The sequence below is a fragment of the Hylobates moloch genome, unplaced genomic scaffold, assembly GCF_009828535.3.
Source record: "Hylobates moloch isolate HMO894 unplaced genomic scaffold, HMol_V3 SCAFFOLD_6, whole genome shotgun sequence".
NCBI lineage: Eukaryota > Metazoa > Chordata > Mammalia > Primates > Hylobatidae > Hylobates > Hylobates moloch.
Window position 1 is genome coordinate 15,945,244 of NW_026652281.1, and position 144,179 is coordinate 16,089,422.

General features: G+C 40.1%; 2 protein-coding genes across 3 annotated transcripts; one reads left to right on the forward strand and one right to left on the reverse strand.

The window, feature by feature from the left end:
- Nucleotides 1-313: 313 nt before the first annotated feature.
- RAD50 (RAD50 double strand break repair protein) lies at nt 314-92,439 on the reverse strand. Of its 2 annotated transcripts, XM_032156470.2 has the most exons (26): nt 91,967-92,439; nt 90,064-90,147; nt 72,020-72,171; nt 68,459-68,644; nt 67,895-68,099; nt 60,366-60,494; nt 59,967-60,132; nt 59,177-59,370; nt 58,213-58,419; nt 56,657-56,839; nt 56,035-56,192; nt 53,023-53,198; nt 52,261-52,498; nt 43,915-44,104; nt 43,358-43,484; nt 42,411-42,604; nt 38,077-38,187; nt 37,593-37,685; nt 37,405-37,518; nt 30,636-30,763; nt 28,170-28,394; nt 9,214-9,299; nt 8,201-8,343; nt 5,656-5,789; nt 4,141-4,297; nt 314-3,887 (listed from the first exon to the last, which is right to left on the reverse strand). In XM_032156470.2, exons 1-26 carry the CDS (start codon nt 92,093-92,095, stop codon nt 3,840-3,842), a joined length of 3,957 nt encoding a protein of 1,318 aa, XP_032012361.1. In that variant the 5' UTR covers nt 92,096-92,439; the 3' UTR covers nt 314-3,839. The 2 variants fall into 2 exon arrangements, with proteins under 2 accessions (XP_032012361.1, XP_032012362.1); XM_032156471.2 differs by lacking the exon at nt 314-3,887 and having other exon boundaries at nt 4,108-4,297.
- A 13,729-nt stretch (nt 92,440-106,168) lies between these two features.
- Nucleotides 106,169-108,115, forward strand: IL5 (interleukin 5). Its single transcript, XM_032156476.2, has 4 exons — nt 106,169-106,370; nt 106,578-106,610; nt 107,571-107,699; nt 107,805-108,115. The coding sequence occupies exons 1-4, from the start codon at nt 106,227-106,229 to the stop codon at nt 107,901-107,903; spliced, it is 405 nt and encodes a 134-aa protein (XP_032012367.1). The 5' UTR covers nt 106,169-106,226; the 3' UTR covers nt 107,904-108,115.
- The last annotated feature ends 36,064 nt before the right edge of the window (nt 108,116-144,179 follow it).

Consider the following 144,179-nt stretch of genomic DNA (forward strand, 5'->3'; position numbering starts at 1 on the left):
AGTGTATAGATGGTGGTTGTAGGAGTGGTCAGTGCCTTGCCTATATCCTATGATCCTAGGAACTGCCAGTATGTTCCTGCCAACTTTCAGCTGCTGCTATCTTTTTTTTTTTGTCTTTTTAGGCAGGGTGTCACTCTGCCACCCAGGCTGGAGTGCAGTGGCACAAATCACAGCTCACTGCAGCCTTGAACCCTCAGACTCCAGGGATCCTCCTATCTCAGCCGAGTAGCTGAGACTACAGGTATGCACCACCATGCCTTGCTAATTTTTAAAAAATTTTATGTGAAGATGGGGTGTCACTATGTTGCTCAGACTTTCTTTTTAAACTTGCCAGTACACATGGCAAGCAAGTAACTAACATGTGCTAGAGTAGCCCTCACTCAGTAACCCTGGCAAGTTGTTATGTAAATACTCCAGGTCTCTTGCCCCTTAGGTGGGATAATTCTGAGGTATATATCTTGCCAAACTCCCCAGAGTCTCCCTGGGGCACCAAACTCTAATTGCCCACTACCGTAGCTGGCTTAATAGTAAACTTTTCATTGGCTGCTTTCTCTTTCATATACAATTTCCCCAATTTCCTACTGATTACTTTCACGTGAAGCATTGTTTTACATTCTGCTTCTGGGAGAACCCAAACTAAGATAATTTAAAGCTATGAGACTGGATGAGATCACCAAATAAGTGAGCACCGAGAAGAAAAGAGGTGCAGACTCGGTGAGTACTAAAACCTGTGACATTTGAGGGGCCAGGGAAATGAGGAAACAGCAAAGGAAACAGGATGTGCAGCTGTTGCAAGGAGGTTGCAGGGAGGAGGCAGAGGTGGATTCCAGTAGGGCTGGGGATTGTCAGGACAGTTTGAGGACAATGCAGTGGAGGATGACATAATGATGGGCCATGGAATTCAAGTTGAATAAGGAGAGAAGTACAGGCATCAGGGAAACAACCTGTGAAAAAGCCATAGAATCAATGGATTGAAATCTCAGTGGGGTCAAAGAATTGCTGGGGTTGAGGACCACAGGAGAATTGTAGACACCATGGGGTTATTGGAGAGTGAGATGCTTAAAACTGAGATTTTGGAGGGGTGCAGTTATTGTTATTAAAAGGACTGGGCTCTAGAATAAGACCATAGAACTGAGTATCTTCTCACTGGAGGAAAGAAAAAGGGGCTGAGGGAGGCCGAGGCAGGCGGATCACTTGAGGCCAGAAGTTCAAGACCAGCCTGGCCAACAAGGTGAAACCCCGTCTTTACTAAAAATACAAAAATTAGCCTGGTGTGGTGGTGCATGCCTGTAATCCTAGCCACCTGGGAGGCTGAGGCAGGAGGATTGCTTGTATCAGGGAGGCAGAGGTTGCAGTGAGCTGAGATGGTGCCACTGCACTCCAGCCTGGGTGACAGAGCAAGACTCCACCTCAAAAAATAAAAAAGGCTAAGAGGCCAAGGAGTTGTATTAGACCATCACTTGGATATTGAAATCAGCAATGATTATTAGTAATGGGGTGACACTGAACTGGGAGCTAAACTCTTCGACAAGTAAGAGGGAATGACCAAGCTGGGGATGAAAGATAACTGCAACAAGAGAGAAATGAAGACAGCTTTTTCTTGAACACTTACACAGTATTTAGTAGGTGGCAAGCAGTTCTAAGCAGTTTGTAAATAATGTCATTCAATCTTCATAACAACCCTACAAAATATGTACCATTTTACCCACTTTTACATATAAGGAAACAGAAACAAAACAGGACAAATAACTTGCTCAAGGTCCCCAGCTAGTGAGTGGTGTGCTAGGATTTCAGCCCAGGCAGTCTGGCTCATTCTAACCTCCATCCATGCTGTGATGGCTATTCATTCCAATGTGGGGAAGGGGGATATTTGGAGAATGATCTAGAAGCAGCAATGAGAAGCCAGAAAGGCACCTATCCCACCTCCAAACCCATGGGCTTCTTGGAATGAAAGCAGCCACTCTCAGAAGTGCTGCCAAGGATGCCACATACTCAGGGGGAAACCAGATTTAAAACTGGGAAGTCTGTTTTAACTTGTAAATGATACTTTTGTTTCACTGCCTTTATTGATCTTGTATTGCCTTTGTTAGTCCTTGCTGCAACAACTAGCACTTTCATTCACATGTTGATAGAAGGTAACTGGCTTTAATATTTACTGAGAAATGTTTTATTTTGCAATTAAGATGACTGTTTTTGATTTAGCAACAGATAACATTAAGAAAATATTCTTTGCAAAACTGAGTTTGCTAAAGCTAGGAGATGTTGAATTTTATAAAATACAGCTGCTAGAATTTTTTCAGAATTTTTTCCCCTTCGGTTTTATTATAGTGATGATTTATCAAAGATTTTTCATTTTCTGAAATCTTGCATTCTTCGGATAAAAATATCTTGGTTATTGTGGATGTTTAACATATGACTATAATTGATTTTTTTTTTTTTTTTTGAGACGGAATCTCGCTCTGTCCCCTAGGCTGGAGTGCAGTGGCACGATCTCGGCTCACTGCAACCTCCGCCTCCCGGGTTCACGCCATTCTCCTGCCTCAGCCTCTCTGAGTAGCTGGGACTACAGGCGCCCGCCACCACTCCCGGCTAATTTTTTGTATTTTTAGTAGAGACGGGGTTTCACCATGGTCTCGATCTCCTGACCTCGTGATCCGCCCGCCTCGGCCTCCCAAAGTGCTGGGATTACAAGCGTGAGCCACTGCGCCCAGCCGACTATAATTGATTTGTTCTTAATCTTACTCGTGATTACATTTAGGACCCCCTCCCCCCCACCACCCCAAGGATACTCTGTCTTAAGGTCCTTAGCTTTAATCACATCTGCAAAGTTTCCTTTGCCATATAAATTAACAGTCACGGGTTCTAGAAATCAGGACCTATCTTTGGGGGCCAACCATTTAACCTAGCACAGATGCCTTAGGACCTTAGGGCTTAATTCTCTTCTGGACCCAGTTGAGAAAAACCGTCTGGGCAACATGCCTATTACAGCTACAGATGGCACAAAACCATGCCACGTGACTGAACCAAGACCTGGTATGCTCCTGGCTGACTCTGAATGACAAAACTCTACAAAGCGTAATTCAAAAGTGTGTGACTTAGTTGCATTCTGTGTGGAAGGATTCAAGATGTCAGCTGGCAAGTCCAGGAAAAAGTGTGATTAGGCTTTTCTTAGAAATGGCATCTGAAGAGCAAATGGAGAGGCCTGCTCTTCCAGGTCTGGTTGGACCCTACAGGGAGCAGGCCTTGACTTTGTGAGTGAGCCTGGCTTGCCTTCCACACAGCAATGCCCACTTGGAGAGGAATCAGGATTGATGGTGAAGCCAGTATGCTACACAGGATAGACGCAGAGGAGTGTTACAGGCTTCTTCACAATGGGCCGATCAGGCCTCAAGTGGTCAGAGCTTTCCAAAGGTGGGTGTGCACAGTGAAGAATTTCCTCTCTGTAGAGAGAGCTCTGAGTCTGGATGACCATCTGGAAGGGATATGTAGGAGAAGGTGGTGGGTACTGACTTAGATGATTACTTAAGGTTCCTGTCAAACTTTGAGACCCCATTCAACTACTTCAAATTTTAGTTGGGGAAACCAAGTCCCAGAGAGAGAGGTCACTGGATTTATAAAGTTAAAAGCAGAGCCAAATATACATCTCACCATTTCTGGTCATCCTCAGATATTAATACTCAGTTTTTCAAACCACATGCAAGGAAATAAATTCAGAGGTAATATTTAACTATGACAAAAAAAAAATACCAAAACCATAAATTTTCAAGGCAGTAATTATCTCCTTCTCAACAGTGCTTTGAGAAGGAGCATGCATTTGCACTGGGGAGGGAGGCACAGAGTCAAGTCTCGGCTGTACTGCTGAACCTTGAAGACTTGTCAGAGGCTGCCTGGAATGGGATGAAGAGCAGCGAATCAGAAACAGGCAATCTGTCCAATTTTCAGTGAAACAAGTTTCATGATTTTAGGACCTCTCAATATCTAAAATCCTAGACACAATGTTCCTTTGAAAGAATATATTTTCTTATTGACTAAGTTGATATCAGAAATAAGTTTCTTATTATACACTTTCTGAGGACCTACATTTCTATGGCATTTAAATCTTGGATATTTTTAATGAACATTGAATCCCAGGGAACTAACACTGCATTTCACAATCTCTGAGCACTGATCGATGTTCTTTTTAATCCTGTAGAATTTCTCCACATATTCGGAACGTCCTAAAAGCTCCACAAAATCTTCATCATGAGTGATTACCAGAAGCTGGAAGTTACGCTGCTGTGAGCGACTTTTTATTATCCTGAAACAATATATTCAGAACATATTATTAGTAAAGAACATAACCCCTTCTTTGATTTGAAAAATCACTGCAAACCTTGTCAGACACATGAACTTGTGCTGTGTGTCCTGTGTGTCAGGGCCCCAGCTACTCTGCAGGAAGTGGAGGGGTAGCCCCAGGCCTTCAGGCCAGCCAGGCAGGAGTCTCTTCTCCTCTCCAGACAGTAGGGACACATGGCCTGACTCCTCACTTAGGTCTGGCTTAGGGACTCACAGGAATACAAGAACTAGTTTCTTCCAGATCAGAAGTTCTCACTAAAGTGCAGGTAGGTATAAATATTTTATTGAGTTTTCCTTAATATCCAAAACTGTTCAACTACAGAAGGCTTACTCCTTCGCCTGGGATTTTCCTGACCTGTTACTACTATTCTCTGGAAGAAAAATTTAAAAGTGATAAAGACAAACTACAGGTAAGGGGAATAACACTGCTTTCTTAAGAGCTGGGTCTACTTAGAATTCTGCCACCACCAGTCACTAGATGCATCATTACTATGACACACAGGGACCTGAGTGGGTGTTCTGGGAACATTTTGCTGAGGTAACCAGCAATGTGACTGAAACCTGAAAGACTTTTTCTTTTAGCTAGCCACTTATCCCCTTCCTGGAGCTGGATGCACTTGAGGTTTCAAAAGCACTTGCCCTTACTTGTGATGATGGCTGCAGAGAGGTGGCCCTGCGCTGCTCAGCTCTCCTTCCGGCCCTCTCTGCCACAAAGGGGCTGTCTGGAGCCAGGAGTGCCTGAAACACCTCCTTTGGCCTCAGGGAAAGTGCCTTTTTCTCTGCCAGCATAGCCCTTATGCAAGAGCTGCTTGACAACCTTGGCGTCTACACCGACCCCAGGTGAATGTGGTAAAAGGTGTGCAATTTTACCCTCACTGGATTTTACCTAATCTCGAATAAGCTTTTTGAGTAAGAGCTCTGTGATTCCTTACAGTTGTCTGACACATGTGGAAAGCTGGGGAGACAGTCCTAAACCCACTACCATTACCTGCAGATGTCTTAGCAGGGCATGCTAATTGCTGTGCATGACATGTGGGTTCCTCTGGTAGGTTTACAGGAAAACCAGGCCAGGAACCCCTCACAGTGACTCTCTCCCTGTGAACACACCTGGGGAGCTGCAGGATGTGTCTGGGGCTGCTATTCACCATCTAGTTCCTTTAAGAGGGATCTGAAGAATTACTATCAAAAGGTAAAGCCCAGGGCCTGGCACCAACTGGCTTCCCCAAGAAGTGGGGAACACAGCTAGAGAACGTTTTCACCACAGAACTCCCTTGATCTTGAAGAACTATCACAACCTGTCCCCAAATGTGAGATACTTACTCAACCAGAGCATGTGCAAGAGATTCAATGTTTTCTCGGTCAAGATTTGTTGTTGGCTCATCCAAGGCAATGATGCCACAGTTGAGGCAGAATGTTTCAGCCAGGGCCAGGCGAATGATGAGTGAGGCTAATACCTGGAAAAAAGCCCCTATGTGAGAAGCCCAGCACAGACCTTCTCATCTCATGGCAGGCAAGCAGTCCTGACATGATCTTTTCAGCAGAGAAAAGTGGGAAACGTCCCAGGTTCACTGTTACGTAAAGCACTGCCCTCTGGGAGAGCCCAGCACGGGGACCAGATTCTTATGTTCTCCAGAAGGAGAACCTGCATGATGTCAGCCCATCATTCACCACAAAACAAAATGCTCAGAACAATGCTGATGCCCTCACGTAAAAATTACATCAGCTACAACCAACTTGAGACCAAAGGCTAGAAACAGAGACAATGCCATTTATCTGTAATTTTAATAATCTTGTAAGATTAGCAACCTTAAAAATTCTTGACCTGGCTATTTTCCTGATAATGGGATCTGTTAGAAAACTTCGAACATTTTCTAGAGCCTCTCACTTTTTCTCAGCTACTTTTAAATTTCCATATTCTTGTGTATAATTCTGAGACTGAGAGAATAAAAAAGAAATCCTAGGTCAAAGTATCTCGAGTATAGAAATGTGGTTTCAGTTAAGCTTACCTGTAGAAAATCCAAGTAACTGGAACTGTTAGGCATTTTCGTGGTTACTAGAAACCTAATACTAAAACCCTCAGACCCAACTGAAACCATCTGAGGATACAAGACACACAGAATTGAGAGAGTAGGGCTATTCTGGGAAGTATAAACTACTCTGGTGTGAGCTGTAAGTCCCCTTTCCCCCTCAGTTTGTGGGTGGGTGCACGCACATCAGTGAGTTGGTAATTTTAGAATAGTTTACGTCTTTTCTTTAATGCCTAGGCAAGCCAGAAGACAGGGCCACAGCTTGGCCCTGTGAGGGACAGGCATTTCCTTCCTGTCTTTGAATCCAAACTGCTGTCAGCGCTACCACCACCCACTCACATGCAGAGCCCCTGGCTGGCTGCTAGAGCCTCAGCAAAAGCCAGTGTAAGGTAGGCTGGAGGCCCACCTCCATTATTTGTTCTCTCCCCTCACACCAGGGAGATAATTATTGCTAATTAATTTTCATAACTCAGAATAGCTACAAAAAATCTTTTTCCTCAAGATATTTTTGAAAGTATTTTTCAAACTCTGTATTTTCTCATTTATAATTACCACTAAAAATCATCAAAGCAGGTAGGGATACTGATTACAGATCACAAGTTTGTCATTTTTATAGACTCTCATTTAGATAGTAATCTGCAGATGCTTTAAATTGGTATCAGCTGTCTAGGCTAACAACATAATACATATATGCATGGCATGTTTTTTTTTTTTTGAGACGGAGTTTTGCTCTTGTTGCCCCGGCTGGAGTGCAATGGCACAATCTCGGCTCACTGCAACCTCCGCCTCCCGGGTTCAAGCAATTCTCCTGCTTCAGCCTCCCAAGTAGCTGGGATTACAGGCACATGCTACCATGCCCAGCTAATTTTTGTATTTTTAATAGAGACGGAGTTTCACCATGTTAGGCTGGTCTCGAACTCCTGACCTCAGGTGATCTGCCCACCTCGGCCTTCCAAAGTGCTGCGATTACAGGTGTGAGCCACCATACGCAGCTGCATGGCATGTTCTTTAAGCAAAAATTGCAAACTATGAAAATGAGTTACATAATGTGAGCATCCATTTCTATGATTTTAGTATTTAAAAAAAATCAAGGGCCTAGAGGTGTTATCAAGTGTAATCTTCTGCCTTGATCTGAAAGCAGAAAGCTCAAGGATCCGTGACATCTCTGTTACATACCTGTGCATAGTGAAGGACCCAGCCTTGTTCCCCAAGGATGCCATATTCCTGACTCTTTAAAACTTCATTGCTCTTCCTGATTTCCAATGTAGGCTGTCCTCACAGAGCCTTACCTGAAGCCAGATGTCCTGACTCAGCACCTAAGTCTTTGTGTATGTTGTGGTAGGGACTTAGTTCTATGAGGGGCTACTTTCTTAATGAGACTCCTTACTATACTGGAATGTTCATTCTGGCTTAAGCTAGAATCTGGTTTGCAATACTATTATGTCATTGATTCTGAAACATCTTATGGTTATAATTGCATTTTTTCATTCCTGCTGGCACATAAAATAGTGGTATGTCTTATAACTGATGAGACAGTGACTATTCTGATAAGGAGTGCCATGAAAACTCTAACAGGTCTTCAGCTTCTTGTTCTACATTTAGCCTATCCTGCGAGAATGCTTCAGGCCCTTCTTTTAAAAGTCTACATAATGTTGCAGGAAATGTTGGTTAGCTTCAGGAGAGTGTAATAATAGTAGCTGAGCCTGATTCATTTTATGCAGCAGCAAAGAGCTTCCCACCATTCAGGTACAGCCTTGGATGCTTCCACTGCACTGATGTTTGTTTCTCTCTTTCAGTCACTTGGGTGAGTTGGCTACCCAGGCTTTTGAGATACCTGCCTTTTGTCCAGCACTGCATCGTCCTCGCATATCCAAGGCTGTGTCTCCCTTCAGCATCACCACTCGGTAGTTATAATTCCGCCTTTTATCAGAAGCTGATACATTTTCATCGGCATCAGACCGTATTTCTATGTATTCAATATCTGACACAGAAAGAAGAATATTTTAGAGGAACCTATGCTCTGTAGCCTTTTGTCATTTACAAACATATCAAGTAAGCCTAGGAACAACAGATGAGGCTGACATTACCAGGGGAAAACAATGGCTGGTGTGCAACCTCTTTCTCTGGCTGGGAGGATTTAGGAGCCTGGTGGTCTGGCCAGAAGCAACCCAGATGCCCCAGTTCCTCAGCCTCAACTCTGTCTTTCTTAGTTTCCCTGTTAAGAGTTTCCTCCAGGCCAGGCGCAATGGCTCACGCCTGTAAACCCAACACTTTGGGAGGCCAAGGTGGGCAGATCACCTGAGGGCAGGAGTTTGAGACCAGCCTGGCCAACATGGTGAAACCCCGTCTCTACTAAAAATACAAAAAATTAGCCAGGCGCGGCAGTGTGCACCTGTAATTCCAGCTACTACTCGGGAGGCTGAGGTGGGAGAATCACCTGAACCCGGGAGGTTGGAGGTTGCAGTGAGCCAAGATCGCGCCACTGCACTCCAGCCTGGGTGACAGAGAAGAGCGAGACTACATCTGGAAAAAAAAAAAAGAGTTTCCTCTGGATGGTTTTTCTTATCGCATTTTGGCTTATCCCTATCTACACTATGACAGAACCTATTATGTCATCAGCTAAATATAATGCCTACTGCAGTCAAATATGTAAGTCCTGTTAGGCTCTGGAACAGAAAACTTTACGTTTTCTTGCTACAAGATGTTGCCAAGATAAGAATTCTTAAAAAATCTCAAAGACGTGCTTAGAAAGGGGTCCAGGGGGGTAATGCTGGCACGATGAGAGGTCGTAAGAGGAAGCGCTGTGGAGAGGGCTTTGGAAAGAGCATTTGTGATACACCATGGTACTCACCTTGTCCACGATAGGTACTTCGCCACAGGTCACGTATAATTTTATTGATTTCTTCCATTTTCATACTGTGAAATTTCATTATTGCTCTGGAAAAAGAAGTCATTGGTACTTTATATATATAAAAGATAATCAATCATGTGTAATAGTAATATTAAAATACATAAAATATATAATATATATAAAATAGAAATATAAATAACTTCCTCAATATTTTCAATGGTAAAAGTAGAATATAATAAGAGCTAGAAAAAATAAACAGCAGCAAAACTTTGCTGCTTGGCTAATACCGAAAACTGGCAGGCTTATTTCTAGTGCTCCAGGGTTACCCTTCTCCATATTCACTCTCTGGGATACAAGAAATACTCCTTTACGTAAAACGTAAATACTTAAATACTGTGAAAACTTCAGGAAACATAATTTTTTAGACTTTTTTCTTAGGCCGTGGTAACTTATTGGAGGGACTGCTTCCACTGATACTCACGGGTCACAGAAAGGCCTGCTGAATGGACGAGAGGGAGTTAAAGGGGAGAAAGTTTATGGTTAGCCAAGGGGCCTGCAGTATATGGGGAAAATAGGAGACTCTAACTGCCACCTTGTCCCTCTTCTATCACTGTTGAGGCTTACCAAAAGTCAGCTTCTTATGTTGCTTTTATTCCTCAGATCTTAGATTTTTACCAACTGGAAGCTTTGGTTCAGCGAGAATGATTTAGAAGCTTAAGCTGAACTGACATCAAAATTTTATTTTACCTTTCTATTCACAGATTCAGAAATCCTAATTCTAAATATTAACTCCCATATTTATATTCCAAATCCTAACTCTAAGCACTAAATTCCACTTAGTCCAGACATGTCCCTGTCCTCAACTCTCTTTTAAGGTAGTAGTTTCTAAACACTAAAAAGAAAGAGGAGAAATGTTTGTAAAAACAAAAGTATCCTGTCAAAACCTAACATTGTTCCCACCACAGTCACCTTTCATCAAAAAGCCCTTAGGTTCTTTGGAAGCGGGTTTATGAACTAATAAATGTTGCACCAGTGGTAAAAAGGCAAACATTACTGCGATCATCATACAAAGGATGTGAGGCGACTTACTTCCATTTGCAGGCCTCTTATCTGATGCATACAAAAAAAGAAACTGATCGTAATGCTACTGCCTCTGTAGAATCATTTCGTGATCTTCTGGTTCACCAGCAAGAGAGAAAGAAATGACTCAACATAAATACATTTTAAATATCAGATGAAGGACTGTGAAGTAGTAGAACACTGGAAAAAACCATATTCTGCTTGTTGATGAGAATGCAACAAGTCTCCATTTTCTACCTTATACATTTATCTCAGCCTAACATTTTATGCTCCTTTCAAAAGGAGACAAAACATCTAAGTATTTCCTAAAAACAAAACAAAACTGATGGAATGTTAGACCAATCATGTAAAGGCTGCCTTTCCATAGCGTATATATCATGATCCTGATTTTTCAAATGACATTAAAAAAAAAGTGAACTTTCCATTCAAGTTAAGAATCTTCAAAAACTAACATAAGCATTCTAATGTGGAGAACAAGCTCCAGACAAGGCACGGGTGGCCAAGGCGCACACGTGCAGTCTGCCTTGGCTCCCTTATACAACATCCTGTCCCATGGCCAGGTCTGCTGAGACACAGCACTGTGGGAAAAAGATCTAGTTCAGGGAGAGGTCTCGACCCACCAAAGAGTGTGTCGGATGGAGGTGATGACTATCACTGTGGAATGGATCATTAACTCATCTTCGTATCCTCTCTGTCTACTGTGGAATTTACAGCTGTACTGTGTAAGAGATGGGGATGACTAAAGTCGCTACAGTAATCTACATAAGGGAATAACGATAATAATGATTATTATTGATGACCATTTACCATATGTGAGACAAAACTATGGTAAAAATCAATTTCATTTAATCCTTACGACAATACTGGGAATTAGATACTGTTATCTCCATTTTCCATTAACAAAACTAAGATTCAATGAAATCAGTGACTTGTTCAAGATCAGAGAAAAGTGGCTAGGATATTAACAGCCCTTAAATATGATAGCTAAAATTGAAAAGGCAGTCAAAATTCCATCTTTTAAAGCCACCAGACTCAGTTTTATGAGGGAATGTTGTCAAATCTTCAAGATACACCTAGCTCCCAAGTATATAAAGTATGACACAGCAAGGAGAAACATAAGGGGAAAAAAGTACAAGGCTATTTTTCTTATGAATATAAACATTCTAAATAAAATGAAATTTAGTAGTAAGGGTAGTAAAAAGAATATATCATGACCAAGTAGTGTTTACAAGAAAGAAACAATAAAATTGGGGAAAATAATTCAACTATTGTAGTAACAGATTAAAAAGAAAAAGATAATTTTTCAATAGATGTCAAAAAAACATTTGATACACTATAACACTGAATTTTGATAAAATAAGTGAAAAATCGAAGAACTTTTTTTAACTGGACAAAATGACTCCCTCAGATATCCACAGCAAGCATCAAATTTAATTTAAAATGTATAGAAGTGTTCCTCCTAAAACTAAGAAGAAGAGAAAGATGCCTCCTATTATGGCTGCTCTAAAATAAGGTCCTGGAAATCCCTAACGATTCAGGGACTTCACGATTCAAATCCCTACCTAAAAAGAAATGAGAAATGAAAAAAAGAGAGAAAAGCCTGTCATTGTTTTTGCAGGTGACAGAATTGTACGCTTAGAAAATCCAAGAAAATCAACTGAAAAATTATTCAGACTAATGAGACAGACAGAGATAAATATATAAAAATGAAGTTTTATTATCTAGAGGCAAACACCAATAGGAAAGGCAATAGAAAAAAAAAGGATCCTATTCACAGTGGCGATGAAAACCCTAAAATGCCTAGGAATAAGTCTAACAAAAGGGTATAGGAGCTAGAGGAAAAAGCTGTAAAACTTTACAATACGATAAAAGGAAATGATTGAGTAGGAGATGCATGCTAAGGAGTCCAGAATGGTAGATGTGATATTACAAAGATGTCCGTTCTCCTCAAATAATCCATAAATTAAATGCAATCCAAACAGAAACCCCAATAAAATTAAAAAATGCTTAACAGAATCCATTAGCTGACTCTAAAGTTCATATAGAAGAGATAATACAAAAGAAAAAAAATAAATTTTAAAAGTTGGTGTACAAAGGAAAATCCAGAAACAAACCCAAATGCATATAGAACGTTAGTTTATAACTGCAACAGTTCAAATCAACTGGAAAGGTTTCAACAGTGTTACAAAGGACAAAAAAAAAATTATTACCCGTTATCCAACCTCAAAATAAAATCCAAATGAACGAAAGGATTAAAAGCTAAAGTATTTGGGCAGCTGAGTTGGGAGGATTGCTTGAGTCTGGAGTTTGAGACCAGCCTGGGCAACATAGTGAGATCCCATCTCTACAAAAAAATTTAAAAATTAGCTGGGTGTGGTGGTGAGTGCCTGTAGTCCCAGCTACTTGGGAGGCTGAGTTGAGAGATCATATGAGCCCGGGAAGTTGAAGCTACAGTAAGCTGTGATCATGCCACTGCACTCCAGCCTCGGTAACAGAATAAGACCCTGTCTGAAAAAAACAAAACAAAACAAAAGCTAAGGTAAAACAATCAGAAGAAAACATTTTGATAATTTTAGGATTGGGAAGCCTTTCTAAATGAGGAACAAAATTGAGAAGCTATAAATCAAAAGACTAATGATCTGACTACCTAAAAATTAAAAGTTACAAAAGATACCATAAAGAAACCTGAGGCAGCTGAGTGCGGTGGCTCACACCTGTAATCCCAACACTTTAGGAGGCCAAGGCAGGCAGATCACTTAAGGTCAGGAGTTTGAGACCAGCCTGATCAACATGGTGTAACCTTGTCTCTACTAAAAATACAAAAATTACCCAGGCGTGGTGGTGCATGCCTGTAGTCCTAGCTACTCGGGAGGCTGAGGCAGGAGAATCGCTTGAACCCGGGAGACGGAGGTGGAAGGAAGTAAGCTGAGATTGTGCCACTGCACTCCAGCCTGGGCGACAGAGCTAGACTCTGTCTCAAAAAAAAAAAAACGAAAGAAAGTTGAGGGACAAATGATAAACTGGGAATAGGTACTTGCAATGTATGTGAAAATAATTAACATCTAGAATCTATTAAAATATGACAAATCAAGAAAAAGACAACCTAGTAGAAAAACTGGCAAAGAGATATGAATAGGTAATTTTTCGAGAAGAAATACAAATAGACAACATACGAAAAGACATTTAACTTCACTAGTAAAGAGGGAAATGTAAATTAAAGTGCAAGCATTTTTTTGTGCAGCCAATAAAATGTCAGTAACAAAATCCAGACATGGAAATGGGCACTTTCATATACTACTGGTGGAAATTTTCTAAGTGTTTTTAGAAGGCAATTTGGCATTAACTAAAAAATATACATAACATCTGAGCCAGTAACTCCATTTCTAGGAAGCTGTCTTTTTGACATATCTGCTCTAGTGTGCAAAGACAAACTCTGCAGCATTATCTGTAGTAGCACATATTTGAAAGCTTTCTAATATGTTCAATAGTAGTTAAATAAAGTAGATATCATGCATTTTACAGAATATGCAGCCATTAAAAAATACAAGGTACTTGAATATATGAACGTAAAAGATTATCACTACGTTAAATGGAAAAAAAACTCAGAAAAATATCTACCTTGTGATAATGCTCACAAAGAACAAAAAAGATGTATTTGGGTGTACTACGTGCAAAGCCATTGTGAGGGAAATGAAAATATGTCACCAACGTAATAATTCTTAAGGGCCGAATCAAAGTTAGACATTGTCATGGAAATGACCCTAAGTCTACCTTGAAGTGTGTTCTGTGGTTTGCAGTTATGGAGTGTGGGGAAGCCCAAATATCTGTAATACAAGGCTGAATGGCTTTAGTTGTATAAGTGGTACAAAATATTATTAAGTACAAAGGTAGGAAAAAAAAATCACATATGTTTGGGAAGGGCTTAATCAACGTAACATTCCAAGGATGGGAGATAGCACAGGAAAATATGGGACATATTAAGGGAACAAAATTGTTTGGTTAGAACACACTTGGTAGTAGGAATTGAAATGGGAAAGCCCAGGTATGGAAGTCTTTCCTAAAATTAGAAGGGAATAGGGACCACCAGCTTTAGGAAAATTAAGCTGGCAGAAGTATAATGGGTGGAGGTGGGGGTAGGAAGGACGGTAAGAGATAAGAGGTGGGAAAGCTACCACAGTAATAGGTGAGAGTTACTTAGGCTGAAGCCATGGAAAGAAAGCAGCTCTGGGGTGGGTGCGGTGGCTCACACCTGCAATCCCAGCACTTTGGGAGGCTAAGGTGGGAGGATCGCTTGATCCCAGGAAGTCGAGGCTGCAGTGAGCTGTGATCACAGCATTGCACTCCAGCCTGGGTGACAGAATGAGATCCTGTACAAGAACCCTATAGGAGATATTGAATGACATATAGTGGCCCAATTAACTTAACACACTTTTGTCACTTGGACTTTACAGGCATTTAACATCAAATAACTTACAGAATGATCCTGAAAGTCCATGACTGTCTGCTGAGGCAAAGATTTGAATTTCATGGGCTGCAAACTGTTATGGTCAAGTAGTCATCTGGCTAGTGTATCAGCTCCACCACCTGCCTGGTGTATGCCCATCTCTCAGTTAAATGCATATACTAACTCATGTGAAGTAGTATGATTTCTTTGTGAAAACTGGTTCTTAAAGTGAGAGGCCGGGTGAGGTAATCACGCCTGTAATCCCAGCACTTTGGGAGGCCAAGGTGGGTAAATCACTTGAGGTCAGACGTTAAGAGACCACCCTGGCCAACATGGTAAAACTCCATCTCTACTAAAAATACAAAAATTAGCCGGTGTGGTGGTGGGCACCTGTAATCCCAGCTCTTTGGGAGGCTGAGGCAGGAGGAGGGCTTGAACCTGGGAGGTGGAGGTTACAGTGAGCTGAGTTTGCAAGACTGCACTCCAGCCTGGGTGACAGAGCCAGACTCTGTCAAAAAAAAAAAAAAAAGTGAGACTCTCTAAGAGCTCAGAAAATAATGATTTATAAATTACTTTAGTCTGATATTTAAATACTCATTAAGAGTCTGAAAGATTTCATTAAAAATTTCAGTAAGAATCGATTGCATTTTATGAGGAAAAATGATGGCTTTAATGGCATTTATATTTCTGGTAATCCATGAAAATCTTAACAAGCTTGTCCAGCCTGCCTTATTTTGTTGTTCTGTTTTGTTCTAGGCTTTTAGCAGACTGAAGCCATGGTTTTTAGTTTTGTCTCTAGTGATAAGCAGAAAAGAGGGATGAGGAAGAGGCTTTACTGGCCCAACCAGAAACAGAAGCTAAGAACCCATGACTGGATTCTCTCCCTTGGACACCCCATAGACCAATATCTCACCTTCCGGGAGAGGACCCTTCCAGTTCTTGCTTCTTTAAACCTATTAACTTCGTTTTCTTTAGCTAGACTCCCAAACATCAGCTTTTATAATTCAGCCTATGGTTCAATCACTATGGCAAGATAAACATTTGTTGAGGTGTGAAACACCACTGGCTATCTTTGGGTTTTGTAATCTACCCTCTTGAGGTTGCAGGAGCTACTGTGAAATCTTACTGCATCCATGGTCATGATGGAGATGGTGACTATAAGGTGAGCCCTGAATAAAGCCCTCGTCTGAAGCTCCCCTTGAATGCAGGGACCCAGGCTCTGAAGAGCCTCACAGAAAGCTGGCTACCTTGGATGCAAAACTGTAAAGGTTACGTGTTTACAACGAGTCTTAAAAGAAGCATGACCTGGCCAGGTGCGATGGCTCACGCCTGTAATCCCAGCACTTTGGGAGGCCGAGGCGGGTGGATCACGAGGTCAAGAGATCCAGACCATCCTGGCCAATATGGTGAAACCCCGTCTCTACTAAAAATACAAAAAATTAGCCGGGTGTGATGGCAGGCGCCTGTAATCCCAGCTACTTGGGAGGCCGAGGCAGGAGAATCGCTTGAATCCGGGAGGTGGAGATTGCAGTGAGCTGAGATTGCGCCATTGGAGTCCAGCCTGGGCAAAAAGAGCGAAACTCTGTCTCAAAAAAAAAAAAGAGAAGTATGACCTAATATGCAACCTTCCACATCTGGGGAAAAATGAGAGTAGAACATTTTAGGCATGGGGTAGAACACCATATCTTGAGTGATATATTCTAAAATCATTTAAATTGGTATATTGTATTAGTATGGGGTAATACATTCCAAATGATGGATAATTTCCCCCTTTTCATCTATGTGTCTCTGACCATTGGCAATGCTTATACTTGGTGATGTTTTTAGATGATTACTAATAACAGATGGTAATCAGCTTTTCTTGAAAATGCACTGCTGATTTCCTGTGTTACCTTAAATAGACAGCTGAACGCAACAATTACACTGACTGCATGCTTTATTCTAAGACGTGAAAGAATGACGGAAATTTTGTACCTTACTTTCTTCTGGGTGAGAAGGCAAATTTAGGGCTCACCGTATAAATCTTGAGAAGGCCACTGTTTGCAAGCATAAGCCCACAAAGTCTCAATTTTGGGGAAATTTGTATCACTTCTTTTCTTTTTATTTAGAAGAATCCATCTGAGTACCAGGTAAGAGAACTCAGTAAACAGCCTGGCTTTGTTCCTTAACAAGGCTAAATTGCTAGAAAGCACTCCTGTACCTCTCCACCCCCGCCTGGCTCCACCAAGCTCCCTCATAGGTCCTCACTCTGCTCAGCATGCCTCTGTGACTGAGGCACTTTTCTCCGCTGAAAAGCCCTTCCTTCTTATCCCAGGCCCAGGGCAAAAACAGACTATGGAGCACCTACCCAGGTCTCCATCAGACAGACTGTCAGCAGTTTCGAGGAGGGACAGGGAAAGATAATCCTGTTTTCCCAGAGCCTGACAAGAAAGTGGCAGAGCAAGGGTTGTTGAATTTTTAATTTTTTCTCCTATAGCCTAATCTTGGAAGTGAAGGGAATTCTTATTCCTGCTGTCACTGGTTCTCGGGATATGCAGGGATAGCTGGAGGGCTCCTCCGTATGGTTTTCTATTCAGTGAATACATATGAAACCCCAGGTCTGCAGGTCAGTGGGCTGTAAGTAAGAGAAGAGCTGACCTTGCAGCAAAATACTTACAATTAAAATTGAAAACAAAACCAACCTGCCTATTTAACTTCGTCCCTGGTCCACTCTAACCATTGCCTCATTTTTCTTGCTCCCCGTCACAGGAGAAGTTGTCATAAGAATTATCTATATTCGCTGTCTCCCTTTCTCTTTTTTTTTTTCTGAGACAGAGTTTTGCTCTTGTTGCCCAGGCTGGAGTACAATGGCACGATCTTCGCTCACTGCAACCTCCGCCTCCCGGGTTCAGGCAATTCTCCTGCCTCAGTCTCCTGAGTAGCTGGGATTACAGGCTAGGCACCACCACGCCCAGCTAATTTTTGTATTTTTAGTAGAGATGTGATTTCACCATGTTGGTCAGGCTGGTCTCAAACTCCTGACTTCAGGTGATCCACCCGTCCTGGCCTCCCAAAGTGCTGGGATTACAGGTGTGAGCCACCGCGCCTGGCGGCTGTCTCCATTCCTTACTACCCATTCTTTCCCCACCCAACTTGCCAGGCTTCAGTTCCAACTGTGCCACTGACTGCTCCTCAGTCATTAACAACTTCCATTTTGTCAAATTTACGGACCACTTCTTAGTCCTTATCTTATTTGACTCCAAATAGCATTAGGTTCTTGATATATTTGCTTCACTTAGTTTTCAAGATACCACATCTTTTAAAATCTTTTCCCACATCGCCAGCTGCTTATTTACTGGATTTGCAAACATAACTAGTGGTGGGACTTTTCCCTTCTCCCTCTATGCTCATTCCACATGTGATCTCATCTCATGGGTTAAATGCCGTGGGTATGCTGATGACTCCTCAGTGTACACCTTTCCCTTGAACTCTAGGCTGGAGGTTATATATCCAACTGCCTGCTTGACAGCTCTGCCTAGGTATCTCCAGGCACTTCAAACTTAAAGTGTACAAAACGGAACTACTGATTTTCTCTCCCCAGCCCCACCCATTTTAAGCAATGGCAACCTGTTCCCCCAATATCCTGTTGTTCAAGTAAAAATATGTAGGAGCCTGGTTATTTTACTTTCCCTCCCTTACACTCAATTCAGAAGCAAGGCCTGTCAATTCTCTCTCCAGAACAAATCCCAAGTCTATCACTTCTCTCCATTTTCACTGCTACCACCTCATCTAGCCCACCACCATCTCTTGGTTACTGCAAGTCTCCTCATCGGTCTCTTTGCTTTTACTCTTGCCCTTTACAATCCATTCTCCACACAAAGCAGCCAGTGCAATTTCTTCCAACTAGAAATCAGATTATATTACCTCCCTGCTTCAAACCCTCCAGTGACTGCCCAGTGCAGTTAGAATGAAATAAAACTGTTTACCACAGCTACAAGGCATGACATACTCTGGGAATGGTCTATCTCTGACTATATTCCAGCCATGCTTGCCTTCTTCCTGGTCCTTGAACACTTTCTGTTCGTACTGGTCTTGGCTGCTGCATTAACTATTCTACCTGGAATGCCTGCACCCCATTTTTTGCATATCTTGCTCCCTTCTCATCAATCAGGTCCCAGCTTAAAGGCCCATCTGTTATGCTCACATTGTTCATTTTCACTGTAATACCTACCACTACTACCCATTTTGTTATTAATTTATTTCTTAATTTTGTTTCTTCATCCTTATATACTTAGTATCTAGAACAGTATCAAGCATTTATGTACTCAAATTTTTATTGAACAAAATCCTAATATACAACTATGTATTATGTATACAAGCACCTCACTGAAGAGTTACAAAATATATAGAAATAAGTTATGGTTCTAAACCAGGAAGTATAAGTAACAGTTAAAATGCTTTTATATAAATACTAGTTTTTTAACGGTTATAAAAAAAGGTCATGCTCATAATCCCAGCACTTTGGGAGGATGAGGAGGGTGGATCACTTGAGGCCAGGAGTTCAAAACCAGCCTGGTCATCATGGCGAAACCTCGTCTCTACTAAAAATACAAAAATTAGCCTGGTGTGGTAGCACATGCCTGTAATCCCAGCTACTTAGAAGGCTGAGGCACGAGAATCGCTTGAACCCAGGAGGCAGAGGTTACAGTGAGCAGAGATCACGCCACTGCTCTCCAGCCTGAGAGAGCTGAGAGAACCAGCGAGACTCCGTCTCCAGAAAAAAAAAAAAAAAGCAGGGGGCCACTATGGTAGCAGCATGTCACAGTGGTTCTGATATCTAATTTTATCTCTACCATTTAGCTGGGTAATCCTGGGTAGGCTGCTTAATCTCTCTGATAAATACTTGCCCTTTAAAACAGAGTTAGATACAATAATTAAATTGATTATGCTATCATGTAGTATTCAATTGCTATTATTGTCTTCTATGCACAGCCCTCAACCTCAAAGAATGTTTAAATAGGAACAGAAACCTACATTTTCTTAATGAATTTAGTTCTTTAGTGCTATTAAAAGAATAGAGAATTTAAGAACTTACATTAAAGAATGGAACATGACAAAGAAAGCTGGACTAAATCGCCTCTTGAGCTTTTCTGACTCTATACTGAATAACAGTATAGATTTTTAAAAATTCTATTTTATAGATGAGGAAATGGAAACTCAGAGTGTCTAAATAATTTGCTAAATATCTTCAGTCAGGACTCAAAATCACCACTATGGAGAATAGTATGGAGGTTCCTAAAAAAACTAAAGACAGAAGTACCATATGATTCTGCAATCCCACTTACTGGATATTTACACAAAGGAAATGAAATCATTAGGTTGAGGAGATATCTGCACTCCCATATTTATTGCAGCACTATTCATAATACCTAAGATTTGGAAGCAACCTGAGTGTCCATCAACAGATAAATGGATAAAGAAAATGTGGTTCCTGCCGGGCGCGGTGGCTCATGTCTAATCCCAGCACTTTGGGAAGCTGAGGTGGGTGGATCATTTGAGGTCAGGAGTTCGAGATCAACATGGCCTACATGGCAAAACCCTGTTTCTACTAAAAATACAAAAATTAGCCAGGTGTGGTGGCAGGAGCCTGTAATTCCAGCTACTCAGAGGCTAAGGAGGAGGTTGCAGTGAGCTGAAATCAAACCACTGCACTCCAGCCTGGGAGACAGAGACTCCGTCTCAAAAAAAAAAAAAAAAAAAAAAAGTTGTTCATATACACAGTGGAGTGCTATTCAGCCATAACATAAAATGAGATCCTATCATCTGGAATAACATGGATGGAACCGAAGGACATTATGTTAAGTCAAATAAGCCAGGCACAGAAAGACAAACTTTGCATGTTCTCATTCATTTGTGGGAGTGAAAAATTAAAACAATTGAACTCATGGAGATAGTGGAGATGATAGTTACCAGAGACTACTAGGAAGGGCAGTGGAGATGGTTAATGAGTACAAAAATATAGTTAGAATAAGATCTAGTATATGACAGCACAACAGAGTGACCACAGTCAACGATTTATTGTACATTTAAAAATAACTAAAATAGTATAATTGGAATGTCTGTAACAAAAGGAAGGATAAATGCTTGAGGTGATGGAAACCTCATTTACCCTGATGTGATTATTATGCATTGTATGCCTGCATCAAAATATCTCATGTACCACATAAATATACCTGCTATATAGCCATAAAAAATAAGAATAAAACTTTTTTAAAAAAAAGAATTCAAAATCTGGACATGTGTAGTGTTCAGAGACATCACTTTTAACCATGTATTATGGACTTCCGAGGCTTTTTAAAAAAGGTAAAACTTATCATGTTGGACTTTTATACAAAGTCCAATGTCTTGCTTTTAATACCCATTTTTATTTTTTCATCACAACCAACTTATCTTATTCCAAACAGAAGTTTTGGTGTTTTTCTTTTTTGCATTTTTTTTTTTTTTTTTTGAGACAGGGTTTCTTTCTGTCACCCAGGCTGGAGTGCACTGGCAATCTTGGCTCACTGCAACCCACCACGGCCTTCTGAGTAGCTGGGATTACAGGTGTGTGCTACCATGCCCAGATAATTTTTACATTTTTTTGTAGTGATGGGGTTTCGCCATGTTGCCCAGGTTGGTCTCAAACTCCTAGACTTAAGCAATCCACCCGCTTTGGACTCCCAAAGTGCTAGGATTACAGGCGTAAGCCACTATGCCTGGCAAAATAGGTTTTTACCGACAAAAATCCGTTTTGACTTGTGTCTCTTCAAATAAACTATAATATCCTTGCTAGAAGTTACTGGATCTCCTATTCCTTAATGCTCAATGAATGTTTGATAAATCTATTGGATACACAGCATCTGTTGCTAAAGAACTAAGAAAAACTAAAAAGTCCCCTAAAGGCATAAATGAGGTAGCTGAGAAGACTAAAAAGAATTATTAAAGGCAGAAAAATAAAAAACAAAAAACAAATATATGTATGTGTAGTCTACTGGGCAGTAATTCCTTAAGTTTTGCTTATGTTCTTGTTTCAGCACCTTAAATCCCAAGACTAACCACTTCAAACTGTTGGATCTAATATCTAGGAGAGACGGCAACATTCAAAGAGGTTAAAAAACAAAAGTTCTCATTTGGTGCAGGCATACAATTCTATGAGCCATTTTGGATCCAGGGAGCATTGTAATGTTAACCTACTCACAATGAAATGGGACAAAAGATATATCCATGGAATACTCTCAAAAAATTGTTTTAAAAGTTAAACTTAATCTAACAAAAATCTTAGTATAATTTATTTTTAAAAAATAACGTAAATTGGCTCACACCAATATTTCACAGTAAATGGATCTAATTTGTCTTACATGATTACATACTTCCTAAAACTTGTATATGCCAAAAATATGCCTAGGGAATTCTGGGACCACCTTTGTTATCAACACTAACTAAAAAAGTCCTCATACTGAAACCAGAGTTCTGCTGTCTTCCTGAGCCCTGTGGTCTGAATGCCATTGCTCAGGCTGGTCTGCTGACTATGCTGTATCTGACCAGAAGTCTTATAAGAGAAGAGAAGCTCTCTGTGTAACTCTCTTAGTGCTAAGGAAGATATATGCCATTCCGGAAAAAACAACCACCACCAAAATCTAAGGTAAGTAATAATTCTCCTGCCACAAGTGAACAGAACTGCTAGACAGATTTATAACAAAACTTATTTTAAATTCATAGTTGAGCTCACAAGAAAGAAAGGGAAATCCCTACATAACAGAAACGAAGATAGAAGTGAAAACCAGACCAGTCAGTATGTAACCTGAGAGACAAACTAAACTTGGGGTTATTATTACTGTTATTGTTATTTTTGAGACAGAGTCTCGTTCTGTTGCCCAGGCTGGAGTGCAGTGGTGCAATCTTGGCTCACTGCAACCTCTACTTCCCAGTTCAAGCGATTCTCCTCCCTCAGCCTCCTGAGTAGCTGGGATTACAGGTGTGCACCAATACACCCAGCTAATTTTTGTATTTTTTTAGTAGAGACGGGGTTTCACCATGTTGGCCAGGCTGGTCTTGAACTCCTCACCTCAAGTGATCTGCCCACCTCGGTCTCCCAAAGTGCTGGGCTTACAGGTGTGAGCCACCGTGCCCAGCCATGAACTTGGGGTTATTATTTTTATAACCTAGGGATTGGTTCTTATCATCCAGGACAGAAGATGAAGGATAGGACCCAAGTAAGGAAGAAGATTAGAAGTGACTCCCAACACAAAAAAGTGGGACTCTTCAAGAGCTATAACATCCATCCTCAATGAAAGAGTGGAAAATTTATAAGTTGAAAATTCAAAGTCTTGGGCAAATGCTTTATATAGTTTTGAGGTTCAAGGTTATGCTACCAGTGAGTATAGTCTAGGAACCTACCAACTAAGAAATTAACAAAAACCCTATATGCAGGCCAATGTTTTCTCTGGAGCTCTTAGTTAATATAAAACCAAAATTTCTGTGTAGATGGACATCTACAAGGAAAGGTCACAAGGGAGTCTCATAGAAAAAACAACACTACTAAAGATAAGCACACAATTAAATGTTAACAAAACACAGAAACTTCACTAGGGGATAGAATCAACATACAAAACAGCAGAAGCAGACTCCTCAAAATGTGAAATTAAGAAATAATAATCTGAAAGAATATAAAATATGTATAGTTAAAATGAGTAAAGACACATTCAAGAAGGAATCAAAATACAAAAGAAGAAAATACATCATAGGCCTGGCGCAGTGGCTTGCATCTGTAATCCTAGCATCTTGGGAGACCTAGGCGGGAGGATCAAGACCAAGTTCAAGACCAGCTGGGGCAACATGACGAAACCCCATCTGTAATAAAAATACAAAAATTAGCCAAGTGGTGGCATGCATCTGTAATTCCAGCTATTCAGGAGGCTGAGGAATGAGAACTGCTTGAACTCAGGAGGTGGAGGCTGCAGTGAGCCGAGATCATGCCACTGTACTCTAGCCTGGGCGACAGAGCCAGACTCTGTTTAAAAAAAAAAAAAAAATTATAAAAAAACCATGTGAGTTTCTGAAAAAGAACAAAATAGAACTTATAGAAAAAAATGGAGGGAAAAAAAAAACAATGACAACTCAACAGGCAGTATAAGTAGCAGCTAAATAATTTACGAACTACAAGATATTTACCCAGAGCCCAGTATATGCAAGAGAGGTTAAGCAATGTAGAGGAAAGAGGAGGTTATGTCTAATAAAAAGTGAAGAAGGGGAAAATAGAAGTGGAGAAAGAATAATATTTGAAGAGATAATGTATGAAAAATCTCCAAAATTGATGGAAGATATCAATCCTCAGATCAAAAAGCACAACTTATGAGCAGAAGAACTAAAGCTGAGTCTAGACACACTATTATAAAAATACAGAACACTGAAGACAAAGGGAAAAATCCTAAGAGAACCAGGGGAAAAAGGCAGATTACTTTTAAAGGAATAATTAAAATGATTTCTCAACTGTAACCACAGAGGCCAACAAAAAATGAAATATTTTCAAAGTGCCAAGAGAACAAAACTGTCAATCTAGAACTCTGTGCTCAGCTAAACTATCAAATTAAGGGGAAAAACTTCTCAAAGACTGATAGTTTACCACTAACAGTCATTCACTGAAAAAACTATTGAAGAATATACTCCAAAAAAAGAAAACTGAACCTAAAGAAGGGAGGAGTGGGATTTAAAAAGCAAGAATGAACAAAGAAATTGGTAAACATGTGGGCTTATGAAACCACAATAATTATTACTCATTTGTGATGATTTAAAAACAAGGTAAAACTAAAATATTAGACAAAAGAAATAATGCAGATGAGAGAAGATAATTAGTATTCAGGAAGAAGATAAAACAATTCACATTAAAGCTATGGTTTTTAAACTTTGATGTGCATCAGAATCACACAAAATGCTTGTCAAAAATAGACTGCTGGGCCCTACCTCTCAAATTTTTGATCCAGGTCTGGGGTAGAGGCTGAGAGGCATTCCTAACATGTTCCAAGGTGATACTGATAATGGTGCTCCAGGACCACTTTGAGAACTCATGCATATGATTTTAAGTCAAATAAGTATGTTAAAAATTAAAAAGTAAATACTCAAATAACTAAAGTAGAATACAACCGATCCTTGAACACAGCTTTGAACTGTGTGGGTCTATGTTTACGTAGATTTTCTTCCACCTCTGCCATCCGAGACAGCAAGACTGACCCCTCCTCTTCCTCCTCCTCTTCAATGTGAAGAGGACAAGGATGAAGACCTTTATGATGATTCATTTCCACTTAACAGAAAATATATTTTCCCTTATAATTTTCTTTTCTTGTCTCCAGTTTACTTTATTGTAAAAGAATACAGCATATAATACACATAACATACAAAATATATGTTAATCAACTGTTTCTGTTATCAGAAAGGCTTCCAGTCAATAGTAGGCTATTAGTAGTTAAGTTCTGAGGGAATCAAAAGTTACATGTGGATTTCTGACTGTGTGGGGGCTTACTGTCCCTAATCCCCATGTTATGTGGTCAACTGGATAACCCAAAGAAGGGAAAAAAGAGGAGTCAAGAAAAATAAATCCATCTCAAAAAGGCAGCAAAGGAAAAAAAGATGGCAGAAATAAATCCAACTCAATTGAGTAATCACAATGAATATGAAAGGCCTAAATTCACTGGTTAAAAGACAGACATACACTGGATAAAGAAAATTCTGCTATATGTAATTAAGATGGTGTGAGAAATGGCACAGAGATAGACAAAGTGACCAATTAAGTAGAACAGAGAACCCAGGCCAACCCAGGCACATAGGGAATTCTGATATATGACAGAAATGACACTGCAGGTCACTGAAAGAAGGATAGTCTATCAATAAATAGAGCCAAGACAACCAGTTATTCAAAACAGAAAAAATTCAACTTAAATACTTAAATGTACTTACATGTGAAAGGCAAAATTTAAAACTTCTAGACAAAAATATAGAAGTAGGCGCGGTAGCTCACGCCTGTAATCCCAGCACTTTGGGAGGCCGATACAGGCGGATCACGAGGTCAGGAGAACGAGACCATCCTGGCTAACACAGTGAAACCCCATCTCTACTAAAAATGCAATAAAATTAGCCGGGCATAGTGGCGGGTGCCTCTAGTCCCAGCTACTCAGGAGGCTGACGCAGGAGAATGGCGTGAACCTGGGAGGCAGAGCTTGCAGTGAGCGGAGATCGTGCCATTGCACTCCAGCCTGGGTGACTGAGTGAGATCCCGTCTCAAAAAAAAAAAAAAAAAAAAAAAGAAAAAAAAAAAAAATATAGAGAGAGAGAGAGAGAGAGAGAGAGAGAAAGGAGTAGGGAAGGATTTCTTAACAAGACACACAAAGAGCTAACCAGAAAAGGCTGCTAAATTCAACTAACTCAAAATCAAATCCAGTGTCATCAAAAGATACTAAGTATAAAAGATAAGCATAATGTTTGAAAAGACATTTGTAAAACATATAACTGAAAAGGAATTGAAATGCAGAAGAGATAAAGAACACATTTAAATCAATAAGAAAAGACCAACAGGGCCAGGAACAATGCCTCACACCTGTGACCCCAGCACTTTGGGAGGCCGAAGTGGGAGGATTGCTTGAGCCCAGGAGTTTGAGGTTACACTGAACTATGATTGCACCATTGCACTCTAGCCTGGGTGAAAACGAGAGACTCTGTCCCAAAACACACACAAAGACAAGACTAATAATGTATAAACAATGATTCATCATTTTAAACCTATGAGGTTGGCAAACATTAAGAAATTTATAAAACCAATGTCAGAGGATCCATCAAAGAAACCCTTATATACTGCTAGTGGTATAAATCAGTAAAGTCATTTCTGGAAAACAACATTATTTTGTAAAATTGAGCATAGTCCGCAATGCACTCCCACAAATATAACCTTATACCTTTCCTCCAGAAGACATGACAAGACCTGGAAAAAAACCCCAAATGTCCATCTGTAGGAGAATGGATACATTGTGGTCTATTCCCATAGTAGATTACATACATCAGTGAAAATGAATCAACTATGGCCATAAACAACATGGATAAACAAAAGCAAATCCAAATAAAAGAGCAAATCCTAGAATATCATATCATTTTTAAAAAGCTCAAAATATGACATATATATGATAAAACTGTTTTTTAAAAAAGCAGAGAAAGTAAAAATCTTTGTTACTAGTTACAGGGAATGGGGATGACAGAAGGTTGAGATAAGAAGGGAACATCTAAGTGGATGCGAATCAGTGATAATGGTAGATTGGTTAGAGGGAGGTAGTATCATGAATACTCCTAGATATTAATATGCTTTATATCTTAACTTCATAACTTAAGCTAGTGTGTGTTTACATACATACATACATATATTTTCCATTCCATGGTATACAAACCATTGTGGAAGTCAGTGTGGCGATTCCTCAGGGATCTAGAACTAGAAATACCATTTGACCCAGCCATCCCATTACTGGGTATATACCCAAAGGACTATAAATCATGCTGCTATAAAGACACATGCACACGTATTTTTATTGCGGCACTATTCACAATAGCAAAGACTTGGAACCAACCCAAATGTCCAACAACGATAGACTGGATTAAGAAAATGTGGCACATATACACCATGGAATACTATGCAGCCATAAAAAATGATGAGTTCATGTCCTTTGTAGGGACATGGATGAAACTGGAAAACATCATTCTCAGTAAACTATTGCAAGGACAAAAAACCAAACACCGCATGTTCTCACTCATAGGTGGGAATTGAACAATGAGAACACATGGACACAGGAAGGGGAACATCACACTCCGCGGACTGTTATGGGGTGGGGGGAGGGGGCAGGGACAGCATTAGGAGATATACCTAATGCTAAATGACGAGTTAATGGGGGCAGCACACCAACATGGCACATGGATACATATGTAACAAACCTGCACTTTGGGCACATGTACCCTAAAACTTAAAGTATAATAATAATAAAAAAAAAAAAAAAAATGAGGGGCTGGGCGCAGTGGCCCATGCCTGTAATCTCAGCACTTTGGGAGGCCAAGGCGGGTGGATCACCTCAGGTCAGGAGTTCGAGACCAGCCTGACCTACGTGGAGAAACCCCGTCTCTACTAAAAATACAAGATTAGCCCAGCGTGGTGGCATCCACCTGTAATCCCAGCTATTTGGGAGGATGAGGCAGGAGAATCATTTGAACCCGGGAGGCAGAGGTTGCAGTGAGCTGAGATCGTGCCATTGCACTCCAGCCTGGGAAACAAGAGTGAAACTCTGTCTCGAAAAAAAAAAAAAGAAAAAGAAAAAAATGAGAGAAAAGATTACTAAAATATGTTAGTTAATATTCACCGCAATAAGAAAATCCCCAGTCTAGTACTTACTGGTCAAGAGTCTTATAATAAATATCCAGATCCTTGTTCACAAGTTCTGTTGTCCTCATAACAATCATCATTTCTCTATACTTTTCCTCAGCATCCCGAAATTGTGGTTCTCGAAGTTCTTTCTTAAAATGAATAATTTCTTCTTCATAACCTTTCTGTCGCCCTAATGCCAAATTATGATTTCTTTTTATATTTTCTATGTTCTCTTCCAACTTCTGATGTTCACTGTAAAAAAGAAAAATGACAAATGAGGACCATTTTTTAGCTTTTAACAACCTGAAGTGGAAAAGTCATAGATTTCTTTACATAGGTTAAGTATCATTCTCCTTAGCAATCAGTATATTGTAACAGAGTCTCTTCTTGCTTATTATTTAGGGCTTTGGTACTAAAAAAAAAAAACCCTCTCTTCCTTCCATATCTCTGCCCCACATAGGTTGCTAAACAGCTAATTTTGTGTGTTAGAGAACCCTCATAGCATGTGATCACTGATAAAGTTCCTGGCCTTTAGACTCTAAGTAAAGCACTCTGGTGATTAATATTACAAATTCACAAACTTCTGATTGTGAACTGAGCATGCACAATTATCAACACTAAGAAGTTATGGATAACAGGCTTCATCATTTTGCTCATGTCAAAGGCACAATACGAATTAAATCATATATTAATTTTCTGCAGTAATACTTATTAAAAATTTAGATTCCTCCATGAAAACAAAATTTCTCTTGCACAAGTGTAAAAACCATAATAATGACCAAAATAAGTAAAATATTCAAACTTTTCTGAAAATCTGGCAGATTATACAAATTTCAACGTATGCTTTAAAAATCTTCATTTATTTATTATCACTTATTAAGCATCCTCTTATGTGTCAGGCACTACTCTCAAGCTTATGGGCATCCTTACAGAGTCGACTGGATTACATGTCTTGTTGGCATTTCTGTTATGTCCTGGTTGAAGAAAGGTTTGAAAAACAGTTGTACTTAATAATGTGAATGAATGTAAAAAGTACTGTTAGGTACCAATTACAGAAGAAATTTTTTAAATATCTGGTTTTGGTCTTTAGTAGATAAGAATATATGATTTTATTTCAAAATTTCTTCTAGAAGCATTACTTTTCCAACTTGCCATGGAGAGTATAGTGTAAAAGAACTGAGGCTTGGGAACTAGGATATTAAGGTCACATTCTTGGCTTTCATCATAATTTCCTCTGTGATTTTTCTGGGTCTAAATGTGTATAATGCATAAGAAAATGAAGACTGTGAAGATGATAAGCTCTTCTAGTTAAAAATCTGATTTCCCTGATATAGAAAAGAGGTTTTAAATAGCTAAGAGTACTGAACCATAACACAGGATTAACCATTTGTTAGGCTTTATAAATTAAGTTAAAATTCACTTTACTATATCCTTTAGAAAAGCCTGGGCATTTTTTTCATTCAGATTTCTGTATAAATTCAAGAAGACATGAAAACTCTACAAGGAAGGGTTTAATAAATGAGAGGCCTGGATTTAACCAGCTGAAGTGGTTGACAATCTAAGTATTTGCCTAGTACAACCTTTTATACCAGTCTAGTGCCTTAGCATCAACAAGGTTCTTATAGAATTCCTAAGGCAACTCTAAGGCAGTCAAGGTGGGAATAAAATCTTTTCTGCTGTACCAGGAAGGTAGCAACTACAATAAGTAACAATAAGACCAGATAAAGGAAGAATGAGGCTCATCTTTCTTTTTTTTCTTTTTGAGACGGAGTCTTGCTCTGTCGCCCAGGCTGGAGTGCAGTGGCGCAATCTCGGCTCACTGCAAGATCCGCCTCCCAGGTTCACGCCATTCTCCTGCCTCAGCCTCTCCGAGTAGCTGGGACTACAGGCGCCCGCCACCACAACCGGCGAATTTTTTGTATTTTTAGGAGAGACGGGGTTTCACCGTGGTCTCGATCTCCTGACCTCGTGATCTGCCCGCCTCGGCCTCCCAAAGTGCTGCGATTACAAGCGTGAGCCACTGCGCCCGGCCCGAGGCTCATCTTTCAAAAGAAATGCTCTGGTGGACACATAATTACAAATGAGAAAATCTAGAATGAATCTCTGTGGATAAATCACTCTGGCAACAACTCCATTGACAATATTATAGACTGTACAAGCTCTGACCCAGGCAAGGTCCACAGCTCCATATTCTTTATGCTTAGTACCACTATTCTGTGCAGCAGGCTAGCAGATGTATGGGGACTAAGCATGTTCAATACTGAATAACTAAGGCCCATCACTACAGTGTGATTACCAATTCTATATCACTTCTTCAGTAATAAAGTTCTTAATGCCATGAAATATAATTGTATCAAAACACTGTTCACCTTCTAGTAACTCTCAAAGGATACCAGGCTAAGGCTAAAATTCTTTTAAAACAGGTATTTAATATTCTTCACATTTCAGTAATAAAGATGTTTATTTAAATCAAAGATTATTGTAAAAGCATACCTTTTCATTTGCAAAACCTGCATTTGACCCATTTCCTTCAAATGTTGTTTTCTTTCTTCTTCAACTTCTTTTAGTTCCTCATTTCTTTTTCTTAAAGTAAGGTTATCTTGTAGCCACCTTTCTTGTATCTAAAGGTAAACATTAAATTAGTTAACAAAAATAACCAAGTTACTAACATGAAATCCGTAACAGGCAACTGGTGACAGCAAGTGCCATTTCTGTCTTACTTAGAATCATACGAAATTCAACAGAGGGAGAATAAGCCAGTGTGAAGGAATCTACAGGTCTGGGGCAATCTGGATGGTCCATCCCCATCCACAGTCACAAGTGTAATACCTCCTGTAGCGCAGCTTTTACTGTTCTTTCACAACCATAATCTAAAAACCAGGTCTACTGTTTGATGGGGAGTCTCATAATGATTTGAGCATATATCTGTGTACTTATTTACTTATAAAGTATTAAAATACTTAGTAAAAATGCTATGAAATGTTGTTCACTTAAAGACATACAAAACAGACATTTTAAATGGTGAAATTAAAAATATAACTAGATATTTTAATATCTACATCCCCAGTGGATCATTTTGCATAGGAACCCCATGATAAAGGCCACTGACCTAAAAGATTATAAGAGATCAATACTACTACTGAAGTCTTCCCCAACTTTTTCTTCCTAGTTCTGTCTCCCAACATGTACCAAGACCATCAGAACCTGTTAGGTATATGTTACCTACAACTTCTACCTTTAGGTTGACAAATAATAATCACTCAAGGCAGTAAGAAGTGCCACAATAGTAGCATATATCTATGAACTTGGTACTTTCTTAGCCACTGAAATGAAATTTTAAAAAATTGGCTGTTCTTGTTGAGTAATTTTGTCCTTCAAAAGAGACTCAATCACACTTAGCAGCAGCAACAACAAAATTATTTCAGTGGTTTTCCTGGTGATTAAAATGAACTATGTTGTCAAGAGACAATCATTAGAAAACAGTTTGTAAGTTGATTCTTCGGAATTTAGAAAAAAAAAAATTTCCTGCAGAAAGAAGGGTGATTTGGCCCACAAATCATGTGTGTAGAAAACTTATCCTGAGTTTGGAGTAAGGATTTCTCAAACAGGGAGCTGGGACCCTCCTGCAATAGCACTTGCAGCTAAGCTAAACTCAGTGACATGGGAAGTGAGAGAGATGGACAGACCTGGGGCAATATCTTGCTCCAACAGTAAAGGCCAGGGACTGGTAGATCAGAGAGGGAAATCAAGGATTTCTCTCACATGCTTAATGTTCATATCCAATCCTGCCCATCTATGTGTGACTATTTTTAGAGTTTTTTTTTTCTTTTTTAACAGTCAGAAAGTAAGGCTACTTTAATTTTTCCTGGAAATAATATAAACATAGAATTTATCCACAGGGTCCACATCTATGGATTCAACTAACCATGGATCAAAAATATTGGGGGAAAAAAAAGTAATAGTACAATAAAAAAATACAAACTTAAAATAATACAATATAAAAACTACATATCATTTACATATTAATATCAAAAGCAATCTAGAGATTAAAGTATATCAGAGGATATGGATAGGCTATATGCAACACTAGATATGCCATTTTATATAAGGGACTTGAGCATCCTAGATTTCGGTATCTGTTGTATCGGGGGTCCTGGAACCAATTCCCCCCCAGAGATATTGAGACAACTGAATACATATCTACTAAAGGCATTATTATAGGCAGTTAAAGGTGACTAAAATGACATGGTTATAAATGTCCTTTGTTGCTAAAGCAATCTAATGTACCACTGTAGTTGCTGTGACTTACCAAGGTTCTACTATGGGGTACTATGCTTGTTGTTCCTTATTAGGAACAAGGGAATGTGCTACTGCTTACTTTCATCTAATATCCCAGAACATTTGAATTTGCTTTCACGACTGCATGAAAGGACTCTTTAAAGTGCTATCACATTTTTACATGAGATTGATTTTTGGCACAAAATATTGTTGCTGGTCTGTCTACCTACATGGTTACCAGAAAGCTAGGCATTTCTTTTAGGTCAGCTTCCATTATTCTTCTAGTTTTGAAAGACAGTATATACCACATCAAGAGTATAATGCTTTGAAGTCAGATATATCTAGGCTCAAATCACAGTGTTATTACTTTTAAACTGGATAACTTTGGGCAAATTAGTTTACATTCTCTGAACCTCAGTTTGCTTATAACATGGTCAATAATAATACTATCTATCATAAAGAACTATTGTGTGGCCAGGCACAGTGGCTCATACCTGTAATCCCAGCACTTTGGGGGGCCAAGGCAGATGGATTACTTGAGGTCAGGAGTTCGAGATCATCCTGGCCAACATAGTGAAACCCCACCTCTACTAAAAATACAAAAATTAGCCAGGCCTGGTGGCGCTTGCCTGTAGCCCCAGGTACTCGGCAGGTTGAGGCAGGAGAATCACTTGAACCCGGGAGGCGAAGGTTGCAGTGAGCCGAGATTGTGCCACTGCACCCCAGCCTCAGTGAGAGAGCAAGCCTCCATCTAAGACTCCATCTAACAACAACAACAAAAAAAGAATTATTGTGAAGATGAAAGGAATGAGTGTATGTAATCAGTATAGTGCCTGACTCAATAATTGCTAATAAAATGCCTTTTGGGTCAAATCTGTCCTTTGTACTGTAAGCAGTGAGAATTCCAATTATAGTCTACAAAATATAAAGTATTAGAGAAAGGAAGGGAAAAAAAAATCAGATGCAGTTATAGTATACCACAACTGTTTTTCCATTCTACTAGAAATTTGATAGTGTAGGGTCCAGTTCTACCTGTTACTACTTTTTGTGACCTTGGGCAAGTCAGGTCACCTACAGTTCTCTTCACATATTCCTTCATCTGAAAACTGAGAAAGGCAGTTAAGTTTCCAAATTATTTTATTCTGTGGACTAAATTTAGCAGGGCTTAAATCAGTATGTAAATAAGTGACTGTGAGGCTCCTCAGCTCTTAAATATTAACCCCAATCATCCAACTCAGATGATAGTTAATGCATGCAGCTGGTCACCTATGGAAACATAAAAATTAGCTGCATTCTAGATACCTGTGAGAGAGTGGCATGCTGAACAGATTACAGTCCAATGTCCACCAAAAATCTGGCTGGGAATAACACCACTTCAGAAGACTGCCTGAAAGGTATGCAGTCCTTCCAGTACTGGCTCAGTTATTGACAGCTAAAGGGATATATTGGAACCTCTAAGGAATTTCAACAAAACACACATATCTCTGCCCAAACCCCCAAGATTCTGATTTACTGGTGTGGATTGGAGACATAGACATATATATATTTTTTTGAGACAGGGTCTTGCTCTGTTGCCCAGGCTGGAGTGTAGTGGCGTAGTAAGGGCTCACTGCAGCCTTGAACTCCCCAGCTCAAGCAATCCTCCCACCTCAGCCTCCTGAGTAGCTGGGACTACAGGTGTGCACCATCACACCTGGCTAATTTTTTTGTAGAGATGGGGTTTCGCCATATTGCCCAGGATAGTCTGGAACTCCCAGGCTCAAGCAATCTGCCCGCCTCGGCCTCCCAAAGTGCTAGGATTACAGGCATGAGCACTGTGCCCGGCCAACACATGTATTTTTAATAACCTAAGTGATTTTTTAAAAACTGAGATGTAATTAATATTCCACAAAATTCACTATTTAAACGTTTTAGTTTAATAGTTTTAGTTTATTTACAAAGGTTATACAGCCATCACCACTATCCAATTCCAGAGCATTTGATCATCCCAAAAGGAAATCTCATATTCAATAGCAGTCACTCTATTCCTTCCTCACCTCTAGCCCCCGGAAACATTAATCTGCTGTCACTGGATTTACCTAATCTGTACATTTACTATAAGTGGAATCGTATATTATGTGACCTTTTGTGACTGGCTTCTTTTGCTTAGCATGTTTCAAGGGCTCATTCATGTTGTAGCATGTATCCTTTTTATGGCTGAATAATATTCCATTGTATGACTATACCACATTTTGTTTATCTGCTCATCAGTTGATGACCATTTGGATGTGTCCATATTTTGACTATTACAAATAATGCTGCTATGAGCATTCTTGTACAAGTTGTTGTGGGAACATATGTTTTCAATTTTCTTAGTTCTATACCTAGAAGTGGAAAAACTCAGATGATTTACAGGTGCCCCTAGCTAAGAACCTTTGCTTTCTAAACATTAACATTTACTTCAGGCTTCAATCATACCACCCTCTACAGAACATAGCTATCTCAAGGAATAATGATGCTGAGATACACTGTATTTTTTTTAAAGCCCTGTGAAGTCTGTTGAAGACTACACATGTCTTCCTTTCTATGAATAGAGACATTTTCCTGTAGTCAGTACAGGAAACTGGTTTTCTTTTAGCATTGACACAATGTGAATCTTGACTAATTGTGACTTCCTCTCTTATTTTTTTTTTTTTTAAGACAGAGTCTGGCTCTGTCACCCAGGCTGGAGTGCAGTGGTGCGATCTCGGCTCACTGCAAGCTCCGCCTCCCAGGTTCACGCCATTCTCCTGCCTCACCCTCCTGAGTAGCTGGGACTACAAGCGCCCACCACCACACCTGGCTAATTTTTTTGTATTTTTTAGTAGAGATGGGGTTTCGGCATGTTAGCCAGGATGGTCTCGATCTCCTGACCTCGTGATCTGCCCGCCTCGGCCTCCCAAAGTGCTGGGATTACAGGCGTAAGCCACCACGCCCGGCCATTTTTGGTTTTTGTTTTTTTTTTTTTTGAGACTGAGTTTCATTCTTGTCACCCAGGCTGAAGTGCAATGGCGTGATCTCGGCTCACTGCAATCTCTACCTCCAAGGTTCAAGCGATTCTCCTGCCTCAGCCTCCTGAGTAGCTGGGATTACAGGCGCGTGTCACCACACCTGGCTAATTTTTCTATTTTCAGTAGAGATGGGGTTTTACCATGTTGGCCAGGCTAGTCTTGAACTCCTGACCTCAGGTGATCCGTCTGCCTTGGCCTCCCAAAGTGCTGGGATTACAGGCTTGAGTCACTGCGCCTGGCCTCCTCTCTTTATTTGACTACTAGAATCTTTAGCAAGCACATCAGACTTCATGCATACTTTTTATACACTTCTCTCCTGGTTTCATTACTTTCTTGCCCTTATTTCTACACTGCCTTGTTTTCCCATTAATTTGAAATACAATTATCTTTGCTCTATTGTATATAACTAAGTAAATAATTTCTGGAACAAGGAAGGTTACAAAGTAAACTAATACCATCAGATCCACTAAGTTTAGACCATCACCTTAAAAGGGGTCATAGACCATTAATCTTAACAATTTCGTATATATATACAGAGAGCTGATGCGAATTTACAGATTGTAATTTTTATAAAGGCAACTACATAAAAGCTAGTGACAATTATTTTGTTATATATGCATCATAAATTTATAGTTATTCAATATGTATTAGGCCAGGCAGAGATTTGCTCTCCCTTTGACTGATATTTCATATATTTGAAATTCTTGGTGCTACAGAAAGAGACCCAGCAGAAAACTAATGTAACTAATCTTCCAAATGATTTTTAGCAACCACTTATAACCGAGTGGTTAAGGCATTCAAATAGTAAATTTTGTTTAAAACAGTAAGAACAGAGAAATGGTATAGTTTTTAAAGGCATTAACTACCATGCTTGCATAAAGCATGTGATGATGGCTTCTTGATAAGATTTTGACTGTACTGTAGAAATTAATTTCTTTAATAGAGAAAATAAATGATACAGGAATCAACTGGAAAATGACTTAATATATAAATATTTTCCTTACAGATAACTTTCAAGATTATTAAACCTTAATCCGTCTTTTGTGAATTTATGCTACATAAGGATATGTCAGAATAAGAAAAGATACAGACATATGTTAAAGATGTTCACTGTCACACAGTTTGTGATAAGGAAATGAAATCAGTCTGAGTAAGTGCTGGTATATACACAAAACGGACTATTTTATAATAATTAAAAAGTGTGATATATCTGAGTTGATATGTAAAATCAAATTATGTTAAGTGAAAAAAGGTACAGAATAATATGATAAGACCCCATCCATAAAAGTAAATATATATATATACACACACACACACACACACACACACCCCTAAATTTACCTATCTATCTGCTGGTGTATGAATAAAAAACTTAAGAACAAATAAGTGTAACAGTTAATGACATGTAGAAGTAAGACTGAGAATTAGGAGAAGGGGAGGAACACTTTTAGTTTTATGCCTTTATGTTCGAACTTTTACCACGAGTCTTTTCCTGAAAATAAAAATAAAAAATAAATGAAATAAGAATGTTATTGGAATTATTTTTCTTTACTTTTCGCATTTCTTTTTAGAGACAGAGTCTCACTCTGTCACCCAGGCTAGAGTGCAGTGGTGCAATCGCAGCTCACTGCAACCTCTGCCTCCCAGGTTCAGGTGATTCTCATGCCTCAGCTTCCCAGGTAGCTGGGACTACAGGTGCGTGCTGCCACAGCCAGCTAATTTTTGTATTTTTAGTACAGACAGGGTTTCACTGTGTTGGCCAGGCTGGTCTTGAACTCCTGGCCTCAAGTGATCCACCCGCCTCGGCCTCCCAAAGTGCAGGGATTACAGGTGTGAGCCACCACGCTTGGCCTCTTTCCTTTTTGCATTTCTATTCAATGGATCTTCTATTGAAAATAAAACTATAGAAAAGAATGTCATAGGTGTAAGTGATACCATAAGCAAAACAGACCTACCTTCTGTGTATCAATATCTTGTCTCATGATTCTCCTATCTTCATTTATCTTTTCTTTGTGTTTCTCGCATTCACTTAGTTGAGCTATTACTTTATTAAGTTCAGTTTCTTTTTGCTACAAAAAAGAAAATTCTTTCAGCACATGAAATAAAAATACAATCAAATACATAATTTTAAGTTTTAAATTACCTTCTTATAGTCGTCTTTCCCATCTTGAATATAATTCTCAATGTCTTTCATATAGCCATGAATATTTTTAACCTTCTCTTTAATATCATTCAGCTGTAGAAAAATATTCATTAAATTTACACTGGTTGTATTTAAGGGCACGTAACAGGAGAGCACAGTAAAACACTGGCTGGGAAGTTATGAACCTTGGGTTCCAGTTTCCACCACTACTGAATTTTATGATCGCAGACAAGTACCTTTCTCACCTACAGGAATTGATTAATTAGTCTCAATTCTTAACTTCTATTTTAGATCAAGCAGCAAAATAATTTACATCGAATCCTTGTTCTATCAAGGATTTCTAATGTCAAAATTATACCATGAATCTGAAAATACTATTTATCTTATGCTATTTAATTTCATGTGAAATAAGTGTCCAACATGGTGCTATGAACATAAGTTTAAAACAGATATTTGATAAGTAAATACATAAATGAAATCTTACTTTATCCTGTGCTATTTTGTTGCTTGTATTTTTTTTGTTGATTAATTCTTCTTTTTCTTGCTGGAACTTTTCCAATGTTGTTTCCAAAGGGCTTACCTGCTCTTTAGCATCCTAAAAATATAAAAAAGATAAAGTATTATATAATATTCCATTATCTTACTTTAGGTGTCAGACTTCACAGTCTTAATAAAAGCACTTTCTATGTGCCAGGCTCTAAAAGTCAACTCATTTGCTCCTTTCAATGACCCTATGAAGACAGTACCATCATTTTCAGTCCTATATTTCAAATGAGCAAACAGACACAGAGAATGACTTGTCCAGGGTCACAACAGCCAATAAATGAAGCAGCCAAGATTTTAACCCAGTCCAGCTCCAGAGTTCACACTCTTAACCACTACGCATGCTATACTGCATCAACCACTAATTTGATTCTTAATCTAGGCCATGTGCTCCCAATTATATTAGTGTGTGGCTTCAAGCATGAGTCTTTATGATTTTATAGGTGCCCCTGTCACTGCTGCATGATCAAAGAATAGGAAAGCTCATTCAGTCCAGACTTTTCTTTTTCTTTGTTTTTTTTTGTTTGTTTGTTTGTTTTTTTTTGAGACAGAGTCTCGCTCTGTCGCCCAGGCTGGAGTGCAGTGGCGCAATCTCGGCTCACTGCAAGCTCCGTCTCCCGGGTTCACGCCATTCTCCTGCCTCAGCCTCTCCGAGTAGCTGGGACTACAGGCGCCTGCCACCACGCCCGGCTAATTTTTTGTATTTTTAGTAGAGACGGGGTTTCACCGTGTTAGTCAGGATAGTCTTGATCGCCTGACCTCGGCCTCCCAAAGTGCTGGGATTACAAGCGTGAGCCACCGCGCCCGGCCAGACTTTTCTTTTTCAGATGAAAATATGATGGTAAAAACACTTCTGTCCTTAAGATGAAAATATGATGGTAAAAACACTTCTGTCATTAAGCTTAGCCTGCTAAGGCTATGCAGATATTTTATGGTAATAAAAGCATATGTTAAACTAATGTTGGTGTCTCCACATCTATTCTGGAAGGAATGGGGCTTTCAATTAATAAACTATTTTACTAAATAGAAGTCCCCATTATTTAGCCTTGTAACACTAAATCTACAACATAGTTATATGATAATCACAGTTCAAAACAATGGTCCTCAAGCACTTTAAGATTCTGAAGTACTGAGTCAATCTATAGAGGTAGATAAAATTATTTAGTAATTACTTCAATATAGGTCTATTTTATCATACTGGGAAGTGGTATGGTGTGTTAGGAAGTCAAATGCCTTCAGTGTCAGAAGATCTATCAGAAAATCAACTCTGCTTCCTATTAGCTGCATAAACTTAGGCACTCATGAGACATTTGTAAATCTCAATTTCTTTTTCTATAAAGAGATTTCATTATCTAAATAGGGGTGCTGAGGCACTGAATGGTTCAATGTCAAAGTGCTTTATAAACAGTAAAAAATTATACAGATGCAAGTACTATTTTATATTATATTCTGAACCTCTGATATTTTGTAATCTAAAATTTAAGAAATAAAAATTAATAGTAATTATTCAGTAATACACTTAGTGCTTATTGAATGAGTATGCATAATTATATAAACCTAGGTAAGATTGTTTCTAACTGGTTGAGTCTTAGATGTGATTAATCTATATAAGGGATGTCAAATGCATTCCAGTGGCAACTGAGTGCCTGCTCACTGTATTGGTAAGGATTCTGAAACCACATCTGGAATCAAATGGAAAGAGTGCTATGACTGAGACTGTCCGCCATAGATAAAGGATCTGCAGATAAGACAAACCTCCTGTACCAGCAGGAATCCTTATACAGAATTAACCAACCATCACCTGACCACCTCCAATAACATTTACTACTTAACCAGGCAGCCAGTTCTTCCTTATCTTCCAGAAATCTTTACTTATTAGTACGAGTTCTATCACTTAGGAACCACACAAAGAATTATTATACCATTTTCATTTGATACTCATAATAGCTGGTTTTCAAAGGGAATGCTTCCAGTTTTTGCCCATTCAGTATGATATTGGCTGTAGGTTTGTCATAAATAGCTCTTATTATTTTGAAATACGTTCCATTGATATCTAGTTTACTGAGAGCTTTTAGCATGAAGCGGTGTTGAATTTTATCAAAGGCCTTTTCTCCATCTGTTGGGATAATCATATGGTTTTTGTCTTTGGTTCTGTTCATGTGATGGATTACATTTATTGATTTGCATATGTTGAACCAGCCTTGCATCCCAGGAATAAAGCCGACTTGATCGTGGTGGATAAGCTTTTTGACGTGCTGCTGGATTTGGTTTGCCAGTATTTTATTGAGGATTTTTGCATCGATGTTCACCAGGGATATTGGCCTGAAATTTTCTTTTTTTGTTGTGTCTCTGCCAGGTTTTGGTATCAGGATGATGCTGGCCTTATAAAATGAGTTAGGGAGGATTCCCTCTTTTCCTATTATTTGGAATAGTTTCAGAGGGAATGGTACCAGCTCCTCTTTGTACCTCTGGTAGAATTCGGCTGTGAATCTGTCTGGTCCTGGACTTTTTTTGGTTGGCAGGCTATTAATTACTGCCTCAATTTCAGAACTTGTTGTTGGTCCATTTGGAGATCTGACTTCTTCCTGGATTAGACTTGGGAGGGTGTATGTATCCAGGAATTTATCCATTTATTCTAGATTTTCTAGTTTATTTGTGTAGAGATGTTTATAGTATTCCCTGATGGTAGTTTGTATTTCTGTGGGATCGGTGGTGATATCCCCTTTATCCTTTTTTATTGCATCTATTTGATTCTTCTCTCTTTTCTTCTGTATTAGTCTTGCTAGCGGTCTATTTTATTGATCTTTTTAAAAAACCAGTTCCTGGATTCATTGATTTTTTTGAAAGGTTTTCGTGTCTGTATCTCCTTCAGTTCTGCTCTAATCTTAGTTATTTCTTGTCTTCTGCTAGCTTTTGAATTTGTTTGCTCTTGCTTCCCTAGTTCTTTTAATTTTTATGTTAAGGTGTCACATTTAGATCTTTCCTGCTTTCTCTTGTGGGCATTTAGTGCTATAAATTTCCCTCTACACAGTGCTTTAAATGTGTCTCAGAGATTCTGGTACATTTTATCTTTGTTCTCATTGGTTTCAAAGAACATCTTTTTTTTTTTTTTTTTTTTTGAGACGGAGTCTCGCTCTTGTCACCCAGGTTGGAGTGCAGTGGCGTGATCTCGGCTCACTGCAAGCTCTGCCTCCCAGGTTCACGCCATTCTCCTGCCTCAGCCTCTCCGAGTAGCTGGGACTACAGGCGCCCGCCACCACGCCTGGCTAATTTTTTGTATTTTTAGTAGAGACGGGGTTTCACCGTGGTCTCGATCTTCTGACCTCGTGAGCCACCGCGCCCGGCCCAAAGAACATCTTTATTTCTGCCTTCATTTCGTTATTTAACCAGCAGTCATTCGGGAGCAGGTTGTTCAGTTTCCCTGTAGTTGTGCGGTTTTGAGTGAGTTTCTTAATCCTGAGTTCTAATTTGATAGCACTGTGGTCCGAGAGACCGTTTGTTATGATTTCTGTTCTTTTGCATTTGCTGAGAGTGTTTTACTTCCAATTATGTGGTCAATTTTAGAATAAGTGCGACGAGGTGTTGAAAGTTCTGGCCATTACACTAAGAAAGAGCATTTCATATTAAAGAAACACGGGCTGGGTGAGGTGATGTATGCCTGTAATTTTGGGAGGCCAAGGCTGCATTGCTTGAGGCCAAGAGTTTGAGACCAGCCTGAACAACATAGTGAGACCCTGTCTCTACAAAAATTTTAAAAATTAGCCAGGCGTGGTGAGGTGTGCCTGTAGTCCCATCTACTTGAAAGGCTGAGGCAGGAGGATTGCTTGAGCTCAGGAGGTTGAGGCTGCAGTGAGTGAGCTGTGACTGTACCACTGCATTCCAGCTTGGGAGACCGATGAAGACTCTGTCTCTAAAAAAGAAGAATAGGGCGGGGCATGGTGGCTCACACCTGTAATCCCAGCACTTTGGGAGGCCAAGGCAGGCGGATCACCTTAGTTCAGGAGTTTGAGACCAGCATGTCCAATGGCGAAAACCTGTCTCTACTAAAAGTACAAAAATTAGCCAGGCATGGTGGTGCACGCCTATAATCCCAGCTACTCAGGAGGCTGAGGCAGAAGAATCGCTTCAACCCAGGTGATGGAGGTTGCAGAGAGCCGAGATCGTGCTACTGCACTCCAGCCTGGGCGACAGAGTGAGACTATCTCAAAAAATAATAAAAATTAAAAAAGAATAAATTAAAATAATTTTACAAAAAACATGTATGGATATTCTTACCTTTATCTCTCTGTACAAAGACTGAACTTCAGTGGATAATTCCACAGACTGCTCCTCTAGTTGCTGACGACGTTGCAAATTAGTGGATATCTGAAGTTTCTCAGATTTTAGCTCATTTGTTGTACTTTTTAGATGCTGAATCTGTTCCTGCTGGTCTTGTATAAGCTTACGATTCAATTCAATCTTACTAGAAACTACACAAAAACATATTATCACAGTAATTAATGTAAGGGCATAGAAAATACTATTTGTATCATTCTTCCCATTTTTATCCGTCTATGGAATCCACAAATGCTGTTTCTGTGGGCCCCACCCACTGCAACAAAAATAAAATGAGAACCCTGCTAGCTCTCAAATCAGCTTGATGTCCCCTGCTGGCCACTCACAGGGAAAGCTCACAGGGCAGGTATGAATGAGAAAGGATACAGCTCATGGCCAGGCGCGCTGGCTCACACTTGTAATCCCAGCACTTTGGGAGGCTGAGGCAGGTGGATCACCTGAGGTCAGGAGTTCGAGATCAGCCTGACAAACACAGTGAAACCCCATCTCTACTAAAAAATACAAAAATTAGCTGGGCGTAGTGATGTGTGCCTGTAACCCCAGCTACTCAGGAGGGTGAGGCAGGAGAATCACTTGAACCCGGGCGGCGGAGGTTGCAGTGAGCCGAGATTGCACCACTGCACTCCAGCCTGGGCGACATGAGTAAAACTCTATCTTAAAAAAAAAAAAGAAAAAAGAATACAGCTTATCTGATACTCTCCTACTATTCAAAATCTGTTGTGCAAAGAGAACAAAGAGAAGTGACGCTTTTCAGAAAAAAAGAGCGAATATACTGTGGACTGGAAGGAACTTCGTTGTCCATGTAACAGATATAAAATTGACTGTAAAAGGCATGTGCTCGCAATGTCGAAGTCTCTTTGAGTACAGAAGGACACAGACTGTATTACCTGTGTCTAACTTGTGCTGTTTCTCTTGTTTCTCCTGGTTGACTTGTTGGACAGTTCGATCTAAGTCTATTCCTTGTAACTTAGCTGCTTGTTGTGCAATTTTTCTTTCAACATCTTTAAGTTCCATCTTAAGAATATAATAAAATTATTTACTTTAATAAACTTACTGCATTATTCAAAATCTTTAAAAATTAATTACTCTTATCATTTATTTTTTAAGTCTAAACTTATAAACTATTTCCAGATACAATTTTAGCAAAGTTTAATAGGATAAAAGTGAAATTAATTATCAGCAGTTCAAATGATGTAAACAAAAGGAAGCTGACTAAAGATGAAAAACAAACAGAACTGTCTTAATTTTTAAATTTATGAATTAAAAAGTTTAAACCCAGGGATGTAAACTAAGCAGTTGCTCCCTGAGGGTATCTGAAATTCAGGATGGGAAATTCTAAACACAACCTGTACCTGAATACTAGCTACTATTTTTAACTCTCATACTTCAAATTCAAGCCACCATGGAACAAGTTTTATTCTGCCTTAAACTACAATAAACTTACCTGGAACCTCTCCATAATTGTAACATCTGTGAGGCACACTTTAGCACTTTCTTCTTCAGGCATTATTGTACCCAAGAGTGTTTCTTGTTCTTCTATGTCGTTCTTTAGGCGCTGTATGTCTCTATTGACATTCTGCAGTTTGTTTCTTAATTCTGGTATTTCCTTCTCCTTCAAATCAATTATGCTTTGCCTGAATAGAAAACACAATTAAAAATAAAGTATCTGATGTTTCTCACAGTTAGACTGAGGTTATATATTTTTAGGAAGAATACCACAGAAGTGACATCATGTTCTTTTCAGGATATCATATCAGTGGGTATGGAATCATGATATCAATATGTCTTATTACTGATGATGTTAATCCTTATTCACTTGGCTTAGGTGGTGTCAGCCAGGTTTCTCCACTGTAAAGTTACTGTTTTGGTCTTTGTAATTAATAAGTATCTTAGGAGAGAAATGTTGAGACTATGTAAATATCTTGCTTCTCAACTTTCTGCCTACTGATTTTAGTATCCACTGACAGATCTTGCTTGCAATAATTATTATTGTGGTGTTTGTCAAACTGAGAAATATTCTACAAATGAACTGGTCATATTCACCAAAAGTGTTAAGGTCATGAAAGATAAAGACAGATTGTTACAGACTGCAGGAGCCTAAGGAGAAATAACAACTAGATGCTATGTGGGATCCTGCATGGAACCCTGAAACAGAAAAGACATTGATGGAAAAACTGCTAAATTAGATATGGTCTGTAATTTAGTAGCATTATACCAATGTTAATCCTGGTTTTGATAACTGTATTATAACAGAGTACATAAATTGTTGACATCAGGAGGAGCTGGATGAGGGATATATGTGAATAATTTGTAATATTTTTATAATTTTTCTATAATCCTAACATTTCAAAATAAAAATTTTTTAAATTACAGGAAAAAAAGGAAGGAAGCCAGCCACTAAGTGAAATGCTACATGGGTTTAAGGTACAAAATGTCAACCCATTTTACTGGTACTCACTACTGTAGCTAATGAATTACCGCCTCCATGGCAGGTACTGACAACTATTTTTGCTGATGCCTCTGAAACAGTAACATGTATTTAATCTTTTTAAAAAAATTTACTTCAGAAATATTCCAAATTCTTATTTAAAATTATATTAGTATGACAAAGCAGTAGCATAAGTTAAACTGGTCTCTAATAGGAGTCTTATTATAAACTTAAAGAATAACCAGAAACGCAAGTGGCTATTGCTTAATGATTTTTTAAAAATGCAAACTATGACTAAGAAATGCCAACCTGACCTGTGGCAACAGACCTATAGTTTTTTAAAATTTATTATTTATTTTTATGCTTTAAGTTCTGGGATACATGTGCAGAACATGTGGGTTTGTTACATAGGTATACACATGCCATGGTGGTTTGCTGCATCCATGAACCCATCATCTACATTAGGTATTTCTCCTAATGCTATCCCTCCCTTAGCCCCCCACCAGCCGACAGGCCCCAGTGTGTGTGATGTTCCCCTCCCTGTGTCCATGTGCTCTCGTTGTTCAATTCCCACTTATGAGTGAGAACATGCAGTGTTTGGTTTTCTGCTCCTGTGTTAGTTTGCTGAGAATGATGGTTTCCAGCTTCATCCATGTCCCTGCAAGGGACGTGAACTCATCCTTTTATATGGCTGCATAGTTACTCCATGGTGTATATGTGCCACATTTTCTTTATCCAGTCTATCACTGATGGGCATTTGGGTTGGTTCCAAGTCTTTGCTATTGTGAACAGTGCCGCAATAAATATAAGTGTGCATGTCAGACCTATAGTTTTTTTATACCACAGAAATAGGAGATATTCTTATTCCACATAATAAATACAAAGGTATGCAGATTATGAGTAATTCCACGCCAATGTTTCCTCTTGAACACTGTTGTCACACATCAGTAGTTGGCCTTAAATTATGTGCCCAATATCTAAAAAGGGACACAGCTATGACAGCCTAATAATGATGGCCAAGCATTTATTAAACTGGGGACACCTCTGTGAAGAACTATAGGTATACATACAATTTTAACCCTATTTTTACATTTTCATACACACACACAAAATCTTTCACCAATATGGTCCAGATTTTGGTGCCTTCTTTTTTGATGATTACATAAGATGTTAAAAGAAGTGTTCTGGCTGGGTGTGACGGCTCACACCTGTAATATCAGCACTTTGGGAGGCTGAGGCTGGTGAATCACCTGAGGTCAGGAGTTCAAGATCAGCCTGGCCAACATAGTGAAACCCCATCTCTACAAAAAATACAAAAAATTAGTCGGGCGTGGTGAAGAGCACCTGTAATCCCAGCTACTTGGGAAGCTGAGGCAAGAGAACTGCTTAAACCCGGGAGGTGGAGGTTGCAGTGAGCCGAGATTGTGCCACTGCACTCCAGCCTGGGCAATAAGAGTGAAACTCTGTCTCTTTCAAAAAGAAGTGTTCTAAGAAAAAGCGGAGAAGCTTCCCTAGAGAATGGGCTAGTGAGATCTATTAGGGGTTCTCTGGGTTTGTTTTCCTTTTTAATTTATGACATTTTATTTTTTATTTTCAAGAGTTAATTTTTCTCATGATTCACAAGGTTTTTTAAAATCATTTTCAATAGATAAATCAAAATTGTAAACATTTATGGGGTACAATGTGATGTTCTGATATATGTACACAATGTACAATGATTAAATAAAGGTAATTTAATATATCCATTACCTTGCCTGCCTATCATTTTTTATAGACAGACATCTGAAATTTACTCTTTGGATTTCTGTTTTTTCAGAAACTCAATTCACCTATTTTTGGACAGCATTCCTTTTCCAAGGGGATTGTGTGTAAAAAGGCTCACACAGATATGGTACTGAAAAAAACCTGTGGGAGAAATACCAATTGAGTTTGTAGTTAAATGAAGTGCTATAATAAATGAACCTGAGTCAGTACTAGACAAAATGATAAACAGGTACATTTTCAGCTGAGATCTCAGTCATGATGTTAGTTTTATATTAGGTACTGGCGAATTTGAGGCTTTAAATGAAAATATTTCCCACAAAGAAGATAAGCAAGATATGGCTCCCTACTACCTCTCTGAGCTCATCTTCCACAACTTTTCCCTTTGGCCTTCAGGTCAAATATGTCTCAAAGATTTTGTACTGACTAGAATATTCTTTCTCCGGACAACTAAATGGCTGACTCCCTCACTTCTCTCAAGTTTCCACTCCACTGCCACCTTCATCAAGTCCCCTCCTACCACCCTTCAGCTAGTCCCCATTCCCTTATCTAGCTGTATTTTTCTCGATGCCCCTGATCATCCCCTGGTGTATTATATATTTACTTATTTGTCATCCATCTCCTCCCCACTGGGATATAAACTTCATGAGGGCAGGGACTTTGTCCATTTTGTTTACTGCTGTATTACCTGCACTCCAGCAGACTGCCTATATTGGGTGCATGAATAGACAGTTCTCATGATAGTGGTGGCATCAAGGGCATATTCTAAAGGTGAAAAAGCAAATGGCGCACAGATAAATTTAATCTTGTTACTTTACCCCTCTTCACCAATAACCTTCCACCTAAGTGACTATCATAAATAGACCTCCACAATGTCTCTGAAAGTGACCCCAGGGGATATCTGAAAGTAGTGTCCTAACCAGAGGTGGAAGGAAGCTTAATGATCATGTAAGCCAATCCCCTCACTTTACGTGGGGGATACTAAGGCCCAAATGGGTTAAGTAACATCCCTAAGGTCACCCAGCAGAGTTGGAATTTGAAATCAACCTGACTGCACCCTTAGGCAATTGCTTTCCCATATTAAAAAAAAAAAAAAAGTCCTCTTGGTTGGGCATGGTGGCTTATGCCTGTAATCCTACCACTTTGGGAGGCTGAAGTAGGAGAACTGCTTGAGCTTAGGAGTTCAAGGCTTCAGTGAGCTATAATCAATCACACCACTACACTCCAGCCTGGGTGACAGGAGCAAGACCCTATCTATCAATCAATCAAGTCCTCTTAATTTATTATTGACCTTTCATTTGTGGATTTATTTAAACTTAAAAAAAAGTGTTTTATAATGTTATTTCCTACTATTGGGAAGAAGACTTCCTCTCTCATTTGTCCCAAACTCATCCTTCTCCAGTTTTCCAGAATGGCCCACTGACATTCTGTTAGAGCTTGCTAAACAAACAGGGGTTCATCATTTCCCTGCTCTTCAAGTCTTCAAGTTTTGGTTTCTTTATGAAAATGGTTTCCTCACACATGTGTCCTCATTTAGCAGCCCTGCCAGCATCTTGGTGCATTTTTAGTGCTTCCTCTAGGCCTTTTCTAGCTTCAGGTTCTCTTAAAATGTGCGGTAACCAGCCATTTACCTGGCTAACCTAGCCGAGCCCAGTCATCCCATGAAACCATGAAAAACGAATCACTGTGAGACAGATTTGAGGGGGTTTGTTACACGGCAATAAATAACGAGAATAGACACTACAGTTCTCACTCATTTAGCAAATAGTTATCAAAGTTACAATATAGAATATACAAATGTGTGGCTGCCTAGTCTCTGGGTAACCAGAATGGCACACAGATGCTACTGCAGATATAGGGTTAGGCAGATTCAAGTCAGCCACAAGTACTTTGACACTCTTCCCATCAAGACATACAGTATCCTCCCTCACTGAATCTTGGGAGTCTCTGTGACCACTCTAACCAATAGAAAAAGAAGTGTCACCATGCCAGTTTCTTGGTCTAGGCCTCAAAGGACTTGTAGCTTCTACTTCCTGTTCATGGAATACTTATTCTTGGGACACTGTTTAGTAACCCAGTCACTATGCTGCCAAAAGCCTAAGACACATGCAGAGGCCATGTGAAGATGTCCTATTTTGACAGCCCCAGCTGAGCTCCCAGACAACAGCAAGCATCACTGTCAGTCACGTGAGCCATCAAGAACATCCAACTCGGTTACGCTTTGAGATGACTGCAGCCAACATCTGACTGCAACCGTAACACCCCAAGTGAAAGCCACCTAGCTGAGCCCAGTCATACCACAGAACCATAAAAAATTAATTACTGTGAGACAGATTTGAGGTTTGTTACACAGCAATAAGTAATTGGAACAGACATTACAGTTCTCATTCATTTAGCAAATAGTTATCAAAGTTGCAATATACAAGGAACTGTGGAGATACAATGAGTAAGACATGCACCTTACTCTTAGAGGAGAAACTGTGGCCCAGCAAGGTGGCTCACACCTGTAATCCCAGCACTTTGGGAGGCTGAGGCAGGCGATTGCCTGAGGTGAGGAGTTTGAGACCAGTCTGGCCAACATGATGAAACCCTCTCTCTACTAAAAATACAAAAAAATTAGCCGAGCCTGGTGACGTGCGCCTGTAATCCCAGCTACTTGGGAGGCTCAGGCAGGGGAATTGCTTCAACCAGGGAGGTGGAGGTTGCAGCGAGCCAAGACTGCGCCACTGTACTCCAGCCTGGGCGACAGTGGGACTATAAACTAGTTCAACCATTGTGGAAGTCAGTGTGGCGATTCCTCGGGGATCTAGAACTAGAAATACCATTTGACCCAGCCATCCCATTACTGGGTATATACCCAAAGGACTATAAATCATGCTGCTATAAAGACACATGCACACGTATGTTTATTGCAGCACTATTCACAATAGCAAAGAGTTGGAACCAACCCAAATGTCCAACGATAGACTGGATTAAGAAAATGTGGCACATATACACCATGGAATACTATGCAGCCATAAAAAATGATGAGTTCGTGTCCTTTGTAGGGACATGGATGAAACTGGAAAACATCATTCTCAGTAAACTATCGCAAGGACAAAAAACCAAACACCGCATGTTCTCACTCATAGGTGGGAATTGAACAATGAGAACTCATGGACACAGGAAGGGGAACATCACATTCCGGGTACTGTTGTGGGGTGGGGGGAGGGGGGAGGGACAGCATTAGGAGATATACCTAATGCTAAATGACAAGTTAATGGGTACAGGAAGTCAACATGGCACATGGATACATATGTAAAAAACCTGCACATTGTGCACATGTACCCTAAAACATAAATTATAATTAAAAAAAAAAAAAAAGGGAGCTGTGACAGCTAGGGTCTTAAAATATAATGCGATGTTAATTTCTGCGATTTATTGTATAACAGTCTAACACAGAACTAAATTCACATTTCTACTACATGTACTTTCTACCAATTTCAAATTTTATCCATTTGATCTTTTTCTTTTCAAGATACTACCATATTCCTCTCCTTCCTTTTTATTCTCAAGCTACTCTGTCTGCTCATCTCTGTGGCCCCAATAATCTGGTTTTCACCCTTGATGCTTGTGTTGGTTATCTATTGCTGCATAACAAAGTATCCCAAAACTTAGCAGCTTAAAATAACAGCACTTATTATTTCTCAGAGATATGAGGATCAAGAGATACGCTTCTGACTCAGGGTCTCGCAAGAAGTCGCAATCAAGCTGTCAGCCAGGACTGCAGTCATCTTAAGGCTTGACTGCTACAAAGTCGGCTTCCAAACTCACTTGCTCAAAGGCCTCAGGTCCTTGCCACATGGGCCTCTCCAGAGGGCTGCTTGCAACATGGCAGCTAGCTTCCCTCAGACAAGAGACAGAGGGGGACAGAGCGGGTGAGAGGGGAGGAGTGGGGGAGAGTGAGCGAGTTCACATGAGGGTACAAGCACATGCGAGAACAGAAGAAGCCATGGTACCTTAAATAACCTAATGTTGGAAAGGCCATGCTATCACTTCTGCCTGTTTTATCAGTTATATAGACCAATCCTGCAACAGCATGAGAGGGGACTATACAAGAGTATAAATACCAAGAGGCTGAGATTACTAGGGACCATCTTAGAAGTTGGCTGCCACAAACCACATCTTCTTAGACCTTTCTTTCTCCTTTTCCTGAAACTCCTCCTTGGTTTTCCAGGACAATCACTTTCACTCTCCTGGTTTTTCTGCTTCCTGAGCTTTTCTCAGCCTGTTTCAGTCAATGTATTAATATTAGATTAATTTTCCTAAAATATATCTTTCATTAAATCCCTCAGGTTGGCTCCTCATCACCTAACAGAAAGAGTTATAACTAGGCCTGAATATAATGTAGCCCTATCTCCCCAACGTACAGGACTCAATCCCTATAAATAATTCCCCAAACTCCAGACAACATTTCTACTGCAGCATAGGTCATATTCCTCTTCCCTTTGCACCGTGTTCTGACTTCCGTCTCCTCTCAGTTGAGCTGAATGAACTTCTCCAGGCCTTATATTCCTCTTCCTGCCTCATTCTCGTAATATTCTTCTCATTCTGTATCCACTGACTCCTCCCTTCTTACCTAACACATCTGTTTGAATCATTTTTTTAAGCACTTTATTAAGCCTAGCTTTCTAAATGTTGAATTCTGAGAGCTTGTCTTCTTAATCAGACCATTAGCTCCTGGAGGGTCATGTCTTAGGTCTCTGGGACTAGCCTTGTTCTCTATGTCCTGGGAGACACTAAGGCAATCATCACATATTTCCTGACTTGATTTCTGTTTGTAAACAGAATATAAGACGAATTTTTTGTACAAGTGAGGGAAAACATAAACAACTGAAAATCATCTATGATTCATTCTTTTAGAAAGGGGAAAAGACATTAAAAAGATAGTTTAAAATCTGTCTTCTGGGAGAACTTTTCAGTACTTAAATTCTTTTGCTGGGTTCAGAAAGTGGCATATCAACAGACAGTCCTAAATCTGTGAAAATCTATGCCCACAAGCTAAGTCTTGGGAATTAAACACATACAAAAGAATGTAAAGACTGTGTCTACCTCATAGTTTAAGAAATAAGCTTACTGGCCATGCACGGTGCTCACACCTGTGATCCCAGCACTTTGGGAGGCCAAAGTGGGCCAATCACTTGAGGCCAGGAGTTCGAGGTCAGCCTGGCCAACATGGTGAAACTCCGTCTCTACTAAAAATTACAAAAATTAGCTGGGCGTGGTGGTGCATGCCTGTAATCCCAGCTACTGAGGAGATTAGGCATGGGAATAGCTTCTGGGAGGTGGAGGTTGCAAGGAGCCAAGATCGTGCCACTGCACTCCAGCTTAGGTGACAGAGAGAGACTCTGTCTCAGAAAAAAGAAAAAGAAAAAGAAAAAAAGACAGGAAACAAGCTTACCTTTAAACAAAAGAATTGAATCTTCTTATCATAGAAGTGACATAAGACAGGGCATACCAGTTCAGAGTCCTTACTGAGTAACTAGCATCTGCCCAGGCATGAGATGGGTACCTTTTACAATGTGCTGCTATATGTACAGTGAAGGTAAATCCCATTCTTACCTCATGGGCACAAGTCCCAGCATTTCATCACGCCGCTTTTCCTTTTTTTTTAGCTCTGATTCTGTTGACTTGAGTTTATCTGGAGCAAGTCGCAGTTTAGACTGCAAATCACTGATGACTTCTTGCAATTCAGCCTCTGTCTGAAAAACTCTCTGACAAACGGGGCAACATGACTGGTTTTCATCTGTTAGCTGAGTAATGAACTGGGAGTAAACTGCTGTGGCTCCAGCCAGCATGGCTATTTTAAGAAAATAAATTATATCACCAATGAGAAAAAACATAAAATACAGTATTGTGAATATGGTTGTATCTTTTTCTATAAATATATGATTATTCTTGCTCCATAAATATATTATAAAAGAAATAAAAATTCTGATATTTAAAATTCCGATATTCTCTTCCAAAGAGCATGATACATTCAGATTTGTATTAATATTTTTTGGTAACACATTATAAGTATAATAAAATGCCTACTGAGAGCTTTCTATGTGCCAGGCACTGTTCTAAGGGCTTTACAACTATAATTTCATTCACGCCTTAGTACCGCAGGTGGTAGTTGTGTCATTTTATAGACAATGAAACACAGGAAGGTTTCAGTGACTTGCCTAAAGTCACACAGTGAGTAAGCTGTAGAGCCAGGACTGAAATCCAAGCCATTAGGCTCCATAACCAGGTTTTTAAATTCCTCATCCTTAACAGTTACCTGTGAATGAAAATTCAAAGGTGTCAAAGTATCCTGATAATATAAAGTAGGCAACTTACCTCGCTGTTTTGATGATTTTTCAATTTCCTCTTTAAGCCTGTCTAAATCACTTTCAAAATCCTGGCTACCACAAACATCAAACAGCTTGTCTTCGTAACTGGACAACTGCTCTTCCTTTCTTTTTAGTTCATTATTTATATGATTTTTATTCTGCTCAGATGAAGCTAGTTCCTTGCTAAAATAAGAGCAAATATGGATTTTCATTTTAAAATAGGAGAAATTCGTTTGAAAGTTTGAGTAGGCAAAAACAAGACAAATTCTGCCAACAAATCATTACAAGAGTTTGGTATGATCAAATACTTTTTTTCAGAAGTTGAGGGACTAGTCCACTTCCGCCTTAACTCTCCCCCTAGGACACTGACTCACCTGCCAGTCCTACTCATGGGCCTGCTCCCAGAAAAATGTACACATAATTCTGCCTGGTTTCTGGGGGTTCATGGTCTTTGATCCCAGGTTAAGCCTCAGCAAGATGCTTGCTAGGACTATTGGACAGAAAGAAGACAGGAGAACATTCCCGTAATTCCTTTTAGTCCTTTCACAAATACTACTTCCTTACTCTCTTGTAAATATTGTTTCTTTGTATCCTCCCCCTCCTTGTTGCTGTCATCCACTTGCCTCCAGATCAGTCATTCCCTCTCATTCATCAAAGATTTTGCTTACTAGTACAATTTATCTCCACTTTAACTCTTAAACATCATCCTAGCCAACCTCAATACTCACACATAACATGGTTTTTCAATTTGCAGGTTGTGATGCATTAGCTACCATGTAATCAATTTAATGTATCGTATTCAGCATATTTTTTTAAAAATGAAACAGAATAGATGGTAACATATTGGAGTGGGCTGTATGTATATGTACTACTTTGAGAAGTTTGTTTCAGATAAATGTGTGTGACTGCACACATGCTTCTTCATTATGACTACCCATCGTGACTCACGGTAAAAATTTGGAAAAAAGTAACTAATATAGATGATATTTTCATTATCCTAGACTCCCTTGAGCACTTATCAAGATCACCAGTGACCTAAGTGCCAAGTACAGTCTTCATCTTACTCTACCTCTACGTAGCACCAAACACTGTTGACCTTCTCCTTGAAGACTATTTTCCCAAGGCACCCAGACACCACAGCTATCTGGCTCTCACCCTGGTTCCCTGGGCACATCCCAGTTTCCTTCACTTGCTCCTTTTCCTTTGCCTGCTAACATTTTAAATGTTTGTGCTTCCCAGGAATCTAATTGTAACTCCTTCTCTTTGCATAACTCTCTCAAGGTGACATACTAATGACTTTGAGTACCCCTTACATAGCAACAACTTCCAGTCTCCTGAATTTCAAACTCCAATATTGTATTCCCTCACAGATACTTCCACAAGAAACACAGATTAAACATCACCAAAGCCAAGTCCTCTACTTTCCTCAAAAATCTGTGTGGAATTTTTGACCCACTTATCCAACCAGCATCCAAGGTAACATCTGAGAAACATGATCACTTTTTATAATGCATTACTCACAGAAATGAAAATAGAATTTTTAAATTTTAATCTTCATAGGTCTACAAATTTTCAAGGGACAAGAGGCCTAAATTACTATCCATTACCATTTTACTCAATTTGTAAAATATGAGGGGTCTTCAAAATGTTCATGGAAAATGTGTATTATAAAAAAAACTATGCATGAAGTTCAAAATGTTTTGCACTGAAATAAACTCATACTAACTTGTTATGTCTGAATAGGATCTAGTTTAAGGCACTAACAAGGTTAAGACATCAGTTTGAAAAGAGCCCCAATTAGAGCTAAAACTGAAGCAAGAACAAATATCAAATTTATGGTGAAGTGTGAGTGGAAGAATGGTGAAATCACTGATACTTTACAACAAGTTTATGAGATCAATGCCCCAAAGAAATCAGCAGTTTACAAATAGATAACTCAGTTTAAGAAGGGATGAGATGATATTAAAGATGAAGCCCACAGTGACAGACTGTTCACATCAATTTGTGAGGAAAAAAGTCATCTTCTTCATGCCCTAATTGAAGAAGATCAATGGTTAATAGCAGAAACAAAAGCCAACACCATAGACACCTCAATTGACTCAGGTTACACAATTCTGACTGAAAAATTAATGTTGAGTAAACGTTCTACTTGATGGATGCCCAAAATCACTGCTTCCAGATCAGTTGCAGACAACAGCAGAACTTCCTCAATAAGTGGGATCAAGTTCCTAAAGCATTTCTTCAAAGAATTTTAACAGGAGGTGATGGAATGTGTCTTTACCAGTACGATCCTGAAGACAAAGCACAATGAAAGCAACGGCTAACAAGTGCTGGAAGTGGTCCAGTCAAAGCAAAAGCAGACCAGATAAGAGCAAAGGACACGGCAACAGTTGTTTGGGATGCTCAAGGCATTTTGCTTGCTGACTTTCTGGAGGGCCAAAGAATGGTAACAACTGCTTATTATGAGAGTGTTCTGAGAAAGCTAGCCAAAGCATTAGCAGAAAAATGCCCAGGAAAGCTTCACCAGAGAGTCCTTTTCCACCACGACAATGTTCCTCCTCATTCCTCTCATCAAACAAGGGCCATTTGCAAGAGTTTTGATGGGAAATCATTAGGCATCCACCTTACAGTCCTGATTTGGCTTCTCCTGTCTTCTAGTTTCTTAATCTTAAAAAAATCTTTAAAGGGCACCCATTTTTATGCTAACAACGTAAAAAAGACTACAATGACATGGTTAAATTCCCAGGACCCTCAGTTCTTTAAGACTGAACTAAATTGCTGGTATCATTGCTCAGAAGAGTCTTGAACTTGATGGAGCTTATGTTGAGAAATACAGTTTATTTAAAATTTTTATCTTTTAATTCCATTTTTCCATGAACTTTCTGAAGTCTCCTTGTACGCAAGAACTAAAGTTTATCAATATAACATATTATTTCATGACAATAAATTGTTTAAAACAATTAAACAGGTAAGCACAAAACAAGAGATTTCTATTACATCTCCAAATGTTGCAACTTACTTCAATTTGGCAAGTCTGTCCCTGGTCTGATTAATTTCTTTTGATTTACTATGTAGCCAGTCTTCAAGCTGTTTTTTGTTGGGAAAATATCCCAACAGTGAGGTTAATTCATCACTGTGCCTAGATTTTATTTTTCTGATTTGTTCATCTTTGTCAGCCTATAGGTAAAAAAAAATCTTTTAAAAATAAAGTCTATATCTCCACATTATATCAAGAACAAAAATAAATTATAGATTGACTAAAGTTCTAAGCTTAAAACTATAAAAATATGAAAACGAAATATAAAATTTCTTAAAGTTCTTAAAGTCTTCAAGTGGGGATGGTCTTTCTAAGCCTTAAGAGTGGAGTACCAAGTCGAACAATATAAAAATTTAAAACTTCTGTATGTTAAAAAACGGTAATGTGCATGTGTGTATATACATATATATACATTTCTGTATTAACTTTTTGTAATTAAACAATAACTTTTAAGCTTGAAAGTCTATTATATAGAGTACTAAGCTCACTTAGCCTCTAAAATATAAAGTCAATACCAACTTAATACCTTATAGTCTATGACTTAAAATAGGTAGGCTATTTTAAGTACCAGACAGTATAATTAGAGCAAAAAGAAAAATCATACTTTGTCTTTGGTCAGCATCTCCATTTGGGTACGTGTTGTTGTATGATGGTTTAACTGCTCCATCTCCTGGTCAAGTTTACGCAGGGTCCTGTCTAAGTCTGCTTTTTCATTTTGAAGACTTATTACTTCCATTTTTAAGGCTTCTACATTGCTGTTTTTCTCAGCCTTGCTTAACTCACGTTCCTAGTCGATAATTCATACAAATGCAAAGGTGTTATATATTTTGTGCAACAATTAAAATAATGACAAAGTGTATTAGAAATTAACTACTCCTCAGAATGTTCCAAATATTACTGTTTGTATCCAACAAGAGAAAAAAACATAAGGCACTATATATGCTCTAAGGTATATCTTATTAAAGTGACCTTACTATGTTATAATGGTAGAGAATTAGTAAATAAACCTAGAATGGTCAAACAGGAAAGAAATGTGAGAATTAGTGTAAAATTAAGAGACGTGTCTAAGTACACAGATTAGTGAGTCCTCAGTCAACAATTAAATATTTATTAAGTCCCCATGTAATTCACTATATTGCCTGGTATGTAGAAACTATAAAAATAGTGTGATGTGGTCCCTGACCAAGTATCTCCCCACCCCAACAAGACAACACTGATGAAGTGCTAAACTGACAAAAATGTATGCTACAATGGTGAGTTACGGAGCAAAAATAAATGTTTATGTAAATTATCAAGATGGGCTTTAAGCAGTTTGCCATGCTTTAGAATGCTTACTTTGGTAATGGAGATGTGAAGGAGAACGGACTAGAAGCAAGAAAGAAAATATGGAAATACCTGAAAAGATTGGCTAAGAAAGTTTTACCACAGAAAAAGTAATAATACAGCAAAACTCATCCAGAATTACAATGACCTAGAGGGAAAATACTTGCTTTTTTAAAACTTTGGTAAGTATTTTTTTTTTTTTTTTTGAGATGGAGTCTCACTCTGTCACCCAGGCTGGAGAGCAGTGGTGCGATCTTGGCTCACTGCAACCTCCGCCTCCCAGATTCAAGCGATTCTCCTGCCCTGGCCTCCCAAGTAGCTGGGACTGCAGGCACGTGCCACCACGCCCGGCTAATTTTTGTATTTTTAATAGAGACGGGGTTTCACCATGTTGACTGGGCAGGTCTTGAACTCCCGACCTCAGGTGATCTGCCTGCCTTGGCCTCCTAAAGTGCTGGGATTACAGGCATGAGACACCGCACCCGGCCTGGTAAGTGTTCTAATCAAGGTGCTCCTGAGAATTACCCAGTTTTGTTGTGTTTTGAACGTACATTTCTATGCCCCATTCTCAGAGATTTTGATTTGGAAGGTCTGAAGCTTTAAGGCCTGAGTACAGTATCTTTAAAAAGCTCCCTATGTGATTCTAATTTTCAGTCTGTCAGGTTGTACAACCAAAGAGTCAGAAGATCAAGATATTCAGATGAATTCATTTTACAAGAGAATAAGACAAAGTTGATGTTTTTATTAAAATGCTATAATCTTAGGATTAAAAATAGACAAAATACTTCTAAAAGTCTTATATCTTAAAATTATTAGATTATTCAAACAATATCTTACAGCTTTTATGAGCTCCTGGTCCAGTTCAAGAATCCTGTCTGAAGATCCCTCCAACTGCTGTAATTCATACTTCACGTTTTTCAGCTCATTCTGCTTCTTACTTAGGATTTCTGATTTTAACTCAATTATTCTTCCCAGTCCAGTTTTCTTATCTCTTATCTCATCTATCTGTTTTTGTTTCAGAGTCTCTTTTTCTGCAAAGTCATTCTAAATGCGTATGTAAAGAATGAGCATTAATAATTTACTGAACAATTTAAGAAAAAGTTTTTAAATTGCAAAAGGAATATATGTACACTGAAGAAAATACAAAAATGTACAGTCATGTGTTGCTCAGCACGGATATATTCTGAGAAATGCATCATTAGGCAATTTTATCATTGTGTGAACATCAGAATGTATTTACATAAGCCCACATGGTATAGCTTACTACACACATAGACTATATGGTATAGCCTATTGTTTATGGGCTACAAACCTATACAGCATATTACTGTACTGAATACTTTGGCAACTGTAACATGATGATAAGTATTTATGTATCTAAACATATCTAAACACAGAAAACATACAGTAAAATACAGTATAATAATTTTATGGTACCAACGTCAAATAAATGGTCCATCGCTGACCAAAACATGTGGCTCAAGACTGTATTTTAAAAACACTCAAAACCATTACCCAGAGATAATCATTAACTGTGAGCAAATGTTTTCTCTGCAATTAATTTTTTAAAAATTTTTACTTAAAACCAAATAAAAAATGTAGGTTTACATTTTCTTCATATTTTTATCTTTATACACTTAAGAACATTTGCTTCAATAAAGGTTTTTCTGCCTTGTAGCAGATTTTATCCTAACAGTAATAGAAAAATATGCCAAAATGGAGTCCAACCAAAAATTAAAACAATTTGAGTAGAGAATATGATGCAAACAAAATAACAAATACTGTATTTCAAAATACTTGCCATCAGTTGGCTGGCAGTTTTTGCTTCCCCTTCTTGTCTCTCTCTCACAAGTTTGTGAAAATTTTTAATCTGTCTTTCACTGAATGGTCCACGCTCAAAGCCATCCAATTCTAGCTGTGTTGCCAAAGACTGAATTAATGAATCTCTAGTTCGGATATGTTCTTGATGGCGATCTGCTTGTAGCTGTAGACGACCTTTAAAAAAAAAAAAACTCATAATTTTTTTTTCAACTGGTGCTTAAAAAGTTGAGATAGCTGTAGATTCACATGAGTTATAAAAAATAATGCAGTGTGTCTCCTGTACATTTTGCCCAGTTTTCCCCAATGATAACATTTTGCAAAACTGCAGTAAAATATCACAACCAGGATACTGATAATGATATAATTCGTCAATCTTATTCAAATTTCCCCAATTTTATTTGTACCCCTGAGCATGTGTGTGTGTATTAAGTTCTATATAATTTTATCACCTGTGTAGGTTCATATATCCACTATGGCAGTCAAGATACTGAACAGTTCCAATACTACAAGAACTCTCTTTTTGTTCTAATCATAACCATACCTAGCTCCCTCCTGTCCTTTCTCTTACCCAGTATCCCTGGCAACCACTAACTTCTGCACTACTTCTAAAATTTTGACATTATAAAAATGTTATATAAACGGAAACATACTGTGTACAGCCTTTTAAGATTGGCTTTTCACTCAGCATAAGTCCTTGGAGATTCTTCATTCATACAGAAAATGTATACTATCATAGTAGGAAAAACGACCAAATAAACATTTTGTCCTACCCTGTTCAACAAGCAGTTCTGATTTTTCTTGATTGAGAAGCCTGGATTCTTTATTTAGTTTTTCCAGTTCACGATGACAGTCTACCAATTTCCTTTCTTTCTCCCTTACTGTTCTCTGGTGATTATGATATAAGTCATTTAGTTGCTCATCAGTCCCTTGAAAAACCTGTGTAACACCAAAATAAAAAGCGTTAACGTACAAACATAAGAAAATATGATCACTTTGAGGTACCAAATATAAACCAAACCTTATTCAATATCCTTCATTTTAACATACACACAGAAGTAACAATATCTGTATTTGTTTTTTTACAATGTGGATGGCAAAATGGATTCAAATAAAGTTCATTACAATAATCCCAAAATTTTGAAGCAGAACAAAATTCTACCACCACAAACCTTTTCCATTTTCTCTTCCAGTTCACTATTATCTTTCTCCATTTGCTTCTTTCGGCTATCCAAGGCTTTAATTTCATTGTCAAGTCTCATTATTTTAGAGAGATTATGTTCAATTTCTTTTAGACGATTCTGAAAATAAAGAAACATTACATAAATAAAACTCACTATAGCTTACACGGCTGATAGATGAAGACAAGTAAGATACTCCAGGTCCAGGCATTTAGTAAAAGTGATCTCATTTAAGGCTAACAATAACACTGTAGAGCGGGCCTAGAGAAACTGAAGTTCAGAGACATTAAGTAACTTGGCCCAAGTCCTGTCCTCAGTACCTGCCACAAAAGTCATTATTCATTCATTGGGCATTTAGAGTTACTTAGTCCTTAAAAAGGTAACTACTTAATGTATTTTTTTTTTAAGTCAAGACTACTGAGAGGGCTAGAAATTCATGGTGAGTTACCAATGCATTCTGAGCCTATAGGCAAATTTACATGAAGAGTATACTTTAATCCAAAGCTTGCTCAACCACAGAGGACTCTGAGCAAGTGAAGTACAAGAAAGGGGCTCAGTGGCCTGCTCTGAGGCTCGCTTCCAGAGACAGCTGGTTGCCTCATCTCCTAGGAATACTGGGATCTGGTTCGGGGCATTCTCTTATTGGATGATGCTGGGGATATTCTTCTAGTGTTTGCCTCTATGATTCCAAAACTGACCAACTCTTCTTCTAAGACATTTTTAGAACCTACTTTTATTATTTCAAATGCAGAGACAAGGTCTTGCTATGTTGCCCTGGCTGGAGTGGCTATTCACAGGTGCAATAACAGTGCAATACAACTTGAACTCCTGGGCTCAAGTGTTCCTCCCACCTCAGCCTCCAAGTAGCTGGGACTATAAGTATGTACCACCATGCCCAGCAGAACCTAATTTTAAACTAACATATTAAGTTATTGGAATGCTTAGACAGCAATTGCAAACTTTCATAATTGCACCAAAATGCATCCTTAACTTTAACATAATTTATTAAAATTATACTAATAGTACAGCTTGTGATTTGTATACGAACGTAAACAGCCTAAAAACAGAAACTTTGTTTACTTTGTTCCCTATTGTACTCGCAGAACATGCAGTAGGTGTTCAATGTTAGCTAAATGAAAGAGAGATTTGAAAAAAATAATTTTACCAAGAACAACAGTCACAGGTATCACTGATTGAATGTCTGCTATGTTCCAGACATTGTACTAAGTGCTGCTATAAATTCTCTCTAATCCTCCCAAAAGTATATACTAAGCAGGAAATTCAAAGGACTTAACTGACTTGTACAAAACTGTACAGTTAAGATTGGGAGATAAGATGACAATAAGATTAGGAGGCAGGGTATCATAATGACTAGGCTCTGGGTGCTAGAAGTGGACATTTGTATGTAAGAAAGTAAACCTCAACTTTTACCTCGTATCATATTAAGATTCTGAAATGAAGCATATACTTAATTATAAGAACTCAAACTATAAAACTTTTAGAGGAAAACATTGAAGAATATTTTTGTAACACTGGGTCAGACAAAGACTTCCTAAATATGAAACAAAAAGCATAAACCATAAGAGAAAAAAGTTGATAAACTATACCTGATCAAAATTTAAAACTCCTGTCCTCTGAAAAGCAGTTAAGAAATAGCTGCAAAATCAATATCTGATAAAGGGCTTGTATCCAGAACATATTTAGAACTCTCTGCCTGGCACTGTAGCTCACACCTGTAATCCCAGCACTTTGGGAGACTGAGGCAGGCTGACTGCTTGAGCCCAGAAGTTTGAGACCAGTCTGGGTAACCTGGTGAGACCTTGCCTTTACAAAAAAATTAAAAAACATTAGCCGGGTATGGTGGTGTGTGCCTGTAGTCCCAGCTACGCGGGAGGCTGAGGTGGAAGGATCACTTGAGCCTGGGAGTCAGAGGTTGCAGGGAGCCAAGATCACACCACTGCACTCTGGCCTGGGTGAGAGAGTGAGACCCTGTCTCAAAAAAAAGAAAAAAAAAAAAAAAAGAACTCTCACAGCTCAATAATAAAATGACCAATAAAGAAATAATATTGAAAAATAGGCAAAAGATTTTTACATTTTACTAACGAAGCTAACAAAGATATTCAGGTGGCAAATAAATACATGAAAAGATGCTCAAAATCAATAATCAATTGACTGATCAACTAGGAAAACACAAATTAAAAATATAAAGAAATACAACCTCACAATGAGATACTACCACACCCCTACTATTATGGCTAAAATGAAAAAGACTGACAGTACTAAGTGGGGATGAGAATGCAGAGCAATTACATTCCCATAAATTGTTGGTAAATTGTTGGTAGGACTATGAAGTGGTACCAGATGGTACAGCCATCTGGTAACGTACAAGGTTAAACATATATTTACCATACAACCTAGCAACCCCATTCCTAAAGTTATCCAAAGACCTGTATACAAACGTTTATAGCAGTTTTATCTGTAAAAGCCCAAAGCTGAAAACAACTTTTTTAATATTTTTTTATTATACGTTAAGTTCTAGGGTACATGTGCACAACACGCAGGTTTGTTACATATGTATACATGTGCCATGCTGCTGTGCTGCACCCATTAACTCATCATTTACATTAGGGGTATCTCCTAATGCTATGCCTCCCGCCTCCCCCCACCCCACAACGGGCCCCGGTATGTGATGTTCCCCTTCCCGTGTCCAAGTGTTCTCATTGTTCAATTCCCACCTATAGCGAGAACATGCGGTGTTTGGTTTTTTGTTCTTGAGGTAGTTTGCTGAGAATGATGGTTTCCAGCTTCATCCGTGTCCCTACAAAGGACATGAACTCATTTTTTATGGCTGCATAGTATTCCATGGTGTATATGTGCCACATTTTCTTAATCCAGTCTATCATCGTTGGACATTTGGGTTGGTTCTAAGTCTTTGCTATTGTTAGTAGTGCTGCAATAAACATACATGTGCATGTGTCTTTATAGCAGCATGATTTATATTCCTTTGGGTATACACCCAGTAATGGGATGGCTGGGTCAAATGGCATTTCTATTTCTAGATCCTGGAGGAATCACCACACTGACAAATGGGATCTAATTAAACTAAAGAGCTTCTGCACAGCAAAAGAACCTACCATCAGAGTGAACAGGCAACCTACAGAATGGGAGAAAAATTTTGCAATCTACTCATCTGACAAAGGGCTAATATCCAGAATCTACAAAGAACTCAAACAAATTTACAAGAAAAAAACAAACAACCCCATTAAAAAGTGGGCGAAGGATATGAACAGACACTTCTCAAAAGAAGACATTTATGCAGTCAACAGACACATGAAAAAATGCTCATCATCACTGGCCATCAGAGAAATGCAAATCAAAACCACAATGAGATATCATCTCACACCAGTTAGAATGGCCATCATTAAAAAGTCAGGAAACAACAGGTGCTGGAGAGGATGTGGAGAAATAGGAACACTTTTACACTGTTAGTGGGACGGTAAACTAGTTCAACCAAAAACAACTTAATGTCCATCAGCCACAGAATGGATGAGGAAAAAACTTATAATATATTCATACAATGGAAGGAATGCTCCTCCACAATAAAAAGGAATGAATTGCCAGGCACAGTGGCTCACGCCTGTAATCCCAGCACTTTGGGAGGCCAAGGTGGGCAGATCACCTGAGGTTGGGAGTTCGAGACCAGCCTGACCAACATGGAGAAACCCCGTCTCTAATAAAAATAAAAAAAAAATTAGCTGGGTGTGGTGGCACATGCCGGTAATCCCAGCTACTCGGGAGGGTGAGGTAGGATAATTGCTTGAACCTGGGAGACGGAGGTTGCGGTGAGTCAAGATCGCGCCATTGCACTCCAGCCTGGGCAACAAAAGCGAAACTCCGTCTCAAACAAAGAAAAAAAAAAGGAATGAATTACTCACACATGCAGCAATATAGATAAATCCTAGACACAGAAGTCTGCATACTGTATGATTCTATATATGTGCCACTCTCTGGAAAAGGCAAAACTATAATGACAGACAACAAATTAGTGGTTACTATGGATGGGAGCAGGAGGAGAGGACTGACTGCAAGGACTTTGAGAGAACTTTTTGGAGTGATTGAAATATTCTACATCTTCATTGTAGTGATGGTTATGCTACTGTATGCATATGTCCTAACTCATAGAATTTATACTCTAAAAAGGGTGGATTTTACCGTATATATATTATACCTTCATAAACTTGACTTAAAAAGAAAAAAAAGTATAAACTTAGGAATCAGAGGACTCAAATCCTACCTTTAACCGTTATTTCCACTGTGAATACCTGTACCTCAGTTTTCTTGCCTATACAACCTCACAGAGTTACTATGGGGTTTACATTATACATTTTGAAGCACTTGGATTAGTGTTAGGCAGTAAACATTCAATTAATGAGACCATTTGCACCACTTGTGAAAAAAATTCTGTACTCAGAAAATACCTTTTGAGTAGAGTCTAACAAATATAACTGGATGGATACTTAAGAGCAATGAATACTAACAGCTCTACTATGATACTCTACAAAGTGCTCAGTTTCTTTCCATCAGTGTTTTCACTGCCTCTTGGTAGCACAAACATTACGATAATCATCTGGGCTTGGATCTTTCATGACATCTCTACCTGCTTCATTCCTTAAATCCAGCCAGTCACCAGATCCCCTGAATTCCTTCTTTGACATCTGTGTTTTGGTTCTAATCTCAGAGCACAAAACATAGGTTCTATCCCCAGAGTACACACCTAGTAAAAGGAGCTAGCACAAGCAGGCAGACAACAATAACAAAAACAGCCAAGGGTTTAAAGCTTAGGTGCCAGTGTGAATGAGATAAAAAAATAGAGCAGCTGGGCTATCAAGTATAGAAGGACCATGAACGTGAGTGCAGGAAAAAAAAATTAGAAACATATTCCTCTAGCAATTCCCATTTAAGGCAAGAAAGGAAAACAGATCTAAGTAGGCCAAAAAAAGAAGACAGGATATGGTGGGATGGTAATAAAGTAGTTTATGAGAGAGTGAGAGTTCCTGAAGATAAAGGGAATCAGTAAAAATGGGAAAGGACGCATTCTAGTGCATGGTTGAAAGGACGTAGTCTTTTCTGGGAAGGTGATTTGATCCAAACTTTAATTGGGTTCTATGAAGGGAAGAATCTTCACATGTCAGATCTAAAAAAAGGACTTTGGAAGTCATCTACTTAATAAACATTTATTGAACCACCTGCTATGTGCCAGGCACTAGGCTCCAGGCTCTGAGGATACCAAGAATATTAAACTCTAGGAGAATTACTCACAATTAAACACAAACAAGTAAATAAATACCTCAACCTCTGCTACAGCCTTGGTTAGAATCTTGGCACCACTCACTAAATCCTAGGTATTATCATTTAGCCCTACCTTAACATCATTTCCAATATAAATGCTTCATTTCAACAATATGGATTTCCTTGACAGTGTTCAAAGACAGCTTGGATTTTACTGTCTCTATGTCTCCAATGACTTACTCATTTATGATCAAAAAAGTCATGGCCAAATTCAGTACTGTAAAATCCTCTCTGGCTACCTCAGATAGAAATTCTCTTTCTTTATCCTCAGAGCTCCTACAGGTCTTGTTTTTTTTCTGCCTTACCATTACATGTGCTTGTCATCTCTCCAACCAAGATGCTCCTCAAGAAAATAAAATGTGGAGTGGGGCAAGGGGCAAAGAAGAAAAAAAAAAGGAAATCTGTTCCAATATCTTGGTAATTACCACAGGACCCACACAGAGTTATCAGGACAACTCATCTTAAAATATAACATACTCTTCCACTCTTCTGTCTATTGAACTAAGTCTGAAATCCATTAGCTTTGTATAATCTGACCCCAATTCATATTGACCATTTACTCCTTTTATGTTGATTTACTTAACCCAGACTCTTCCTCTCACAATCCTGTTCTGATTAAGCTTGTAAAGGTAAATATACACATACATACAAGTGAATGTTTGTATACACATATATATTGTATACATGCAGTTAAAAAAAGTTGCAGGTAAAATATACTCTGGAAGGTCAGAGATGAGAAATGGAAGACTATGTTTTACTTTTCACCTAATATCCTTTTATAACTTTTTCACTGGGGGCACATATTACTTTTAAAAGAAAAGTCAAAATAAATACAAACATTTCCAGGCGTGGTGGCTCACGCCTGTAATCTCACCACTTTGGGAGGCCAAGGCAGGCGGATCACTTGAGGTCGGGAGTTCGAGACCAGCCTGACCAACATGGAGAAACCCCGTCTCTATTAAAATACAAAAAATTAGCCGGGCGTAGTGGCGCATGCCTGTAATCCCAGCTACTCCGGAGGCTAAGCGGGAGAATTGCTTGAACCTGGGAGGCGGAGGTTCCAGTGAGCCGAGATCGTGCCACTGCACACCAGCCTGGGCAACAAGAGCGAAACTCCATCTCAAAAATAAATAAATAAATACAAACATACGTAAAATGTCTTCTAGTTTGCTGACTTGATTTCTTCCCATTCTTCAAGGCCCACCTCAGCCCTACCTCCTCCCAGAAGCCCTTGCAATATATTTCTATGCATGGCCATCATTAAAAATATATGTATTTTCTACTTCACGATTCAAAGATCTATACTGGTATTTACAGGTGAGTTTTTTAAAAACCAAATCAATAAATTTTTAAATGACTTTAAAAAATCTACTATCTAAAACATAGCAAATAGCCATTTTTAAGAATGCTCTTACTTATTTAGACTATGAATACCTTAAGGACAGGGGTGCTGTTGTAGTCCTCTTTGTACTCAAGCACAGTATACCCTGGTACAAAGAAGACACCCAATAATGCTTATTAAATGAATGAATGGAATTTCCTGTAGGCCTTTCTTATAAATCACAGGGTTTAGAAAGGTATACTCATTTGCAAATATATCAACATGTTATGGATCAATTCCAAATTCTGTGCAATTTTTGAATGTTTCAAAAACATTCTGTAAATTTTAAAAATTCTCTAGAAAGATCTGTCAATTTAAAAAAATCTTAATACAGAACTGTAAGGTTGGGTAATGATATTGCTATTTAACACCTAGTGATCGACACTACTAATTTAGTGTGATGTTACAAATTTGTTTTCTTTCAAATCCAAGCTCTTTGAGCAATTTAAAGACTAATATAGACCTAAAACAATAGCTCCCTGATAATTCAAGAAATATACAAGCCATTCAGTTTCATATACAAATAAGGGGAGAATGCTACTATAGTAAAAAAGGACTATCTCTTTAGTATACAAGAAATTAACTACTGTACATCACTGTGACTTTAGTTAATAACAATATATAATTGCTAAGAGAGTTGATTTTAAGTGTTCTCACCATAAAAAAATTGAAGTAATGCACGTTAAATAGCTTGATTTAGCCATTCCACAATGTATACTTGTATCAAAACATCATGCTGTATACCATAAAGATATATAATTTTTGTCAATTAAAAATAAAATCAAGTTACCTTCAATGGATCAAGTTCATTCTCATAGGATTTGACAATCTCCTTTGAAGATGTTAACTGGGCTTCCTTACTTGTAATCTGATCACGAATCTCACAAGCTTTTTCCTTATATTGCTTCAGATATTTTAGTTCCATTTGATATTCTTTTACTTTCTGACCTTGTGTCTGACGTACCTGCCGAAGTGTTTCCAAGGCTTTAATGTATCTTTGAAGATATGAAACAAAAATCAAATTTCTGGCAAAGTAAATTACGGTATAGATTCATACAGTGGGATATTATGCTGTCACTAAGATTACAGTTACAATGAGTTTTTAATAAATTGTAAAATGCCTATGACATAATGGTAAGTGAAAAAAATTACATTTATGCTGTCAATCAGGTAAATAAATATACGCACAGAAAGACAAGTGAAAGAAAATATGCCCAATGGTTGCTGCTAGGTGAGAGGTAGTAACTGATGACCTTTCTGCTTTTTAAATTTTTTCCGTTAAAAAGAAGCATCCAAATTGCAAACACAGTTCAATAACTTAATGGACTACAAAGTCTATTTAAGGGTTACAAACCTTGTTGCTGAAAAAATCTCATCAAACTTTTGCTTCAAAGCCTTTCCTTCACTTAAAGGCCAATTAGAATCTTCTTGATGACAGAAAATGACATTATTTAGCACAGCCTTGGAAACCCCAAGAGAACTGATCATTTCTCGGTCAATTTCTGCACACTTAGAGCTTAGACTGACCTTTTCACCATGCCTACAGAAAATGAAAATCAAGAACATATGTAAAATAACCTTCAGTGTATCTATTCTATTGCTTAATCAATTCATACTGCACTTCTTTAAAAAAAAAAAGAAAAAAAAAGGCCCTTCACCTATCCCATTAGAAATGGCTTCATCATGCTAAAAAATGTAACTCTTAAACTATTTAACAGTTCACAGATGAAAAGATATGTAAAACAAAGTACTTCAGGAAAGGAAGCCAGAATTTATTTTTTACATATTTGGACTTTTAAATATAATAACTTAGAATATTTAGAGATAATATATAGAGTATTAACTGTCTTAAAAATAAGAGACAAAGAATAAAACAAAACATGATGATCAATAGCAGACAGGCAAAGGTAAGTTAAAAACATCTTAGAAAGGGGTTCTTTCTTCAGTAACAGACTGCTCCAGTGAGCAGAGGCAATATCTGTCTTTACTGTTTTTTATACATTTCAATTTGTATTTTGAAAATATTACACTGGGCCAGGCACGGTGGCTCATGTCTGTAATCCCAGCAATTTGGGAGGCCGAGGTGAACAGATCACCTGAGGTCAGGAGTTTGAGACCAGCCAGACTAACATGGTGAAACCCTGTCTCTATTAAAAATACAAAAAAATTAGCCAGGTGTGGTGGTGGGCACCTGTAATCCCAGCTCCTTGGGAGGCTGAGGCAAGAGAATCCTTTGAACCTGGCGAGGTGGAGGTTGCAGTGAGCTGAGATCGCATCATTGCACTCCAGCTTGGGAAACAAGAGCGAAACTCTGCCTCAAAAAAAAAAAAAAAAAAAAAGAAAGAAAATATTATACTGAATATATTAAGAATGCTTTGTAGAGGGCTAGAAGAGACACAGATAAATCAATAGGTTATCACATGAGGTCATGGAAAGACAACGGTAGCTTGGACTAGGACTAGAATGGTTGTTGTAGAGATGGAAACAGATTCAAGAGACATTTAGATTAAATCCATAGGTCTTAGTAACAGACTGCATATGGAAGGCAAAGACATATCAAGACTTAGTTTCTTGGTTTTTGTCACTGGATGGATAGTGGTATCATTCACCAAGGTGAGGTATACCATAAGACCAAGTTGTTGGAGGGTTTTTAAGGGGGGAGGTCAAAGAGAAAGGACTGTGAGTTCGGTTTTGGAAATGTTGAATCTAAGTTGTCTTTGAAACAACTGAAAAAAATCAGAGATGGGGCCGGGCGCAGTGGCTCACGCCTGTAATCCCAGCACTTTGGGAGGCTGAGGTGGGTGATGACAAGGTCAAGAGATCAAGACCATTCTGGCTAACATGGTGAAACCCCATCTCTACTAAAAGTACAAAAATGAGCCAGGCATGGTGGTGCACACCTGTAGTCCCAGCTACTCGGGAGGCTGAGGCAGGAGAATCACTTGAACCCAGGAGGCAGAGGTTGCAGTGAGCTGAGATTTCACCACTGCACTCCAGCCTGGGTGACAGACAGAGTGAGACTCCATCTCAAAAAAAAAAAAAAATCAGAAATGGGTAAATAGGTCTGGGTAAATGGGTCTGGAAACAGAGGTCTGGTTGGGAGATATGATATAAATCTGTGAGTCATCTATGAACACAGAGTAGTTTGAGCAATGGATAAGAATGTGATTACCTAGGAGGAAAATACAGAGCAAAAAAAAGGAGAAGATACAGGACTGAGCCTAATGAGACTTCCAACATTTATTGATGGGGTGAATGAAGTAGTATGTAGCTGTGATAGAAAGACAAAACAGTATTGTATCATGGAGGTAAAGAAAAAGAAATTTTCAAAAAAGAAGTGATAAACTAGCATTTACTCAGCTATGGTACATGGAACAATGGTCCTCTTAAGATGTCCACATTTTAATCCCTTGAATTTGTGAATGTTACATTGCACAGCAAAAGAGAATTAAGATTACAGATGGAATTAGGGTGTTAATTATTTGACCTTAAAATAGATTATCCTGTATTATTTGGATGGGGCAAATGTAATCATATGGGTCCTTTAATGTGAGAGAGGAAGGCAGAAGAAGAGAGAAGAAGAGGTCACAGTGATTTGATATGAGAAGAACTCTGCCCACTATTGCTTGCTTTGAAGACAGAGTAAGAGGGCATGATCTAAAAAATATGGGTGGCCTCTAAAAGACAGAAAGAACAAGGAAACATATTCTCCCTTAGACAGCCTCCAGAGGAACGTAACCCTGCTAACATCTTGATTTTAGCCCAGTGAGACCCAATTCAGACTTCTAAACTACATAAGTGTAAGATAATAAATTTGTATTGTTTATGTCACTAAGTTTGTGGTTTGTTATAGCAGTCATAGAAGACTAATATATGAACTCTTACTACATATTAAGCATTTTATATGCATTAGCTCAACCTTGACAACATCTAAGATATGTACAGTGATAATGAATGCCTATTTTACGAATGAAATATACAGAGGCACACTCTTAGGTCTACTTTGTATAGCAGCAGCATTACCCTAATTAAAAACAGAGTTATTAGTAACTTTAGTCAGAGGTGCTTCAAAGTACGAATGGGACTGCAATTGGAGTGAAGAGGAGGTGAAGAAATGGAGACAGTATCAACAACTCTTTTGAGAAGACTGGCTATAAAGGAGGAGAAGGAGACAGGTAGTAACTGGAGTGGAATGAAATCCCAGGGTATGAGAGATACTTGAGTGTGTTAAAATGGCAATGATGAAAACCTGCTTGAGAAGCCAGTATAGTGCCTCTAGCGCATAGAAGATGTGCATTATTGGTTAAATAAAGGAATTATTTAATTAGTTAAATAAAAGGGAGGAGAAGAAGCTGAATAGTCAAGTAATTTGCTCAACAAAGACAGAGACTTGAATCTAAGGTAGTCTAATCCCCAAATACATATCCATTAGAAAATGATACCTGCCTCTAACAGAATGATAATTGCTGAAAGGAACAATTTATCATTCTTTCCTACTTGTCTGCTTCTCATCTCACCCATTCTTAAACATGACACTAGAATTTTTTACTCATTCAACCTGTATTTGAGTGATTATGTGCTTTCAATTCACCAACTGTTCAGAAATTACTCAAGAGAATGGAACATAACCCTAAGTCTTTAGTGGGATCATTCTATTTGGCTGACAAATAGTATCCACAAAAAATCAAATGTTGATAGTGGAGGAGGCTGTGTGTGCATGGGGGTAGGAAGAAAATGGAAGCTCAGTACTTTCTGCCTAATTTTGCTATAAACCCAAAACTGCTCTAAAAAAATAAAGTCTAAAGTCTATTTAAAAAATTTAATATGCTCCCCTAAAGTAGTAGAAAACAACCATCAACTTACAGACCTAAAAGAATGAAATGAACAGAAATTCAAACATCATATAAACACCTACTTTGTTCTAGTAATGACTCCTTCCAGAGTTTTAAATTCTGTCTTTTTGCTTTTCTGAGTACACACCATAGATCTTTGTACAGCTATAAGTTCTCCATTGACATCACGAAATTGCAGACGAATCTGGGCTCTCACATCTGTTTCTTGAGCAACCTTTGAAGGAAAACAGAGAAAAAACTTATGTTACTTTAATAAACACCAGTGTTGGTTCTGAGAGAAAAGGCATAAGCACTCTTACCCAAAATGAGGGAACAAAAAGAAAAACATCCAAAATGAGTGACATTTTTACATGCTATCCAAAATACAGAATACTGTTTAATTTACAAAAATGATATATTATGTACCTCCTTTATTCAGCATCATTAGATCAGGTATGCAGATTTTTCAAATAAATGAATTTTATCTCTGTAAGCATCAAAAATGTTTTTTATCATTAAAAATCACAAGTTTATAGAAAGGCAGAATGATTCAGTTTGTTTTTGTCTCCACCCAAATCTCATCTTGAATTTCCACGTTGCAGGAGGTACCCAGATGAAGGTAACTGAATCATGGGTACAGGTCTTTCCCATGCTGTTCTTGTGACAGTAAGTCTCATGAGACCTGATGGTTTCATAAGAAGGAGTTTCCCTGCACAAGCTCTCTTTGCCTGCTGCTGTCCATGTAAGATGTGACTTGTGCCTCCTTGCCTTCCACCATGATTGTGAGGCCTCCCAAGCCACGTGGAACTGTAAGTCCATTAAACTTCTTTCTTTTGTAAATTGTCCAGTCTCAGGTGTATCTTTATTAGCAGAGTGAAAACGGACTCACACAGTAAATTGGTACCAGGAGTGGAGTGCTGCTGAAAAGTTATCTGAAAATGTGGAAGCGACTTTGGAACTGGGTAACAGGCAGAGGAGGAACAGTTTGGAAGGCTCAGAAGACAGGAAAATGTGGGAAAGTTTGGAACTCCCTAGAGATTTGTTGAATAGTGTTGACCAAAATGCTGATGAGGATATGGACAATGAAATCCAGGTTGAGGTGGCCTCAGATGGAGATAAGGAACTTGTTGGGAACTGGAGCAAAGGTGACTCTTATTATGTTTTAACAAAGAAACTGGCAGCATTTTGCCCCTGCCCTAGAAATGTGTGGACATTTGAACTTGAGAGAGATGATTTAGGGTATCTGGTGAAAGAAATTTCTAAGCAGTAAAGCATTCAAGAGGTGACTTGGGTGCTGTTAAAGGGATTCAGTAATAAAAGGGAAACAGCATAAAAGTTAGGAAAATTTGCAGCCTGACAATGTGATAGAAAATAAAATCCCATTTTCTGAGGAAGAATTCAAGCCAGCTGCAGAAATTTGCATAAGTAATGAGGAACCAAATGTTAATTACCAAGACAATAAGGAAAATGTCTCCAGGGGCATGTCAGAGACCTTTGCCACGGCCCCTCCCATCACAAGCCCAGAGGTTTAGGAAGAAAAATAGTTTCGTGGGCGAGGCCCAGGGTCCCTCTGCTGTGTGCAGTCTAGGGACTTGGTGCCCTGTGTCCCAGCCGCAACTAAAAGAAGCCAAGGTACAGCTTGGGCTGTTGCTTCAAAGGGTGGAAGCCCCAAGCCTTGGCAGCTTCCATGTGGTGTTGAGCCTGCAGGTGCACAGAAGTCAAGAACTGAGGTTTGGGAACCTCTGCCTAGATTTCAAAGGATGTATGGAAACACCTGGATGCCCAGGCAGAAGTTTGCTGCAGGGGCGGGGACCTCATGGAAAACCTCTGCTAGGCCAATATGGAAGGGAAATGTGGGGTTGGAACCCCACAGAGTTCCTATGGAGGGGACTGCCTAGTGAAGCTATGAGAAGACAGCCACTGTCCTCCAGACTGGTAGATTCCACAGAATAATAGATCCACTGACAGCTTGCACCGTGCATGTGAAAAAGCCGCAGGCACTCCACACCAGCCTGTGAAAACAGCCAGGAGTGCACCTGAAAAAGCCGCAGGCACTCCACACCAGCCTGTGAAAACAGCCAGGAGTGGAGCTGCCCAAGGCCATGGGAGCCCACCTCTTGCATCAGAGTGACCTGGATGTGAGACATGGAGTCAAAGGAGATCATTCTGGAGCTTTAAGATACACCTGCCCCACTGAATTTTGGACTTGCATGGGGCCTGTAGCCCCTCTGTTTTGGCCAATTTCTCCCATTTGGAATGGCTGTATTTGCCCAATGCCTGTACCCCCATTGTATCTAAGAAGTAACTAACTTGCTTTTGAGTTTACAGGCACATAGGCAGAAGGGACTTGCCTTATCTTGGATAAGACTCTGGACTGTGGACTTCTGAATTAATGCTGAAATAAGACTTTGGGGGACTGTTGGGAAAGCATGATTGGTTTTGAAATGTGAGGACATGAGATTTGGAAAGGGCCAGGGGTAGAATCATATCGTTTGGCTGTGTCTCCACCCAAATCTCATCTTGAATTCCCATGTGTTGTGGGAGAAACCAGGTGGGAGATAATTGAATCACAGGGGCAGGTCTTTCCTGTGCTGTTCTCGTGATAGTTAAGTCTCATGAGATCTGATGGTTATTATAAGGAGGAATTTTCCTGCACAAGCTCTCTTATTTGCCATCATGTGAGACATGGCTTTCACCTTCCACCATGATTGTGAGGCCTCCCCAGCGACATGGAACTGTAAGTCCATTAAACCTCTTTCTTTTGTAAATTGCCCAGTCTTACGTATGTCTTTAACAGCAGTGTGAAAATGGAGTAATACATAGAACTACAGTACACATAGCTTTCCTGCCCCCCCGAAACCACGAGAGTAAGTTGCTGATCTGACGTCCCAACACCAGTTTTTCCTACAAAAAAAGGACATTTTCAAACAAAAATCAGGAAACTGATACTGATATATTACTACCACATGGTCCACAAATCCCATTCAAGTTTTGCCAGTGGTTCCAATATGTGATAAGTTACCATTAACTCAGCTGTGGCATATAAAATAATGGTTCTCCAAAGATGTCCACATTCCAATCCCTTGAATTTGTGAATGTTACATTACAAAGCAAAAGAGAATTAACATAAAAGATGGAACTGGGGTGTCAATCACTTCACTTTAAAATAGAAAGATTACCCTGGATTATTTGAATGAGGCAAAGTATCCACAAAAAGTTAGATGCTGATAGTAGAGGAAGCTGTGTGTGTACGGGCAGGGAATATACGGAAACTGTACTTTGTGCTCAATTTTGCTATAAACCCAAAGCTGATCTACAAAATAAAGTTTAAAGTCTGTTGAAAAAAATTTAATATGCTCCCTTAAACTTAAAGTAGTAGAAAACGACCATCATCTTATAAGACCTAAAAGACCAACAATGAACAGACATTCAAATATCATATAAACACCTATTTTTTCTGATGTCTTCTTATATTAATATGGTCACTTCAGCATTGTTTTCATTAGTTGGCACAGTATATTTTTTCCATCCTTTTGTTTTTAACCCATCTGTACTATTATATATAAAAACATTGTTATTCCTTTTACTTTATTTAGGGTTTTTTGGTTATTGTCCTCCATTTTTCTCATGTTTTTGTTTATATCTATGAACATAGTTATAAGATTTATAAGATTTTAAGGTTATCTACTAATTCTATCATCTATTCATCCCTAGGGTAGTTCTGTGGATGCCTTCCTCACTCAGTCCTACCTAATGGCTTTTGGACTGAATTAATCAGGAAAGAGTAACTATCCCTCCATTAGTTATGCTGAGAGTTTTTATCATTAATGAGTATTAAATTGAAAAGCTTTTTCTGTATCTATTGATGCTCATATGATTTTTCTTCTTTATTCTGTCACTGTGGCAAATTATACTGATTGTTTTTTTCTTTTTCTACAGCCTAATTCACTTGACCTAGTATGTCCTTTAGAACAAAAGGATCCAGTACAGAATTACACTTTGTATTTGGTGGTTATGTCTCTTTACTTTCTTTCAGCCTGAAATAGTTGCTCAGATTTTCCTTGACTTTCATGACTGATAATTTTGAAAAGTACAAACCATTATTTGCAGAATACCTCCCAAAATTTGGGTAATATTTCCTCATGACTAGAATCAGGTTTTGTATCTTTGGCAGGAATATTATACAAACGATGATGAGTTCCTTTTACTGCATCTCATCAGATAGGACATCATTTCCATTTATCTCATTACGGAGGGTATTAATTTCCATCCCTTTATTTATTTTTTTGAGACAGGGTCTCTTAGTCACCCAGGCTGGAGTGCAGTGGCATGAACACAGCTCACTGCATCCACGACCTCCGAGTCATAAGCAATCCTCCTGCGTCAGCCCCGTAAGTAGCTGGGACTATAGGTGCATGCCATCACACCCCGCCAATTTTTGTAGTTTTTATAGAGATGTGGTTTCACCAAGTTGCCTAGACTAACTTCAATCTCTTGATAAAGGTGTATCTTCTAGATTCTCCACCAAAAGATTTTTCTTTACAATTAATTAATAATTTGAGGGAGAGATGCAGAGACCATACAACTATCTCATACTTCATCAAACTTTCTTCCATTAGTTTTAGCATCTACTGTTTCTTACCTGAATGAATTATTATTATGATAGCTATCAAATACAGGCATATCCCATCTTATTGTGCTCTTCAGAGGTTTGTGGCAACCCTGCATCTAACAAGTCTATTGGTGCCATTTTTCCAACAGCATGTGCTCACTCTGTGTCTCTGTGTCACATTTTGGTAATTCTCACAATATTTCAAACTTTTTCATTATTATTATATCTGTTATAGTGATCTGTGATCAGTGATCTTTGATGTTACTGCTGTAATTGTTTTAGTGTGCCACAAACCATCCACATATAAGAGGTGAACTTAATCCATTAATGTGTGTGTCCTGACTGCTTTACTAACCTGCCATTCCCGTCTCTCTCCCTCTCCTTGGAACCTGATTGCCTGAGACACAATAATACAGAAATTAGGCTAATTAGTAACCCTACAACAGCCCCTAAGTGTTTAAGTGAAAGAAGAGTCAAAAGTCTCTGGTTTTAAATCAAAAGCTAGAAATGATTAAGCTCAGTTGAGAAAAGCATGTCAAAATCCAAAACAGGTTGAAAGTTAGGCCTCTTTCATCAGTTAGCTGAGTTGTGAGGGCAAAGGAAAAGTTCTTGAATAAAATTAAAAGTGCTACTTTAGTGAACACACAAATGATAAGAAAGTGAAACAGCCTTACTGCTGATATGGAGAAAGTTTTAGTGGTTGGGATAGATTAAACCAGCCACAACATTCCCTCAGGCCAAAGCCTAATCCAGAGCAAGGCCCTAACTCTCTGCAATTCTATGAAGGCTGAGAGAAGTAAAGAAGCTGCAAAGAAAAGTTGGAAGCTAGCAATGGTTGGTTCATCAGGCTTAAGGACAGAAGCTGCCTCCATAACATAAAAGTGCAAGGTGAAGCGGCATGCTGATGCAGAAGCTGCAGCAAGTTATCCAGAAGATCTAGCTAAGGTAATTGATGAAGGTAGCTACACTAAACAACAGATTTTCAATGTAGACAAAACCGCCATCCATTAGAACTTAACCTACAATATCTAAGGTATGCCTATACTAATTTTCTAGTTCCACTATTCCTTTTATATTAGTTAAGGTTCTAGTATAAGGGGCTTTGCTATTTCTCCATTTTTCCCCCCATTTTCTTGTATCAGTATAAACTCATAGATTCCTTACTTGGACTCCAATCCCCCACCAGGCTGTCACAGCTTGTTTTTGTGGGTGCCTTCCTCACTCAGCAACACCTAATGGATTTTGGACTGAATTATTCAGGAATATTCCTCCATTAGTTATGCTGAGGGTTTTTACCATGAACGAGTATTAAATTGAAATGTGTTTTCTGTATCTATTGGTGCTCATATGATATTTCTTTTTTATTCTGTTAATGTGGCAAATTATACTGATTGGTTTTTTTCCTACCGTATCGCTCTAAGCATTATCTAGCTGCGTCCCACAAATTTTTACATGCTATATTTTTGATTCATTTAAAGTATTTTTTCTAATTTCCTTTGTGATTCCTGTTTTGATCCATGTAATATTTAGAAGTGTGCTGCTTAATTTTTCAATATTTGGGGATTTTCTGGATATTTTTCTGCTACTGATTCTGGTGTAGTCACAGAATACATTATCTATGACTTTATTCCTTATAAATTTATTGACACTTGTTTTACGGTCCAGAATGTTGGTCTATCTTAGAGAATGTTCCACATGCACTTGAAAATAACGTGTATTCTGCTGTCGTTCAATGGAACGTCCTATAAATGTCAATCAGGTTGATTTTGTTAACAGTGTTGTTAAAATTTTCCATATACTTACTGATATTTCATCTGCTTCTTCTGTTTCTCTACTGAGAGGGGTATTGAGATCTCCAACTGACCTTGCAGATTTGTGTATTTCTCCATTCTGTTCCATAGGTTTCTGCCTCATATATTTGGAAGTTTTACATTTAGAATTTTTGTGTCCTTGCAGTAAATTGACCTCTTATCATCATAAACTGTCTCATTTTCCCTAGTTCTGATGTCTTCTGTCTGGTATTAATATGGTCACTTCAGCTTTCTTTTCATTAGTTGGCACAGTATATTTTTTTAATCCTTTCGCTTTTAACCTATTTGTACCATTATATACAAAAACACTGTTATTCCATTTATTTGGGTTTTTAAAATTATTTTCCATTTTTCTCATTATGCTTATGTTTTCCTTTATATCTATGAGCATACTTATAAGATTTATAATAAGGTTTTAGGGTTCTTATCTACTAATTCTATTATTTCTTTCATTTTGGATCTGTTCATATGGTTGATTTTTCTCTGGTTATGGGTCCTATTTCCCTGCTTCTTTGGATGCCTTTTAACTTTTGATTGTGAATTTTGTATTGTTGGGTGAAAGATTTTGTTTTATTCCTTTAATGAGTATTGAACTTTGTTCTGGCATGCAGTTAAGTTTTTTGAGCAACAAACAGTTGGATTCTTTTGAACCTTTGTCGTTAAGGTCTGTAAAGGGGGACCTAGAGCAGCTTTTACTCTAGGACTAATTTAGAATCATTTTTGACATTTTCCTTCAGCCTCAAAAACTTCCTTTAACAATTATTATAGTGCAAGCCTGTCTGTAACAAATTACCTCTACCATTTTGTTTTAAATCTGAAAATGTTCTCCATTTCACCTCCAATTTTCAAAGAATATTTTTGCTGGACATAGGAGTTTAACTTTTATTCCCCAACACCTTAAAGGTGCTGTCCCACTGTTTTCAAGTTTAGATTGCTTTTCCTAAGAAGTAATCATACTCATTATTCTTTCCCTCTGCATGATGTGTTACTTTTTCCCCCACTTGTTTTTAAGATTTTGTCTTTAGTTTTGAGCAATTTGAATGTAATGTACAACACAGGTATGTTTACACTGCTGGTGATGCATTCAGCTTCTTGGGTCTTTTTTTATAGTTGTTATTACTCTGTTTAGATGTCTTCCCACACATTATGTCCATCTTTTCCTTTAAGTCCTTGAGCTTATCTATCATAGCTTTAAAAAAATCCGGTCGGGGTAGTCTCATGCCTGCAATCCCAGCACTTTGGGAGGCCGAGGCAGGCGGATCACAAGGTCAGGAGTTCAAGACCAGGCTGGCTAATACAGTGAAACCCCGTCTCTACTAAAAATAAAAATAAAAAAAAATTAGCCGGGCATGGTGGTGGGCGCCTATAGTCCCAGCTACTAGGGAGGCTGAGGCAGGAGAATTGCTTGAACCTGGGAGGCAGAGGTTGTAGTGAGCCAAGATTGTACCACTGAACTCCAGCCTGGGAAACAGAGTAAGACTCCATCTCAAAAAAAAAATCCTTGTCTGCTAATTCCAAAATCTGTCATCTCTGGATCTCCTTCTACTCACTTTTCCCTTCTCAGGCATAGAGCACATTTTGCATATTCCCATTAATTTAAAATTATATTCTGCACATTGTAGACACCACATTGAGAGCTTGGATTGAGCAGACTTCCTTTAAAAAGTCTTGAGTTTCGTTCTAGCAGCCAGTTAATTTACTGGCAACTCAGCTTGATTCTATCAAAACCTGGTTTCAGTATTTGTTAGGTGGGCCTTTCTGAGGTCTCAAGTGAACACTGGAGAGTTCCACAAGGTCACTCCATATCAGGACTCAAATGTCTCACAGCATTGTGTAACGTTTAGAATACACCACTCACAGCCCCCCTTGCCACCTTGGTAGTTGTTCTCTGCTAGCCCTCATTAAATCTCATCCTATACATGGATAGCTTAGTATTTGGCCAAAGACTCAAAAGATCCTTATGCAGATTTCTGGTATACCATCTCTGCACAGCAACCCTACTTCAGTACTCTGCTCTACAATTTCCAGTCACTTTAGCAAATCCAAAATCCTCTCTTTGTTTCATCTGCCTAGTGATGCCCAATTCTGCCAAGCTCTCTACTGGATTCCAATTCCATGTGCCAAAGTTTACAAAATGTTCCTAGGTAGAAAGCTGGAATGAATGCAGAGTCACCTTTTATGTTTCTCCTTTCTCAAAGAATATAGCCCTGCATTATCTGTGGTCCAATGCCTGAAAATAGTTGTTTCACATACTTTTCCAGTGTTATAGTTATTCATCTTGCGAGTATAAGTGTGATACTCATTATTTTGTTGCAACCCAAATCAGAAGTACTAGATTCTGCTTTTAAAAAAAAAACAAACCATAAAATATCCTTTGTTGACTTTTTAATGACTTCTCGGCATGAATTTAACTTTGATACTAATTCAACTAATCATCCAACAAATATTTACAGGTACTTTGTAGGTTTCATGTGTTGTTTTGGTTCAAAATTACAGACTTTTTTTCCTTTGGAGCATGGAAGATAGGTTAAATGTAGACAAGGTGTGCTAAACACCACCATAAGTACAAGATAATCTGGGAGTACAAAGCAGGAGCACCTAACCTATCTAGGACAGCTCAGGGAAGGTATTCTAAAGGAAGTGAATGTTTAAATGAAACCTGACAGATGGATAGAAGTTAATCAGATGAGAAGATCTGAGTCACTACGTGACTACAGAAATTTCAGAATGTTTGGCATAGAAAGTAGGGAAAAGAAGAGTATCATCCTAAAATATTTCAGAAATTAACAGCCTTCTAAACATGGTAAAGCTTTTTGATTTAAGGTGATGGCACTAAATGGCTTGAACCAGGGGAATTGCATGAAGTAGATACACATTTTAGAAGAATTATTTTGTCTTTAGGGTGAACAGAATGAACTGAGTCAAGACATGAAGCAGGGAGTAATCGAGGAGAGATAGGAAGGCAGCCTGGACAAGGGCTGAGGATGGAGGTAAAGAGGAAGAAGTCGCTGGACTGGCTACTCAGAAACAGCCTCTTAGGATACAGACATTTCAATGAGGAGGTGGCCAGAGGTCATTATAAAGCTTTGAAAGCCCAGACTTGACTCTGTCATTTCATCATAAGGACAGCATTCTGCTGAAGGTTTAATCCACAGTAGTTGAACTAAGGAGCTATATATTTATGCAGCAAAAAATTAATTTGTTTACAGTGTTCCTGACTAGCAAGCCAAATACACATATTCATTCTCCATGACATCCACCTTTCAAGGACCTAGCTACCTGACGAACATCAAATTAGTAAATAGAATTCAAGCAAGAGCTATCTTGTAGCATTTCTATCACTATATTGTTGTTGACACTCTTATTGAAGACGAGTCACTTCAAAAGTGAAGTGTAATTTAGATTGAATTATTAAAACAAAGAAATGTGTATTATACTTTAGAACAATTTCTATCAAAAAGAATAAAATAAAAATAAGAAAAGCCCTTCTTTCTCCAAACAATCTAGTCATAAAACCATCAGGTGGGGCAGAAGAAGGTGCATGTTCATGCCAGCTGAAGGTTAAGGCACCTATAACTCAGCCTAGAGTGGAATAAATGAGCTTGAGTAGGCTGAGAAGGGTACCCTCATGGGGAAACAGCTTGGCACAGAGTTTCAAGAGTCCAGTGGTATCAGAGTTCCAGCAGGATGAAAGAGGAATCCATGAATAGGGAGGATCCAGCTCAGAAGCAGAGTGTCCACGCCAGGGAATAGTGTGGGGATTCAGAGCCTGATAATGATGAGAAGGGGGCCCACCTGAGGGATAAGTCGGCTGGGGGAAGTCAGATCATAGAGTAGAGACAGCATTCTTGCAAGAAGCCGCCTGGTATAAAGTATCAGACTGAGAAGAGTTACCCTCTCAGTGACACAGATCTGGGGAAATTCATGTCACAGAGTACAGTGGGCATCCCTGCAAGAGGCCACCTGGTATCAGAGAAGGGTGGGGAATGAGGACATGATCCAGCACCAGAAGTCAACGTCTATACAGAATGGGAAAGCATCCTGTGAGGGAGTCAGAATGAAGAGTCAGAGCCTACGCAGGGTAAGGAAGACTGGCATACAGGGATGGAGTCAGCCCATATGGGGTGCTAGGGCCCTGATGCAATGAAGAGATATTGATTACATACAGGAGGATTCATTAAGTCAATATATTAAGATTATAGTTGTATAAGTACATTCTTGCACTGCTATAAAAAAAACCCTGAAACTGGGTAACTTATAATGAAAGGAGGTTTAATTGGCTCACGGTTCCACATGCTATACAGGAAGCAAGACTGGGGAGACCTCAGGAAACTTACAATCATGGCAGAAGGCAAAGGGGATGCTGGCACATCTTACATGGCTGGAGCAGGAGAAAAAGAGTAAAGGGGGAATTGTGACAGATTTTTAAACAACCAGATCTCATGAGAATTTACTCACTATCACAAGAACAGCAAGGGGAAAATCTATCCCCATGATACAATCACCTCAACTAGGTCCCTCCTGCAACACTGGGGATTACAATTTGACATGAGATTTGAAAGGACACAAATCCAAACCATATCATTCCGACCCTGGCTCCTCCCAAATCTCATGTCCTTCTCACACTGCAAAATACAATCATCCCTTCTCAACAGTCCCCCAAGTCTTAACTCATTTCAGCATTAACTCAAAGGTCCACAGCCCAAAGTCTCATCTGAGACAGGGCAAGTCCCTTTGGTCTCTGAACCTGTAAAATCAAAACAAGCTATTACATCCAAGATACAATAGGGATACAGGCATTGGGTAAATGCATATGTTCCAAAAGGGAGAAATCAGCGAAAACAAAGGGCTACAGGCCCCACGCAAGTCCAAAACCCAGCTGGACAATCATTAATTTTTTTTTTTTTTTTTTTGAGAGCGTCTCACTGTCGCCCAGGCTGGAGTGCAGTGGCGTGATCTTGGCTCACTGCAAGCACTGCCTCCCAGGTTCACGCCATTCTCCTGCCTCAGCCTCCTGAGTAGGTGGGACTACAGGCATCTGCCACCACGCCCACCTAATTTTTTGTATTTTTAGTAGAGACGGGGTTTCACCGTGTTAGCCAGGATGGTCTCGATCTCCTGACCTCGTGATCCGCCCGCCTCAGCCTCCCAAAGTGCTGGGATTAGAGGTGTGAGGCACTGTGCCCAGCCAAATCTTTTTTTTTTTTTTTTTGAGACAAAGTCTCGCTCTGTCACCAGGCTGGAGTGCAGTGGTGCAGTCTCAGCTCACTGTAACCGCCACTTCCTGGGTTCAAGTGATTCCTGTCTCAGCCTCCCGAGTAGCTGGGACTACAGGCACGTGCTAGCATGCCCAGCTAATTTTTTGTATTTTAGTAGAGACGGGGTTTCACCATGCTGGCCAGGATGGTCTCAATCTCCTGACCTCATGATCTGAAATCTTAAAGCTCCAAAATAATATCCTCTGACTCCATGTCTCACATCCAGGCCACAGTGACACAAGAGGTGGGATCCCAAGGCCTTGGGCAGCTCCACCCCTGTGGCTCTGCAGGGCTCAGCTCCCATAGCTGCTCTCAATGGCTGGTGTTGAGTGTGTGCAGCTTTTCCAGGCACACAGTGCAAGTTGTTGGTGGTTCTACCATTCTGGGGTCTGGAGGATAGTGGCCCTCTTCTCACAGCTCCACTGGGCAGTGCCCCATTGGGAACACTGTGTTGGGGATCCAACGCCACATTTCCCCTCTGTACTGCCCTAGTAGAGCTTCTCCATGAGGGCTCTGCCCCTGCAGCACACTTTTGCCTGGACATCCAGGCATTTCCATACATCCCCTGAAATCTAGGTGGAGGCTCCCAAGCCTCAACTCTTGTCCTCTGCGCAACCACAGGCTTAACACCATGTGGAAGCCGCCAAGGCTTACAGCTTGCAGCCTCTGGAGCAGCAGCCTGAGATGTATCTGGGGCCCTTTCAGCCATGGCTGGAGCTGGAGTGGCTGAAACACAGGGAGTAGTGGCCTGTAAAGGGAGGGGCTGCTGTGAAGATCTCTGAAATGCCTTCTAGCCATTTCCCCCAGTGTCTTGGCTATTAAACATTCTGCTCCTCTTTACTTATGCAAATTTCTGCAGCCAGCTTGAATTCCTCCCCAGAAAATGGGTTTTTCTTTTCTACCACATGGTCAGGCTGCAAATTTTCCAAACTTTTATGCTCTGCTTCCCTTTTAAATATAAGTTCCAGTTTCAGATCTCTTTGCTCACACATATGAGCATAAACTGTTAGAAGCAGCCAGGCCATCTCTTGAATGTTTTGCTGCCTGGAAATTTCTTCCACCAAATACTCTAAATCATCTCTTTCAAGTTCAAAGTTCCACAGATTCCTACAGCAGGGGCACAGTGCCGCCAGTCTCTTTGTTAAAGCATCGCAAGAGTGACCTTTACTCCAGTTCCCAGTAAGTTCCTTATCTCCATCTGAGACCTCCTCAGCCTGGACTTCATTATTCATATCACTGTCAGCATTTTGGTCAAAATAATTTAACAAGTCTCTAGGAAGTTCCAAACTTTTCCTCATGTTCTTGTCTTCTTTTGAGCCCTCCAAACTGTTCCAACCTCTGCCCATTACCCAGTTGCAAAGTCACTTCCACATTTTCAGCTATCTTTATAGCAATAGCCTACTCTCAGTACCAACTTTCTGCATTAGTCTGTTTTCTCACTGCTACAAAGAAATACCTGAAACTGGGTAATTTATAAAGACAACAGGTTTAATTGGCTCATGGTTCTGTAGGCTGTACAGGAAGCATGACTGCAGAGGCCTCAGAAAACTTACAATCATGGCAGAAAGCGAAGAGGAGGCTGGCACATCTTACACGGCCAGAACAGGAGGAAGAGAGTGAAGCAGGAGGTGCTACACACTTTTAAACAACCAGATCTCATGAGAACTTACTCACTATCACAAGAACTGCAAGGGGGAAATCTACCCCCATGATTCAATCACCTCCCACCAGGCCCCTCCTCCAACAATGGGGGTTACAATTCGACATGAGATTTGGGTAGACACAAATTCAAACCGTATCAGTACTCAATTCCTTGCTTCTCATTACCTTGATAGTATTTACCAAATCCCCAACCGTGGATAAATGCAACTTTCCAATTTATTCAGTGCTTGGGCTGAACAAGACTGAAAAAACATACATAACCATGATGGCTGGTCTCTCTTTAAATTTTCACAAAACCCCTGACACTGTCATGTAATCCCAGAACACCTCCCTTAATCAATTTACTTACTGAGGTTAAAAACTACTCTATGTTATCTAGGCTCAATCAACCCCTTCTGCCACTCTCAACCAGTAACTTCATTTCTTTTTTCATTGAGAATATAAAAGCAATCAAAAGAGAACTTACTCATTCTTTCACCGCTAAAGTTTCCAATCATATACTCTGCCTAACATCCCTGTTACAATGGATAACTGGATGTTCTTGGTATCCCCTCTGGTTGGGCAGTGAATCTTTTTTTTTTTTTTTTTTTTGAGATGGAGTCTCGCTCTGTCGCCCAGGCTGGAGTGCTGTGGTGCAATCTCGGCTCACTGCAAGCTCCGCCTCCTGGGTTCATGCCATTCTCCTGCCTCAGCCTCTCCGAGTAGTTGGGAATACAGGCACCCGCCACCACGCCCGGCTAATTTTTTGTATTTTTAGTAGAGATGGGGTTTCACTGTGGTCTTGATCTCTTGACCTTGTGATCCGCCCGCCTCGGCCTCCCAAAGTGCTGGGATTACAAGCGTGAGCCACCGCGCCCAGCCTGGGCAATGGATCTTATCTCTTTTTGCTTACTCAAGAATTGTGCTCTGTAATTATCCCCTCTCCTGCATCAATGTTTCTGTCCAGAGTCATTCCCAACAGTCTACAAATGCTCTAGTATACCCCACTTTTAAAAACACAATAAAACAACAACAACAAAACTTTCCTTTATCCTCTTCAGCTACTGTCCCATGTCAGTGTCCACCTACAACAAAATTCATAAAATAATTCTGTTTCACTTCTTTATCTTTTCTCTGATTACTGGAACTGGTTTTGTCAAGAGCAACAACGGACTCCACATATCCAAACACTCCTCTTCTTTCTTGAGCTATCAACATATTTGACACAGTTGATGATTTCCTCCTTATAACACGTTATTCTCGTCTTCCAAGACACCACTCTCTCAGTTTTCCTTACTTAACGAATTGCTCTTTTACTATCTTTTGCTAGCTTCTCCTCCTCTTCCCAATTTCTAAAGGCATCATTGGCTGTAGTGCTCTAGGTTAAGGTCTTGAATATCTTTTCCATATTCATTCTCTATTTGATCTCATCAGGCTTTAAAAATTAACTATGTAGAACTACCTGTATACATTAATGATTCCTAATTTTCTTTCTCCAGTCCTAATCTCTTTCCTGAACAGATTTCTGTTTGCCAACTGGACATATCCTTTGGATATTTAACACATATCCCTAATTTACATGTTTAAACCAGATCTACCCAAATTATTTTTCCATAGTGCCCTTTTACAATAAATGACAAAACTATTTTATCCAGTTGTTCAAGCCAAAAACTTTGGAGTTATGCTTGATGCTTTTACTTCTTCCATACACCATTATCCAAACCATTAGCTAATTTGTTGGTTCTATCTTCAAAATACATCCTAAATCCAAACATTTCTCACCATTCTACCACTACCTTAATCAAGCCACCTATATTTCGCACCTGGATCATCACAAAATCCTCTTAATTTGTCTCTGCCCTCCTATCTTTGCTACCTACAGATAGTCTTCTCTCAGCAACCAGACTGAGCACTTCAAAACATAAATCAGACCATGGCCTTTCCCTGCTCAAAATCTCCCAATAGACAGATTCCTATTTAAATAAGACTACAATCCAAGGACCTACAGGATCTAGTCCCTTCTATCTTTCTAACTTTATTTTCTACCATTTTCCCTTGTTCTTCCTTGTCATTCCTTGAACACACCAACCACGCTCAGAGACTCTGCAACTAGACTGAATGAAATGTCTTCCTCCCAGATTTTGAATAACTCATTCCCTCTTGAATGAATGTTTAAAAAACAACTCTGATTACTCTGTGAGAAAGAGAGACCTTCAAGAATGAGGGCAGGAAAACAAGTTAGGAGACGATTCTAATAGTTGAAAGGGAATATGATGGTGGCTTGGAACAGGAACACAGTGGCCGATGGAATGAAGTAGACAAATTCTGACATATTTTAGAAGGGTAGGTAAGAATTGCTTATGTATGGATGATGACATCATTTACAAAACTGGTGGGGGTGGGGTACTGAGGTAGTAACAGAGCTGAGAATGTAGGCAGGAAGTGGGTACAAGGAATCAAGAGTTCTATTTTGAACATGTTAAATTTGAGATGCCCAATAAATATCCAAACAAACAGCTAGACATATATGTCTAGAGTTAAGGAAAGAAGTCAGGGTCAAACATATAAATGTCGTAGTTACCAGCACATAACCAGTACTTAAAGCCGTTAGACTGAATAAGCTCATCCAAGAGAGATAGGGAAGAGGGTTAATGCAAAGATGGCCAACTCTTGTGTCATACTAGCTTTTAGAAATCAAGCAGGTTGGGCGCAGTGGCTCACATCTGTAGTCCTAGCACTTTGGGAGACCGAGGCAGGCGGATCACCTGAGGTGAGGAGGTTGAGACCAGCCTGGCCAACATGATGAAACCCCGTCTCTGCTAAAAATACAAAAATTAGCTGGCTGTGGTGGCACACCCGTAATCCCAGCTACTCAAGAGGCTAAGGCACAAAAATAGCTTGAACCTGAGAGACAGACGTTGCAGTAAGCCAAGATCATGCCACACTGCAGTCCAGCCTGGGCAACAGTGCGAGACTCCGTCTCAAAAAAAAAAAAGAAATCAAGCAAAGGTAGACCCAACAAAGACTAAAGTATAGCCAGTGAGAAAGAAGCAAACTATGAGATTATAGTGTCACAAAAGCCAAGAAGGAAATATTTTTTAAAAAAGAAATAGCCAACCGCGTCAAATCTGACGAGATGTTAATGAGAGTTAGAAACTGACCACTCTATCTGGCACACGGAGATTATCGGTGACCTTATAAAGGCACTTTTAATGGAGGAAAAAAAACCTGAATGAAGTAGACTGAGGGAAAAATGGGAGTCAATGAAATAAAGACAATGAGGACATACAAATCTTATGAATTTTGCTATATATTGGAACAGAGAAAAGGTAATGGCTAGAGGGTAAACTGGAGTAAAGGGAGAGATTTTTGTTTGAAGACTAGAGATACCAGAGCATGTTTATATGCTGATGTGAATGATCCATCAAGAGAAACTGCTGATCCAGGAGAGAGATGGAAAAACTGAAGGGCAAAATCCTTGGGTGGATAAGCGGGATCAATGAGATCTAGCCTCCAAGGAGCTGGTTGATGTTTAGATAAAACAACAAATAATTTATCCTTAACAGAGAAGAAAAAACAGTATGGGCACGTATGTACAGTAGTTTCGTAGATTTGATGATTGGAAAATAAGGGAATTCTCATTTGATTCTTCCTATTTCTCAATAAAGTACAAAGCAAGATCATCAATTAAGGAAAGTAAATTGTAGATTTAAGGAGAGAGAAGGTGGGAAATAGTCATTATAGAGAGGACTCAGTAAAGGTACTAAATACGATTACATTTATAAGACGAAAATTCATAAATATTTTCATAATTACAGTTATCTTTAATTACACTAAAGTGGAAACAAATAATAATCAAGAGAGGGTTAGTTAATAAACTATAGGATATAAACTCAATAGAATACAATTTAGTAATTAAAAACAATAAAATAGAAGTATAAAATTATATTAATGTGCTAAAATATGTATGTGTGAATGCATTTATATGCTCACATAGGCATGTTTTTATAAGCAGAAAAAAGCTTGGAAGAATACATAACAAAAACATAGGGGAACTGGGGTCGGGGAGCTGTGAGAGAGGCACATGACCCCCACTAAAAACAAAATAAACTATACACATATAGTTGTTTCATTTCTATATGTGCAAAAACAAACCTATAGACCAAATTCTATGTCCTTTACACACACGAATAGTATAAACACCATAATTGAAAGAATGATTCATACACAAAGATTTTTATCATGGTACTTTTTTTTCTAGACAGTGGGTCTCACTATATTGTCCAGGCTAGCCTTGAACTCCTGGGCTGAAGCAATCCTCCCATCTCAGCCTCTAGAGCTATCTGGGAGTACTGGCACACACTCCCAAGCCTGGCTTATCATGGTACATTTTAATGAAAAACTGAAAGCAATCTAATGTAAGAAAATTACAGAACTATTAAAGTGTTCATGCACTTTAAGTAGAAATTATCTCAGACATACAAAACAGTATAAAGATTAAAAGAAACACTTATATACCAAACACCCAGATGATAGTTTTTTAATGACATAGGACTTCACGATAATGTTAAGTGGGGAAAAAAAACCCAGAATACAAAATTAAGAGTATCACATCAGCTATATAAAACAGTATTTAAAGGAGGAGGAAAATACATGAAAATGTCAACAATGGTTATTATTGGGTGCTAAAACTGTGTGGGGCTGACTTTCATTTCTCTTTATACTTTTCCAATGCCAAGTTTCTATAATAAGCTATTATCATTTTTATAATTGTAAAAAATACAAAATTGTACTAGCACCATTACCTTGGGATCATGTACAAACGTATTTCCTTTGGTTCCAGGAGGGAAATCTCCAGTACAAATATATTTTAGACATTCAATGATGGTCTAAAGAAATAGAAAATTACATTATTTCGTTATAAGAGAGCCACAGAAGTTTATCCTAAAATATGAATTCATTACAAAAATATTATTTATCATGGAAACTATAAAAGATAGATAAAATCTGACATTATAAAACCTGTAATAAAGATTTAAGTGTTTAAACAATCATTGCTGTAAGTTCACAGAAATGCTATATAACTAAGAAGTTATCCTAATATGAAGAATTGTTACTTGGGAGAAAAATAATTCTTTATTTTCAACTGAAACCCTTTAAACTAATTTAAGTTAATAATAAGAATGGCTAACAGTTAAGTACTGAATTGTACTAAGCACTCTTACATATATTTATTTAATTCTCACATTAACTCCAGGCTGTAGAAACTTTTTGTTTAAGAGACAGGGTCTCATTCTGCTCCCCAGGCTGCAGTGCAGCCGCATGATCATGGCTTACTGCATCCTCGACCTCTCGATCTCCTGGGCTCAAGCAATCCCCCAGCCTCAGCCTCCCAAAGGGCTGGGATTACAGTCGTCAGCCACCGCGCCCAGCCTGTAGAAACTTTTTTTTTTAGGGGGAGAGAGTCTCGCTCTGTCTCCCAGGCTGGTGTAGTGCAATGGCATGATCTCGGCTCACTGCAACCTCCGCCGCCCCGGTTCAAGCAATTCTCCCGCCTCGGCCTCCCCAGGAGCTGGGATTACAGGCAGGCACCACCACGCCTGGCTAATTTTTGTATTTTTATTAGAGATGGGGTTTCGCCAAGTTAGCCAGGCTGGTCTCGAACTCCTGACCTCTGAGGTGATCCACCCGCCCCGGCCTCCCAAAGTGCTGGGATTACAGGCGTGAGCCACCGTGCCCGGCTGTAGAAACTATTTTTACTCTCCATTTTATAAATGAGAAAACTAAGGCACAGAGCACTGAGGTCACTCGCCAACAGTCAGACAACTAATAAATGAAGCAAAAAATCTGTATTGAGGCAGCCAGTCCTCATAAACACTATACAGTACTACTCTCCCTTCTGCTAGTATTTAGTACAATGCTAAGTACATAACAAGCATTCAACAAATAACATTTTGACAAAAACAAAAGTAAACAAGTGTGGCATCCAATTGTCAACCTTCTCTCTTTCTACACTCTTCACAAATCCTTCCTTTAGACTCTTCTCCCTCCTATACTGACATTGTCTTGCTTTTTCTTAAGCCACTATTCCTGACCAGAATGCCTCTTGGTTATTCTTTCCATTCAAATTTCTAAATATTCCCAGGACTATAAAAAAAAAAATAAGTCAGTCGTGCACCAACTTTAAATTTTTGACTGGGTTTTAAGAACAAAAGTTTTCCAAGTTAAGCCCCACTACATCAGTTACATTTTGAAGTTAAGTCATTTATTTTCCATGTATTATGCTTGGACAGTTGGCATACTTGGAAACTCTTTAGTCATATATGTATCATTTTATAAATTTTAAAGGAATTCTTGTATGCGACAACTACTGGGAAGTGAATGCTATGCTCTGAAAGCAAGGAGACAGCGTTAAAAACACCAATACAGACCAAAGGTCATCCAGTGGGAACTAAACTCTGAGTGAGCGGCGACAGCTCCCGGTCTCGTGGGATTCTTAAGTAAACCTTGTCCCCAGGACAGGTCCGGACATCCTTCTGGGACTGCTTCAGGCTAACTCCTAAGGTCGCTGTAGCCTGCAGGGTTTAAGGGCCTACACCTGTGGAGCCCTAGGGGCGCTTCTCTTGTTAAGGAGGGTTCTGAACTCCCCATTTTATTCTCCGAAAAATGTAGCGACCTGTAAACTGAAGGCGGCTACTGAAGACTTACCGTCTTTCCCGCCCCATTGGGTCCAACCAAAATTGTAAGGGGGCTGAAGAAAGTGATAATTTGCTTATCTTTGTCCTCTATTCCAAAACTCCGCACGCCCAGAATGCTCATCTTTTCGATCCGGGACATGTTTGCAAACGTTTCTAATCTCGGACCTGGAGCCCACAAAGGCTTAACTGAGGCCGAAGCAAGGCGTGCACGGGACGTGAGACTCGCGAATCTCAGAGTCAGGAAAATCCGCGCGGGGAGCGAGGCCACAGGACTGCCAAAAGATACGGCCGGCCAACAGCGGGAGAGAGGGGGCGGAGGATGGAGCCTTTCCTCCCACACCAGCTGCTTTCCCCGCCGGTGGGGAGAGCGGAGGCGGGGACCAGCCCGGGGCTGCCCGCCAGGGACGCAAAGCCGTAGCCACAGCGGGACCCCGCAACCGCGCGAACTCACAGCTTCCTGCCTCGGCCGCCCTGCGGATCACGTGGGCCTCTAGGCCCGCGCGCGTCCACGCCGCTCTCCTGGGGCACGCCGGGAAATCGGAGGCCCGCGGTGCGTGCGCAGCTCCGACTTCCGGGTGCGGTACCTCCAAGAAGAGGGCTAGGTGCCGGCTGCTGTTGCTAGGGGCAGCGGACTTCCGGATCTTTGCTGGGGATGGGCAACCTGCAGAGGCACTGACTTTTGGAAGGGGAGACCAAGACCTGTGACGGATGACACTTCCCAAAGCTTGATCCTGGGACTCCTGGAATGGGGGGTAGGGGTGGGATGGATTGGAGACCCAGGAAGGGGGTCACTTCATGTCAAAACTATTTTCCTTTTCATTCTCGTTCTCTCTCTAATGTTCGTGTAGTAATTTCCATTGATCACATAACATGTGATGACGCCATTGCAGTGGTGGTTAATGGAATGTGCGCATGTGTATCCTTGCGCTTAGAAATATCAATTTTAATTTCTAATTGAGTGAATGTTGGTAATTATAACTCACGTACACGCTCTTTGAGGTCCCCCGTAATTTTTTAGTGTAAAGGCGTCTTTAAGACCAAAAGTCTGGGAACTAAAACTGAAAGCAGTCTGCAAATACGAAGAATGTAGAGGTAATCCATTCCGATCAGTGCTCCCAGCAATAGACATCTTTAAAAATAAGGGAAAGAGAAGTTACCTGTCTCAGAAGTACCTGAGAATATTGCTTTCTTGGAAACAAACTTAATGGAGGGATGTCACATTTAAGGGCCTAGAGGAACATACATAAAAATTACTGAAACAATAGTGGAGGACATTTAAATGAAACAAAAATTTGCAATTACTGTAGTGGTATAATTTGCCTCTGCCTACTTTGGAAAAATGTAGGAAATGTTTCTCCAGTCACACAATCCCAAGCAAATAATTTACAGAACCTAATACATAAATTTATGTGCTAAAGGATGCAAGTGGGGAAGACCAGTGAGAAATAGTCTCTTGCTGTACCAGGTTAAAAAAACCGGGAAGTGTCAGTTATTACAACATACTTAAAATAACTAATGGAACAAAACATTAAAATTATATAAGAATGTCTTACTTGGCAAAGCAAATGTAATAAAACAATGGGAAAAGACTAAAGACCTTTTTTTCATTTTAAAAATTGTAAAATACACATAAAATTTACTGTCTTGGCTGGGCGCGGTGGCTCACGCCTGTAATCCCAGCACTTTGAGAGGCCGAGACGGGTGGATCACGAGGTCAGGAGATTGAGACCATCCTGGCTAACATGGTGAAACCCCGTCTCTACTAAAAATGCAAAAAATTAGCCGGGCATGGTGGCGGGCGCCTATGGTCCCAGCTACTGGGGAGGCTGAGGTAGGAGAATGGCATGAACCTGGGAGCGGAGCTTGCAGTGAGCCGCGATGGCGCCACTGCACTCCAGCCTGGGCAACAGAGCAAGACTCCATCTCAAAAAAAAACTTACTATCTTAACCAAGTGTACATTTCAGTGGTGTTAAGTATACTCGTGTACAACCGTCACCACCTTTCAACCTCTACAAAGCTTTTCATTTTGCAAAACAAACTACCCATTAAACAATAACCCCTTCCTCCCCACATCCTCCAACCCCTGACAACCAACATTCTACTTACTGTCTCTATAATTTTTTACTAAGTACCTCATATAAGTGGAATCATACAGTATTTATCTTTTTGTGACTGGCTCATTTCACTTATAATGTCCTCGAGGTTCATCCATGTTGCAGCCCAGAGGTCCCCAACCCCTGGGTCGCTGACCAGTATGCATACCTGGCCTGTTAGGAACCTGGTGGCACAGTAGGAGGTGAGCAGCAGGTGGGTGAACATTACCACCCGAGGTGGGCCTCAGATCAGTGGGGGCATTAGATTCTCATAGGAGCACAAACCCTATTTTGAACTGCCCATGAGAAGGATCTAGGTTGCCCCATGCAAGGGATCTAGGTTGCGTGTTCCTTATGAGAATCTAATGCCTGATGAAGTCAGGTCGAACAGTTTCATCCCAAAACCATCACCCCACTCCTGTCTGTGGAAAAACTGTCTTCCATGAAACTGGTCCCTGGTGCCAAAAAGGTTGGGGACCACTGTAGCATATATCAGAATTCAGGTCGTTTTTAAGGTTGAATAAAATTCATTACAATACACATCACATTTTGCTTATCCATCTATTGATGGACATTTGGGTTGCTTTCATGTTTTAGCTATTGTGAATAGTGTGGCTATATATATGGGTGTACAAATGTCACTTCTGGACCCTGCTTTCAATTATTTTGGGTATATGCCCAGAAGTGGAATTATTAGATCATACAGTAATTCAATTTTTAATTATTTGAGGAACTGCCATACTGTTTTCCACAGTGGTTGTACCATTTGACATTCCCACCAATAGTGCATAAGGGTTTCAATTTCTACATATGCTTGCCAACACTTGTTATTTTATGTTTTTTTGATGGTAGCCATCCTGATGAGTGTGAAGTGATACCTCATTGTAGTTTTGATTTGCATTTCAATAATAATTAGTAGCATCATTTCATGTGTTTATTGGCCATTTGTGTATCTTCTTTGAATAATTGACTATTCAAGTGGAGACTTTTTTTTTTTTTTTTGAGATGGAGTCTCGCTCTGTCACCCAGACTGGAGTGCAGTGGCGCGATCTTGGCTCACTGCAACCTCCACCTCCCGGGTTCAAGTAATTCTTCTGCCTCAGCCTCCTGAGTAGCTGGGATTACAGGCACGCGCCACCACACCTGGCTACTTTTTTGTATTTTTAGTAGAGACGGGGTTTCACATGTTGGTCAAGCTGGTCTTGAACTCCTAACCTTGTGATCCACCCACCTCGGCCTCCCAGAGTGCTGGGATTACAGGTGTGAGCCACTGAACCCGGCTGAGACCATTTTTTAAGCCAGATTTGTTGAAGCATAATTGACATACAGTAAAATTCACCCTTTTCCAGGGTACAATTCCATGAGTTTTGGCAAACATAAACATTTGTGTAAACCACCAAGACTTTTTTTTTTTTTTTTGAGACAGAGTCTTGCTCTGTTGCCCCAGCTGGAGTGCAGTGGCCCGATCTCGGCTCACTGCAAGCTCCGCCTCCTGAGTTCACGCCATTCTCCTGCCTCAGCCTCCCGAGTAGCTGGGACTACAGGGGCCCGCCACCACGCCCGACTAATTTTTGTATTTTTAGTAGAGATGGGGTTTCACTGTGTTAGCCAGGATGGTCTCAATCTCCTGACCTTGTGATCCGCCTGCCTCTGCCTCCCAAAGTGCTGGGATTACAGGCGTCAGCCACTGTGCCCAGCCACCACCAAGACCATTTAAATGAATACTGTGGATACTTGGATATCAGTAGGAAGAAAAAAGCAAATCTACACTGTATTTTTCTTACCACTGTAAGTTCTGGTGGATAAAATTTCAGAAAAACATTTCTGGAAGCAATAAAAGAAGAAGCAAGAAATGTAATTACCTCTACTTTTAAAGGGGAATTTTATGACCCAAAGTAGCATAAGAAATTAGCAATCACTGAGATAAGATATTGCTTGTCTCTGGTCTCAGCGTGAAGTACCCAACATTATCTCTTACGCAGTTTTTCTTTCTTAAAAATGGAAAAAAGTTGAACTTGAATCTAATCATACCTTTAGATGTAACTTTCAGTTCACAGGAATTACAAGGATTAAGCTAACAGCAACACAGGGTTGGAAAAGGCAAATCCAGAAGCTGGAAACTGTTACAAGACACTGGCACAGGCTCTCAGGAGAGCATTATCATTAAAGCAAAGACTATTGTAGATTTTAAAAGACTTATTAAAAAACATATTGTTGCAAATTAAGAGATTTCAGATACATACCACCCCAATGGAATGCATAGTCCTAGTTTGGAAACTGGTTTTGCCATAGATGTGTGAAGGAAATTTGGGAGATATGTGGGGAATTTCAATGTAGACTGGAAATTAGATAATAAAAAAATTATCTGAGGCAGGCAGATCATGAGGCCAGGAGATTGAGACCATCCTGGCTAACACGGTGAAACGCTGTCTCTATTAAAAACACAAAAAATTAGCCGGGCCTGGTGGCATGCACCTGTAGTCCCAGCTACTCAGGAGGCTGAGGCAGGAAAATCACTTGAACCCGGGAGGTGGAGGTTGCAGTGAGCCGAGATCACGCCACTGCACTCCAGCCTGGGTGACAGAGCAGGACTCTATCTCAAAAATAATAATAATAATTCTTGTTAATTTTATTGTATCTGGTGTGATAATATTTCCCTATGTAAGAAAATGATCTTTTTTGAGATGCATATGGCAGTATTAGTGATAGTGTGTCATGCTGTCTGTAATTTAAAATGTTTCAGAAAAAAAATAGTGAGTTGAAGGAAAAAAATGGACATGACAAGGTAACCAGGTTCCATTACAAAAAAATTTCAACTTTGTAACAATGGAAACTATAAAACTAAGATAAAAGCTCTAGGATTGGGGTGGAAACATTTGTAATCAAAATGATTAATCCCTAAAATAAAAAGGCAAATCTGTCAAGTCTCCACTTCTCAGTAAACTACTACTTCCAAAAAATATTTAGTTTCACTGGTACTAAAATTAATGAAATGAAAAATAAAACTACCGTGAGATACTGTTTTATACCTAATAGAGAGCTTCTTTATTCTTTGTTTGTTGTTGTTATTGTTGTTTTGTTTTGTTTTTGAGACAGAGTCTCGCTCTGTCGCCAGGCTGGAGTGCAGTGGCGCAGTCTTGGCTAACTGCAACCTCTGCCTCCTGGGTTCAAGCAATATTCCTGCCTCAGCCTCCTGAGTAGCTGGGACTACAGGCGTGCACCACCACGCCCAGCTAATTTTTGTATTTTTAGTAGAGACGGGGTTTCACTATGTTGGCCAGGATGGTCTCGATCTCTTGACCTCATGATCCACCTGCCTCGGCCTCACAAAATGCTAGGATTACAGGCTTGAGCCACCACGCCCAGCCTGAGGACCTCTTTATTCTTACAATACTTTCCAACATAATTCTGCCTTTTTTCTAATATTAATATTGGTACATGAGCTTTCTTTTGACTAGTATGGATTTGTTCTTAGAAATTGCAATTTAAGGGAAGTGAAACCAATTTTTTCATAGGCTAGTTGATATAAACAAGACAGAAGTTCGTAGGACATATTTTTGGTCGTAAAAACATCATCAAACTTATAAATATGAAAACACTTCTATTCAATATTAAACATTGAAACAAATGTGAGCAATAGAGACATTTAAGAAAGATTCATAAAAGCAAGTAAAATAAGTATTTACCCAACTATTCCAGTTCAAGTTTGCAGGTGGCTGGAGCTTATCCCATCAGCTCAGGGTGCAAGGTGGGCACCGACCCTGAACAGGATGCCATTCCATCACAGAACACACATACACGCAGACTGGGACCACGTAGACATGCCAGTTCACCTCATGTGCACATCTTTGGGATGTGGGAGGAAACTGGAGTACCCAGAGAAACCCCACACAGACATTAGGAAATGTGCAAACTCCACACAGACAGTGGCCTGGCCAAGAATTAATTATTGTTTTCTCATGAATGTTATAACAAAGTTATTCTAGGACCTGCTATATATCTTTGCATCCCACCTTCCTATGTCATTTTGCATTGTGTATCTCTTGAAAATAGCTGATAGATGATTCCTAATGCAATTTTATAGTATTTGCCTTTTAATAAATGACTTTCATCTGTTTTCAATTACTGTGATTGCTGGCAAATTTAGGCTTATGTCTTATTCCTGTGCTTTTTCTTTACTTCTTTGTCTCCTTTCCTGCTTTGTAGAATATCTGAGCTTTCTTTATTCCTTGTTTTACTCTACTGATTTGGAAGATACACATTCTATTTCTATTCTTTTAGTGGGCACTCTTAAATTTTTCACATTCCTATTTTGAAGTCCAAAGTTAATATCATTAGGAGTCTTCTGAACAAAACAAGGACTGTAAAATGTGCCAGAAGATCACCCCCCACCTTCCACATTATCACTGTTTAGTGTTTTTGTTCCTCATTATCTTCAAATAAGAAACAAAATAAGTGAAATCAGTTATTTTTAAACCAGCATTATTCATTTAGGTTTACCAGCATATTTATCAAACTCTTTGATTCCCACTGCTTCTGCGTCACTTCTTCCTTCTGGGTTCATTCGCTCTCCATTAGCAAAACCTTTAAAGCCTGGTGCTAACAGACCTTCAGAGAAAGAAATCTATCTCCCAGTGCTAATATCAAGATTAAACAAAGCTATTTTTGTGAAAGTGCTTTATAAATTGTAAAACCCTGTGAAAATATAAGAGTTATTTTTTCTGGCCAGGCACATTGGCTCACGCCTGTAATCCCAACACTTTGGGATGCTGAGGCAGGTGGATCATGAGGTCAACAGATCAAGACCATCCTGGCCAACATGGTGAAACTCCCGTCTCTACTGAAAATACAAAAATTAGCTGGGCGTGGTGGCGCGTGCCTATAGTCCCAGCTACTCGGGAGGCTGAGACAGGAGAATTGCTTGAACCCAGGAGGCGGAGCTTGCAGTGAGCTGAGATCATGCCATTGCGCTCCAGCCTGGCGACAGAGCGAGACTCCTGTCTCAAAACAAACAAAAAAAATTTTCTTTTTTCTGCATTGAATATTTTCAGAGGGTGTTCTGGTAAAATGTAACAAAAGCTCTAAAAATGATCATACAAGTTCATTAACATAAGGAAAATTTTTTAAATTTTACACAGGTGTTTATAGTAGCATTGTTTAAAATTGTGGAAGGCTAGAAACAACCCTAGTGCCAAAAAGTTGGGAAATGGTGGTGGAAACTATGGTATATCAGTTTCATCTAATAGCAGGTTATCACTAAAATAATAAGTAGGTCAACTGTATAGATGTGTGAAAAAGAAATACTAATAAAAAAGATAAATACAAACTGCATATATTCACGGATTAAACTCTGTAAAACTGTCTATGTGTTGGTAAGGATTAGAAGATGTTTTCAAAAAACTGATAGTTGCTATACCAAGAAATTCTGTGTTTATTTTTCTATAATGTTATTTATTCAATTAAAAAATCATATTAAGGGAGATTGAAAGGATAGAAGTTCGAATAGAGTCAAGAAGAAAAAGAGATGTTATCAATTTACATTTAGTCACCACGAAAATTTTGGGGCATCATGCCCAATTGATTAGAATCAGTTCATGGAAAAGCCATTTGACCTTAAGGATTACACAGTAAAAACCACAGTTACTAGTTTTAAAGACGTGTTGCCAATGTGTTACCCACTAATAGAGATAAAAGTTTTAGGGCAAAAGGATGGATGTTACCCACCAACATAACTTTTCAATACTATTCAAAGTCCTTTTTTTAAATTATAAAATTACCAACCAGTAATTATTTAAAAATCAAAGTACTAATTGCTTATTTCTTTCTATTTCCCTAAAATAATGTGGATTTTTAAAAATCTAAGTGGTAGTTCACATTGCCTCAGTCTCTGTAGCTGAACTTTAAAGCTTTGCTCTCTTTTGCCCGGGAGTTCTGCTAAAGAACTCCTGTTGTTTGTTACTTTAGGCTCCTAGCTGCAGGTAAAAGACTCTTTGAGGCCGGGCACAGTGGCTCATGCCTGTAATCCCAGCACTTGGGAAGTCGAGGCAGGCGGATCACGAGGTCAGGAGTTTGAGACCAGCCTCGCCAAGATGGTGAAACCCCGTTTCTACTAAAAATACAAAAGTGAGCCGAGCGTGGTGGCAGCTGCCTGTAATCCCAGCTACTCAGGAAGCTGAGGCAGGAGAATCGCTTGAACCTGGGTGGCAGTGAGCCGAGATCGCACCACTGCCCTCTAGCCTGCGTGACAGAGCAAGACTCTGTCTCAAAAAAAAAAAGACTTCTTGAGTTTCCACAGTATAGTAATCCTCACTTAATGTCATCAATAGGTTCTTGGAAACAGACTTTAAGGGAAAGGATGCATAACGAAACCAGTTTTACCGTAGGTGAATTGATACGAACAAAGGTTACATTCCTATGGCATATTTCTGGCCACAAAAACATCATCAAACTTCTAAACAAAGACCAAACACTTGTATATTAAACATTGAAACAATTATGAGCTATACATACATTTAAGAAAGATTCATAAAAACAAGTAAGATAATTATTTACCCAACTATTCCAGTTGAAGGTTGAAGGTGGCCAAAGCCTATCCCGGCAGCTCAAGGTACAAGGGGAGCACCAATCCTGGACAGGGCGTCATTCCATTGCAGAGCACACAGACACACACACATACGCGCAGACACACACACTCACAGACTGGGACTGTGTAGACATGCCAATTCACCTTGTGTGCACATCTTTGGGATGTGGGAGATCGTGCAAACTCCACATATACAATGGCTTTGGCTGGGAAGCGATTGTTTTTCTTATCAATGATATAATGAAATAACGCGGAACTAAGCAAAGTTATTCAAGGACCTGCTGTATTCACATTAACTCAACGAGTACAACAAAAGATAAATAAAGTTGTTGTAAGTGCCTGCTTGTTCATTCAGTTATTTATTCAACAAATCTTTATTTTACTGCCTACAATAGGCTACTCCTCAAGGATAAAGAGATCAATTCAATAAAAACCTTATTCTCAAGGAGCTCATAGTCTACTGGTGAAATAAAAAGGTGCCAACTGCATTACACTCATGGAATTCAAAGTTTTTTTTTTTTTTTTTTTTTTTTGAGACAGGGTCTCGCTATGTTGCCCAGGCTAGTCTTAAATTCTTGGACCCGACTGATCCTCTGGACTTAGCCTCCTGAGCAAAGCCTTTTAAATAATAATGGTAAAAATAATCATTAACTTTTCCAAAGTGCAGTATTATTTATTTATTTATTTGTTTGTTTATTTTGAAATGGAATCTCGCTCTGTCACCTAGGCTAGAGTGCAGTGGCACAATCTCGGCTCATGGCAACCTCTGCCTCCTGGGTTCAAGCAATTCTCCTGCCTCAGCCTCCCAAGTAGCTGGGATTACAGGTGCCCACCAAGCCCAGCTAATTTTTTTTTTTTTTTTTTTGAGACAGAGTCTCACTCTGTCACCCAGGCTGGAGTGCAGTGGCGCAGTCTCAGCTCACTGCAAGCTCCGCCTCCCGGGTTCACGCCATTCTCCTGCCTCAGCCTCTCCGAGTAGCTGGGACTACAGGCGCCCGCCACTACGCCCGGCTAATTTTTTTTTTTTTTTTTTTTTTGTATTTTTAGTAGAGACGGGGTTTCACCGTGGTCTCAATCTCCTGACCTCGTGATCCGCCCGCCTCGGTCTCCCAAAGTGCTGGGATTACAAGCGTGAGCCACCACGCCTGGCCCAGCTAATTTTTGTATTTTAGTAGAAACAGGGTTTCACCATATTGGCCAGGCTGGTCTCGAACTCCTGACCTCAACCAATCCACCCACCTCGGCCTCCCAAAGTGCTAGGGTTACAGACCTGAGCCATCATGCCTCGCCACAGTACTATTTTTAATACACTTTTTATTTTAAGTAGTTTTAGATTTATAGAGAAGTTTCAAGACTGTTAGAGAGAGTTCCAGTGTGCCCCGCACCCAGTTTCCCCTGTTGTTAACATTACTATGGTACAATTGTCACAACTAAGGAACTAATATTGGTACATTACTAAACCTCAGGCTTTTTCCAATTCCCTTAGTTGTGCCCATTGTCCTTTTTCTGTTCCTGAGTGTCATCCATGATACCACATTGTATGTAGTCATCATGTCTCTTAGAGGCCTCTCTGGCTGGGTCAGTTTCTCAGACTGTGCTTGTTTTTGATGACCTTAACAGTTTTAAGGAGTACTGGTCAGGCATTTTGTCTTTCCATTTGGGTATGTGTAGTGTTTGTGTCATGGTTAGGCAGAGGTTACTGGTTTTGGGGAGGAAGATGACGGAGATAAAATTCCATTCTTATCACATCAAATCAAAGGTACATGCTGTTAACATGATGTTTCACTGCCACCATTGACTGGGATCGCCTAGCTGAAGTAGTGTTGATCAGGTTTCTCCACTGTGAAGTTATTCTTCTTATTCTCCCCTTTCCATACAGTTCTCTTTTTTAAAAAGTCACTCTGTGTATCCCACTCTTAAGGAAAGGGGGGCATGTTCCATCTCCTTGAGGGTGGAGTAGCTACATACATTGTTTTGAATTCTTGGGCACAGGAGATTAAAATCATTAACTTTTATTTGGAGTTTTGCATTAATAAAGCTCTTTTTTTTTTTTTTGAGATGGAGTCTCGCTCTGTCACCCAGGTGGGCATGCAGTGGCGCGATCTCGGCTCACTGCAACCTCCGCCTCCCAGGTTCATGCCATTCTCCTGCCTCAGCCTCCCGAGTAGCTGGGACTACAGGCACCCACCACCACACCCAGTTAATTTTTTGTATTTTTAGTGGAGATGGGGTTTCACTGTGTTAGCCAGGATGGTCTCGATCTCCTGACCTCGTGATCCACCCGCCTCAGCCTCCCAAAGTGCTGAGATTACAGGTGTGAGCCACCATGCCCGGCCAGTAAAGCTCTTTCAAATACATTATTTTACAGTTCCAACTTCGAGACAGTTTGCAATCAGGTTGGGGAGATCACACTTACAGAGGAAAAGGTAATGACATGAAACTTTATAAGAAATTTAATTTTGTATACCCATGTTCATAGCAGTGTTATTCACAATAGCCAAAGGATGGAAGCAACATTAGTGTCCAACAACAGACCATGGATAAACAAAACATGGTATAGATATGCAATGAAATATTATTCAGCCTTAAAAAAGAAGGAAATTGACACGTGCTACAACATGGATGAATCTTGAGAACAGACATTATGCTAAATGATATAAGCCAGTCACAAAAAGCCAAGTACTGTATATCAGGTACCTAAAGTAATCAAATTCATAGACAGAAAGTAAAAGAGTGGTTGCAAGGTGCTGGGAGAAGGGGGGCGGGAGTTGGGAGCTGTTGTTTAATGGGTACAGAGTTTCAGTTTTGCAAGATGAAAAGAGTCCTGGAGATTTGTCACACAACATTATGAATATACTTAAGGCTACTGAGCTGTACACTTAAAAAAATGGTTAAGATAGTAAATTTTATGTGTATTTTGCGACAATTAAACATTTCTAAAAGAAATACAATTTTGAGTAAGTATTTTTTATAACTAGCCTTCCAATAAGAATCCACAGTTATGCTGTAAAACAGAGGCTGCAAAATGGTACATTATACAGTTGCCAACATTTGAAAAATCCAGATATTACATATAATAAGCAGGATTTCAGACTTCTTTTTGTTGTTGTTGTTGTTGTGTTTTTTTGGTTTTTTGTTTGTTTGTTTGTTTGTTTGTTTTGAGACAGAGTCTCACTCTCTTGCACAGGCTGGAGTGCAGTGGTGCAATCTCAGCTCGCTGCAACCTCTGCCTCCTGAGTTCAAGCAATTCTCCTGCCTCAGCCTCCCAAGTAACTGGGATTACAGGCACACACCACCATGCCTGGTTAATTTTTGTAAAGGCTTCTTTGAAAAACAGAATGATCTGGTAATGTGAGCCCAGGGGTGTCACCTGGCAACCATCAGCTGGAGCTGAGCAGCACCTGCCACCTTTAGACAGCTCATGCGTGCTATAGTTTCACGTGACCCCCACCAGCTTTGATGTGTTACACCCTGCCCATTTCACTCACTGGTCTTGAACTCCTGGGCTCAAGGGATCCACTGCCTGGGCTTACCAAAGTGCTGGGATTACAGGCGTGAGCCACTGTGCTCAGCCTAATTTTTTATTTTTTCTAGAGATGGAGTCTCACTATGTTGCCCGGGCTGCTCTCAAACTCCTGGGCTCAAGCAATCCTTCTGCTTCAGCCTCCCAAAGTGCTGGGATTACAAGCATGAGCCACCTTGCCCGGCCTCCTATGATAGAATTTAAACATTCAGAACTTTGTGTATTTAAGGTACTAAAATAACAAGTTATTTGGCAATTCCCCTGGAACTTTCACCTAAGCCCTAACTTCCTCAGTGTAACACAAAGGTGTCAGGGGGAATCAGAGAAAACTGTCTCATATTCTCTGGGAAGAGAAAGCTCCTGACAGAACTCAGCTTCTTTTCTGAGAACACCATTTTAAAAGGACTTTGACCAAGCCAATTGTGATTCCTACCTCACTCCTGATAGATTTTCTAAAGTGAGCCAAACTTCTGCAGTCTTAAGGAAACATTTCTCAAGGAAAACATTTCTCAAGTGTGCAAATCAGACACGTATAACCAAGAATCCAAAACTTCAGCACAAACAAAACCAAACGTGGTACAAGAAGGCCGCCACTGAAATCCAAGACTATCTTTATCTTTCCAGTGCAGAGCTGGGATTGCATATGTATGAAAGGTGTGTCTACCTCCCAGCTGCCTCTACTTCTCATACACAACTGCACCTAGCTTTGGAAAAGTGTTCTGGGCAACAATTTGTGTTTGGTACCATCTGTTCTTGATGCTCAAGACAGGCCTGAAGTCAGGCTTCTAGGCTGCCAACATAGAGCCACTCCAGGATGCTCACTGAAGCACTCTATTAAAAACAATGGGCCACATACACCTCCATCATATGTGCTCAGGCCAGGGAAAAAGGAAGTGTATGGTCTAGGAGAGGGCCTCATTTGCGCCTTTCTGGGATTACAGGTCTGAGCCTAAGGAGCAAAGGCTGATTCCCCTAATTTCATGGCCTGCCCAAGGTGTGAAAAGACACCTCCACCCTTATGGGACATAAAGGAGAGGACACATCCATGTATTATGTATCTGTGACAGATATTTATTGGTTGCCTTCCAGGAATCTGTGTCCCTGTTACTACTGGGACCTCACATTTCTCAGCTCTGCAATTGAGGTGGGATGAGGGTCACCTCTAGCTCCAGGGAGAGCCAATCAGTATATACCACACCCTGGTCAGAGTTCAAGGATGAACATGCGACCCTTGTCAGAAAGAGACTGAATTTGAAAGCTTTTGATTAAACAATCAGAAAAGCACAGCTTGCTTTTTCCTGCTGCTCATGAACAGAATACATATAGATCCAGGAGTCTGGACATCATTTTGAGACCTCAGTGGGAAAGCTGCCCAAGGAAGGAGTCAAGGAAGAGTCACTGAAGCCATCAAAACGTAAAAGAGCCTCCATTCCTGGACTGTTTGGTTCTATGAGCCAATACCTTCACTCTTTATCTTCAACAACTTTAGGTTAGGTTTTTAGTCACTGGCAACAGAAAGGATCCTAATCAAGACCCCAGTGAACAGAACTCGACCCTGCCAAGGCTTGGCAGTTTCCATTTTAATCACTATCTTCCCACCAGTATTTTCAATTTCTTTTAAGACAGATTAATCTAGCCACAGTCATGGTAGAACATAGCCAATCTGAAAAAACATTCCCAATATTTATGTATTTTAGCATAAAATTCTGTTTAGTGGTCTACCTTATACTCCTTTTTGCACACATCTTTTAAGAGGAACTTAATCTTCTGATTTTAAGAAATGCAAATGTGGGGCAATGATGTATCAACCCAAAGATTTTCTTTGTAATAGAAAATGTTTTTAAAGGGAGGAAATAGGGATTTTTATTATTAAAAGATAAAAGTAAATTTATTTTTTAAGATATAAGGCATTGGAAACATTTAGTTTCATGATATGCCATTATTAGGCATTCTCTATCTGATTGTTAGAAATTATTCATTTCCTCAAAGACAGAGAATAAATTGATGGGGGATGCAGTCTTGTACTATGCACTTTCTTTGCCAAAGGCAAACGCAGAACGTTTCAGAGCCATGAGGATGCTTCTGCATTTGAGTTTGCTAGCTCTTGGAGCTGCCTATGTGTATGCCATCCCCACAGAAATTCCCACAAGTGCACTGGTGAAAGAGACTTTGGCACTGCTTTCTACTCATCGAACTCTGCTGATAGCCAATGAGGTAATTTTCTTTATGATTTCTACAGTCTGTGAAGTGCGTAGGTAATCATTTGTGATGGTTCCTTTACTATACGTAGAGATCTGTTATAAATAATAAGATTCTGAGCATGTTAGTACATGGGTGATACTACATCACCAGCAAACATTCCATTAAAAGTTATGAATGCTGGTGTGCTGTAAAAATGATTGTATTTCCTTTCCCCTCCAGACTCTGAGGATTCCTGTTCCTGCACATAAAAATGTAAGTTAAATTATGATTCAGTAAAATGATGGCATGAATAAGTAAATTTCCTATTTTAAGCTGTAAATCATCAGTTATCATTGGAACTATTTAATTTTCTATACTTTGTTTTCATATGGGTGGTTGTAAATGTCTGTACTTATGAATATGACGAATGACTTTTTATCAAGTAGAATCCTTTAAACAAGTGGATTAGGCTCTTTGGTGATGTTGTTAGCTTGCCTCCCAAAGAGCATCATGTCAGGGATTCTTTCCAGAAGGATAGGATTCCACACTGACTGAGAGGTGCCTGCTAGTCTCCATGCAGTTCTGACTATGGTCTTTCTCACTCTAATGTGTTTCTGAAAGTATTAGCAACTCAGAATTATATTTTTAGAACCATGATCAGTAGACATTAAAATATATAACAAATGCCCTATATTAATAATTTCTGCATACTTAAATAATTATGACTATATGATGGTATTGTATGCATTTGAATATGTCCTGGTCATATTAAAATGTAAAATATATAATTTTATTAGTCTAAATAGAATAAAACTACCAGCTAGAACTGTAGAAACACATTGATGTGAGTTTAACGTATAATGCATTACACTTCCAAAATATTTTTTTCCAGTTACATAATTAAGTTACATCTTTTATAAAACTCCTCAGTAATCATATAAGCTTCATCTACTTTTTGAAAATTTTATCTCAATATGTGGTGGTTTGTTGCCTAGAAAACAAACAAAAAACTCTTTGGAGAAGGGAACTCATGTAAATACCACAAAACAAAGCCTATCTTTGAGGACCAAAATTGTTTTAATAATTATTTTTTAATTGATGAATTAAAAAGCATATATATTTATTGTGTACAATGTGATGTTTTGAAGTATGTATACATTGCAGAATGGACAATGGACCAAATTTTTAAACCTTGTCTTGATTATTTGCATTTTAAAAATTTTCCTCATTTAGCACCAACTGTGCACTGAAGAAATCTTTCAGGGAATAGGCACACTGGAGAGTCAAACTGTGCAAGGGGGTACTGTGGAAAGACTATTCAAAAACTTGTCTTTAATAAAGAAATACATTGACGGCCAAAAAGTAAGTTACACACATTCAACGGAAACTATATTTGTCTGGCTGTGCCTATTTCTATGGAATTGACAGTTTCCTGTAATACCTATTATCATTTTTCTTTTTTCACAGAGAAAGTGTGGAGAAGAAAGACGGAGAGTAAACCAATTCCTAGACTACCTGCAAGAGTTTCTTGGTGTAATGAACACCGAGTGGATAATAGAAAGTTGAGACTAACCTGGTTTGTTGTAGCCAAAGATTTTGGAGGAGAAGGACATTTTACTGCAATGAGAATGAGGGCCAATAAAGAGTCAGGCCTTAATTTTCGGTATAATTTAACTTTAGAGGGAAAGTAAATTATTTCAGGCATACTGACACTTTGCCAGAAAGCATAAAATACTTAAAATATATTTCAGATATCAGAATCATTGAAGTATTTTCCTCCAGGCAAAATTGATATACTTTTTTCTTATTTAACTTAAACATTCTGTAAAATGTCTGTTAACTTAATAGTATTTATGAAATGGTTAAGAATTTGATAAATTAATATTTATGAAATGGTTAAGAATTTGGTAAATTAATATTTATTTCATGGTATGTTGTGTTCTAATAAAACAAAAATAGACAACTGTTCAATTTGCTGCTGGCCTCTGTCTTAGCAATTGAAGTTAGCACAGTCCATTGAGTACATGCCCAGTTTGGAGGAAGGGTCTGAGCACATGCGGCTGAGCATCCCCATTTCCCTGGAGAAATCTCAGGGTTGCAAGGCACACAAGAGATGGAAGTGACCTAGCAGGACTTAGTGGGGATGTGGGGAGCAGGGACACAGGCAGGAGGTGAACCTGGTTTTCTCTCTACAGTATATCCAGAACCTAGGATGGTGCAGGGTAAATGGTAGGGAATAAATGCATGAATGTGCTTTCCAAGACTGATTGTAGAATTAAAATGAGTTGTAAGGCTTCCCCTGGAAGAAAGGCAGTGTGGGAACCTGTAACTAGGTTCCCGCGCAGCCTGTGAGAAGAATTTGGCAGATCAATCTCATTGCCACTATAGAGAGGAAGCCAGACACCGTCTCTGCCAAGGCCTGCAGGGTTTCTTACCCCACCTGATCCTGCACCATAACAAAAGGAACAGAGAGACACTGGTAGGGCAGTCCCATTAGCAAGATTGAGTTCCGTATTCCCGGGGGCAGGGCAGCACCAGGCCGCACAACACTCCAATCTGCCTGCTTACGGCTATCAGTAGCATCACTAGAGATTCTTCTGTTTGAGAAAACTTCTCAAGGATCCAGAAAATATGCTCTTTAAAATATTTTAAAACTGATATAGACCCAAAGGAGAGACCCAGTAACAATATTCAGCTATATCATCCATTCTCTCTTTCTTTCATTCAACAAATCTGTATTGATCATGGGCTCTCTGCTGGGTGTGGGATGCAGCTGGGAGCCTGTGCTGGAGGTCCTTAGAGGCCAGTACTCCTAGCCTGGGCTTTATCTGCATGGATTGCTGCAGTGTTGGGCTCCACTGCTGTGTGAAGCAATTGCTCCTGCTCTTTCTGGGCATGGGAGAAGAGACAGAGCAGTCAGACACAGATTCCCAGGCAGGAGAACGGAACTCCTTCTGAGGAAGAAGACGTGTTTTCCTTCCAGCACACACCCAGGCATGGTGGTCAGGACCATGGACCAGGTCCCCAACTTGTGCATGCAGCAAGCCCCAGGATCAGGAGCAGAGCTAGTGAGGGAGGAAGATGGATGAACACAGCACGGTGCTGACCGCTCTAGAAAAAGACAGGAGACAGGAAACAGCAAACTCAACTTGCAAGAAGACTGAATCTCACCTTGATTCAATTAGGCAGATACTGAGTTCCAGTATGCTCCAGGACTATTCTAGGGGCTAGGATTCAACAGTGAATAAAACAGACAAAATCCTTTCCCTTGTACACTTATATTCTCTCAAAAAAGCTCCTTTCCCCGCTTCCTTATCAGGGTCCAATATAGTTAACAAGGACTTAAGACTGGAATATCACATCTAAATCCCCAATAATGAGCCCTTACCAATCTGCCAGGTCCCAGAGAAGCTAAAAGCAATCAGGGCTGTTTGCAACTAACTGAAATAAAACTTGATTCGAACTCGTCATGTCAAGCCTGTTGACAACACACACACATGTCCACGTGTCACTGCTGTGCATAGAAACCTCTGACTCACTACCATCTGAAGTCCAGGCTCCTTCACAAGTCATTCGAGGTGGACCTCTGCCCCCTCTGACACCTGACATACAGAAATACAGGCATCGTCCATGTAACATCCTTGACAAGAAAACATTAACCAGGTGCCTCATTCCCATTATTTTAAGTGGGAAAAATTTTAATGCATTATGTCTCAACTCAAAATCTTCAACCAACTTCTTAAAACATAAAACATAGTAAAATGCCTGTATATAAGGAAAAAACACGTTAGGGTGTAAAAATTTAAACAAAATATTTTGTATTTATTTACTTAATTGTATTTAAATAAGGATATAAGATATTTAAAACAGTTCTTCCTGATCACGCGGCAGTTAATATAATGGTTGCTTTGTTCTGTATAACACGCTGCATGTCCCCTTAGTTAACATTCAGAGCCTTTCCGATTGTCTTCTGTGAACTCTGATTTGCTACCAATTGTATGTGGAATAAACCTAAAGACTTTGTCCATTGACTCCCCTCATCACTTGGTTAAAGAATTTCTTATGTTTAGCGGACATAAATATTTTTCCAATATAAATATTGGTGGGAAATCATTGTATTGAGAGACACATTTTATGAAGAAGAACTCTATGTGGAAAACATTAATTGTGGAGATGTTCAGGCCAGGCATAGTGGCTTATGCCTGTAATCCCAGCACCTTGGGAAGCTGATGCAGGAGGATCACTTGAGTCCAGGAGTTCAAGACTAGCCTGGGCAACATAGCAAGCCCATGTCTCTACAAAAAGAAAGAAAAGTAGCCAGGTGTGGTGGTGCACATCTGTAGTTCCAACTACTCAGGTGGCTGAGGTGGGAGGATCCCCTGAGCCCAGGAGGTGAGGCTGCAGTGAGCCCTGATTATGCCACTTTAGGCAACAGTGTGAGGCCATTTAAAAAAAAAAAAAAAAAGAGATGATCTGTAAAGAATGCTAGCTCTTATTCTTCACAGAATACCCATGAATTTTCATACCTCTGTGCCTTGGTCCACACTATACCCTCTGTCTCAGTATCTTTGTTCTTTCCCACCCAGCAAACTTGTAATTGCCCTTTAGATGTTTTCATTCACCATATCCTTCGTCTTCTTCTTCTTCTTTTTTTTTTTTGAGACAGGATCTTGCGCTGTCATCCAGGCTGGAATGCAGTAGCGTGATCATTGCTCACTGCAGCCCTGAACTCCCGGGCTCAAATGATTCTCTTGTTTCAGCCTCCCCAGTAGCTGGGACTACAGGCACTTACTGCCATGCCTAGTTAATATCTTTTAAAATTATTTTGTAGGGATAGGGTTTCACTATGTGACCTGGGTTGGTCTTAAACTTCTGGCCTCAAGTGATCCTCTCACTTTGGCCTCTCAAAGTGCTGGGATTAAAAGTATGAGCCACCACACTGCCCTCTTTATTTATTTATTTATTTATTTATTTATTCATTTATTTTTTTTTTTTTCGAGATGGAGTCTCACTTTGTCACCCAGCCTGGAGTGCAGTGGCACGATCTCAGCTCACTGTAACCTCCACCTCCTGGGTTCCAGCGATTCTCCTGCCTCAGCCTCCCAAGTAACTGGGACTACAGGTGCATGCCACCACACCCAGCTAATTTTTATATTTTTAGTAGAGACAGTGTTTTACCATGTTGGTCAGGCTGGTCTTGAACTCTTCACCTCAAGCAATCCACCTGCCTCAGCCTTCCAAAGTGCTGGGATTATAGACGTGAGCCACCATGCCCGGTCTTTTTCTTTGTTTGTTTGTTTGTTTGTTTATTTATTTATTTATTTATTTATTTTAGAAAGAGTCTTGCTCTGTCACCCACACTGGAGTGTAGTGGCACGGTCTCAGCTCACTGCAAGCTCCGCCTCCCAGGTTCATGCCATTCTCCTGCCTCAGCCTCCCTAGTAGCTGGGACTACAGGCGCCCACCATCACACCTGACTAATTTTTTTCTATTTTTAGTAGAGATGGGGTTTCACCATGTTAGCCAGGATGGTCTCAATCTCCTGACCTCATGATCCCCCCATCTCAGCCTCCCAAAGTGCTGGGATTACGGGCATGAGCCACCGTGCCTGGCCTGTTTTTATTTTTTTTAAGAGATAGAGTCTTGCTATGTTGTCCAGGCTGGACTCAAACTCTTGGGTTCAAGTGATCCTCCCATCTCAGCCTCCTGAGTAATTGGAACTATAGGCAAGTGCCACCATGCCCAGCAGTTTTTTTTAAATCTCAGTGTACCTGCCTATGGCCAGCTGACTTACTGCTTTCATGGTCTCACATCATTGTATACATTTACCATCAGGATCATGACATAGAGAGAGTAAAATGCACAGGCCTATAAATGTAACGAGCTGTTACAAAAGTTTCAAAGCCACAGGAAGGTTCTGCCAGGTGCTTAGAATGTTTATTCCATTTATACAATAAATAACTAGAAAAACAGTCCCAGAGTATAAAAGACTCAAGCCTAAGAGTCTCCATTTATCACTTGTCCAATGGAAGTCCCATTCTAACCAAAGAACCATGGCAGATTTAGGTTTTCCTGGTGTCAGTATTAGCGCAGACCTCGTATCTAACAATGTTTGAAAAGTTTGGGTATCTCCTATACTAGTGTGTACTTATCCTGATGAATGGCTCTAGATCTCTTTGCTAAAGGATTAAAGAAAGTTTACTGCATGTATATGTAGTGGGATTATAGAGTCCTCCTGTTCAATCAATGGACACTAGGTTTATGAATGCCTTAGATGTAGGAACTGGATGAAGAGCCTGCTTTTCCACTGTGGTGGCTGATGTCAGCTCTTTACCACCTGATTACACATACATGCTAATCGATTATCAACGTTTCTTGTCTCCAGGAACACATTAATTTCTTAGCCACCACAATAGATCCCTGAAGGTTAACAGTCAAGGCACCATGGTTGGCATCATGGCCTTGCTGTTTGTGGTAGTAATTATGTCCCCCTTGCCTCTAATGTTTAAGTGCTTCCAACCTGAGCTCTGCCATTCTAGGGATCTCATGTTGCCTATTGATATTAGGGAGTCCACGTCATTGGCAGCATCTTTCACCTTCAACCCAGCTTACAGGAGACATCCACCACCAATGTTTGCAATGATGCCTACTTCTCTTCACTAGTGCATCTGTTGCTGTGTTAGTAAAAGGAGTATACTCTGTGTCCTCTAGGAACATACTCAGGTAGTGGGTTCTCATGCCAGATACAATAAATCCATTTTAGTATTCCTGCTTCTCTGAGCTATCTGCTCTTTTCTTCAACACTATGGGAGGAAGTTCAGGTATCTCCACTTCATATTCTGTACACCATCATCAGGATCAGGCTTCAAGGAGCCACTCCAGCAAACTATTAGGACTAACTCCAGTTGTTCTCGCGAAAACTTAATTCTGAGTCATAAGTATACCCATGCCAAAGAATCCAATCCCATTCAACTCTATATTCTTCTGGACAAACAGCTGCAGGATGCACTCGATTCTGGATTCTGACAGTACATATTAGTAAACTCCTGGACACCTTACACTTCCCTGCCAAGACTGTATGTCAGCTGTGAAGCTATTGTCTCTCAGCTTCAAGCCCACTATACTATACTCTGCTGCAGCTGGGATTCTGCAAACCAATTTCTCCTTTGCCAACTGAAACCCTGTTAGGCTCTGTCAATGGAGGGTGTTGACTAGGAGGCTGGAGGAAGAAAAGGGGACTTGTTTCTTCCTGTTGCTTCCTATTCTTTGGTTTTGTTTCCTGTTCCCGTCCTTTTAAATTCCTATTCCTAATCCTAATCCTAACATTAACCCTGGCAGCAGTAGTTGACTCTAGTAGCAACATTTGATTATAGTTTGCAATTTTTCTACCATTCATAGAACCAACCTTAGCACACCTCATTTCCCTCTGAGACCCCAGCAACAGCCAACCAGCATCCCCTCAGAGGTCTGGATCCCATTCCCATAGGACCCCTTTTCTGAGCTCAGGAACTGCACTGCATGCAGAGCAGCGTCCCCTCTACAGATAGTCTGTTTCAGGTCCATAAAGACCCTCCTCCAAATGTATAAGTTTTAATAATTTTCACCTGTTCCCTTTGCTTCCCAGACATAGAAGTGCTAGCTGCTTCCCACAATTGCCACCTCCTTGATACCTTATTGTTCCCCTTTTGCCTGCCTAGTTTTCCAGTACCTGGCTAACAGTTCTTTTTATTTAATCTGTTTATTAAAATAACTGGTATAGTTTGTGTCTCCTGGTTGGTGCCTAGTTAACACAAGATGTTCTTAGATCCGACTTTAATTATTGGTCTTGAGGCAATAAGGGGTGTTGAGGGAGGGTTGTGGGCAGAACAAATGTCATCTTGTGAAGTATATATTTCAAGTGAAATAGTTATTGTGTTTCCAGGCAAGGAGAAGTTAGTCTACTCTAGCAAGGGGGAAAGGTCTGCTTCTACCAGTTAAGGAGGGCTCAGAGAATTTGGAAGTTCAAGAGTTTTAGGTTTGTCCACCCAAATGTTTCTATCCCAGGTCTCATGGTCCCACCCTTTTCTCATAAGAGCGCTGACTTTGACACAGAATGTCCAAAATCCACTCTTCTCCTTTGAAGCTCTTCTAAGGCCTGCAAATAATCAGAGCCTGAGCCTAATTTTCAGATCGGTCTGCCCTGCAGTTGCTGGAAATAAGAGTCTCCTTTAAAGTTGCCATGGGAGTTGTCAAGCATTCCGAGAATATGTTAAGTTAGAATTAGATTGCCATGAGCCTATCATTTTCTTTTGGTAAGTTCTTCAGTGCTGTCAGAAGAGTCATTTTACTCTGCAATCTTTATAATTAACATTGTTCTCATATAACCCTGCCACTTTATCTTTCATTGTCTTGCTGTCCACCTGCCCCTCATCTAAATTAACCAGAGCTAAAAGCTTAAGAAATTGCAAAGCCACTGGCTGCCAGAAGTTATTATCAACCTACTTATTTTCAGCAATAGGTTCATATTATTTTAAAATAGTGAATAATCCAATGTCAATGTTCCATTTCCCAGCGTTTGTTACCTAAAACTACATCTGATACTAATGGTCATAGCCAGGTCTCTTCAGAAAGCAGAGCCTGAGGTCAGGCTCTGCTTGCCTTCTATGCCTGGAAGTTAAGGGTGGTGTGTTGGTGTTGGTGTTGGTGCTGACAAAGAGACAGATAGGAGGCAGTGAGGGCAATCTGAGAAGGCACACAACTATGTATCCAATACAAACATAAATTTCCACAACTGATGCAAGAAGACATAGAAAAATCTAAACAGATCTAGAATCACTAAAGAAATTAAACCAGTCATTTAGAATCTTTCTTGAAAGAATACACCAAGTCCAGATAGTTTTCTAGGTGAGTCCTTCTAAACTGTCAGGTCACATATAATTCCAAACATATATAAACTCTTATAGAAAATAAACAAAATGAGATATTTCCCAGCTAATTTTGTGAAGCTAATATATAGCATACGAAAGTCAGAGGAGGAAAATATATGAAAGAAAAATTATGATCCCATACTCACTCATGAATGTGGACATAAACATTGTTATCAAAGTTTTATAAATCCAAATCCAGCATGTATAAAAAGACATTACATAACAACTAACGTAATGTCTTTCTTTCAGGAATATAAAATTAAGTGTCAGGAATATGAAAAGTTCCTTTATTTCAGGAATATAAAATTAAATGTCAGAAAATCTATTAATGTAATTTACCACATTAATCATTTTTTAAAGAGAAGAATCAGGCTGGGCACAGTGACTCACATCTGTAATCCCAGCAATTTGGGAGGCCGAGGCAGGTGGATCACCTGAGGTCAGGAGTTTGAGACCAGCCTGGCCAACATGGTGAAACCCTGTCTCTACTAAAATTCCATAATTTAGCTGGGCATGGTGGCGGGCACCTGTAATCCCAGCTACTCAGGAGACTGAGGCAGAAGGATCCCTTGAACCTGGGGGGCGGAGGTTGCAGTGAGTTGAGATGGTGCCATTGCACCCAGGCCTGGGTAACAAGAGCGAAACTCAGTCTCAAAAAAACAAAACAAAAAAAAGAGAGAGAAAAGAATCACATGATGATATCAATGCACAAAAAGCATTACTGAAATTATACATTCATTTATTATAATTACTTTTTAACAAAGTCAAAATAGAAAAGATCTTTTTTAACCTGATAAACTTACAGAAAATACTGTGCTCAATGGTAATATGTTCAAATCATTTCTTTAAAAAAAGAATAATGCAAGAATACCTGCAGGACCACTCTGTGTGCACTGCACAATCCCAAGAAGCACCATTTACATCAGAGACATTATATATTTGAGTGTGTATGACAATTTCATACCAGATAGAAGTATCTTTTTCCAATTTGCACAGAGGCTTTATAGGATGTAGTAGTGTCCCTGGAGACTAACTTTGTTTCCATTAAAAACTGACCAAAGGTCCCAGCCTTTGCAAAAAGATTGTTCATATTAATAGAACTAATAAATATGAGGATTGTAAAGAAACAAAAATCATATATATATTTGCAGATGATACAGTACGATAAAAATGGAACTCAAAAACACGTAGAGTCAGTCAAATGATTATAAGGAATAAGAGAGTTCAGCAAGTTTCTGGATAAATATGCAAAATCAATTACAAGTTATACATTACCAAAAAACAGATAATGTAATTTTAAAGAAGACATCACTACAAGTAAGTATAAGCATTATTATAATACTTTTAAGACTATAAAGTGCCAAAGAGCAGGGTATGGGGGCATGTGCTTGTAGTCTCAACTACTTGGGAAAGGCTAAGGCAGGAGGATCATTTGAGGCCAGAAGTTTGAGGCTGCACTCCAGCCTAGGCAACAGAGTAAGACCCCATCTCTCGCTCTCTAAGAGAAAAAAAAAAAAAAGCAATGTAAAGTGCCAAAGAATAAATCTAACAAAATATGGAAAACATTTAAAAACTTTATTGAAAGATAGTAACAACCGCAAATGCAGAGACCTATTATGTCCATGGATCAAGACTTGACACTGTAATTTGCAAACTGATTTATACATTTAATGTGACTCCTATCAAAATCCCAACCATTTTTTTCATGATCATACTATGCTGATTCTAAAATGTACATGGGAAAATGAGAGTCCAAGAATAGCCAATACAATTCTAAAGGAGGAGCTCAAAATGGGAGAACTTGGCCAGGTGTGGTGGCTCACACCTCTAATCCTAGCACTTTGGGAGGCCAAGGCAGGCAGATTGTCTGAGCTCAGGAGCTCGTGACCACAATGGGCAACATTGCAAAACCCCATCTCTAGTAAAAATCCAAAAAAATTAGCTGGGCATGGTGGCATACACCTTTAGTCCCAGCTACTCGGGAGGCTGAGGCACAAGAATCGCTTGAGCTGGGGAGGCAGAGGTTGCAGTGAGCTGAGGTTGCACCACTGCACTCCAGCCTGGGCAATAGAGTGAGACTCTGTCTCAAAAGCAAGCAAACAAACAAAACAAAACAAAACCCAAATGGCAGAACTTGCCTTGCTAGATATCAAGCCTTAATAATTAAGTGTGGTTTTGACAAGGGGTTATAACAGTAGTTCTCAACAGAGCGGGATTCCCCAACCCCAGGGGAACATTTGGCAATTTGGGGTTGTCAGAATTGGAGGGGAAGGAGGGAACGCTACTGGCATCTACTGGGTAGAGGTCAGGGATGCTGCTAAACATCCTACAGTACACACAACAGCCCTGCACAACAGAATTCTCCCATCCAAAATGTCAGTAGTGGCAAGGTTAAGAAATCCTAGGGGTAGACAGATAGACCAGTGAAAAACTAATTTAAAAACAGAAAATATGACCTGGGAGTGGGCTTATCCAGCAGGAAACAGATGGGACACTCATACTGAGTAACTTAAGGACAGCTTATTTAACAAAGGGACCATTATAAAAGTGAGAATAGAGTGTAGGGAAAACAAAGCCCTTGGCGGCTGGTAACAGGAACTGCAACAGGAGAGGGACTATTTATTGAAACTCAGAGATACAGAGCACTACAGAGATACAGAGCACTATGTGCAGACAGCCAATTGGCAAGAGCTGGGACCTTAAGTCAAGGGACACAACCAGCCTGCAGCAACCTTGCAAGGAGAGAGCTAAGGGCGTACATACCTTGCTTCACTCACCTCCTACCTTTTGATCACCTGTCAATGCTCCCATGGTGAAACCCAATGGGAACCTGTGGGCAAATAAGCTATTAATGTAGTTCATACTGGTCAGCCTCCCAGGACACAGAGGCTAAAAGGGGGTGGAGAGCCAATCTGGAGAAGCAAATAGCAGCTTTCCAGACGGAATGGAAGGATTTCATAAATAAAACCCCCAAAGAGCAGATCACCGAGGAAAAGATTGATACATTCAATATTCATGAGATTTACCATAAGGAGAGTGAAAAGACAAACCGCAAGCTAGGACAAATATTTGTTTCACATATAAATGACTAAGGATTAGTTTCAAGAATGTCTAACAAAATCCTCTTAATCTGTAAGAAAAAGATAAATAACCCACTAGAAAAAAAAAGGTAAATGACATGAATAAGCATTTCTTAGAACAGGAAACACAAATGGCCAATAAACATATAAAGAGATGTTCAACGTTGTTAGTAGTCAGGAAAATCCAAAATTAAACCACAATGAGATAACATTTCACACCCACCCGACTGGCAGAAATTAAAAAGTCAGACATTCTTGCCCAGGATGTAAAGTAAAAGGAATTCTTACACATTGTCCACAAAAGAGTAAAATGGTACTTTTGAAACGTAGTTCCTAGTAAAAAATTGAACGTGCACGTAACTTATGACCCCAAATTTCACCTTAGTGCATATTCTAGAGAAATTCTTGCCCATGAACATCAGGAGAGATAAACAACCACAATCATAAGAGACTGTTTTCTTAAATAAACTTATTTTAGGAAAACTTTTAGGTTTACAGAAAAATGGGGAAGAAAGTACAGAAAGTTCCCACGTATTCCATATCCAATTTTCCCTATTCTTAACATCTTTTTTTTTTTTTTTTTTTTTAGATGGAGTCTCCCTCTGTCACTCAGGCTAGAGTGCAGTGGCACAATCTTAGCTCACTGCAGCCTCTGCCTCCCGGGTTCAAGCAATTCTCTTGCCTCAGCCTAGCTGGAATTACAGGCATCCGCCACTGTGCCCTGCTAATTTTTGTATTCTCACTTTTTAGTAGAGATGGGGTTTCACCATCTTGGCCAGGCTGGTCTCAAACTCCTGATCTCATGATCCACCGCCCCGGCCTCCCAAAATTCTGGGATTACAGGGGTGAGCCACAGCGCCCAGCCCTTAACATCTTAATTAGTATGCTATACGTGTCACATTAATGAATCAGTATGGATACATTATTGTTAACTAAAGTCCATATCTTATTCAGATTTCTTTAGTTTTACTTACTTTTTGCAGCATGTTCTTAACAACTAAAACTTTTAAAACCCCAAAAATGGGCCAAGAGCAGTGGCTCACGCCTGTAATTCCAGAACTTTGGGAGGCCGAGGTGGGCAGATCACCTGAGGTCAGGAGTTCGAGACCAGCCTGGCCAACATGGTGAAACCCCGTCACTACTAAAAATAAAAAAAATTAGCCAGGCATGGTGGCACATGCCTGTAATCCCAGTTACTTGGGAGGCTGAGGCAGGAGAATCACTTGAACACAGGAAGCAGAGGTTGCAGTGAGCCGAGATGGCGCCATTGCACTCCAGCCTCGGCAACAAGAACGAAACTCCGTATCATTAAAAAAAAAAAAAAATCTGCAAAATGTCCATCAGTAATAAAATAGATAAATAAATTATGGCTTGCTCATTTAGAAGATTATAGTAAAGTAAATACAGTAAATAAATAAACTACAGTTATATGTATCAACATGGATGAGTCTGAAAACATTTTGTTGAGCAGTAAAAGCAAATCTTAAATAAATACATCCAACATGCTTCCATTTATAAAAAGGGCAAAAATAGGAAAAATGAAATCATATCTAATTAGAGGATATTTACATATATAATAAAACAACAATAGCAAATAAATCATTGACCAAAAAAATAAGGATAATGGTTCCCTTTGGTGGGGAGGGACATGGAAGCTGTGGGAAGGACGCCTTCATGGGGAGAGGGAATGTTCTCTTCAGTTGGGTGGTGGACACATGGGTTTTTGCTATGTTTTAAACTATACATAGAGATTATAATTTTTTTGTATGTATGATGTTTCATAATAATAATTTTAAGGGCTCTTATCCCTGCTTTTTTCTTTCCCCTTGAAAGCATATTGTCTAAATAGTCCCCATCCTCCAACATTCTGGCTTAAGGGAAAAGGTGACACTTTAGAGTCAGAGCAAACAGGAACCCCAGCCCTCTGTGCCCCAACCAAAGAAATGTGATTATGTCTCTTATCATCTTCTTCAACCCCCACCACACATCATGATGCTTCCTGTTTCTCAGAAGCTGAAAAAGGTGCTGACATAATGTAATGAGTAGAATCGAGGCAGTATACACGGATCCACCCAGAGCCATGGGTGTCACACGAGGGGCAGGTTGGACTCTCAGCTGTGGTTGGGAACATAGGCCAAATCTCTGCCTTTAGGTGGGAAATGACCCAAAATTTGAAGATTCATGGAGCAGGGTGACTCTTGCTGTTAAGAGTGAGAGACTCACCATCATCAGCCCCAAGAGATGCCTTCTGCAACAGCGAAAGGCCACCTCTTGGCAGATCCCTTTAAGTGGGTACAGCTGGACTGGGCACTGGGCTACAGCTGGGGCCTGGGAAACTGGCACCCCCTATTCCTCCACAGTCATCCCTCATTTTTCTGTTCATTTGGTTGTGTATTCATTCACTCAGCAAATACTCACACAGCTGCAATGTGCCAGGCACTGTTCTAAGTATTGGTGACACAGCAGGGAGCAGGATATAGCCCTCCTGTAGCAGCATCGTACCCATTTAGGAGGGTCAGACAACAAACAAATAAAACTATAAATTGTGGTAAGTGCTTTCAGTGAAAATAGTAGAAGCAAAACAACCCTGTGTTAAGATGCTAAAGTCGGGCTACCTGGGTTTAAGTTCTGCCTCTACTGCTACCTGCCATTGGGCAAGTTAATTAACCTTTCTAGGAGTCAGTTTTCCTTTCTATAGATTGGAAGTGATCATCAAACCTACTGAATAGGATTGATTGAAGATTTATTCTTTCCAAAAATATTTATTGAGCACCACTATGTGCCAGGCATCATGCCAGGCACTAAGGATTAATAGTGAAGGTGACAGACAAGGTCCTGCCCTCCAGCAACATACATGATAGCGGAGGAAGAGTCACCGGACAAGCAAAGGCCGTGACGGACGTGATAGGGCTAGGGACCAACGTGATCCAGGGAGATTCAGGAAGTGCCAGGGAGAGAGGGCCACTTTATATGTCTGACAAGGTGACATTTGAGAGCTAAATGATGAAAAGGAGCCAACTATGTGAAAGCCTGGGGGCTGGCGATAGTTAAACAGAGGGACAGCAAGTGTGAAAGTATAGTAGCAGGAATGAAGTTGGTGTGGTTGAAAAACAGCATGAAGACAGATGGCTGGAGCACATTAGCAGGGAGGTAGGAGATGAGGCTAGGGAGGGAAGAGAGGGCTCATGCAAATGCATGCAGGCCAGAGAAAGGACTCTGCATTTCATTCTAGTAATGGGAAGTCCCTGAGAGTTTAAAGCAAAGGAGGGTCAGATGACTTACTTTTTTTTTTGAGACAGGGTCTCACTCTGTCATGAAGGCTGGACTGCAGTGGCACCATCACAGCTCACTGCAGCGTCAACCTCCTGGGCTCAGGTGATCCTCCCATCTCAGTCTCCTGGGTAGATGGCACTATAGGCATGTGCCACCACGCCAGGCTAATTTTTGTATTTTTTGTAGAGATAGGATTTCTCTATGTTTCCTAGGCTGGTCTCAAACTTCTGGGCTCAAGCAATCTGCCTATCTTGACCTCCCAAAGTGCTGGGATTACAGGTGTGTGCCACTGCACCCGGCAACTTACATTCTTAAAAGGTCTCTAGCTTTTGTGTGGGCACAGATGAGGTTGTAATGTTCGACCAGGGAAACAAGTTAGGATGCCATTGCTCCAAGGTGAGTGGCATGGTTATACAGGGTGAATGGTGCAGGCTGGGCTGGAGGAGAAGACAGAATCCTACAGTGCAAGGCATTGTAGTGGGCATCTGATCTCTCTCTTCTCCCACCTCCATGCAGCTGCTTCTCTCTGCTCAGAATCCAGACCCAAATTCTACCTTCTGCTGGGAAAGCCTTCCTTCCCCATTTTTTGTTTGCAGGTGGCGGGGGCTCCCTGGACCTGGGATTCCCACCTTCTTCCTCCTAACTTGCTGCCTCGTGGCCCTAGACCCCTCTCGTGTGACACAGACATCAGTCAGGCTCCCTCGGGCTCCTAAGACCTGAACGACAGGCTCAAGCTCCTATTTGCTCACGTGCAAGCAGAAAGCTTTTGCCAGGGTGTTTGCAAGTTTCCTTGTGCATGACTGTGCATGACTAGCACTGACTCTCTCCTGATACAACATGGGTAGATCTGTGTGTGGTTCATCAGGACATTCAACAAGTAATGCCCCTGTTCTGCACCCCACAGAAGGCAGCCCTTTCCACTGAGTCCCATTCACACAGCCAAGATGACCACTCACCCGGATCTGCCTGTGGCAGAAGCAACTTCAAAGTGAGTGCTAGTGCTCCTATTCTTGAAGTCCTGTGGTCACCCTACAGTGGTAGAACTTCCTCTTCTTCATCCCCTTTCCATTCTGTCTGCAGCCTTGTGCCATCTTGCCAGTTCCCCCTCTCTCTTCACCCAATTGCAGTTTATTTCTAATACACAGAGCAATTTCTGTAGCCCTTTTGTAACAATTCATTGCTCACCCACGGACCCAAGATCTCAGCTTCCTACCTCCCTCTAGTGGCTGATGCAGGTATTTCCAAAAAAAAGTCCTAGAGCAGGATCCTGGCTGGCCACACTGCTGTCCAGTGCTGCTCCCGCCCACAAGGTTCTAAGAGGTTAAGGTGCTTGACATATCAGAAAAGGAAAGGAAGCCAGTCTGACACAGAAGCCTGGGTTGAGGGAGGCTATGCTCTGTGTACTGTCCCCGGGCAGAGGCGGTTTTCTGGGTCATCTGCATGTCCCAACACCGGCCTCTGGTGGCCAGCAGATGTTAATCCTAAAACCCTTCTGCCCCCACCTCAGAGGTGAAGTGCCTGTGCACTAGCCTTCCCCATCTGGGTTCCCCAAGGCCCCCACACTGGGTGCACATGGTACAGGGAAGAGCCAAGCCCTCTGCTCCAGTTCTGCCTTCTGTGCAGGAACCCTTTGACTTCTGGGAGTCGACCCCAGCTCACCCAACAAGGAGATAGGGCACGTGGGAGACACTCTGAGCTCAGAAGGCCTATAGGAGATGGAGAGCACCCATCCTCCACCTCTACTCCTTCTGCAGACCACTCCACACCTTGCAGCTTCTTGCTCCTCACCCTCGCATTTGGCCCAGTGGGCAGCAAGAACAAGACAGGGTGACTGGCTAAGCTGGAGCCAAACTCACTGATAGAATTGGAATTGTGTCAAAACACCACATTTATGTCCTCACCTTTCAGGCCTGCAACAGCGTGAGCTCTGCAGAGAAAGGGGCCTGTCTTACTGAACCCTCAGATTCCAGCACGCTCCTGTCCTATGGAGGCATCCACGCATATCAGCGGCAGAATGAATGGAAGGAGGGAGGAATGAATGTAATGAATGCTGCTCCTTCACTGCCACCTGCCTTCTCACCATGCCCCTAGAGGGCAGAATACTATGGCTTTTCTTTTCTTCTTCTTTTTTTTTTTTTTTTTTTTTTTTTTGGTGAGGTCTTGCTCTGTTCCCAGGCTGGAGTGCAGCAGTGTGATCATGGCTCACTGCATCCTCCACCTTCCAGGCTCAAGTGATCCTCCTGCCTCAGCCTCCCAAGTAGCTGGGAACAAAAGTGTGTGCCACTATACCCGGCTAATTTTTTGCTTTTTGTAGAAGGGTCTCACTCTGTTACCCAGGCCAGTCTCAAACTCCCGGCTTCAAGCCATCCTCCCACCTTGGCCTTCCAAAATGTTGAGATTACAGGCGAGAGCCACTGTGCCTGGCTTGCTATGGCTTTTTACAGTTTCTCACCCAATTACCTCCTCTACTCAATTTCTAGCTCCCATTTTTGGTTCCCCCCATGGCCTTTGTCCCCCATATCTGCCCTTGTTTTCAGAGCACTGGACTAGGAGTCAGGAGTACTAGATTTGTCATCAGTTAGCCCTTTGTGTCTCATGGCCCCATCTGTAAACTGGAATGGGGTTTTCTCTTGATCTCAGGATGTAAGTGGGATGGAAAAGTGCCCAATCTCACTTAAGACTGTGGTTTCCTGACCCAGAGTTTCAGTTCTCTCTTTTCTTTTTCAGTATCAGGAGTGTTACATGCCTGTTATCCTAAACACACACTCACACTCATAAAGGTATAAAACTGAGTCCTCCCAGAAGTATTCTCTGTCAGTTGGGTATCTGTTGTTATGTTATAGATGATTCCTTCACTCCTTACACCAACCCTGGCAGTTGGGTATGTGGATTACCCATGTGTATTAGTTCATTCTCACACTGCTATAAAGACATACCCAAGACTGGACAATTTATAAAGGAAAGAGGCTTAATTGACTCACAGTTCCACATGGCTGGGGAGGCCTCAAGAAACAATCATGGAAGAAGGCAAGAGAGAAGCAAAGACACATCTTACATGGCAGCAGGCCAGAGAGAGCACAAATGGGCGAAACGGGAACAGCCCCTTATAAAGCTATCAGATCTCGTGAGAACTCACTATCACGAGAACAGCATGGGGGAAACCTCCCCCTAATCCAATCACCTCCCACCAGGTCCCACCCTCCACAGGTGAGGATTATGGGAATTACAATTCAAGATGAGATTTGGGTGGGGGCCCAGAGCCAAACCATATCACCATGTTTCATATGAGGAAAGTGAGAATTAGAGAGGCCAAGGAACTTGCCTGAGGTCACATGCTGTGAATGGTAGGCTGCTGTACCACAGGAAGACATAAGATGAAGCGCATGAAGAACATTCTGAAAAAAGTGAAGTTTTCTTCATTGCTTGGCTTTATCATGAGCTGAGCTTGTGATTTCTGTCGCTCAGGCTGTGGATGCAAGTTAAAAAGCATCAGCTGTAACCAGTCACGGGAGGATTTCTGAGTTGGGCAGGGGTGGGGGAGAGGGATTTCTGCTTTAGGCCCCCATAGTTTCTGTAACTCTGGTTTAGTTTCTTTGTCACTGGATCCTGCATTCCTTGAGGGCAGCCATTGTATTTTATCTTTCAGCTTTACTGAAGTATAATTAATATATGAAAAGCTGGGCATGTTAAAGTGTACAATTCATTAAGTTTAGAATATGTATTCACCTGTGAAACTATCAGAACAATCAAGATACCGAACACATTAATCACCTCCAAAATGTCCTCATGCCTTCCAGCAATCCCTTCTTCCCAGGCAATCACTGACTTGGTTTCTGTCACTATAGATTAGTTGGCATTTTCTAGAATTTTATAAAAATTGGAACATAGTCTGGTTTCTTTCTTTCTTTTCTTTTGTTTTCTTTTTTTTTTTTTTTTAAGAGTCTTGTTCCATTGCCCAGGCTGGAATGCAGTGGCACAATGTTGGCTCACTGCAACCTCTGCCTCCCGGGTTCAAGCAATTCTCCTGCCTCAGCCTCCCGAGTAGGTAGGATTACAGGCGCGTGCCACCATGCCTGGCTAATTTTTGTGTTTTTCGTAGAGACAGGGTTTTGCCATGTTGGCTAGCCTGGTCTCAAACCCCTGACCTCACGTGATTAGCCTGCCTCGGCCTCCCAAAGTGCTGGGATTACAGGCATGAGCCACCGCGCCTGGCCAGTCTGCCTTCATTGACTTGGAATAATTATTTTAAGACGTATCCATGTTGTTGCATGAATCAAAACTGTATTCCTTATTTGGTTTATTATATTTTTAACATATAGTAAAAATAACATCCTTTGGTGAACAGTTCTACAAATGTTAACTCGTGTATAGATTTGTGTAACCACCACAATCGGGATACAGGGCAGTTGCATTGACCCAAAAAACTCTCTCATGCTATCCCTTTGTAGTCCTAGTTCCCTCTACCCAGTACCCCCACAACCACTGAACTGTTTTTCACGAATATAGTTTTGTTCTCTCAGGAATATTATATTAATGAGACTGGCTTTTTTACTCATCATAATGACTTCGGAAGTCTCCCAAATTGTGTGTTTGTTCCTTTTTTGCTGAGTAGTATTCCAATGCATGGATGTATTACAATTTATTTATCCATTGGTTGAATGATATTTGGGTTGCTTCCAGTATTTGACAATTAGGAATAGAGCTGCTATACACATTTGTGTACAGGTATTTGTGTTATCATGTATTTTTATTTCTGTAAAATAAATACCTGGAGTAGGATTGCTGGATCACATAGTAAGTGTATGTTTATAAGAAACTGCCAAATTGTTGTCTAACGTGACTGCCAGCCTGGTGCAGTGGCTCACACCTGTAATCCCAGCACTTTGGGAGGCTGAGGCAGGTGGATCACCACTTTGAGCTCAAGAGGTCGAGACCAGCCTGGGCAACATGGCAAAAGCCCGTCTCTACAAAAAAATACAAAAATTAGCCAAGCATGGTGGTTCATGCCTGTGGTCCCAGCTACTCACGACACTAAGGCTGGAGGATCCTTTGAGCCTGGGAAGTGGCAGTTGCAGTGAGCCAAGATCAGCCTGGGTAAGTGACACTCTATCTCAAAAAAAAAAAAAAAAAAAGTGACTGTCATTTTGCATTTCCATCTGTAATGCATGAGAGCTCCAGTTGCTCCATAGCCTTGGCCTTGCCAATAGTTTTTATTTTAACCATTCTAATAGATGTGTAGTGGTATCTCATCATAGTTTTAGTTTGCATTTGCCTAACAGCTAATAATGTTGAAACATTTGCATTTAATGTAATGGCTGATATATTATGGCTTCAGTCTGCCAGTTTATTTTTTGTTTTCTTTTGTTTTCTCATTTCTCATTGCTTTTTCCTGCCTTCCCACGAGTTACTTAAACATTGGTCATTCATATATCTTCTTTGGTAAAATGATGGTTCAAATATTTTGCCCATTTAAAATGGGTTTATTTTTCTTATTATTGAATTGTAAGTGGGCTGGGTGCAGTGGCTTATGCCTGTAATCCCGGCACTTTGGGAGGCTGAGGAGGGCAGATCACCTGAGGTCAGGAGTTGGAGACCAGACTAGCCAACATGGTGAAACCCCATCTCTACTAAAAATACAAAAATTAGCCTGGTGCGATAGCATGTGACTGTAATCCCAGCTACTCCGGAGGCTGAGGCAGGAGAATTGCTTGAATCCAGGAGGTGGCGGTTGCAGTGAGCCAAGATTGTATCACTGCACTCCAGCCTGGGTGACAGAGTGAGACTCCATCTGAAAGAAGGAAGGAAGAAGGAAGGAAAGAAGGAAGGAAGGAAGAGAGAGAGAGAGAGAGAAAGAAAGGAAGGAAGGAAGGAAGGAAGGAAAAGAAAGAAAGAAGGAAGGAAGGAAGGAAAGAAAGAAGAAAGAAAGAAAGAAAGAAAAAGAAAGAAAGAAAGGCATTTTTTATATGAGTCCTTTATCCATTATAGGATTTGCAAATATTTTCTCCCAATCTCTGGCTTGACTTCTCATTTTCTTGATGTTGTGTTTTGATAAGAAAACATTTTAAATCTTGAAATCCAATTTGTCAGTTGTTCACATATGAATTATGATTTTGGTGCTGCAGCTAAAAAATCTGTGCTTAACCCAAGGTCACAAAAATATTCTTCTATGTTTTCTTCTAAATATCTTATAATCTTATAGCATTTGCTCTTGCATTTTTGATTTATTTGGAATTAATTTTTGTGTATGATGTGAGGTACGTGTATAAATTCTTTTCATATGTAGATATTCGATTGTCCCAGCACAATTTGTTGAAAATACAATTGAATTGCCTCAGCATCGTTATTGAAAATGAACTGACTATAAATGTGAAGGTTTATTTTGGTACTGTCAGTTCTGTTCCATATAAATATATCTTTATGTTACTGCCACACTGTTTTGATTATTATGGCTTTATAGTAGGCTTTTAAATAGGTTAGTGTGAGTCCTCCAGCTTTGCTCTTTTTAAATATTGTTTTCGCTATTTTGGATCTCTTTTACAGGAATTTTATGATCAGCTTGTCGACTTCCATAAAAAGCCTACTGGGATTTTCACAGGGATTGTGTTGAATATAGATTAATTTAGGAAGAATTGCCAGCTTAATAATATAGAGACTTTCAATTTTTAAACATGAAATGTCTCTCCACTTATTTATGTCTTCTTTAATTTCTCTCATCAACATTTTGTAGTTGAGTGTATAAATCTGGTATCTTTTTGTATTATTCCTAAGTAGTCTCTTTGATACTATTATGAATGGAATCACTGTCTTATTTTCATTTTTGACTTGCTAGCATATATATAAATATAATTGATTTTATATATTGATTTACTATTCTGAAAACTTGATGAACTTGTTTATGGTTGTAGTAAATTTTTCTCATGTGTGAATGCCTTAGGATTTTCTATATACAGGATCCTGTTGTCTGCAACAGTTTTACCTCTTCCTTTCCAATCCATGAGGCTTTTATTTCTTTTTCTTGTCTTGATGCACTGGCTAGAACCCCTGTACAATGCTGAATAAAAGTAGTGAGACATGATTTCCTTGCATTGTTCTGAAACATCCGGCAAATATGATGTTAACTATAGGCTTTTCATAAATGCCTTTTATCAGGTTGAGGAAATTCCCTTCTATTTCTGGCTTGTTGAAAGAATTCTTTTGTTTCATTTTTGTTTTTGCTAAATCATGAATGGGTATTAGATTTGGTCAGATGCTTTTTCTGTACCTAGTAAGATGATTTTTTTTTTTTTTAAGACGGAGTTTCACTCTTGTTGCCTAGGCTGGAGTGCAATGGCGTGATCTCGGCTCACTGCAACCTCTGCCTCCTGGCTTCAAGAGATTCTCCTCCCTCAGCCTCCTGAGTAGCTGGGATTACAGGCATGTGCCACCATGCCCAGCTAATTTTGTATTTTTAGTAGAAATGGGGTTTCACCATGTTGGTCAGGCTGGTCTTGAACTCCTGACCTCGGGTGATCTGCCCGCCTCAGCCTTCCAAAGTGCTGAGATTACAAGTTTGAACCACTGCGCCCAGCCCAATCATATGGTTTTTGTCCTTTATTCTGTTCTATTAGTGTGGGGTATTAAATTTCCTTAAATTCCTGGGATAATCCCATTTGGTCATGGTGTATGCTCCTTTATATATGTTCCTGGATTTAATTTACTAATGTCTTATTGAGGATTTTGCATTTCTATTCAATAAGGAATATATCTTAGTCTGTTTTGTGCTGCTATAACAGCATACCTGAGACTGAGTAATTTATAGTAAATGGAAATTTATTTTCCCATAGTTCTGGAGGCTGGGAAGTCCAAGATCCAGGTGCCAGTAAGGCACCTGCTACATCCTCATGTCGCAGAAGGTGGAAGGGAAAAGAGGCAAAAGGAGCCCAAACTTGCTCTTTTATAATGGTGTAAATCTTATCTTTGATCAGGTTGAAGAGTTCCCTTCTATTTGTAGTTTATTGAGCATTTAAAAAGATTATACCCAATAATTGGATTTCTGCATTGATATCTGCATCAGTCAAAGGTAAAGAGATTTTTCCTCTTCATACATTTAGCATGGTGGACTACACAGATTAATTTTTGTATGTTTAATAACTCTTACGCTCCTGGGAGAAATCCCACTTTGTCATGGAATATAATCCTTTTAATACGCTGCTGTGTTTGGTTTGCTAGTATTTTATTAACAACTTTTTCATCTATATTCATAAAGTATATTGGTCTGTAGTTTTCTATTTTCTCTTGAGTCCGTTTTGGTAGTTTATGTGTTTCTAGGAATTTGTCAATGTTATCTAAGTTATCTAATTTTTTGGCACACATTGCTCATAGTATTCTCTTATAATCTTTTGTTGGTAAGGCCTGTAGTAATGTCTCCACTTTCATTTTTTATTTTAGTAATTTGAGTCTTCTCTCTCTCTCTGTCTCTCTTTTGATCAGTCAAATATAGGCTTGTCAGTTTTTAACTTTTCTATTGTTGTTCTATTCTCTATTTTGTTTATCTCTGCTCTAATTTTTATTATTTCCTCTCTTCTTCTTGCTTTAGGTGTAGTTTGCTCTTCTTTTTCTAGCACCTTAAAATGGAAGGTTAGGTTATTAATTTGAGGTCTTTCTTTTTTTAAAAATGTAGCTGTAAAGGTATAAATTTTCCTCTGAACACTGCTTTTGTTGTATTCTATCAATTTGGGTACATTGTATTTTCATTTACATTCATCTTAAAATATTTTGTAATTTCCATTTGATTTCTTCTTTGCCCTATGGGTTCTTGAAAAGTACATTGCTTAATTTCCACATATTTGTGTATTTGCCAGATTTCTTTTTGTTGTTGCTCTCTAATTTCATTCCTTTTTGGTAGGAGAAGATATTTTATTTGATTTCTTTTTTTTTTTTTTTTTTGATGCAGTTTCGCTCTTGTTGCCCAGGCTGGAGTGCAATGGCGTGATCTCGGCTCAACGCAACCTCCACCTCCTGGGTTCAAGCAATTCTCCTGCCTCAGCCTCTTGAGTAGCTGGGGTTATAGGTATGCACCACTACGTCTGGCTAATTTTGTATTTTTAGTAGAGATGGGGTTTCACCATGTTGGTCAGGCTGGTCTCAAACTCCTGACCTCAGGTGATCTGCCTGTCTCCGCCTCCCAAATTACTGGGATTCCAGGTGTGAGGCACCACACCTGGCCCTGTTTGTTTCAATCTTGTCTAATTTATTGAGACTTGTTTTGTGGCCTAACACAATGTGTCTTCTATAGAATATTTCCATGTGCAGAGAAGAATATGTATTCTGCTGTCATTGAGTGAAATGTTCTGTAGATGTCTGTTAGGTTTGGTGGTTTTTATTGTAGTTCAAGTCTTCTATTTCTTTATCTTTTGTCTAGTTGTTCTAGCCATGATTGAACGTGAGTATTAAGTCTCCAACTTTTTTTTTTTTTTTTTTTTTTGAGATAGAATCTCATTCCATCATGTAGGCTGGAGTGCAGTGACATGACCTTGGCTCACTGCAACCTCTGCCTCCTGGGTTCAAGTGATTCTCGTGCCTCAGCTTCCTGAGTAGCTGGAATTACAGGTGTGCTTCACCATGCCTGGCTAATTTTTGTATTTTTAGTAGAGATGGGGTTTTGCCATTTTGACCAGGCAGGTCTCAAACCCCTGACTTCAAGTGATCCGCCTGCCTCGGCCTCCGAGTGTGCTGGGATTATAGGCGTGAGCCACTGCACCTTGCCTCTGACTATTTTTTAACTTTTCATTCAATTCTGTCAGCCTTTTGTCATAGGTTTTTGGTCTCTGTTGTCAAGTGCATATTTGTTTATAATTGCAGTATCTTCTTAATGCATTGAGCATTTTATCATATTAATGTCCTTCTTTGTTTTTTGTAACATTTTTCTGTCGATGTCCATTTTGTCTGATATTAGCATAGCCACTTCAGCTTTTTGGTTACTGTTTGCATGGTATGCTTTCCATCTTTACACTTGGAACTTATTTGTGTCTTTGAATCTAAAATAAGTCTCTTATAGACAGCATATAGTTGGATCATGGTTCTTTTTAAAATCCATTCTGCCAATCTCTGCCTTTTCATTGAAGAGCTTAATTCATTTACATTTAATATAATTACTGACAACAGAGGACTTAATTCTGTCATTTTGCTATTTGTCTTCTATTATGTCTTTTATCTTTTATGTTCCTCAGTTCCTCCATTACTGTCTTCTTTTGTGTAAGATAGATTTTTCTAGTATACTCTTTTTTCCTTTCTCATTTATTTTACTACATATTATATTCTTAGCATTATTTTTGTCCCGGGGATTACAATTAACATCTTAATTTGTAACACTCTAATTTAAATTAATAACAACTTAGTTTCAATGATATACATAAAACTTTACTGCTGTATAATTCCATCCCTAACTTTTGTTGTTAATGTCACAGATTACATCTTTATGTAACGTGGCCGGGGTGGTAGCTCATGCCTTTAATCCCAGCACTTTAGGAGGCTGAGGCAGGCACATCACTTAAGGCCAGGAGTTCAAGACCAGCCTGGCCAACATGATGAAACCCCATGTCTACTAAAAATACAAAAAATTAGCTGGGTGTGGTGGTAGGCGCCTGTAATTCCAGCTACTCAGGAGGCTGAGGCACAAGAATTGCTTGAACCTGGGAGGTGGAGGTTGCAGTGAGCCAAGATCGTGCCACTACACTCCAGCCTGGGTGACAGAGTGAGTCTCTGTCTCCAAAAAAAAAAAAAAAACAAAAAACCCAAGAAACAAAAAACAAAAACAAAAACACCAAACCATCTTTATGCAACCTATGCCCATCAACATAGTTTTAGGATCATTGTTTTATGAATGTATTTTAAATCATATAGAAAATAAAGAGTTTAAAACAAAAAATATATCATTAATACTAATGTTTATATTTACCTACATAGTTATCATAACTGGTGTTCTTTATTTTTCATGTGGTTTTAAGTTACTGCATTATGTTGTATTAGTTGTATTAGTCAGGGTTCTCCAAAGAAACAGAACCAGCAAGCTATATATATATATATGTATATACACATACACACATGTGTATGTGTGTGGAGAGAGACAGAGGAGATTATAAAGAATTAATTCTCATGATTACAGAGACTGACAAGTACCAAAATCTCCAGGGTGACTTGGCAAGCTGGAGACCCAGGAGAGTTAATGACTTAGTTCTAGTCTGAAGGCCAGCAGGCTCCAGGCAAAGAAAGAACCAATGTTTCAGTTTGAGTGAAGGCAGGAAAAAGCCAATGTCCCAGTTCAAAGATAGGCAGGCAGGAGAAACTCTCTTTTACTTGGGGAAGGGTCAGTCATTTTGTTCTATTCAGGCCTTTAACTGATTGAATGAGGCCCACCCATATTAGGGAGGGCAATCTCCTTTACTCAGTATTCCAATTTAAATGTTAATTTCACCTGTAAACATCCTCACAGAAACATCTAGAATAATGTTTGACCAAACATCCAGGCACCCTGTGGCTCAGTCAAGTTGACACATAAAATTAATCATCACAAATGTTCTTTCATTTCAGCCTGAAGGACTCCCTTTAGCAACTTTTGTACAACAGGCATACTAGCAAAGAACTCTGTTAGTTTTTGTTTATCTGGGAATGTCTTAACTTCTCCTTCATGTTTGAAGAATAGTTTTGCCACATATGGAATTCTTGGTTGACAGGTTTTTCTTTCAGCTCTTTGAATATGTCATCATATTGCCTTCTGGCCTCTGTGGTTTCTGATGGGAAATTAGCCATTAATCACATTAAGTATCCTTGTATATGACTCATCACTTCTCTCCGACTGCTTTCAGGATTCTCTCTTTGTATTCATCTTGACCATTTGATTATAATGTATCACAATATTAATATCTGAGTTTATCCTACTTGGGGTTTGTTGAGCTTCTTGCATGTGTAAATTCATGTCCTTTACTTTTACCAAATTTGAGAAGTTTTGAGCCATTATTTTTTCAAATATTCTTTCATCCCCTTTCTTTCTTTCCTCTCCCCCTGGGTCTCCTGTTATGCATATGTTGGTACCGTCAGTGGTATTCCACAGGCCACTTATGCTCTATTTGTTTTTCTTCATTCTTTTTTCTGTCCCTAAGACTGGGTAATCTCAATTGCCTTGTCTTCAAATTCACTGATTCATTCTTTGCCTACTCACATAGCTGTTGACCCCTTCTAGTGCATTGTTCATTTCACTTATTTTACTTCTTAACTCAAAATTTCTAAGTCCTTTTTTAGAATTTCTATTCTTTTATTGATATCTGCTATTAGGAGAGACACTGTTTTCGTGCTTTCCTTTAGTTCTTTGCATATGGTTTCTTTCAGCTCTTTCAGTACATTTAAAAACACTTGATTTAAAATCTTAGTCTATTAAATTCAATTCCTGGGCTTCCTCAAGGACAGTTTCTATTAATTATTTTTGCTGTGTATGAACCATACTTTTTTCTGTCTTTTCATGGCACGTAATTTTTTTTGTTGAAAACTGGACATTTTTACTGTTATAATGTGACAACTCTGGAAATCACATTCTGCTCCCCTTTCAGGTTTGTTGTCATTGTTTGCTGGTTGTTTTTGTTTTTTGTTGTTGTTGTTTACTTAGTGACCTTTCTGAATTTTTTAAAGTCTGTATTCTTTGTCACGTATCGCCACTGAAGTGACTTTTCCATTAAACTTTTCCACTAGTGGTTGGCTAGTGATGACCGAAATTTCCTTTATACCTAGAACAACATAAAAAAAAATTCCCAATATCTTCAGATGAGCTCTGTATGTGTTTTGAGGTGTGGCTTTCACACTTAGCCAGGCTGTTTACAACTCTGCCTTAACCTTCCTTTTCTGCTTGCAGAGTCTGGAGGTCAGTCAGAGGTGAGAGTGTAGAGTCTTCTAGGATATTTTCTGAGCATATGTGTGACCTTCTTAGATATCCAGAAAGCTTTTTAAAGCCCTTATTTCTTAAAGTGTTTCCTTCTCCAGCCTTTTTTCTTAAGCTTTTGGTTTGTCTATTATTTCCCTAACTGTTACCATTAGTGAATGCATTTGTTTTTAACTCTGTGCATGTCCATGTGGTTTGTTTGTTTGTTTTTCCAAATGCCCCAGGTAGCTGCTTCAGCCCTGGGAGAGTTCTAAGTTAGGTGAAATTAAAGTAAATCTTTTGTGCCCATCCTTCAGGGAGCCAACAGACAGGTCAAAACAGGCAACCACAATCCTTTGAGAGTAAGTTCCATTCTGCTCCCTCTAACACTAAGAACCTATATCAAGAATGCAGGCTGTTGTCTCCAAGGCTGCCACCAAGCTAGGAAACAGAAGAATGGAGCCCAGGTATGTTAAAACACCACAGTGCTTTCCCACTGAGATTTAGCCATTTTTCTTCTTGATTAAAATTTATTGACCGGACATTGTGGCTCATGCCTGTAATCCCAACACTTTGGGAGGCTGAGGTGTGTGGATCATTTGAAGTCAAGGGTTCAAGACCAGCCTGGCCAACATGGTGAAACCCTGCCTCTACTGAAAATACAAAAATTAGCCGGGCATGGTGGAGGGCACCTGTAGTCCCAGCTACGCAGGAGGCTGAGCAGGAGAATCGCTTGAACCCAGGAGGTGGAGGTTGCAGTGAGCCGAGATCACACCACTGCACTCCAGCCGGGGCAACAGGATGAGACTCTCTCTCAAAAAAAAAAAAAAAGAATTTATTTTATTTATTAAACCTTTTATTAGTCTCCAGAGTTCTAATAAAGTTGATTTTGCCAGTTTTTTTCACTATTTTTATGGAAAAAGGAGTTTTGGAGTTCTCCATTCCATTTTTGCTGATACCATTCCTAGATCATTTACATTTAATGGAATTACTGATATGGTTGGATTTGTGTCTACCATTTTAAGGACATTTATTGTGTTTTTAACTTTAGCTGCTTGTATAGTTCTGTTTGTTTTTCTTTTTGTTTTTAGTGGTTGCTCCAGGGATTTCAATATACATATTTACCTTTTCATGGTCTACTTAGAATCAATATTTTACCATTTTAAGCGTAATGTAAAACTTTAGTTTCTTTTATTCTACTCTCTTTATGTTGTAGTTGTCTTAACCATAAAACGTATTTTAAAACACTCAAGAGCAGCATAGAATGTTGCATTACCTCAGATCTTTACCATTTCTGTTGGTCTTTTTTTCATTCCTGATATTCCATGTTAACTTCTGGTATCATTTCTCATCTGTCTGAAAAACTTCTTGTAGCAATTATTTTATGACAGGTCTGTTATCAAAGAACTCTCTTAGTTTTCCTTCATCTGAAAACGTCTTTACTTCACTCTCACTCCTGAAGCATATTTTCATTAGGTATTCTTGAAATTGTGGAGAGAATGGTGGGTTGATGGTTCTTTTTCTTCATTTTAAAGATGTGATTCCACTTCCTGCTGGTCTCTACAATGAGATTTCCTTATCTCTGCATGAAAAAGCTGAAGTCATTTGAATTGTTCTCCTATGTGTGATGTGTCATTTTTCTCTAGCAATGGTACATGTATGCTTATATGTATGTATGTATGTGTATATATATATATGTACATATATTCTTCAGTTTTATGTCCTTTTCCAAATTCAAGATGTTTTTAGTCAATATTTCTTCAAACATTTTTGTCTTCACTGCACTCTTTCTTCTTTCCTTCTGGAACTCTAATGACATAAATATTAGATCTTTGGTATTGTCTCACTAGTCTCTGAGGTTCTATTCATTTTTTAAAAATCTTTTTCTCACTGTTTTCCTGGTTGGATAATTTCTGTTGGTCTGCCTTCCAATTACTGGCTTCCTCTTTCCTCTTATTTATATTCTGCTCTTGAGTTACCTAGTGAGCACTAAAATTTTGGCTCTTATATTTTATTTTATTTATTTATTTATTTATTTATTTATTTATTTATTTATTTATTTATTGAGACAGGGTCTTGCTTTGTCACTCAGGCTGTAGTGCAGTGGTGTGATCACGACTCACTGCAGCCTCAAACTCCCAGGTTTGAGCGATTCTCCCATCCCAGCCTCCCAAGTAGCTAGGACCACAGGTTCATGCCAACACACCTAACTTTTTTTTTTTTTTTTTTTAGAGATGGGGTCTCACTTTGTGGCCCAGGCTAGCTTCGCACTCTTGGGCTCAAGTTATCCTCCTGCCTTGGCCTCTCAAAGTGTTAGGATTATAGCATGAACTACTATGCCCGGCCCTTATATTTTTAAGTTCCAAAACTTTCACTTCCTTATTCTTTATATCTCCTGTTTCTTTGCTGAGACTGTCCATCTTCCATTCATTCCAAGAGGGTTTACTTGGAGCATTTTCATAGTACTACTTTAAAGTCTTTGTTACTTAATTCCAACATCTCATCTTTGGTCTCTTTTGATTGTCTTTTCCCATGCAAAATGAGATTTTTCCTGTCATAGGCCAAGAAGATCATACTTTGGTTTTGTATCCTGGACATTTTAAATTTTATGAGACTCTGGGTATTATTTGAACATTGTGGAGAGTGTTGATGTTTATATTTTAGCAGGCAATCAATGCAGCTGGGTTTGGGCCACAAGTTCCAACCAGCCTTCTGTGGATTGTAGTTTCAATGTTTGTTCCATTTTCCAAGCCTTTATAGTGCTGTTTAGATCTGTCCTGTATGTGCACCCTCCAGTGGTCAGTTTGAGAAAAGGGTGGTAGTTTATCCTTAGGCTCAGTTCTCAAGTCTTTGGTACGCTAGATCCATGCAAGCTCAGTTTGGAGTTGAGCCCAGGAATTCATAAACAACTTTGTGGGTTCAGTTTCCAGCATTCCTCCCTTTCCGTGATCTCCCTGGTACTTTCTGATTCCCTAGGTCTCCTCCTTTTGGTCCTCTGGCCAGAAATCTGGAGTTTTAGCTACCTTGCTCTGCTTTGTACTTCCTGTGACTGTGCCCTCAGCTAGGGTCAACTGGCAAAAGGAGAGAGATATTGAGAGAGAGAGAGAGAGAGAGAGAGAGAGAGAAGGGGGGAAGGAGGGAGACCCTCTTGGGACTTGTCCAACAGACAGTTTTCTCTCCGTTAGAATTTTAGGTGCCTTCAGTCCTCTCATGCCATTGCAACAAGAATGCCGGGGGTCTGAGGCATGAGAGAATGGAGAAAAGAAAAAAAGGTGGTGTGGGGGGTGGCTATTTTCTCACTCTTTCTGAGCATTAGGAGTTCCCTCCCCACTCCTCAAAGCAAAACTAGAGGGCTCTGGGATTCCCACGGTCTGTGCCTGCTGCTCACTTCCAGGTTTCAGGCTGTTTCGACTCTAGCCCAGGGAGTACTAGAGGGAAAAATGGGAAACTCCTCCAAATTCTTTTTTTTCTTTCCTAATTCATCTGCTACTATTTACTCTTCAGAGTCCTTCATGTGTTCTGTACAGGTTCTATTGCTTCACTTAGTGGAAGAGACAGGGTGGAGTGTGTTTACTCTATCTTACCTAAACCTGGAACCTGATGGTAATCCACTGCATAGATACCATAAGCTATTTATCCACTGTCTTGTGGATGGTCATTTTTGTTGTTTCCAGGTTTTGGCTATTATAAATTAAGCTGCTGTAAGCATTCATATCCAAATCTTTGTGTGAGCACACACTTTCCTTTATTGTGGATAAATACTTGGAATTGAATGGCTAGATTGTATGATAGGCATATATTTAGCTATTTAAAAAACTGCCAAATTGCTTTCCAATGTAATCATGTATTGCTTAGTAACAAGGATACAGTCTGAGAAGTGCTTCATTAGGTAATTTTGTCCTTGTGTGAATATCATAGAGTGTACTTGCACAAACCTAGATTGTATAACCTACCACACACCTAGGCTATATGGTATAGCCTATTGCTCCTAGGGTAGAAGCCTGTACAGCAAGTAACTCTGCTGAGCACTGTAGGCGACTGCCACACAAGGGTAAATATTTGTGTATCTAAGCATATCTAAACACAGAAAAGGCACAGTAAATATATAGTATTGTAATCTCATGAGATCATTGTCGTATATGCAGTCTGTCCTTGACCAAAAATCATTATGCAGCAGGTGATTGTAATTGTATTATTTTACCTTCCCAGCTGGGCATGGTGGCTCACGCCTGTTATCCCAGCATTTTTGGAGGCCAAAGTGGGAGGATTACTTGAGCTCAGGAGTTCAAGACCAGGCTGGGGAACATAGTGAGACCTTGTCTCTATCAAAAAAGAATTAAAAAGTCAAGAAAAAAATAAATATTTTACATTCCCATCAGCAGCTTAGGAGCATTCCAGTCATTCCACGTCATTGCCAACACTTGGCACAGTTGGTCTTTTTCATTTTAGCCATCCAGGTGGAAGTGTAGTAGCATTTCATCGTGCTTTTAACTTGCATGTCCCTAATGACTAATGATGTTGAGTATCTTTACATGTGTGTATTTACTATTTACATATCCTTTTTTGGCGAAAAATTCATTCAAATTTTCTGTCCATTAAAAAAGTTGGTTGTCAAGATGGGTGCAGTGGCTCACGCCTGTAATCCCAGCACTTTGGGAGGCTGAGGTGGGTGGATCACCTGAGCTCAGGAGTTTGAGACCACCATCCTGGGCAACACGGTGAAAACCCATCTCTGCTTAAAAGCCAAAAAATTAGCTGGGCGTGGTGACGTGCCTGTAGTCTCAGCTACTCAGGAGGCTGAGGCATGAGAATTGCTTGAGCCCCTGAGGCGAAGGTTGCAGTGAGCTGAGATCGTGCCATTGCACTCCAGCTTGGGCTACAGAGTGAGACTCTGTCTCAACAAACAAAAACAAAACAAACAAACAAACAAAAACTTGCATTGCCTCATTGAGTTGTAAGCATTCTTTACATATGCTAGATACATACCCTTTACTAGATACATGTTTTGCAAATATTTTCTCCTATTCGGAGCCACCACATTTTATTCACCTCTGTGTGTCCTCCCCTCCATACTCTGCCTGGGTTCATTCCCCATTCTCATCATTGCCACCACCACCACTCTAGTTCATCCCTGCTACTCCAATCTCCCCAGTGGTCTCCTTATTTCCACACTTGTCCCACTGCAGCCCAGTCTGCAAACAGCAGCCAGTGAGCTTTCTAAAATGCACACTGAGCCAGGCACAGTGATGAGCACCTATAATCCCAACTACTCAGGAGGCTGAGGCAGGATAAATGCTTGAGCTCAGGAGTTCGAGACCAGCCTAGACAACATTTTTCCATCTAAAAAAATGAAAAACAGAAAACTTAAAAGTTTAAAAATAAGTAAAATGCACACTGGCCCATTTCACCCAGTGCATAAGGCCCAAGCCCCTGACCAGAGGCCCCAAATGCCCACCTTATCTGACCCCTTCCTACTTTATGAGCTGCATGTTCTATCATTCATCTTCTATCATTCACCGCCTTGCCCACCATGCTGCAGCCACACCAATCTTTTCCTGCAAACAGACTGAGCTTGTTCTTTGCCCAAGGCCTTGGCCCTAGCTATTCCCTCTGCCTGGAATGCGCTTCCCCTTGTTCTGCACATTTTCGCCCCTCCTGTCACTTAGAGAACTAAAACGTCACCTCCTCAGATAGACAGTCCTAGAGTGCCAAATCTAATGTGACCACCTCTGTACTCTGTATGATATCATGCTATTTTATTTCTCAGAATAATTACCACGATGTGACACTTTCCTTGTTTATTTGTGGGTTGTCTGCCTCCACCAGTATATGAGTTTCATAAGAGCAGGGGTGTTGCCTTATTCATTTCTGTATCTCTAGAGTCTAGAGCCATGTCTGGCACACAGTATGGGCTCAATAAATTCTTGTCGAATGCCTGTGCCCACAGCACCTACTTCTGTGCCTAGCTAGCATCTGGGCACAGAGTAAATGTGAATGTGTCAAGTAATCCACTCCCAATGGGCCACCAGTGGTCAATAAGCATTTCTGGGCTAGAAGAGAGAGGGAAAAGACATACATACAGGAAAATGACAAGAAAAAATGAGCAGAGAAGACTAAAAGAGAAGATCGATTCCTCCAGAAGTGTCTTGGGAGCTTTATGACACAACTACCACTTCTCTGGTCCTAGTGTTGGCTGCCACCCAAGGGAGGGTCAGGCTTCCCTTGGCTGCCGGGGCTGTTAGGTCCGCACAGAACACACACAAGAATACAATACAGTTGGCAGTGCAGCTCAGAGGCCTTCCTGAGGCCTGCTTGTCCAAGGAAATTGGACCCTTTTGACCTCAACTGTTGTTTACTCTGCTCCGGTACTTCCTGGTGGCTGCAAGTTGATTTTCCCACCCCACCAGCCTCAGCATGGCAGCCCAGCCCTCCCATGCCTGATGACAGCTTGTTGCATCTATGGCTCCCACCTGCTCTCAGGCTGTGTGGCACTAGGGCTGCTAGCTGAGCATGGCATCTGGGGTGGGTGGGCAGTTGTGGCATCCAAGCCGGTTTTTTCTCTTTGTGGACTCTCCGGGAGGCCTCATCTCTCCCTGAGAGCCCGGTAGGTGAAGGTCTGAGGGTGGCGTGTGGAGCTCACATTGTCCTGGTGAATCAAGATGGCTGCTGAGCTCACATTCAGGGCATGGGAAGGAGCAGCTCTCATGAGCACCAGGCCCACGTGAGTCATAGGGAGAACAGCAGCCATCTACACCATTGGCCTGGGAAAGAAGTTTCCCTGGGGTAGGGCAAGGCCCCGGTCTTCACTGTAATCAAGAGCCATGATGTAAGTAAACTCCTAGAAGCACTGGGTTCTTATCTGAGGTGAGGACTCCTGGTGCCAGGGTCATGCAGGGCAGGGCTTGGCAGGCAAGGCCACTCTCTCTGTTTTGCGGCAGAATCTTTTCTGGGAAGTGACTGCCCAGGGCATGGCCCTGCTTGTGGCTGTGTCTGCCTGGACTTCCTGGCTCACAGCTGAAGGGTCAAGGTGGCATACACTGGGTCCTCTCACTCCTCTGTCCACTGGGCACCTCATCCAGCACTCCGAGGTGGTCCTTGTGCCTGAGCCATGGGCCTAGAGCTCAGGAAAAGAGTGTGTCTAACCAGGTTTGCATCTGAAGAGCCAGGCAGCTGCTCAGGGACGCTCTGAGATTTTGTTCTGCGGATGTGTCCCTGCCTCTATTCCTAGCCTTGGATAGTTGCGGGAGGAATTTTAGGGACAACTCCTCTTTTTAGGGTGCCTGGGGCGCTACCCTGTCTCAGGCCTAGCTCTCAGCCCTCAGTCCTAGACCAAATCCTCTGTGGGGCCAGGGGGCTTGCTCAGGGGGAATCTGATGGAGTTCCTGAGCCCACCTGAGAAGAACAGTGCTCAGCAGAGGACGCAGGCCTTCCTGGGCCATGATGCTGTAGGGGAAGGCAGGGACTCCCACGAGAGCCAGCCTCGCTCAGCAGTTACCTTAGAAACCCCCATTTCTGCCTTTGCTTGTGTCCTGGCCTCTCTGGCATCTGTTCAAAGGCTACTGATCAGGAAATAGGTGCTCTGTTTACCAGGTGGCACCTGCTTATCTGCCGTAGCCAAAGTCCATCCTGAATTCCTGCCCCCACCCTTTCCCGCAGCATTGTGCCTGCACCCTTCTCTTTCTCCAAGACCCCTAAACTTCCACCTGCTAGAGGAGGAAAAGGGGCTGGTTTTCCATATTAGCCAGCAGGGGGTGCTGTTGCCACAGGGTCAGAGCTTCTAGGGGCGTGGGCTGGGGAACCAAGCTGCTATTCCCCTGGGGAGCACCTACGGGTGGCCCCTGGTCTTGCTGGGCAGACAGCAGGCGGATGATGGACTGACAGACATGCCCCATCCAGCAGTGGGGGCACCCTTATCACCTCCTTCCTGCTGTGCCCAAGCATCCAAAGGGCAAGTGTCCAAAGGGCAAGGCTGAGCAGTCTCAGGACATGGTTGTGAGTTCTAGCTGTGGTCTCCAGTGGCCTGGGCCTTCCTGGGGCAGCCTGTGGCTTTTTCACCTGCTGCCCTACTCTCTTTAGCTCAGTGTCCTTGGTTCCCTAGACTCATAACCTAGGACAGAAGCCAAGGCCTAAGATCTTGTTTTGGCCCTGGCTGTGGACATACAGACTTCTAGGCAGAATGGGGGATCTCCTACACTTCTCCCAGAATGGGGCACCCAGGGAGGGCCTGGGATGGGTCCTGCTCCAGCCAGTCTCATGTCCTGGCAAATCCTGTCATCTGATTCTGCTCTCAACTAGGCCTATCTCTCTCTATCCCCTATGGCCACAGCCCTAATATGCCTGGATCACTTGAGCTGCCTCTAGCCTACCTCCCAGCCTCCAGTGTGCAGAAGGGACCAGATAGGGTGGAGCAAGCAGGCAGGGCAGGTGCTTAGGGTGAAACCTTTAAGGGGACAGTCATCGTCAGACTCATACAAGTATAGGGTTGGCCCCTGAGAGCGAGTACCTCCTTAAATGTTGTGCCCTTAGGAAACTATCTCACCCTAGTCTTGCCCTGGTGTGCCACAGGCGTAATCCTCTGTAGCAGCCACAGAAAGTTTTCTAAAGCATAGGTCAGGCCACCAGTGGCCCTCACAAGACCTGCCCTAGCATTTAATTCAACAGACATCTGATGACAGACCCTGGTCTGGGCCTTGGCTCCAGAAAGGGAGGCAACATCAGTCCAGCCCTGAGCAGCCTCTGTCTACCAGGATAGAGTCCACTCTTGAGCACAGCATTCAGGCTCTTCAGAGTGTGGCCCCTACTGGCTGGTCCAGCCTCAGCTTCTGGGGCAGCTACTCCAGGCCACACCAAAAGCGAGATCCGTTCTGCACTTCTGAGCTGCCAAGCCTTTCCTTGGGCTGTTTTCACATTCTGGAATGCCCTCCCCTACTAGTAGCCTATTAACCTTTGACTCGTCCTTTGAGGCCTTGCTGAACTGTCCCCTCCTCAGAGTAGTCATCTGTGAACATGACTGAGATAACCTGCTCAGTCTCCATAGTCCCACCATCTCTGCCTCTTTGCCTCTTACTCGAGGTTTGACACACGTCTCGCACTGCAATCAGAGCACACTTACTAAGTGCCTACTGCCTGAGAGCAATGTGCTGGGTGCCAGAGTGGGGGTGGCTCTGAGCATCCTCTTCTCTTGGAGAGCTCACATGCAGGTTAGTAGTGGAGACCATAGTGCTTAGTTCTAAGTCCCCTCACAGGGCCACCGTAGGCCCAACCAAGGCTGAGCAGCATTCCAGGACCATCAGCTGTCCCTAAATCTTTAGCCTTCTGGAGTCACCTCCTCCACTAAAAGCAAAGCATAACACACTCATGCCCCAGCCCATGGGGCTGTGGGAAGCCCTCTCCAATATTCACGGGGATTCTCAAGGAAGAAATAATGGCTTTTGCTTCCTGGAGGTGACTAGACACCAGAGACCTCCTGGCTTAGAGCTCCCAGCATACCCTTGTCCATTTTGCTCCCAATTATGCACCCAGACCTTTAAACACTCCCAGTGCAGCAATTCATGCTGGCTATCTGATGTGATGACACATTCACTGTGGTTTCTCACCTGTCAAGGTGGAGGGCAGTCATGCCTTCTCCCACACCATCCAGGCAGGTGGGTCTCTGCTGACCCTTTGCTCCTCTTGCCAGTCAATCAGTCAGTTGGTC

What these genes read in the sequence shown, in the direction of transcription:
- RAD50 (XM_032156470.2), bottom strand. Translation starts at nt 92,095, where the DNA reads ATGTCCCGGATCGAAAAGATGAGCATTCTGGGCGTGCGGAGTTTTGGA. An exon ending in AAGATATTGATACACAGAAG is followed by an intron (nt 30,764 to 37,404) that starts GTAGGTCTGTTT and finishes GTTTACCTTTAG; the next exon opens with ATACAAGAAAGGTGGCTACA. An exon ending in GATGCAGTGCTGGACAAAAG is followed by an intron (nt 5,790 to 8,200) that starts GCAGGTATCTCA and finishes GCTTTTTTCCAG; the next exon opens with GTATTAGCCTCACTCATCAT.
- IL5 (XM_032156476.2), top strand. Translation starts at nt 106,227, where the DNA reads ATGAGGATGCTTCTGCATTTGAGTTTGCTAGCTCTTGGAGCTGCCTAT. An exon ending in CTGTTCCTGCACATAAAAAT is followed by an intron (nt 106,611 to 107,570) that starts GTAAGTTAAATT and finishes TTCCTCATTTAG; the next exon opens with CACCAACTGTGCACTGAAGA. An exon ending in AATACATTGACGGCCAAAAA is followed by an intron (nt 107,700 to 107,804) that starts GTAAGTTACACA and finishes CTTTTTTCACAG; the next exon opens with AGAAAGTGTGGAGAAGAAAG.